This window comes from Falco peregrinus, chromosome 6 (assembly GCF_023634155.1).
Source record: "Falco peregrinus isolate bFalPer1 chromosome 6, bFalPer1.pri, whole genome shotgun sequence".
NCBI lineage: Eukaryota > Metazoa > Chordata > Aves > Falconiformes > Falconidae > Falco > Falco peregrinus.
The window spans coordinates 41,007,622-41,151,800 of record NC_073726.1 but is presented as its reverse complement, the minus strand read 5'-3'; the positions used below and the strand labels follow the sequence as shown (position 1 = coordinate 41,151,800).

The 144,179-nt window shown below is 39.4% G+C and overlaps 2 protein-coding genes and 2 long non-coding RNA genes across 8 annotated transcripts; 3 read left to right on the top strand and 1 right to left on the bottom strand.

The window, feature by feature from the left end:
* Nucleotides 1–58,923: 58,923 nt before the first annotated feature.
* Nucleotides 58,924–95,322, top strand: LOC114013481 (uncharacterized). Of its 3 annotated transcripts, none has more exons than XR_008747937.1 (4): nucleotides 58,924–59,299; nucleotides 59,391–59,521; nucleotides 81,256–81,337; nucleotides 90,676–95,322. It is a non-coding gene; the product is annotated as an uncharacterized LOC114013481 (long non-coding RNA). The 3 variants fall into 3 exon arrangements; XR_003556486.2 differs by lacking the exons at nucleotides 81,256–81,337; nucleotides 90,676–95,322 and adding exons at nucleotides 60,374–60,435; nucleotides 61,843–62,779; XR_008747936.1 differs by lacking the exon at nucleotides 59,391–59,521.
* Nucleotides 95,323–96,500: 1,178 nt separating this feature from the next.
* RPAP3 (RNA polymerase II associated protein 3) lies at nucleotides 96,501–116,033 on the bottom strand. Of its 2 annotated transcripts, XM_055807683.1 has the most exons (17): nucleotides 115,902–116,033; nucleotides 113,542–113,700; nucleotides 112,812–112,952; nucleotides 112,193–112,315; nucleotides 110,190–110,317; nucleotides 109,502–109,623; nucleotides 109,071–109,141; nucleotides 108,002–108,133; nucleotides 106,511–106,638; nucleotides 104,751–104,872; nucleotides 104,246–104,316; nucleotides 103,979–104,095; nucleotides 101,739–101,950; nucleotides 100,348–100,543; nucleotides 99,602–99,699; nucleotides 98,092–98,192; nucleotides 96,501–96,991 (listed from the first exon to the last, which is right to left on the bottom strand). In XM_055807683.1, the coding sequence occupies exons 2-17, from the start codon at nucleotides 113,692–113,694 to the stop codon at nucleotides 96,900–96,902; spliced, it is 2,007 nt and encodes a 668-aa protein (XP_055663658.1). In that variant the 5' UTR covers nucleotides 113,695–113,700; nucleotides 115,902–116,033; the 3' UTR covers nucleotides 96,501–96,899. The 2 variants fall into 2 exon arrangements, 1 of the variants encoding a protein (XP_055663658.1); XR_003556449.2 differs by lacking the exon at nucleotides 115,902–116,033 and having other exon boundaries at nucleotides 98,092–98,220.
* LOC114013464 (uncharacterized) lies at nucleotides 100,550–102,916 on the top strand. Its single transcript, XR_003556450.2, has 2 exons — nucleotides 100,550–101,059; nucleotides 102,282–102,916. It is a non-coding gene; the product is annotated as an uncharacterized LOC114013464 (long non-coding RNA).
* ATP23 (ATP23 metallopeptidase and ATP synthase assembly factor homolog) lies at nucleotides 115,974–123,114 on the top strand. 2 transcript variants are annotated; one of them, XM_055807684.1, is made up of 6 exons: nucleotides 115,974–116,406; nucleotides 117,133–117,178; nucleotides 117,285–117,366; nucleotides 117,656–117,793; nucleotides 121,510–121,593; nucleotides 122,563–123,114. In XM_055807684.1, exons 1-6 carry the CDS (start codon nucleotides 115,974–115,976, stop codon nucleotides 122,764–122,766), a joined length of 987 nt encoding a protein of 328 aa, XP_055663659.1. In that variant the 3' UTR covers nucleotides 122,767–123,114. The 2 variants fall into 2 exon arrangements, with proteins under 2 accessions (XP_055663659.1, XP_055663660.1); XM_055807685.1 differs by having other exon boundaries at nucleotides 116,274–116,406; nucleotides 117,080–117,178.
* Nucleotides 123,115–144,179: the final 21,065 nt, after the last annotated feature.

The window sequence follows — 144,179 nt, the reverse complement described above, 5'->3', positions numbered from 1 at the left end:
CAGTCTGTAGATACGGTTAGCATATCATTTAATTTTAATAATTGTCTCAAGGACAATTTCTGCTTTCATTAGAGTCAAAGTCTAGAATTTAAATAACTGAAGTTACTGCCGCATCAGGCCCCCAGTGCAGATTTTTAAAAATACGTTCTTGTTTTGGCCATTGAACAAAAAGAGTATAAACTATCACCCAACTATTAAATCCCTCATGACTTTCCTGAAAAATCCTCACAGTCAAAATATGTGTCTTAGCTGAGTTAGAGTTGAAAATGCAGCATGACACCAATGCGTACAATGGAGAGAGTTCCAGCTTCTTGTCTTGTCTTTATTTTTAGTTTATGCCACAATGTTTAAAGGAAAATTATTCTAAAAAATATACATTTTTCTCTAAACTGTCTTGGACCTGGGTCTTCACTCAGACTTCTGTGAAGCCTCTCAGCTCTCTTCTTACACCCTTCTTATTTCAGAGAATGTCCTGAACTTTCACACTGATGGTTCTGGCTGACTGGGACCTGCCTCCACTCATCATCAAGGTGGCTCCATAGAAAATCTCCTCCCTCACTGCTGGTTTCTAGGAGCAGAGTCAGCCAAAGTCACCTTCTTTTGTGTTTAGACAAGATGAAGAAAAATTAGGTTGATTGGAACATTTTCAGAGAAATGTATTTTTGATGGAACACTGCTTATCTAAAGCTCTTCATAAGGACACAATAAATTCACTTTTTTTTTTCTTTGAGACTTCTCACAGCAGTGTTCTGTTATCAATTTTTATTTGAAAGCGGGAAAGAAAGAGGCAGAGGCTGGGAGAGAGAAGGAGAATAATACAAAGACTTCACCTTTTAAATCCAGAGATGGATATTTCACAAAAGCGCTGGAAAGTATCCGGGTTTTGTTCTGATGTAGAAACTACCCAGGAAATGAAATGGCATTCTGCCAGGTTCTACCCTGTTGTGAGGAATACAGTTGATTAAGAAAAGAGCCAGACTGCTCTCAGGGCATTTCTTTGGTTACTGTTAATCTCAGAACTGTTTTAATTCAGCTCCTTGCCTTCATGCCCCTGTTTATGCATTTTTCTGCAGGCCTCTCTATGGTGTGCTTTTTCCCTTTAGAGTAAGTGAAAATTGGTCATTTAATGAAGCTCATCAATCTCTACTTTGCTTACTAGATGGAATGCCTAAAGGCTTTGTGCTTGGCCATTACTTGTATTTCCCATTATCCAACTTATCACTCATTACTGGTACAATTTACTCACAACTGGAACATGCTGGCTCTTTATCAGCTATACAAACAGTGAGACCCCACTCACCACTGTGCAAGGTGCCCCATGCTGAGATCACTACCGCTACCACCTGCAGTCCGCAGAGGACTTTTGCTTTTCCATTGCAGGCTAGATTTTACTGTCTATTTCTGATCCTAACAGACTGGGAGCTGAATTTTGATGTTTAACTTCTGTTTCCTTTGCTTTGTACCAGTACATTTTCAGGCCCCAATTTTACATTTTCTCTACTAAAAAAATAAAGCTAGATTTGTATTTACATGGATTAGCAGCCAGGAAAAGATCTGCTTTCACAGATTTACAAATCTCCCTTGCACTATTACTCTGCAGTTTTCTCGGGGTCTTCCCAAATGATCTGCTGTACAGGGAATAGCAGATAATGTGAAAAATGCCCCAGCTTGGTGCTCCATGACAGCTGTAAAACCAAGAACTCCACAGAGCTGTAAAACCATCTCAAAGAGATGAATGAGCTGTGCTGGTGAAAGTTTTTGCCTTCTGCTCAAGAAGGTCAGAAAGGAAAAGTCTAAAAATGGAATGTCTATTTTTCACCTGTCCTGTCTCCTAACATTTTGGGATTACAAAAAAACATTTTAGGTTTTATGTCGTAGGAGGTGATTAAATAAGCACTGATGTAGGTAATTAATAGCAACACTTCACCCTGGTTGCAGAGAGTTGTTGTACTCATTGAACAAATATTGGCATGAAAACCCCCTCAAAGCGTGGTGTGCAACTGGGTTTTATTCATAGTCTGGTTTCCTAAGAAAGTGAGACTAAAATAAAGTCTGTTTGTGTGTCCAGTCATCCATCTGTCTCTCAGTCTTCCCCTAATGGTTTCTGAGCCAGTTAATTAAATGTTTGCAATCTTGTTTGAAAAGAGGATTAGGATTTTGAAGGTCCTTTAAGTTTTAGTTGAAAACCAGTATCTGGGTAATGACTGAGGGGGATGTCCCTGCCTCCCTGAGGGAAAGGCTGGCAAAAATGCTGCCTTTAGGCATGGTGGGCAGTAGCATGTCCCAGACAGCTGCTCCCTGTGGATGAAGTCCTACGTCAACCTCAGCACAGCTGTTTCCAGTAGCTTAAGTGACACGTCTATATGCCAGCAGGGAGCAAACTGAGGTGTTTGTGCTGGGGGAGTATGAGGCAGAAGAAATGCTGATTCAGGTATGGTTCAGTGCCGCTTTCTGGACATCCTAAGTCAGAACATGGGGCTTTTGATCTAAACAGTTGATCTAAAACACTCCCTTATGTTTTCTCTCCCAGAGATTAAGTCTAAATCATGAAATCTAAGCTTCTGCTTTAAGGTTTTCATTTACTATTTCCCTCAAACAGGTACTGCCTCACAAAAGTGTAGTGTGTTATATTTAGAGTGGGGGTTTTAGGTTTGTTGCCTTGAAGACATAGAATTTGCCAGAAATTGGCCTGGTGTCACTAAATAGCTTTCTAAAGTTAATGACTGCATTTAAAATAACTACACTGCTAGTCCTTCAGGTCTGTACAGCGTTTCTATAAAACTGCAATGCTGCCATCATTATGAAACAGTCATCCTCAGGAAATGCAACTGCTGTCTTCACAACAGTGGGATGCCACCTAGCTAAATACTGGCAACATGTTGAGGTTGGTTAACTCCTTAATTGTTGATCAGTTCAGCATGAATGTTATGGAAACACATTTCTTTGATAATTTGTGGTTCCTGAAGTTTCTGTATGGCTTCTCTGGGGTTGTCAAAATATTTATCCTACCATATACACTCAGCATGCATACTTCTGTTACACACTTTCAACAATAAAGGCTGCAGTGCACCCCTCCAAAAAAACCCCCACCCAAACCAAGCAGAAAATATGCTATACAATTAATTTACTTGTAAATTATGTAACCGGAGAAAAATCCCAGATTTCATTTATTGATTGGACTGTCATAGAGTCCTGGGTACTTGTCTTGGAGTTTCAGCAATGCCCTCCTCTCTGCATGATGACCCAGAACTTGATTGCAGTAGACATCCAACAATTTCTTCCAAGTACAATTATAAGGTATGTAACATCTTGTAAAGGAAATTTATTTGGTTTATAAATAGAAAAGGTATCAGAGTTGGATTGTAAATCTTTAGTTTTCAAATTCTCTTGCTCTTATGTGTTGCTCCTATTCTGAACTAGCACTTGCAATGTCATTCAGGTAGTTACTGTAGCAATTTGGGACTAGTGGTATGTAGCAAACTGACATAAAAATGTTAATTCTGTGGCACCATACAGCTTTTCTTTTTTCAGGAGTATTGGAAATTGATCTGAAAAGAGATGATAAAGCATATATTCATCTTTATAACCATACTGAAGAAACCCTCTAGGTATTGCTACCACTCTCACTGGATCCTGTAGCAGAATGCAACTAGGCTTCCCATTAAAAAAAAAAAAAAAAAAAAGCAAACAAACAACAAAAACAACAACAACACACACACCCCCCAGCACTTAGGGATAAAAACATCAGACTTCTCTACAAAACATTTCCTTATAACAAGAAATTTGAAGAAAGTACTAGAGCAGTAACAATAAAAATGATTGATTAAAACATTCATTTAGTGCCCAAGCTATTGAAAAGAAGAAATTATCATATTTTGAATGTATGATTACATTTTAGAAAAGATATAAGTAAAACCGCAACACTGATCCCTCAGTCAGTGCATGAACATGTGCCCATCTTGAATGAAGAATATTGATCAGAGTTGAAGTCAAGCATGGTTAGAGCTTTTAAGAGGTGTACTCTCCCAGTGCATTGCCTGTGCATTCAGCAAGTTTACATATTGTTGTAAATACAGAAAACTAATAGTTACTTGCAAGTACTTATGAAAACCAGACCATTAATCTCAACTACACATCATTATCACAGATGAAATAACTGCTAATTTGTATAGAAATGTATGAAATTAATGAAAAGGTTAGCTTAATCTTTGGAGTACAAAGGCAATCAACACTGACAGTGAGGATGCCTAGCTAGGATGGATGCAACTGTTTGCATAGGTACTGTGTGTGGTGGAGACATGTTCAGGCTGGCTATCTGAAGATCCCTGGCTACATCATGGTCCCTAATTTTTGTGGCATGAGAGCTGGGGGTGCAGTGTCACTGGAGGTAGCTTTGTGTGCTACATTTCCCAATATGATTAACTCGGGCTTTTCTGCTATCCCTAAAGTAGCTAAAATGCTGACAGTCCAAATCTGGTCCCCCAGTTTTGATGGCCTCCAGAGAATGATGCAAAAAGCCAAGAGCACTCAGAGCCCCAGAGCAGAATCCCTACCTGCTTACAATAAACTCTTCAGAGTTTATTGAGAGCTAACTGTGAGCATCAGATTATTACTGAGGCTATCTGACCAGCAACTGCATTTTAGAGTGGTGGTGCTTGAATTCACTGCTCTGTGAGACCACGTCGATGGAGGAGGAAAACAATGGATATTCTGTTGCAAAGGATGAGGGTTTTGCTAATTTAAGCTAATGCTATGCCATTGCCTCCTAAACAGCCCATCATGGGCTGCATTCTCTCAGGAAGGGGCATAATGTTTCAGGAGTGTTTCAAGCACCCTGGACATCCCCAGTGTCAAAGGATACTTCAGGGACAGCTGAGGTCTGCTGAACTTTCCTAGCAAACTGAAGTACCTTCTGGTGGTTCCCAGGGCTGGCAGACAGCTAAGTGACATCTGAAGTCCCTGTCCTGGAGGTGCTGTGCTGATTGCTAGAAGATACGTCATTGTGAGCTCATGTGGAAATCAAGGACACTGAAGTAGGTGTTTGAGAGCGAAGCATTAGTTTTCTTTTATAGCAGGGGACTAGAGTCTAATGAATTTTGTAAAACATGGGGGAGACTGTGGTGACTCACACTAGGAATGTGTATTTGTGCCTAAATTACATAAACACAGTAGGATGTCCATATGGCTGTGTTGAAAGAGCTGTTTAATAACTGAATACACAAATGAGGTGCCCATGATGCCAATCTTTACAGATTATTGTACTGATCTGCTGCCTAATGACTTGGCTGGATCTTTCCTATTGCAGCAAGATCAAAAGGGAAAAGTTACATTCAATCCTTTCTTTCCTATATCTCCAAGATGCAGCCTTAACAATGTTAACATTTTCTTTAGAAACAGCACTATTTTCCAGGGGTTTGCCCTTTCTGCAACACGTTCCCTGGCCAGTGGATGTGCTTCTCATTCATTTCTTACAGTGTCTGAAGCTGGGATCAGAAGGTATTCAGAGGGCTAACTTTGGCAGGGAAATCAATGCTGGGTACCTGTGAAACTTCCAGGTCTTGGGTAAAGGTTGTCTGGTGGACATTGAGCTGGCTCCCTTGAACAATTCTGTTTTCTAGTCTGATTTTTGATGCATGCAAAGCATTACATACTAAATGTTTATCATCCTAATGAACACAAGACTATCGTTAGGACCATTAGACCTGATGCTTGAAGGCATTACCTCCTCACCTTCCTGTCTCATGCACTGCTGAGCATCAGTGTTTACATAGCACTAAGGTATCATATTTATGTTGCACGTGATTAGTAATTTATTCTAATGATCTCTTTGTTCTTTAGAAAGTCTGTTTAAAGTAGACTACCCTTTACTTTTGCCATTAAAAAAAATTATCTTGAACTTGCTGTAAAAGTATCATGAGAATTTCAAGCTCCAAATAGTTCACCTTTCTTTTCAAAATGAGTATTCTTCATCTGAGGAGTCTGCCCACATGCTAATGTTTACAGATGTAGGTGCATATCTGTATGTGTAAAATAGGCATTCTGTACCTTTACTTCAGTGTAAGCCTTTTTTTTTTTTTAAGTAGAAATAGAAGTTAATCTCTGACTTTAATCTTTACTCCCCTACAAAACACTGTTTGTATTGACTGTCCCCACCCAGTCCCCCCATGTCATGTCCATCCCCCCTCCCCGAAGTTGGAATTTCAAAGGGAATTTTTTTTTCATTATGTTGGTAGTTGGAGACTAGGTAGAGAGCTGCTTACAGGGTTAATTTGGTGTTGCCTTTCTGTGGTAAATGAATTTGCAGGATTCAACTACCATAGCACATACCAGTTATTGGGAGATAGTACAGCCCTTTCAGCTTATCAGTGTCACAACCAAGTCTTTTCTGGTGAAAATATGGCTGGGTGGACTTCTGTGCTGAATGGTAGGAGTGGTAGTAAAGCACACTCAGAAGAGACTTAGAAAAGAATGTACTTGTACTTCCTGACTTTCCAGCTACAAAAATGCTTTTAAAAAGGATTTTTTCCAAATTTCACATAGTTTGGACTGCAACAATGTTCACCATATCACTTCCTCAACTTCTCTGAAGTCACTGCAGTAAATGATCATGTGGAAAAGTGTCCTTGAAGGCAATTTAACAGCTGGAAACACAGAGGAAGAGCCAGTCCCTTGTGAGCAATAAACTCTCAGCAAAGAGAATTTAAAGCAATTTGCCAGTTCCTCAGTGCTTCAGCTATGAGCATGTTCTACGGGAGTAATGGGATAGTTATATTTGTATTATATAAATGACACTCATAACACCAGAGAAAACAGCTTCTACAGCTGCAAGGAGCTTTGCTGGTCACTTCATGTTGGTCACTTCATGCTGCCACTCAGCTCTCCCTGTGGGGCACAATGTCTGTCACAGGCTGGGCTTTCTCCTTGGGGACAGGACGGCTGGGCACTACCTCTCCTTATGGAAACCTATCAATTCCTAAATCAGCACCAGATATTTGCCGCATAAGGTGAGGAGTCAGAAATGATGTTACCTGTTAATCTGAGCTCCATTTTACTTTGCTTGAAAAAGCCTGTCAAATTTTGCCAAATAACATTCCCCCTCCAAATTTTTGTAAGAGTGTTTATAACCTCGTCTTTGATCTAGCAGTTCCCAAGTAGCAAAATGGTTGTTGTTGTTGTTGTTTTGGTCTAGAAGAACTTGCACTTTCTTTTAAAGAGATATTTGTATTTTCATAAATAATAGGCTTTTATTTTTAAAGACTGAACATGAAATCAATTCCAGGTAGGTATAAGCCTATGTTTTAATTCTCTATATGCAATTAAAATGTTGAATTTGCCAGTACAACACAGCCCGAGAAGGAGTTCAGCTGCCAAAATAAGGAGCATGGCAGAATTGCAATGTAAGAAGTCTTGCTAGGCTTGGTATTTTTCTGTTGAATGTAAGGAGTCATTGCTAATGTGTCTTGATTTACCCAGCAATTAGTGAAGCCTTTCAGAGTTGCCTTGTCTTGATGGGGAAAGCTCTGTATGCCCCACCCACGCCCTGGTTAATTGCTGTCTCTAACAAAGCTACTCCAAAGGAGTTGCATTGCTGATATGAAGCCTTAGACAGTAGAAATCATTATAGCTATACTCCTCTCCATGGAACAACACCAATTTATATCATTTGAAGATCTGACATATAGTGATACTGGTTTGTGTGTCCTCTGTGGTTCAGAAAGTCTGAATAAAGGAACAGGTCTAAAAGAAAGACTTCATGCTCTGCAGTAGAATTTACAATATTTTCTCAGTTGACTGAGTGTCAAGCAGGACAATGACAAGACCTGTGCCTAATTCAGGGGAGGAACAAAGAGAATGTACCCGAAACCCATTCGCTGAGAGGATTTACTGCCTTACTTGGTTTTCTGATTAAGTGAACTGGCAATGCCAGGTTGTCACCTGATTAAGGTCAACAAGGAAACCATGTGCTGACAGCCAGATTACCTTTTCTACCTAGAACGTGGATGAAGGAGGTCACACTGGCACTTATTCTCTTTTTGAGATGCTTGAGATGCTTGGTTGACAAGCAAGAAATTAGATCCCAATTCAGTCCTAGAAGGGAGGAGAAGTGATGAACGTATAGATCCCACTCAGATCTGAAGCTGGGGGTCCTTGCAGTGTTCTCACAGGAGGCACCTTCTGCCCCTCTGTGCAAATCTTGCTTGGTGTAAACAGGAAGAGGAGTCCTGGGGAGAGTGAGAAAGAGAAGGACTGGGGAGTGAGAGGCTCTACTACTTGCACTGTGGGGTTTTGTGGTTAAAGTTAGATAGCCATTGGGAAAACCAACGAAGCACCAGGGAGGGCAGGAGCCATTCCTGTGTGAGAGAGCCCATTTGCCAAGGTACAAAATTCTGCTTCTGCTGAGACCTGCTCTCTGGTTTTGAGTTACTCTGCATCTCTGTCTGTAGAGCGCTGCAGCTGCAACAACGAGTATTAGAAAGGTATCCCTCTGCCTGATGTGTCACTGGGTGATTAGGACAGGCTCCTGCAAAGTGACTGGGGGTAGTGGAACTTCCCACTTCGTGTCTGGGACCACTAAACATGACCCGTCACCTGCTGTTTCCTTTAAATGATGGTGAGCAGGACTGCTAAGTCCTGTGCTTCAGCATCAGTACTCAGAATACACCGAATGATTTGGGGTTTTCCAGGGACATAACTGTAAGAATCACCTAGTTCTTGAATCACAAAACTTTAAGCAAGAGGTAGGTTTCATCAGCCTAAAGAACGGATTATTTCAATATATGCAAAAGCACACACAGCTTTACAGACAGAAAGCAGTTTTCACTGAAAAATGCAGATACATGTATTGAATCAAGAATCCAAAAGAGCAAAGTAGCAATTTTCTAGTTTGCTTCTCTGAATTTAGAAATCTAGCTGGAGATTAGGCACATAAGAAATATCTTGGATTTTGTAAGGTATCTGAGTTCTTTAAAAAAAAATAAAAATATATGATTTAAAAAGGTTATCTACCCGCTGTGAATCATTTTTGTTACTTAATTCTCAAGCTGCCCACAAGATGAACAAGCAGTTGACAGCTTTCTATTGTCAATAAATAAGCATTGCATATTATTGTTTGATGTAAATGCAAATAGAAAGTAAATTGATTATGGCAAACCCACTAGGTAGAGACAATCTGAGATGGGCTTCTGGCATCAGTAACTGCAGGTTTTAAAATTATGTCCAAACAGGTAACAGCTCAGACAATAATTCACAGTACGGAGTGTACTTTGTATAGAACACTCATTTCTTACTTGCTCCTGAGACCTTAATAGTTAGAACTAGGTAAGAAATGATACTGTCATTCATTGTAAGGTACTTTTGTTAAGGGGCAGGCACGAGAAGGATAGCATTTTAAAATTCTAGGTTAAAAATAGTCAAGGGCATTTTTTAATAACATATCTTTTATGATTATAAGTAGGAACCATAATGAAGTGACAGAAATATCTCGGTTTTGATTAGATAATGATAACAAATTCATATTTAATTTGGCATGTACCTTAGACACCCAAATCCTTTTTCTGGGAACAAAACTTTTTTTATAGTTTTGTACTAATTTTAGGGGTTTAAAGGTGATTAAGTACTTTAAAAATAAACATTCATGGTTACTAAGCAGCAGCTGAGAAAAAATAATTGGTGGTGTAGTTGTGTGCTTTGCTTTGCTGAATCATGTTAGTGTGACATGGATTGAAAGATAAATCGTAGATTTGTTGGAAAGGAACAAATATGAAGGGAAATAATATTTTAGGCACCATACTTTAAAGATATGCCTTATAAAAAAAGAATTCTGCATGCAGAAGATAGTTTAATGAGTGCATATTCTTCTTTAAATCCACAACTTGTTTTGTGGTCATATAGAAAAGATTGTGTTCAAACTTGTCACCATTGTTGAAATTTCAGATTATATTTTAGCATTCTATAAATTCAACAACAAATCTAGTGACATCTTTTGCAAGTTATAAAAAAGGTTCATTGTTAACTAAGCAGAACATGGTACGAGTTTAAAGAAGGAATTGAGCAACTCTTATGTTTTACTAAGATTAGTGATGTTGTGGCTTAAAAACTATGAAGGAAATAAAAGAACCTCCAAAATAATAACTATAAAAATCTTTGTATGTTCCCAGAAACAAGTGAGATGAAGCTATGCCCTGGATTTTAGACAGCCATGCTATCTTCCTTTCATGGTTACTTTAGGGTTTTGGAATTTTTTTCCATGACAGTTAAGCAATGACAATTTAGGATTATATAAAATTAAGACACTTTTGGTATTATCATAAAATAGTATTTTTGGAAACACTCATGAATTCCCTGGCACAGAAAGAGCTGCCCTAATTTCTTATATGATCCTAGAATACAGAAAAAAGTGACCAAAATGGAATAAAGGAACAGCTGCACAGGAAAAGTCCTGCAAAAGGAAAATGTTTGTATCCCCTTAAACATTGGGATATATATTACAACCATATATTAAAAATAAACCATAATTAATATATAAGCAAAAAGAGCTTCTCTTAAAACGTACAGCTAATGAACAAACCAGAATGAAGTAAAATAGTACTGAAAAGAAAAACAATGAAAGACAATTTTCTGCCTTTCCTTTTCCTTTTTCTCCTCCTTCTCTAGTAGATATATAATGTAGATGCTTTATACTTTGTTTTTAATTTCTCAGCTTCCTGGTGCAGCTGAATGGGGAAACAGACCTAGAAAGCTGTATTTCAGCTCTCCATCGAGGGCCGGACAGAGCCCATGTTTGTCATTTAAATATCTACAGTACATGCTGCTGGTGGGAAGAAATTAATCTTTTAGAAAGTATTGTGCAGCTCAACTAGGCACTGGAAGGAGAGGCAAGGACTTCACTGGGAAGAAGTTTATTATTTATATAGCATCGCATGTCCACATGGTCTTATGCACTAAATCAGCAGCACTGGTCAAATATGTGTCTTGCTTCAAAGAGCTGCTGAGGCTGTGTGTGTCTCCAAATAGCCACTGGTTCAGGGAAGAGAAATTTATCACTGCCCAGAGAGGGGCAGGAAAGCTCCTAGTGGGGTGACAGGGAAGCCAGGATGGAGGGCACAGGAGGTGCTGAACACTGAAAAATGCCCAAACACAGCTCCTCCTCCTGCTGCTGCTTTTAAGGGACAGGATTACACATCTCTGATGAACTCTGGGGGAAGCTTGAGAGGGAGAGGGTATCTAACTCGCATCAGATTACCCCCCTGCAACTATTGTTAGTTTGGTATTAATTCACTTCAACAATGACAGCAGCCTGGCTTGAAGGGTGGGTTAAAAATGTTCACCTACAGTGAGGTAAGGGAGCAGCTAAGTACTAAGTAATTCACTCATCATGCTGTGGCCTTCTGAATAGCAAGGATAAGGTCAATGCAGCTGTGCTCCAGGGAGCAGCTGGGGTACCCATATGCTTCCAGCAGATTCCCAGCCTCTGTGAGTGGTGATACCATCTTGATCCTTCATCCTTTGCATAGGTCCTCCACATTTAATAGATGTTGATTAACCACAGGTTCTGCTTCTCACAGTGAATTTGGAGAATACGCCCTCCACCTGCAAATTTTTGCTAGGCCAAATGTCATCGAGTGATGATGGGTGTAAGTAGGTAAATATAACTGGTGGGGATCTAGTGGTAGGTGTCCCCATATTAAGATGAAGTGTGCAGACCCGCATTGCTTAGCTGTATTGTGGTCCATCTGTAGTCATTCAAGCCAATCTTTCAAGGCAGTAATTTAAAATCGTCAATAACCTGAGAAGCCAGGGATATCTGACTGTTAAACCTGACTTGGTGGCTGATTTTCTGCAAGGTACCTGTAAAACCGCTAGACATTCTAGAGGTGTTTAGCTGCCTAAAAGCCTCAAAAGTCTGACTGCATGGTACTGATTTTGCCAAAGTGGTCGCTTTCTTCCACTTCGTATACAGTGACTGAAGTGGGCCACTGTGCAGCAGGATGCTGTATGGGTGTTCCTCAGACCATGGTAAGAGACCAGATGGGCTCCCTAACAGGAACTTATCTTTCATCCATCATTTGAAGTCGTAAGTATAGGTGCATGCATGTGATTTTAGAAGGGCTGATGACCAGCACCTTCACTGGATTCAGGAAGAACTCCAGATGCTTGCACCTTCTGAAACAGGGTCAAGTGTGTCAATCAAGGAAAACCAACCACTCTGAAAACACATTTTTAGAGCTTTTTTATTCTCCATAAATAAACATATCTCCATTATCTCACACATGTGCTGCAGGGATTAGTAATCCACTGCACAGAAATCTCTCTGAAAACCTCCTACAAATCTCAATACAAGTGTTGCAAGCGTTTTTGTGCCATGTTTGCACTGATAGCTCAATTGGCTATAAATACCTGTAATCTGGGATCATTTAGCACAGTGAAGGTAACCCCCTCCATTATTTACCACCCTGAGCACTACTTTGGCCGCTGCGGGCATGCTTGGCAGCTGTGGTGGCTCCTGCACTGCTCATGGGCGTTACACCACTTTCCCCTGTGATGAATGCTGAATCTTTTGTGACACCCACTGTACTCAGTTACAAAGTTATAGTTGTACTTAGTTATAAAGTTACTTCAATTTTCTGCAGTTACTGCTACTGTAACTGCTCTGTTTTCAGGTTTCGTAAAGTAATGTGTTTGGGACTAATTCAAAGACTCTTAAATTACCAATCCCTCTATGAGGCTCAATTTTCATTTCTTTCACTTGACAAAAAAAGCAGAAAGTATGTCATTATTTTCCTTCAAATATACCTTTGAAAAGTCAAGCAGCTTGAGATCTCTGTAGTATTATACCATGGTGTGGGCAAATGAGCAAGCAACTAATTTCTCTCCCAAATAAGGAAACATTTTTGTAACAGTTAGCTTTTACAGACAAAATGTAATTAGAGACTTGCTATCCGTTACATAGTGCAGAAAGCTGTCGTTACTTGAGTGTTTGCAATTCTATAAATTAGTTGCAGAAAACTGCTGGAAAATAAAGAACAGTAAATGTTTTATCTTGCTATGAGTGTTCAAGATGATTACTTTGACTCCATAGCGAGTCCTTAATAATCCAGGATTTTGTTCACAAGTGGAATTAAATGGAGGGCAGAGAGAAGCAGTGCACAGAAGCAAGACCTTGGCCTTGCATCATGTGCTGGTGCTTAGTTTTCCAACATAGTCTGCTATACTCCACATGATTAAGTCCCTGTCAACTCTTTCTGTGGTTCAGTTATTTCTTTCTGTCCAAAACAGCAGTACAGCTATGCTCTGTTACATTACCATGATGCATTTACCACTCTTGGGGTTCAGTGGAATGATTGCCATACCATATATTATGGAAATGAGGCTAAGGACAGAACCAAGATTTGTCAGCAACATGTATTTTAATAATACTTAATTTTAATAATAATTAAAGTATTAACCAGACAATAGGAAAATACCTCTATGTTCAAAGGGAGGTGAAAAAATAAAATAAAATAAAAAATTAAAAAAACCCAACCTCTATGTTCAAAGGGAGGTGAAAGATGTTTGAAGCCCAAGTCGCACCTGTTGCTTAAACCAGAAGGAAGACACACTAATCGGCACTACCGTGGCTCTGAACAAAACACCACTTCCAGATCCTGTTAGATTGCTCTTAGGGAGGGAAGCTATGGCCCAAGTAGAGAGAATGTTTAGCCAGCAACCTGCTCTCTGAGCTCCTATAGGAAGCAGCACCTTGCTTTTGTGCAGGAAAGCAGCACGCTCTGAGTTGCTTCAGGCGCGTTAAATTGCATGCCAGCTTTCATATTTTCCCCCTTCACCAGAGACTGATTAGGTACAAGGCAAGGACTCCTGAATATGTGCCAACAAGGCACGTATACCCTATAAGGGATCTGTTTATTTATTTGAACTTGGTGGGAGGTTTTAGCCATGTACTTGCATTCCAGAAGTAATAAAGCAAGGAAAATAAATCTTTTGCACTTTCAAAGAGTAAAGACACACGCCACATTTTGGATTTTGGAAAGGGAAATACAGAATTTGTACAACCATATTCCCAAGAGAGGATTTGTTACTCAGGGGTCTACTATTACATGTGGAAGTGGTCAGTAGAGTCTGCAGCCTAGAGTTTAGAGAACAAAGTATGAAGGGCAGCAAATCAACATCTGCTCCACGATTAGTTCAGTATTACTAGAAGAGAGCCCTGGTGGTATCTGTCTTCCAACTGCCAAGAGCACATTTACTCTTCTGGGATGGAATTTCCAAGCTGTGCAAATATGCTCATCAAAGGTTGGGGCAAATTTGTTTGCCATCCCCATTAATCTGAAATCAGTTAGATGTGTTTTTGTAAAGTGAAGCTGCTCATTATCATTTCCACTGGTGGTGACTGACAGTGTGTGACAGTTTGTTGTGATTAAGAGATACAATTTGGAGAGAAACCAAGGCTGTAAAACATTTCAAGTCAGTGCTAGAAATGTGAAAAAGCCTTTAAGCGATTGTCAAGGAATAACATTGGAGTCTCAAACTTTCTTTGGGATTTCAGCATCTGGAGGGCATTTCACTGTTTACATTTCCAGGGGAGAATATAAACTTGGGCTCTCTGCTACTGTGCTGAAGATTAATGCTAAATAGTTCAAGACATTTAGCAGCTCTTTACATCTTACATTTTGTAGTAGCACAGGCTGTGTTGCTCATTTGCTTTTGCTTCTTTTTTTAAAAAATCATCCTTGGAAGAAAATTACCAGTATGATCTAATGCTTTGGACTGTAAATGGACACAGTTTCCAAGGCTCCCAGGTTCTGCCAAGTATGCTATAGAAAGGACAGAGAAAATTTTTTGTGTGAACTTCAGAGTGCAGAGCTGTGTCTTGTCTTGACACTGTGTGTCAGATTCATACTGATTTAGAAAATCAAATTATTTGACACTATATTAATATCACATTAAAAATACTGCCTGATACTTGTTTGGGATCAAGCACAGGGATTTTCCTGGTCTTTGTCATAAAATATCTATTATTTAATTGAAAAAAAAAATTAAATATCAATATTTTTATTTTATAATTGCTTTTCTTCATTTACCTGCTTTGTCAGCTAAAAAGCTCAAAAAAAGTCCCTTTCACTGTTTCTTAAAGGTAAAGGACAGTTCAAGTCTTTGATTCTCTTTTCAGAGCTCTTCGTTGCCCTGATGCTCTGCTATCTGACCTTCCATTTCACTGAAATAATGTCAATCTTCTGTGTGTTTGACTTCATGAATTTGTAATCTAGCCCTGAAGACATCGTAACTGCATTATACATCAGAGCCCTCAGTCATTTGGGTTGACATGAGAAGAGGCAAAGCTGGGTACAGTCACAAGACTCAATTTCAAGCAAATCAGAGCTTCTTTTCTAGGTGATGTAATCTTAATTTTCCCCTAATTCCCCTCTGTCTTTCTGGTAAGTTATTTCAGGCCCCTTGAGGGAAGCTTTCAGGCAGTCCTGTCTGCTTGATGTTGGCCGCGTGTCATCATTGCAGTGCGAACGGGCTACTTGGGGCAGCCAGTGCTGGAAAGGAAAACCTGGTTTCATTCACATTGGCATAAAATTATTTTTAAATGTTAGCTAAAGCTGACAAAATTAAGGAAGGGATTCTTCTTGGCACTCAGCTGTTTGCCCTAAACAGGGCCCTGAATAAACTCCTGAGGGTAATAGGCGTGATTGAGTTTAGATCCAAAGCCACTGGTAATCACTCATTCAGGGTAGTGCTAATAATGCTTCTGTCTGTTGAACCAGGATCTGTGAAATGAACTAATAGGCTTGAACCCAGTTCCTTTGGGAGTATTTGCATTCTCTCCCAGTCTCTTTGTTTAGCCTTCAATATTAAAATCTATATGAAACTGAGAAATGGTGCGAAGAAAAGATATGGAAACACTTTAGAAGGGAAAACTTGTATTTTTGAAAGGACATGCTGTTAAGTTTTGGAATAAACTATTTAGGATCCTGCAGCTGAATCATGATCCCCAGAGAGTTTCAAAGATAGCTGATATCTTTAGTCCCCAGTTTATCTCACTTAATTAATCCCACTCCATTTAACCCATATGGGAGCTTAGTCATCATAGGTTCTCTGCAAAGTCAGTGGAGAGGGACGGAGATTTTCTGAAGATTTTCAGCCAACCTGAACAGAACTTTGTAAATTCAGGGGATAAGGCCTTGTTGAAATAGCAGTTTTTAGCTATAATGTGTAATTATTATGCTATTAAAAATAATTCACACTGCAAGTGATCTGAGACAAGAACAAGAGGTCACTTTAGTTTTTGATTAACACATCTGGGTTTATATTTTCAAATCAATCAATGGGTACTCTACTTAAGTATGAATTAAAGACATCATTCGACATTAATTTAAGACCAGATGTTCAGAGGTGTTTAAATGGCTCACTCCTGTTAAAATCAATAAATTCTGAGGTTCTGGACCTTTGTGATTAACAAGTTCTACAAAAACCAGCCTTTATTTGGTGGCCTGCTATGTTATGCTCATATAGGATATTGTATGAATAATAAAAGTCTTAGTCATATCATTTGTATCCTTCCTCTGTAACCATAAATCAAATCTAATCAGCACAAAAATGTTTCTTACCCTTCCAAAACCTATTAGGGAAAGGGTTATTGCTCTACATGATGCCAGCTGGACAGTCAAGTTATCATCACACAGTATATTTCACCTTGAGAAGGCTCTTGTGAAAGCCTCAGCAGATCATTTGGATGCAAGCAAACTATTAAATTCAGTTCCAGTTTGTATGGCATCTCTTTGGTTTTTGGGTTACTTTATTCAGCATCAGCTTAACTTCTTTATTTTTTTGATTAATCTCCCCACTTTTCTGGTTGAAGAGATCACCAACAAACCCTGTGCCTGACAGCTTGACCATCTTAAGAAAGGAGTGACACTGGGAATTTGCCCAGTGTGTAGAGCTTTTCTGTTAAGAAGTTTAATGTGAAAGGAGAAGGATCGGTGTTTATAATTTGCAGACAAACCCACTTGCTGTATATTTCTTTACAATGCAAAACCAGTTCTCATCATGCTTAGTTAAAAGGTATAGAAAAAAAGCAAGAAAACTAATCTTAATGAATTAAACAACTATTCCTTATGTCTTTAGTATACAACATCAGTAACATTCCTCAAGAAGCAAATCACTCTACAGAACCAGTGTTTTACTGGCAAGCGCACAGCTTTATTTTCAAGCTTCATAGCTCTTTTGCTCATACTGTTCCTTTAAGTCACCTTACACATATCTTCATTGCTTTACCTCAAGGCCGCTACAATAAAACTCCCGAGCTACTGTTGGGAGAGATGTAAGGAATAGCAGAAAAAACCTATGATTTTTTTTTTCACTTTACCATTTTACCAGTACCAGAATTTGCCAAAAAATCCTAAGAATGGAGAAGATTCTTTTCGTTTTGTTCAAAAGTTAAAAAGAAGACTTTACATGTACACTTCTAAGCTACAAAATGAGGAGGGGTGGCACAGAGCCAGCAGCATCAGTTCTCTACTTTTCTGTGTATGACTTTCATTCATACTTCTGTTCCTTGTTCTCCACCATAAATCTTCTGCAAAGTTCTTAGACAAAAAGGCATCCTATTAATTCTGGGGTTAAACTTGGAGTCACCCAAATATCTACCAAAAACCCAGTCTCCCTTTCAATCATTTATCCAAATCTAATTTAGTGTTTCCTACATATTCATTATGTTTATTGTGGTCATAGTGGTTGGTTTTTATACCTATTCTCATCACGTATTAACAACTGCCTTTGTTATACCATTTCTATACTCATGCAAATAATGCCTACGTACTGTATTTTCTTTGCACACTCTGCCCCAGCCATGAAAGATGGCTATTCAAGAAATAACTTTATGAGGAAATAATTTTTTTTTGTTTCATTGATTTGTGTGTCTTTCCACAAGATTTATTTCGTATTAGGTTCTGGGCTGCCTATGTGTTATTCAGATTTCTAGACCTATCAGTAAATCTACACTCCGCAGCGACTGCAAGCCTCATTTTGCCTCAGCTGAGTTGTTAACCTACAGTTCTGTCATATGTATTCTGCAGCTTCACCAACTTAATGAAAGGCAGCTTGACTACTTAGTAGGAACTATTGCAAATGTGTCTTGTCCAGAAATCCTCTGACAACAGAAAATGTTTGAGCTGTAATATTAAAATTTAGTAAAGATGAATAATTTAGCTTGCATCTGGTTTGATTGCAAAAGCTGTCCTCACTTTTCAGAAGTCTTCTGTAAAGGAAAGACCTTCATGTTTTATAAAACTGTAACCTAAATATGCTCTTGGAATGTGAAAAAAGTATGTCACACAGATGTGTTCATTTATTTTTTTTGTACACCCTAGCCTTTCTGCAACTGTATTGTAATAAAAAGTGACCTTGTGTAAAAGGAGTGAATGTAACTAGCAATTCAAATCCCCTGTGTGTTATCTAAGTAATGTTAAATGGCCTCAGAATATTTAAGATTCAAACTCAATAATTTTTGTAAAAACTGAAGCAGGATTTCTTTATTCTTTTAGCTTTCATAGAAGGTGGTATTTCAGCAGTTGATGCTATTTGTAGTGATTATTATTTTAAATAAGAGCAGCTAATTTGTCTGTTAAAGTAATCCCTTGTGGAGCGATGACTGCATAAATGAGACTGTACATTGTAGATTTCATCTCTTTTATTTATTTTTTTTACATTTTGATTTAACACCTTCTAAAGATGCATAGAGAACTGGACACACGGTGAGTCCCCAGTGGAGTGGAAAACTGCAACCATTTGGATGTCTTCTGTTTCAAAACAGAAAGAAAAATTATTTTTCAATACTTCTTACCATCAGAATTCTGATACACTTACAAAATCTCAATTTCACAGTTGAAAAGCTGTGCCAACTTTGAGATTATTATCTAATATGAAACATGCTCTTTTTTATTATAATTTCTTCAAGAAAACAGTATTTTTTTCTTCCTGACTCATATTCACAAAAGCTTATTCTGCTCCTGTCTGAATATAATGTTTAAATAATATTCACATGGAATGAAAGTCATGCTCTAAGATGAACAAGATTGAAGGCTCAAATGAGTTAATGTAAAATCAAAACATTTGCAGGGAAGTTGCAATAACTCTTGTACACAGCATGTGATTTATTTATTTTTGCTTTTTTCTGGAGACCTACCACAGAAAATGAAGATTAACAAAGTGCTTGTTTTTTGATAAAAGAAAGTGACTTCTTACAAAACACACTAGTAAGGCTCAGATGAACGTAACCTGCCAGCTTCAGAATAAAACTTGATTCAGCCAATTAAGTATCCTAATTTCATCCCTTAGAGGTGCCTGCAATAGGCCTACACAGAACCACAGACGGAAAAAGACATTTTAGACTAACAGAGACGGGAGACACAGCTACTTGCCTTAGATTGTGTCTCCTTCTGTCTTGTCTCTTTCTGCCTTATCAGGTAAAGTTTTGTTAAGCTGAAATTTGACCAAATTTGTCGAGCTGTAGTTCTATGCTGTCATTGGTTATGTTCATGTTATCCTTGTCGTGAAAAGGTTTAACCCAAGAAAATGGGAAGGGAATCGGGGGGTGTGTGTGTGTAAATTGAGTGATTACAGCAATTGTTCCTTTACAACATATTCTACAAATAGAGGTTTTGTGTTGTAAAAAATTAGATTGCCTCCCATAACAGAAACTCTTAGTGTAAACCTGAAGGTGTCCCCAGCATGCATTTTGTCATTGTGGAGGTTCTATCCTGTATCAAGAAGTTTCCTTTCATTTGTGTCAAGTGCTGAAGTACCCAGGATTTGAAGTACTCTAAGTACTAATAGGTTCCTCAGATATCAGGGGGTTTCCATGTACTCCTTGTCAGGAAATGTATTACAGCAGATCCAGATCTCATACCTACTTGAGGACACACAAGGAAGTGAGTTCAGGTAGACTCTTCTTCTCTTCATTGTCTCACAAATGTAACCCAAAGAGGAAAAAAAGCTTTAAGATGTATCTGAAGAAACACATTCACACACATGCATCAATGTGTGCTTTATTTTTTTTTTTTTTTTTTTTTTACTTAGTCTTAAGGCTCAGTCTTAAGGAAAGAAAAAATGTGAAACACCGACTATGTTAAAGCCTGTGTCTGTCTGAATGAGCCACACCATGCAGCATGGAAGAACAGAGGTGCTGGGGGGACACCTGGGGCTGTACCTCTGGGGATCACCTTGCAGGGTCACAATGCTCCTCCTTCAGGCTGGTCCCACTCTGGCTCCACGTATTGTGCTCCTGTCAACAGCCGGAGCACAGGAGAGGGTGATAACTCCTGGTACATGTACCCCCATCTTGTCCAGGAGTCCCACTCCTGCGCTCTCAGAGCACCCCACACTGAATCCACGCACAGTAAGTGGGGACAAACCGAGGGTCCTGCGCTACAGACACACCCAAAGACTACCACAGCAGTAGACAAGGGTTTACTTATCAAACTAGCAGACAGAAACATTACATGAAAAATGTGATACTTTTGCTATGAACCTTTTTGCATCAAACAGTAGCCACAATATTTCATTTCAAGAGAAATCTGCATTTTCACTCTGGCTATAGAACAGCTTAAGCAGCTTTAACTTGAGTTTACAACCCTGCTTTAAATTGCTCTGTATGCTTGTACTGAGCCCTTAAATACATTGTATTAACTTCCTGACATTTTGGCACTGGGGAGGAGGCTTCCAGTGATTCTGCCTGCTTAACCACAGAGCAAATATTTCCTTTTACAGAGATTAACAGAAAAAACCCCTATCATTTCATGAAGTTGCAGGAGTCCAATTAAATAATTACTTTCAAATTCCAGTGCGTTTCAAGAGTGTTTTTCTCATCCTCTTTTGGCATTAATCATTTCTTTAAAATGTGAAGTATCACAATCTGGCCAATGCTGTCTCTGCTAGGGATGGATAAACAGGAAGGATGATTGGGTTTTTTTGTAAAATGCAGAACCGTTAAAATGTGCTTTATCTTCTGTTTGGTTTGCTGGAATATTTTCTGATGCATGCCAACAAAAGTCTAATCAGATTACAAAAAAAGTCAAGTCCTACTGATTTCTATGGGAAAGTTTCACTTTGGTTTTGAAAACTTAGGAAAGAAAATTTCTCTTCTTGATATAAAGCCTTAAGGAATGCCTCTCTCCCTCCCTTTCTGCCTTTCTCCCTGAACTAGACAGATTTCCTGCAGTCAGTATCTTTTCTTCAAACACCCAGTGCACCATAACTAATAAGGGAAGAAGAATTTTTCTAGAATTCGTTATTTGTAGAGTTCTACTTATAAAGTCTGCAGATATCCTACTAAATTATAGAGTTTTATCCTTTTTCTTATTCACTTTACTAACATTCTGACTTTTAACTACCATATACTTTACAGTAACCACAAGATGCCTGAAAAAAAGATAGTGAAGTCTAAAAAATGTTTAATGATAGCCAGACACAGAGTATTGCATTAAGTAGTTACAGAAAGAATTTCTGAAATTAAAAGTAGCTTCTTTAATTTTACAACAGATTTTATTTTTTCAGCAAAACAGATTTTCCAGTCCTTCATAAACCAATGCTTTTATCAGGACCTGAAAGAAAAATAATTTCTATTGAAGTTTCAATTATGTGATATTTTTAGGATTTTTCCCATTACAAAAATTGTTTTCTGCTGGCTCTAATAATCTGCCTACTATGTATGCTCTACAAAAATTCAGTTGTACTGATGGTTTTTGCTTAAAACAGCCATAAGTCTTTTCTAAGCTATTTCCTAAAAAGCCTTTTTTTTTTTTTTTAATTTCTTATCATATTAATTTAGGAAGATTTTCCTTGGATTGAATTTTTCCTTATTTTAAATATTTTAAAACTTTGAATTATTTCTTATTTCAAATCTTCTTTCTACCTTTAAGAAGCTTGGCACTTTTAGGACACTGTATCGTCTCTTAACCTGTAATGCTTTTCTTTTTTTCCTTTCTACTCATGTACTCATATTTCTTGTTTTATAATCTCTCTTTCAGTCCAAAACACAGCTGCATGAATTTAGCCCTTGGTCAATCTCTGTATATAGGTTAAAATGACAGACAACAAACCTTAACTACCAAAGAATGATACTTCTTGCTTTGGGCAAAATGATATTCTTGTATGTCTTTGGTTATGTTCTATTATTTCAGTGTTCAGTAAGCCCAGCCAAACTAGATGTAAATTACCTAATTTGAGCATGAATAACATGACATTAGTGGTTCCCAATACTTCCTGATTTTTAGAATCTTTTCAGTTCTCAGGCTGAGGCACTGGTGCCTCTGTAATATATTTAGTCTCCTGACAACAGTTTTCCTTTTTCTACATGTCTCCTACTGAACATCCACAGATTTTCCATTGCTCATGGATTACAATTTGAAAATCACTGATTGTGGTGGTGCTAATTTTCACTTCTTAAAATAGCGAGCTCTGGGCTGCACGTAGATGTGGTTTCATTTTTTTCTACAAATGTAACAATGTTGGTGTAGAAAGGGATTTTGATAAATTACAATTGATGAGAGATCTGATAAAGACTTCAATATTCCAAAACTACTCTAAAGAGGGTAAAAACTACTGATCTTCTCCAATATCATTAGGTTGAGAAGTAATGGACTTTAATAAGAGACCTTTTGGTTAGATATTAGGAAAAGCTTTCTAAGAGGAGATTATGAAGCACTGGCAGTAGGTAGGTTCATAGAATCATAGAATGGTTTGGGTTGGAAGGCACTTTAAAGATCACTTAGTTCCAACCCCCTGCCATGGGCAGGGACACCTTCCACTAGACCAGGTTGCTCAAAGCCCTATCCAGCCTGGCCCTGAACACTTCCAGGGATGGGGCATCCACAGCTTCTCTGGACAACCTGTTCCTGAGTCTCGCCTCAACACCCTCATAGTGAATAATTTATTTCTTATATCTAATCTAAATCTACCCTTTTTCATCTTAAAGCCATTCCCCCTTATCCTGTTGCTACATGCCCTTGTAAAAGGTCCGTCTCCAGCTTTCCTGTAGGTTCCTTTTAGGTACTGCAAGGCTGCAGTAAGGTCTCCCCGGAGCCTTCTCTACTGCAGGCTGAACAACCCCAACTCTCTCAGCCTGTCTTCAGAGGAGAGGTGCTCCAGCCCTCTGATCATCTTTGTCGCCCTCCTGTGGACTTGCAAAAAGAACAGAATGCTGTCACAGGAGACCTGGGGAACAATTCAGGCAGATGTCTGTTAGAAATGGTAAGGGTACTGTTGATCCTGTCTTGCGATAAGAATGTACACTTGATGATCTACATCTTTCTTTAGTGATTTCAGTTGTTGCAACTTTCTCTCTAGGTAGGAGACGTGAAGAGCTTTATGATGATAGTGGTTCTTTCCACAAGCAGAAGAGTGCCCTCACTAAGGATCTAAAAAGAGCTCTATTTTTTTCCAAGTGGTATTTATAACTCTGCAACTAGGAGAGCTTGCTGGCATTGGTATATCCTCATAGAGATGTAGTTTATGTATCAGAGAATCATTCAAATGTTGGTTGGAAAAGTACCACTGAATTACAATATGGCATTTTTTACAGCTTAGAGCAATTCTTCTAGTGAAACTGGGTATTACACTGGAGTAATTATGTAAGGTGAAGTAATGTTTTGCTAGTAGACTTCGTGTATGAGATATTTTGCTTGTACGTGTCTTTCTGGAGCTTGGGGTTTGCATTTTTTTAATACCTAACTGATATAGACATGCCAGTAAGACATATAAATACAGGCCCAGTGTGTCACATCAATACAAAATTCTGTGTGTAGAGAAACTCTCCAGCTGGCAAAGACCATGCATAGGCCCTTTAAGGTTACTGGTGTAACTAAAAGGACAATCCAGGCATTATTTCTGAACTTGTCTGAAAAGTCAGATTTGTCAAAGAAGAGCTCTTGTGACACCTGGACAGAGTGCAATTTTAGAAACCCCTGGTCTCATCCCTAAAAGCATCACTACACCCATCCTCATGAGCCCTCCTGAGTGCCTTGACACGTAGAAGCTAATGAGCTTGATGTTGTGCCACCTGCAGCTTTCAACTTCTCCCTGAACCCATCCTACTGTGTTCGCAGGGTGCTGCTTCAAAGCCGTGCCGTGAGAGCTGACTTTATATCCCACCATGTACCCTGTGGACATGCCCTTGGATAATCCATTCACCATTCTTCACAGGAGGTTTCCTAGCCTCAAACCATGAGAGAAATAAATGAAATCACAAAGTTTTATGAATTAATCTTTGCAAAATTTCACACACAGCATACAGTGGCTATTTTCTGCCATGTCCGTAAAGTAAGAACAGTAAACCTAGCAAAATTATGTCAAATTGGTAAGTATAAGGATTTTTTGGTACATTCCATTGTGCTAAACACAAATAAATTGCAAAATTATTTACAAATTCAGTCTTCAGAACTTTACAGCTCAATGTTTTATTTTCTGCTAGCCTGGAAAAGAAAGTTAGTAGAACTATTCACAGTATCAGTATATATGTGTATACATGTAATGTGTATACATATATTTTCATGGGGAATTTTAAATAAATAAATTTGTTCATTTAGGGAGGGAGCATCTGAAGTGTCAGTGCCCAAAAGGCACAGTGATAATGTTTGCACTGCCAAGAATTTGGGTGGTCTAGAAGCAGGTAAAACTAAATGATAAGCAAATGAAAAAACTAATGCAGATTGGAATGAATATCCATAAGCCACTATTTACACTTGATCTTGTGCTGAATGTAACCCATCAGATAAAATGCCTTGAAATCATTATGAAAATCTCTGCTTTACTGACAAAAGCAAAACTTCAATTTCCTAATGTTCCCTTGTAGCAGATACAGATGATCTTTTTTTGTTCTTTCTGAGACATTCTAACATTACTGTTTGCAGCAAGGCTTTGAGATTTTGCAGAAAGGAAAAAAATGAAAAGTCTTTTCTTTGTCCCAGGAAATTCTTAGTGAAGCTATTACTGTTAATTAAATCACTGGCTCCTGTAGAACAGTCTGTACTAGGTACCACTCAAAAGTGTAGCATAGGAGAAGGGTTAGGCCATAGCTTCCCTTCTTATTCCTGCCCCCATTGCACTTACATATTGTGATACAGACTTCAGCTGCATGGGTTTTGTTGGTTTGGTTTGGTGGTGGTTTTTTTGTTTGTTTTTTGTTTTTTGTTTTTTGTTTTTTTTTTCCCCAAGTGACTTGAGCACAAAGTTCACAAAGTGACTTTACAGAGCAAGATGCACACAAGCTGGAGTCAAATTAATGCTGCCCCTACATGTTATATAACTTCAGTTTACCCTAACTTCTGAATGCCTGACTTTTCAATACACACATTTTTTTAATTCTGTTTGCCTGTGGACCTATGTAAATATGAGGATACAACAAAATACGAAAAAAAAATCTTCTGTTATCTATATTAATTTTGCTGAATGACTGTATAAGACACCAGAGATGTTCAGTTTTCATTCTATCTCAAAAACAACAAAAAACCCTGCAGAAGCAGATGTTCTGAAAGGCACCTTGTTAAAATCTGATGCTTTCCTTCTGCTCCCAAGTCTCTGAACTAGCAGCAGTTTATTTTGTATTTGTATACTCTGGAAATTCTTTGACTTTCTCCCAGTTGTGAACAGTTGTCAAGGCTGGTCTCAGGACTGGAGGGACAACTGCACTTTCTAGGTTTCTTTTATCCCTGTTTAAAAAAGTCATTTGCTATTCAAGAGCATTTGATAAAACACACTGACATGGTTGATTATAATGTTACAGTTTAATAGGATCATTTTCAATAATATAACTAAAACCTGTATGATTCATGACATAAATCTGCTGAAAAAGTTTAATCAGTTTAGACTTTCCACTGTTGGCTGATTCAGAGGTCCTGGGCCGCCTGCACAGTTCGCTGTAATGCAGTAGGTTAGAAATCTGTACACACTTGCTGCAGTTGCCAATGGACTTAGACTTAATACTTTTCTCCTAGGTATTTGAGTGCTTGGGTAATCCTTCTTGTGGAATGGGGTTCAGAGGTTTTACTTCAGAAAAGAGATGCACACAGCTTAGAGTTGTAGAGATTCAGAGAACCAGGATGACACCCCAGAGGATGTGAAAGCCCATAAAACAAACTTCTAACTGATGCAAAGGTAAAGATATCTGGAGTGATAACTGGTAAATTCTCCTTCACTGCTTATTCATCCTACAATCTTGCATCTTTCTAAAAGAGCTGGCATAGGCATTTGAAGACATTTTTACACAGGTATTTGTGCAGAATAATGTTGCATACCATTCTCTTATGGCTACTGACTAGATTTATGAGAGGATTTTGGTGTGTAAAGCAAGGTGTAAGTGAGCTGTAGGCACCTAAATCCTAAGCTGGAAACCAAACACACTCCAGCCTACCTTTCAGCTGCGATTCTACGAGGGAAACATCTAGGTGCCTGATGTCCTGAGCATCCCACTTCCCACATGCTGCCCCAGCCTGAATGTCTTGGGGATGCCATTGAAAACACTCGACCTCCAAGAGGGCAACAGATCCTGCCCTATTGAGAGCTGAAATTCTGTGAACATTAGATCCCTTGGAAAGGAATTTATAACAGCAACTGGATGATGGGGGACACCATATGCTCATCACCAGGAAAAGTTGGTGACCTTTGTCTGTTTCCTGGGTATAGGCAGAAATACAGATAGATAGATAGATAGATAGATAGATAGATAGATATTCTCGACTTAAGTACAAAGCCAGGTGTTTCAAGAAATACAGAAGTGGTGCAGAAAACCTTAAGTGCCTGTGCTTGGCTTTCATGCATGAGCAACTAGACATGCTTGTGCTACTGAAGATTCTCAATTCCTTTTCCTCCCTCAAATTCAACTTGAGAATATCTAGATCTGACAGTTTATTTGCAACACATCTTTAAGAACAGATCAGGAACTCAGTCTGCATTCAGCAGCAACAAGTTGGAGATGCTGATGTCTAACCACACGTGTGGGGCTTATATCTGCCTCTTCCATAGTCCTCAGTTGTTTTTTACCATCGTAAATAAAAGGAAAACCTGAGATTTGGGTGTCAGGATTTCCAATCTGGCCTTAACATTCTTGGCCTCATTTCATAAGAGGTTTGGGGGGGGGGTGTGGTGTGTGTGTGCTTCAGCATATGCTTGATCTCATTGGCTTTAATAGGATAAACCACTGACATATTTAATTTACCACCTTGCGAAACTGGGGTTGCAGTCAGGTGTATTTTTATTGATTTCCGCTGGCTTCCTTCTGTCCAGTGATTTTCCTTCACTACCTTCTGCTGAAGCAAATTACGTCAATCCATATAAAGACTGTCACATTTTTGTCTGAAGCCTAATGGAAGAGAAGACAGAAATGCTTGTTTCAAGAGAGTTGGGGTCAGTTCATTTGCCAGCCTTCAGATCTTTGGGAAACAGATTGCTACTGCAGATTCCCTGCAAGAGGATTATTCTTTGGAGGTATTTCTCATCCAGCTGCAAAAACATTCACTTTTGGTTTCTTTAGGTAAGATAGTGCTTATCTGAGCTCAACAAATAACAGTGTAATAAAATAAACCACATAGGGTACGTAAATTCCTTCCTTCCTGGGGAAAGAGGGAGATTGCAGAATATGTGCATGCAAGTCTGAGCACCAGTGAACCATCTAGATCCATCCAGCACTTTCCACTACGTTTGCAGTAGGTTTGCAAAAATCAGGCAGATATAACAAAAAGTTTTAAGGCTGATTTTTCAGAAATTATGAGTGTTTAGAAGTCCAGGTGATGTCAGTGGAAAGTGATTATTTCTCAAATTATTGAAAATCAATCCTGTAATGAACAGATTGTTTCCTGCTAATTTGCCCTATTAACAATGTGTCTGTAAGTTGTTTATTGAATGTGAATGGATTTTTGGGTGTGCTTTCTCATTTATGTCCACCTTGCACTACTGCAAATCCCTTGACTTTCATTGGTTAACTCTTGACTTACATCAATTTGATGAAACAACAAAATTCAATATATGCCTGTTACTTGCACAAGGCCTTCAAAAGTGATGGTTGTCTCTCCTGCTATCTTAGTTGATACGCAAGAGGCAAACAACAACAACAGCAAGGACTATTTTTTGTGGTTTCAGTTATTCCATGAAAATTGTCCTTGTCTCAATTTGTGGGTAACACAATGGAGTTAATTCTCCTCCACCACAAACTTTCCTACAAGTGAAGATGACATGAATACAGTGAGGGACATGGGCACACCCCCACAACAGCTTCTCATGTGTCTGCTCTCTCAGAAATTCACACTTGCTTCCCAAGGAGAAAAAAAATCTAAATATTTTGTGTCAAAGCTGTCAGAACATTTCAACAAAATAAAAGCATTCCATTGTGGTGTTGACACTGGCAACCCTTAAACAGACATACTTTTAAAGTAGCAGAATAAAAAGTTATTTCTAGCTAAGAAGTTGAAGCAGGCTGAAAAAAATTGGGTTTTGTTTTGTTTTTCACAAGGAAGAATATTGACATAATTTCTAGATGTCACCTGATTTTGAATGAGCCACATCTTCTGATAGAGAAAAGTTCTGCATTTCTTTTTCTATCACTCACTCTGAGATTTTTTCTTTTCATTGACAAGCACTAATAGTCTGTTTATGTTTGTAGTATCAAATTGGTCTGAGTGTGATCTTAAAATTGTATTTCACTATACTATCCTTTTTAAGTCTGAAATGAATATTTTTTTATTTAATCTTGATCAGAATTCATGCTATAAGGGGAAAAAAATAGTTTTAAAGAGATCCTGTAAAATCACATACTGGTGTTAAATTGACAAAGAGCAAAGTCCACGGAAGTCATAAATGGATATCGGTTTGACTCTTTAGATACCTTCTGCAATGGCATAGATTAAGTACAGAGTGTACAGAGGAACCTCCCCAGCAGGCAACAAATACATGCACTTTCTACCTAGCTACATTCATCAGTAAAACAATATGGAGTTTCACACTATTTTCTTTTGCTTACTAGTCAAAGTACACCTATACCCTGGAATTCTCATTTGATTTATTTCAAAGAGGCTGACAAAAGTTAACAGTGACATTGCAATTTGAGTACTTATTGCATGGTACCATAAGCACAATGAATTTATGTTGTTGCAAACAAATGGAGAAAAAGTAACATATTGCAAAAGCTCTCAAACACTGAACTATTTGCAACTTAGATTCTTTCAGCCAGAAAGGAAGAAGGAAAAAGGGAAAGTCTGGGGAAGTCAAAAGATCAGACAGTCTTTGAGAATCTCCTGAACAGATGAAGAAAAATAGGCTTACTAGCACCGGGTGCTGAGCCAGGATGAACTTGCTCATAAGTGCCCTCACGCAGCAGTGTACCGGTACTTCCCCTGCTTGACCTTAAAAGGGTTGCTGGGATGTAAAGCATTTCATTATCTTTAAGCTCCAGTTCCTTGCAATGAAATTCAGGGGTGGATGATGTCACAATCATCTGTCACAAAGATTTATATTCTAAATTAGAGTTAGCTACAATATATGTATGATTTAACAGATTGTCTTTACTATATTATAATGTCAATGCTGGACATTCCATGCTTCATTTGCCTCTAGCTGGAAGATTTAAGGGGTAATAATCAGTGGCTCGAGAGGACTATAAATCACCCACTTTTTTAATCTGCTTTTTTTTAAAAAAAAAAAACAAACAAACGAAACAACAGAGGTAAAATGGAGCTTGAAAATGTACTGTGGCTGACCTGGCCTGACTGCATTCCCACTTTAAATAACAAATACTCCTCTCCCCTTACTATGGTCTAATGCAAGTGAAAAATGTAGTTGGACATTATGAATTGAATATATTTCGGTAATCATGGGACCAAAATCTTTCATGGGAGACTTCACTCATTTCTCAGTGTCATTTATAATGAGAATGCATCAATAACTGTTATTGATGGTTATTGAGCAGATACATCAATAACTGAAGTAATCATTAGATTCTGGTAAATATAATTTTGTTTGCAAGATGCTCAGAAACTGTACAAAGTCTGGCACAAAATAGGCTGCTCTACTAAGGAACTTAAAATTATCTCCCACCTCTATGTGACACACAGTTCACATCAGTCTTGGCTTAGCTGGTTTTCATTGCTTCCATCTGAGCCACTATATGAATAACATGTTTCTTAATCAGCAGTTTTCTATCTAAGAAAATGGACCAACTCTTCAGAGGGAGAGAGAGGTGTTACTGAAAATGTTTTATGTTGTGATGTGGTATACAGCGTCTGTAAAGAAGAATGCAGAAGCTGCAGTGTGTCTGTACACCAGAAAAACCTTCACTGAAGAAATTAATTAATTTGAACTCTTTGACAGAAACATTGAAACACAGGCAAAGAAGTTTCTTTTGGAATATAAATGGCAGGCAAAAGTCAGCACTTTGAGGTGTGGAGGGACATGTGAAAGAAATTGGGTATGCCTGGGTTAATTTAAACTTTTTTGTAAGTGATCTGGCAGAGTCAATTACTGCATAAATTGCGTCAACCTTATAGCAGTTGTCATGTCCATGAAACTGTCTGGTGGTACTTACTCAAGTCACTGCTATAAAACACTGGTGAATTTCCAAGATTTCAGGAAGAATGGAGCCAAGAAAGTGTCCCAAAATTTTGGGACACTGACCAGTTATTATAGAATTAACTTTCCTCCAGGGGGAGTTTCCTCCATCATTGTTCATGCTGGAGTTTTTCATACTCACTCTGGAGGCTTCCATCTGTGTGCTGGAGATAGGAAAATATCCAAGACAAACCGCTGGTCTTCTCACACTTGCAGACGAATCTGGACTATGGGAAGGGAATGAAAAAATAAAATCTATTTAACTTGGGGGAAAGTTTTCACAAAGTAGTGATTCTACAGTAGAAAATCATTTGGCAAAGCACTGGGGTATGTATATTATAAACATCCAGAATTCTATTTTCTACAAGAAGGTCATCTCATCCAGAATAGACACATTACATTGCAATGCCCTTCAGATATTCAAATCCTCAATTATCCACATGTTTTCTAGGTCCCCTGTGACATTTAGAAAGACAGGTTGTGCAGTATAACTCCAAAACATGAAAACTCAGGGGAAAAAAAAAAAGAATTTTCTTCAATAGTTAAGGAGGTATAATAGCACATATTTCATAGTGAATTAAATGAAAACATTGGGCTTAGTCTGACCGCAAAATGCTTAGTTGAATCCAGTTAGCCAGTGGAAATAAGCAGCCTTCCTTAAAATTAAAAGTTCCCATTTCTACCAAGGAAAAATATGGCTCTCTGGATGCTTCCTAAACTTTCTCAGTAAAGAACATAGTATATACCCCACCCCCACCTCACACTCCCCCAGTAAATTCAACTCAATTATTATAAGACAATAGCATTTTTTAGGTGCTATTTCACTCTTAAAATAACTACTGTTAAAATCTCTAATCTGCAGCATATAGATAAGGTGCAGTGTAGATTAATAAAAGCCCTCATGAGGCTGTAATAGACTATAACTATCTAGGTGCAGGTGTTCATAAATTAAAATTTTCTCCCAATTAATTCCCATACCTGTGACTAGGATAGGATAATGACATGTGTCATATTAGCTCAGCTGGTCCTTTGCCAAGGCTTGGCAATGATATCTGATCTCTGTATTCATTTCCACAGGGTGAGGTTTCTAATTATAATCTCTAATGATAAGAAAATTGCCATTGACAGTGTTTCCAGAGAAGCGCTTTGATTTTTATACTCATGGAGGTATAATGCCAGTCTACATTTATAAAGAAATAAGACATACAGAAGTCTAAGAAAATATTCTGCTTTCTGCAGTCCTGCCTGTATTACTTGAGCAAAGAGCAACTGCAGCATTCAGATGGCAAATAAATAATCTTTTGGTCTAATGGATGTGTGATAGATAGATCCTACTTCACAACTTAATTAATAGCTAAGAAGCAGAAAAATGTAATTAATTCACTATACTCTCTAGAATGAAAGATTCCTAGTTATTTTTTGTTTAGTCGAAGTATTGAGCTATGCTGCTTCCAGTATTCACTGGTATGTCCATTTGTTTTGGACAGATGAAGTCGGAATAGCAACAGTAACTCTGACTGCCAACATGAAACCTTTAAATAGGGGTATTTACTCAAGTGAAACAAAATTCCAATGGTTTTAGTGGGAATGAGGTGGCGATTCTAGATGGATACCCTAAAATACATGAGGTTTCTTTGTGCAATCCATTGTTTTTCTCTCAAGACCCTGCTTTTCAGTTAAAAAATTCCTTTGAAATAGAGATTACACTGGAATGTGCCAACAGCTGCTCCCTTGAAACTGCAGCTATGGCCTGGAGGCATGGAAAGCCCATGCGATGGTGAGGAGCAGGCACCTGCCTGCCTCGAGATCTGCCAGATGCACCCCTATGAAATCATCCATATTTGGCTTCAAAAAACCCCAACAATACATAGAGCCCCAACCCTGATGTTTTTCTGTGTTCACAAAGGCCTGTCCCTTTTCTCTGTTGTAGCAGGTTCTGTCACTCCATTCAGGATGCACTGGAATGAATCAGCTTCTCCCAAAAAGCCTGAGAGACTCTCCTGGGTGGCAGCTGGAGAGTGATGTTGCAGCTTGGGTTTAGGTGTTTAAAATAAGACTAGGTACATATGAATGTATGGGGTAAAGGAAGTTGGGAATTATGATCCTCTTAAAAGGATTCAGCCTGAATCTTAACAAGGAGGTAGCAGTACCTTGATTTCCAGACTGCCACTTCAGGGGTCCTTTTTCTACCAGTTCTATCAGCTTTCTCTGCCAGATCCTATTCCTCATTCCCCGTATTCCTGTGCTGGAAACTGAAGCAGTGCCCACAATACATATCGGCAGGAGGGAACTGCACTACAATATAGTGTGATCTGGAAGCCGAGTTTGCCTGGATGTTTGTAGCAGGGTGAGAAATTAACACAGTAGTTTTACTTCTCCACAACTGCCTTTAAGCACACTTCTGAGAAGAGAGACCATTAGTTTTAATAGAAAATCAGACAAGTGAACACTGCAAGTCTTGAGTATTATTGGCGTAGAACTCCTCACAGCATCTAACATCCTTATTTTCTGCCCAATGAACAGCACTGAAATTTTATTTCTATAATACACAATACTGACTTCAATTCTTCACTATTTTACCATGTACATCTTCTTTAACATGAATACCAGACACTTAGGAAGGCCAGTGGAAACACACTGCTTACAATTTTAGTCTACAATGAAGTTACTCTACTTTTGCTCAAACTGATTTGTGTAATGGAGCAAAGTTTTAACACATAGGTCATAATTCAAGTCTGGCTAACCAGCTGTTGCTGGTTAGTTAGGAATTAATGGAGACAAGCAAAGAAGCACCTGTCCTTTGCGTAAAACTATTTAATGACTACTTCTACACTGTTGGTGCCTGCTCTGTTGTTTGGGAATGTTTTCAGTCTTTGGGCACATTGGACTGATCAGATACTAAGTATGGCCACAAATTCATCATTAAATCTGTACTGTGTAAACACAATGCAAATATATGTTTTTTTAAAAAGTAGTCTTTTCTGTCTCTAGAAAATAATCCTATCTGCTGGGCATGAAACTATAACTTAAAAACATTCAGAATACTAAGCAAGTGCAAAATATAATGGCTTATTTAGTTAATTTACAGAAACAATTCAAGATTTCAGTTTCAACCTATAAATGTTTATGGCTAGCTGCTAACTTTTGCGATCTCACTGTGTTTGCTTTTGTGTGATGCCAAGTAAACTCTCAACAGTGCCAGACTTGAATTGTCAACCTCTTTAACATAGGAGTTTTTTGTTCCAGATCTTACTCTTACTTTGGCTACACAAACATGTTCATTGACGTGAAGTTTAATCAGAAGGCTTCTTTTCTCAAGGTGGTATTTTTCAGAGGAACGTCATTATAGCAACATTTTAAAATCAGCCAGTAGACATTTAGGAATTAAACCCTCATTGCCCTTAACTGTACTTTTGAAAATAAAAGTGAAGTTCCTGGTTACTTTTAGTGATTTGAGAAGACTTAGCTGTGTTTATGCGTACTATTTATCAACTTTGAAAGACCTGAACAGACTGTTCAATGCACTGGCACTTGCTTTGGTTTAGGTGAGGTGGTTTTCTGAGGCTCCTCTTCCATGTGAATAAAGAAAAATACCTGCAGAGAGTGATTCAGAGCAGCAGCCTAACTGTAAGTGCTCTGATTCATCTGTCGGAGGAGTACATCTCTCTCCTGTGACTCCAGATGCAATTTATCAACCTGCCTCCCCAGTCTAAGTTAGCCTGCATGGATCTTACCTGTTTGTTTTTCTTCTGAGTTCAGTTCTTCTGGCTTCATAAAATGTTTAATACTGATGAGATAATTTCATCACGGCCCCCCACTGTCAGGTTTTTGCTAGCCAAACTGAGTTTTGGTCTTGAGATTTTTGGAGTGCAGTTTTGATAAATAGAGGTTATCACCACTTCAGATTGGAGGTTCTCTGGGGAGGCAAATAAACAATGCTATCTTTTTGGAAATAGCTCTAATGTGCTGTAGCCCTGGTGTGGTGTATTTGGTTTTCTTGTTGTCTGTTTGTAAGCGATGTGTGTGATGTGGCTTGCTGGGATGGTGGGACCCTCTCGGAGGGGAGAAGTTTACTGCTGCCCTTGGGACTTTATCACCAGCTGAGGAGGGAGAAAAATCCCCTCTCAAAGACTGCAGGGAAAAGGTAGAAGAGAAATCATGGGGTAAAGCAGAAGGCTTGCACAGGGCTCCTGGCATGCACAGGGAAGAGTGAGCTGGGTCTAAAGGGAGGAGAATGGAAGCGTGTCAGTGTAATGCAAAAGCTTAGGCAGATCTCACTCAAACAAAACTTTGCCTGCTTTGTGGTTCTAGAACATAGATACATGCAGATCTCACTAGATTATTCAGCAGTGAACCTGAACATGCTGGGCTATTGCAGTTACTGTCCCCACAAAATACGATTCTGGAAAAGCCATGTGAGAAAATTGAAGTCATATTTCTGGTAAATTCAGTTACATGGTGATCTCCTGTTGCAAAAAACCCAGCAGTTACCTCTCAGACATGGGGATGCAAAGGAAAAAGTGAAGATCACTACGTGGAGGTAATGAGACTGTCATACCCAGCTCTACAAGAAACTAAAATATTATGCAGACCTGACAAGAAAAAATACCTCTGTTTTCCAATAAGTTGTAATTTTGAAGGAAGATGATGAAATAGTAGTAGAGAAAGAAGGTAAAAACAACCTTACATATTATCAAAATCAGATTTAGCTCTTCAGATTCCTGAATTAGCATACCCTGCCTGTTTTGTTTTCAGTTCTCTTGTTTCTTGTTCCATGATATGTTATCGTTACCGGTAGCAGGGAAATTAATTGCTCCTGAAGCTTTTACAGCAGAAGTTAGAGACAAGGTATTCAAATTTAATGAAGTTGTCACTCAGGTGCTTCTTCTTCTTTCACTTAAAGATATAAATGAATATTTTCTCTCATCATGGTTATATCTGTGCTTTTTGGTATGCAGTGTTCCTTGAAATACTGAAATGTTTTAAAATAAAATTTTAGTCTAAAATTGTCGGCTTACTAATTGGTATCTTTTAATGTATCTTGTCTAAGGTCTTTATTGTACTCAGTGAACTACTCTGAACTGTTTTGAAGTGTGCACTGCGAAGAAGCAGCTTCATTTAGAAAAAAATGGTGTTAAAATTTTGTGAGAAATGATTGTGGCTTATCTAAAAGTATCTTTCTAATTGCATGTTCTCCAGATAAATGGAAGTTCTAGGAAATTATGGTACAAAGGAAAATAAAGGTCAGAGCAACAAGTGAAACTGTCACATTCCATCGCCTGCAGTACTAAAATATTAACTATGCCTGCCAGGGGTACTTCTTCTGTGTTAATAAATCATTATGTTTGACTCTGCTGAAGTATTGCTGTAAAACAAAACAAGCCATATCCTCAGAGAATGACATCATTCTCTTTGAGATCAGTGTATTATCACTTTCCTTGTTTCCTCTTAAGCATATTTTATACAGGACATTTTGCTATTGTCAGGTATTGGATGGAAATTAATTACTCTGACAGTTCAGTTACAGAAGCCTCTGACACTTTGTTATACTGAATTCAATTTGTTTTCCACCAGATAAGTTCTGTTTTGTGCATTGTTCCTCTAAGCACATGTCCCAAAGATCAAATTTCCACCTAAAATTCCCAGTTTACTAATCTGATTTTTTCCCTTTTGCTGCTAACATAATTGATCTCTTCATTGTTATATCATTTCCTGCCTGAGCTGAAATTGATGATAATTAGATGCAGAAGCTATGGAGAAAAGACCAGCTTTAGAGGAAAGTCAATTGCAAGTGTATGGGTGGATGATATATTTAGTTACATTATTACTATAATACATATCTATTCAAAAGCTCTTTCTATATGCAGAAATAGTTTGAGGAAAGGACATTCTAGAGAAAACCCAGGTACTAGGATTTTGTAGGGGATCTGATAGAAGACAACAAACTGAATAGAGAACAACTTTATTCAGAAACCCTCCATCATTTCACATGTAAGTAGAAATATTTTCGCTTAGCATCCATATCATTTTTTTTTTATATGACCATTAAATTTTTGACTGTTAACCCCAGTTCCATGCAGCTGTTAGGGTTATACCCCTTCCATGTTCTTACAGAGCACTTCTGTCAGCAGATTCACAGAGCTATCAAGTCTTGCATGCTGAGTGTGAGACAGCACAATTTACCCCCTTTCACACTCCCCTGTAGCAGTCCATAGATCCAGCACATTTTCCATGCAGGTCCCCAGACTCTGTCCTTCCTCAGGACCCCTCAGACCAGATGTGTGTGTTCAGCATGTACCTGTCTGCCATACCCTTGTGCCAAGAGCCCCAGACGAGAATGGCTGAACAGGACTGTTCTATAATCAGGACCATGTACTGGTAGAAAGCACTTACCCACCCAGCTGCAGAACTGTTCCCTGCCTCATGCCATGATACACCTGGGTCTCAAGACCATGCCATGATATGGAGTGTGTCATGCCATGTTCAGGCGCCATCCAACAGCCTCACGGCTTCATGTCAAGTGAGTCTCATACATCAGGATCTTATTCAGCTGAGAGGTGTGAATTCATAGTGTTTATCTGCTTGAAACCTGTTTTAGTTACAAGAGCTGACTAGAAAGAGCCAGTGTTAAACTGAGGTTAAGAAGAAAATCAACACTACTTCATATTTCACTTTGTGGAGCTGGGGAAAGAGTTCCTATAGATCATTAACATGTGATGCTGTAAAGAGCTAGAAATAGTTTTAATCGTATTTCTGAAGGACAGATTCATTATAGGACATTCAAAACTATTCCAAAGTAGCTCCAGATTAAGAGCTTGGCTTCTAAGAACAGTAACGACAAACTATCTTTTCTTAGTGCCTTTTCCTAAGTATCTATGCTTAGCTGATATCAGGACAAGGATGTGGGCCTAGATGATTCCTTTGTCTGACACAATATAGCAGTTCTTGTGCACCCAGGTGGCTGATGGAATGGGAATACTTAGTGAAAATTCTCTCTTCTCCACACATACCCTGGCTAAACTTTTAGAAATGGCATTGTGCCCCAAAACTTTCAACCAAACCAACGTTAGACCTAAGGAAGGTGCAACAGAGCACCAGCTGTTTTCATACACACAATAAAACACTTCTTTCCTTCTAGGCTCTTGGAATGGGAATGACTCGAGGAGTTACAGAAGTGTCACATTCTGTCTTTCTGCAGGTAACGTTCCTTTCAGCCAATGGCCTTATATTCTACAGCTCTTTCCCATTATTTTTAATAATAGGTCCTCAAAAGAAGAACAGCTGTTTAATTGCCTCCAGAGTATAGACCAACTATAATGTAAAGGTATACCAAACTATCAAGCAAGACAGAATATTAAGAATGGGATTTCAAAATGGTGAATTTTAGCATCTTCCATTGTTAGTGATAACCAATTCAAAACCCAGAATAAAATTTACCTCCTTGCTGTATAAATCCTTTTCCCCCGCTTTGATAAATAACAGGGTTTCTCTTTTTCTTCATAAAGAAAAATTCTAATATGGATCTAATTTGGAGGCATCTCTTTTGCCTCAATTTATCACCAGTGCCTTCAGCATTGTCAGCACAACAGTGCACGTCAGGGCAGATAAACTTAATTCCTTCTTCTGACTGGCATACAGTGTCCTTAAAATGGAACCAAATATGTCATAAATAAACAGTGGCTATCTTTTTACACTAAAATTTTTACTACAATGTATATGTATACAACTAAGGATGTGTGATTTAGGCTACATCTGAGTATTTTTGTTGTGCTTTTTGAAATGAAAGATATCTGAATATGATATTTTGACATGAAGTACTGTCTTCTTTTCCTCACAGGCAAAGAATATTGTATTAAATTGCTGCAAGATCCTTTTTACAGCAGGACTATCATGTTTCCCTGTAATTTCAGCTTTGATTTTATAATTTACTTTTTTTTTGCATTGACACAGCAGCTTCATTTTGAAAAAGATCCCAAAGCATTCTGAAAACTGTGACACACTGAAATACAAACTAGGCATAAAGACTTCAATTCTCATGTGCAGACACTTTTCTGTGGCTGAGGGGATGGGGGGAATTAGGAATTACTTGTATGGATTTAAAAGACTGTAAAAAGAAAGGTTATGGTGATTTTCGAGAGCTTTCAGTAGCAATTTGGAATCTCACATAATTGTTTTTGGCACTTTACGATGAGGACAGGGTTTTTTTATGTTTTAGGAAGAATCGGAGTGAACAGCCATCAGCAGGCTTTTACCTGAAAAGATAAGCCGAAGCTGCATATTTTCTAGGTAGCTCTCAAACCCTACCTTGAAATTACTCTGTCACCATAGTAACCTCCTAACTGCTAAACATGGTGCATAAGTGTACCACATTACCGGAGCTTCATCTTGGCCCAAAAACTTAGATTCTGTCTCAGCTGTGGATTTTTCTGACTGGGAGGGAATTTGATTGCTCTCTGAAATGAACATATATGTATGTGTTAGTAAATACTAAAAAAAGGGAAAGAAACAATTACACTAAAATGCAAGGTTTTACCTGATGGTTTTGGATTAAACTGTCCAGAAAGGTACTGAGATGGGGGAGGTCTATAACATTCAGGCAATTTTTTTTCAGAACAATTTATAATAGGTATTGTGGAGCCAAAGGTTTTTATGGTGAATTATATGATGTGGTTACCTGCCAAAACTGTGATTTCCTTGCTTGTGCAACAGTTTACACACTACACTGACTGCCAGAAGAAAAAACAAATCCAATTAATTCCATGCTTTATTCCTCAACGAACTCCTGGGGACATTTAGACTACAAGTTTTACAAACCTGGCAGACAAATTTCTGGTGCCAGTTTTCCCCAGGGGCCCAGCAGTTGCTGTTACCTTACTGGATGTGGCCAGACAACACAGCAGCAAAATGCAAGCGTTCTTTATATGGATACATGACCCTGGTCCTGCACACAGGTACACACACACTCATGTATGCACAAATGCACACAAGTCATGCAAGGAGACAACACAACCAAAGCTCCAGCATGTGCACACGTATGCAGCTTCAGGTGGAAATCACAGAGCCATTGGGTGACACAGCCTGGTGTGTACATGCATCCCATCAAGGGAGTGCCTGTATTTCAGGTCAGATGCTGGTGCTTAGTTCATAATGTTCGTGTAGCTGGTTGACATTCAGTGAAGAGATGGGAAAAGGAGGTAGCCAATGCACTCTGAGTTTTTATTTCACATGCCATATAGCTTTGCTTCACATATCTTGCTTCACCATTTCTCTCTGACTGAACTCCAGCAAATAAGCACTCAAAAGTAAAGTGTAAGTGTTTAAAGACTTAGCATCTTTTCTCATTGCCCTTCAATCAATGTAAGGAAACATTTCAACTACACTTCTGAAAGCCTCATCAAGCCTTTGAACAAAATCAAGCCTAGACTTGATGATACTTCTAAATTTAAAATTCAGAAGGCCCTTTGAAATTTTGCTGATCACAAAAGCATAAAAAGGGCACAAAACCTCTTAAAATTTTTATTTACAGTTCATATTTAATTCAGGTTATTAGGAGAAGTTATGGATTAGTATACCCTGCTGTTGTAAAATACATATTTATGAGATTTGGATGAATAATTCACAAAACCAATGTACTGCTTGGCTACTGAAAGGATATTTGCAAGCAGATCATGCTTTTCAGGATTTCTTTATTACTTACAATTACTAAATCAATGTATTTGTGATCAGAATTTTTAATCTGTGGCTTGCCTGTGACTGGTTCTCAGAATATTTCATATTCTAGTTGTTTTGCCTGGTAGCAATAGGTGAGATAAATCATGTGATGCTAATTCCATGCTCTGATTTGACTGATAAATGAACATTTCTAAAGTAACTTGTCATGTGGGAGGACAGAATATTCAGTTTCTATGAATACTTGTGCATATGACTTCAAAATCTGTTTTCCACCAACATTTGTGCCAGCACAATTTGATCATACAAACATTTGAACAAAAGAAATATAAGCTGCTAGCAATCATACCAAAGCAAAATGTGAGCAAATATTTAGAAAAACATTTTTTTTCCGCTATATTGTCTTAGCTTGAAATAATGAGAGAGAAATCAGGGAATTTTTTGGAAACTTATTCTATGTAATGGGACTAGAAGCCAGCTCCTATTCTGCTGTGCCAGAACTATCTGCTCAGTGTTCTTCAAAGAAATAAAATGTCTGCATTTGTATGTGCCTCACTTCAGAAAAATGAATATTTTTTTCTTTATTATACTTAGCATGGGTCCAGAGTATGACTTAGCACATGCATTTCACAAGGAGGAAAAGGGCCATTAATAGCATCCTTTCCAATTAATAATTAAAGTAGGACTGTAAATGATTCTTTCCTCTCACTGCTGAAACTGAAGGAACCAACCTTTAATGGTGATAATTGACAAGCTTAATAACACTGCTTCAATATATCAAAGGATGATATGACATGGGACAGTGAATTGAAGAATTATTTTCTGCATTTGATCAGCGTTGTCGTGCAGGTCCTGCTTTGCCGTTTTTGTGTGACCTTTTCTTTCCCTTGGCTGTGAATTCTAGCGGCTACTTACAAACTCTTGGATGCTCAGATATTCAGCTTTCCAAAGAGTGGGACATCACTTTAAGATGGAGAATTGGTGGCTGGGAGGTGAGACACTCAGCTAGGGCTCAAGTCCTCTGGTTTCTGCCTTAATTTTCTATGCCAGCTTGGGCATATCACTTACAATTTTCTTTACTTCTGTTTCCTACCTGTAAAACAATCATAATCATGCTTCCCTATTTTTGTGAGGACAACCTAATGTTAATGAGGTGGTTAGCTAAGTAATATAGAAGGGAATGAAGAGTGGATCCAGATGACACACACAAATGAAACCTTCTGCACAGATGACATTGTCTGACTCAGAGACAGATGAGTGTTTCATTGTCTGAGTGTCATACCAGCAAGCTCTGAATGTCAAACTGTCAATATTGCACAAAACCAGAATTCTAAACCAGTGGTTTAGAATGCAACGCATTTTTCTAACATCTTAGCAATATTGTTATGAAATCTCCCTTTTTATTAGCTGAAATTCTAATAAAAGTCACTTAAACATTAAGGCTTGTGCTCTAGTTGTGTAACAAAGGCAGATGATACAAAAAGCCATTTATCTCCTTTGTTCTTCTTTGTAACAAATTGCTCTTCTGTTTTTGGGTGGCAAAGACCAATTAGGAGCTTCCAGAAGGAAGAGTGGCATACCTCAGATGACCTAGCCTTGGAGCCCTGCAGAGCCCTCTCTCTCTCTACAGGTGGAAGAACACACTGAAAACATTTGCAAAGGGCAGCAGAGTGTTTGTCCTCCCCAAGGGTCTGCAAATTGCTGTGGCAAGGACAAGAAAGAGACTCCTTTGGACAACCCCTGGGGACAATGTCCTTCTCTGCCATGGTCACCTAGCTAAGAAAATGAAATGGAACATGGATGAGCTGATTCTGTCACGTGAAATAGCATAAACCACTAGGCTATTTGCATGAAAACTGGCTTCAGCTATATACCTGAAAAAAATGTATTTGACAGAATAAGAGCATTTTAAATGTTTTGAAAAAGGACAATGATGGTAAGACCTTCATATTTTATATTGCACCATGAGGGTGGCAATATTATTAACTGATAGCAGGCCACCTTTTTCATTAAAGAGTCATGAAATAGTTTGCTACTGGAAAGTGATATCTCTGAATCAAGTGTGTGCATGTCTTTCCCCTTATGACTTTGATCACTTTACATAAATACATACATATGTGTGTGTATATATATATATATATATATTTAATGTGCATATATGTCTACGTACGTGAAGATGACATGCATATTTGGTGATCAAAATAGAAATGTGGAAGCCTTGATATAGGCTGGGTTTCATCCATTTCCTCTTTGGAAAAGAGACAGTATATATCCTTTGGCATGTCTATGTGCACATATATGTGGAATACATAATCATCTTAGATTCAGTCATATAGGGGTATATGCACATACCCAAGATGTTCACTTCCTAAGTCCTTAGCCTGACTGTACCCATTCACCCATGCCTGTGGGAGAAAGGCTGATGGAATCTGTATGAACTTTTCCCTTGATTGTTTGTCACAATGTCAAAATATTGGCAGCTGTCCTAACGGAGATATAAGTAAATCTGGCAGACCATAGTTTAAAATTAGTTCTCTCTATTGTCCTACTTTTTTTTTTTTTGCAACAGCCCCAGCCACACTGAGCTTGTACTGTATCATGCAACCACCACAGTTTTGCAGGCTGCTGGACATATTCAGTGGTGTGGACAATTAGTGGTCCACTACATTTTTACTTTCATAGAAGTTATTAGGCAAATACTTAGATTTTTGAATAAATTTAAGGATGTTTACTACATTAACACAAAAAACTGCTTTGCCCTCAATGAACTCTGAAATTTTGCTTCTGCATTTAATGATTTACATAAAAAAGAATGAAGGCCATGAAGAAGGATGGCTGTCAGTGCATCAGTGGTACAACAGAACGATTCATGTCAGACCTTTGGAGGGTATTACATCTTTCTTGGACATCTGCACTCCTGGGCTTATATCTGCCATTCTTCTACTTGAAAAAGATACTTCCAAATTGAAATTATTGCTTCTTCCAGTAACTGCAGACCTTGGTGTTTTCAGAGTGTTTGGAACACGAAAAATGCCTGTTTCTTGGTCTGTAAATTCTCTTATAATCTTTAGAGATTAACCCTGCTCAAAAATCATGGCTTAAACTTAAAAAATATTATATTTATAATGAGTGACAAAAAGGAAAGATCACATTGGTTTTCATTTGCTTTAACTCAATTTTATTTCTAGGGGGAAACTTCCTATTTGCAAGAGCTTCAAGCTCATCACTAGATGCATGTGCATACACCCACATCTAGAGATACACACAAGCCTACCTCTTTCCTAGTTTGTGGAGATTTCAGCTAGACAGCAGTAAGGCTGCCTACAGTCTTACACAATTAAGGCCTAAATCTACATAATTAAATTTGATCTTGTAAGTGAATCTTAAACAAAACTGGGGAATTAAGCAAGTCGCTTTCCTAGTGCCTGTGTAACAAGAATTTAGTACTTCCTATCTAATAGTTATGTTTGTAGTCTCAATGCCTCCAAAAGAATTCTTGAGACTGTTTCTGCAGAATTCTGCTTACCAGACACAAGGCCATGTCTCTTTGGCTTCTGTTTGCAATACCTAGGTAACCTCAGAACCGTCCATATTTTTTAGTGGGTTGCAGGCTACTGCACTTCAAAAGCAGATTGGTTTTTCTTTGCTTATATGTGACAGAAAATCTTAGTGGAGAACTTCTACTATTACGTTTCACTTTCAACTTTTAGAGTCAATGAGGTATGCTGAAGCCCTGCAAAGTTGATGAAATAATCTAGGGCAAAATGAAGCAAAGAATTCTCTGCCCCAGGCAGATTTGCAGAGGAAAGCATTACAACCTAATGAAAATAATTTACATAACATTACAATAATGAAAGAATAATAGGAAGAAGCAAAGTGCTTTAATTAATGATATATTTTGGAGTCAGTTGGAAAGTCAGATCACCTGGATCTGTGGCCAGCTTGTTTAAACAAACAACATGAAAACAAGTTAACAAGGAAATGTATAGTTAATAAAATTGGTGGCTTATATTTGCACATACATTATTTCCATGTGCTGTCTAACTGAAGTTTTTTTGCAGAGAAGCTATGTGTTCTCTGCCATTTACTGATTTATTATCCCTTTGTTCAGTGTAAACTTGACTATTATAAGCAGCTATATCAATACATCCTATCTCCAAACAATTTGTGTGCCAGTTTAGTGAGATTCAGAATGTACTTAATTACTTTGGTGTATAGCAACGGCTGTATCTTGTGGTAATATTTAAAGCTATGCAATTTTTTCATTACATTAAGGAACTGGGTGCCAAAAGGTCATTTGTGTTTATGGTGCTTCCTTCCCTTAACACCAGATTTCAGTTGTTACTGATTTGTTCATTATGAATAATAAATCATTACTGTGAGGAGGTAAACAGCCTCATTTTTCTACAATTAGAAAGAAAAAGTGTGTAGGCTGGCTTAATTTTAAGGCAGATGAATTAATAATACAATGATACTTAGATTTTTGTCTTTATGCTTTCCATACCCAGAACTGCATGTCTTTAGTCTGCTCATTTGTACTTCCAAGCATCTCTCATTCCAGTATTTGGCACAAGCTCTTCCCACAACTTTAAAGTCACATTTTGTGTTAGGATTTAAGGTCAAAAAGATTGCAGAATGTCAACAAATAAAAAGATTGCTATATGCCTGTTTGATATGAATGCAGCAAATCCCATAAGGAAAAGTTACCACTTTCTAGCCAGCTAAAAGTTTTAACCTCTGTTTCATTTTATCGGGGTACTAACTAGAAAGTTACATCATACATGATTGATCCAGAAGATCAGTTTTACACAGCAATTCAGATTTTGTAGCTGTATGATAATATGCCAATACAGGCTGAGTTTTCTCACATGTGCACAGAGGTGCCTTGAGATTCTTCCTATCCTAGACCTAGCAGCACTAAAAGATTATAAAATGGTCTTTAGTTTCAAACATTTAAAGGTGGTCTTATTCATGAACATGAATACATAGAATGTCAGGGGTTTTATATTAAAATGCATTTCTACATTTGTGGAAGCATGATACTGCTGAACTGGTCATAATTTATTTCTGTGTGTGGCCTCTGTCCAGGCTTGATTTTGAGTCCAGCAGCACAATAAGCTACATATATGTTTTCCTGGGTTGCTTCCTCCAGCCCCCAACCCCCCCACCCCCCACCCCCCAGTGGGTGGCAGTACAGGGGTTTGTTTCTATTGATTTATTCATTTATTTATTTCCCTCATGACCTATTAAGTATATGCCATTGTGCACAGCCTACTTAGCAGTCAGCCCAACAGCTGATGGATCCTTGGGTTGTTTGGTTAAAGAGAAACCAGGAATGAGGGTTGGTTACAAGCCCGGAAAAAAACACCTGCTTGCCTCACAGTGTGCAGTGCATTCCAGATGCGCGCCCTGGGGTGTGAGCTGCTCCGCGCTGCCGCGGGGCGCGGGGGCTGATGTGGGGCCGCGGGAGCCGGTGCGGTTCGGGCAGCCCGAGCCCCGGCAGTGCCGCGGCGTTTCAGCACCACGGACAGCGCCCCCTCCCCGCCCCGCCGGGCTGCAGCTGGCCAGCGGTCACGGCCGGGACCTTACCCTGAAGAGGTATTTTTCCTCCACTACCAGCTGTTACCATCACTATCGGCTCTAAGTCACGCCTTCGACCAATAAAACACATTTGGAGGACTGAAGAGAAGCTTTTATCTCTCTGACTCTGATCAAAGCTTCACCTTTGTTTTCAAAATTAGAAGGTTGGGAAGCTGGGGTTGGACCTGCTGAGCATGATGTTTGCTTGAAGATTCTATTTGTCAAGGCAAGACCAGGCTTTTAAAGTCTGATGGCACTGACAGTAAGGAGTGTTCCTTCTTGTGAGAGTAGGAAGATATTTGGGCATTGCAATGGGTTATACACTTGTATCTCAAACAGGGATTACATGGAGAAATTTGGCCTTCCAGTGTTTCTCCTGAGTTATTGTCTGTAAACTATGCTGATAGCTCAAAGCAATTAGCCTGTGGTCTCACAGAGTTTCAAAAATGAGATCTGAGCACATCTTACGTAGACTCCAAAGCTACAGGCTACACAGGCTAAGTAGCTGGATTGCTTTTTTTTTTCTTAATCCTCCTATCCCATTAACCCTACCTAGTAACCATAGGTGAGTACCTAACTGGATGAAAGATCATCTGAAGAGGAGAAACATATTTCTTATGTAAGACAGCTCTCCTTTAGTAACTCTAAAATCCAGGTTTCACTTTTGCATCCTCCACTTCCACCCCTACAGGCTCTGATGCTGCCAATAGCCAGCTGTTCCTGGCCACTTCTAACAGGAGAAGGAGAAGGAGGAGGAGGAGGAATGCTTCCAGCAAACTCTTTCCTCTCATGGCAGCAGAATCTTCTCATTGATTTAGCTGCTAAATAATTCAGAAGTAGCAACCATCTGTTTAAGTCAATGTCCTGTTTCATGCCTCCCCAGGGAAAAGGCAGCAGTCCAGGAAGAAATATGAAGTGCAAAACGCCGACTTTCTTACATGAAGACTATGCAACAGTTCAGATATTTTGCTCCTACATTTTCTTTCACTTGAGCTGGATCAGGCTAATTCAGACTTTCACACACCAGAGACCAATTATAAACAGGGGACAATGGCCTTCCCCCGAACCAACTTCAAGGAAAGAGAAGAGCTGTAAAGATCAAAAAGGTTCAGTTCCATAAACATTCTTCAGGGTCTGAAGAAAAAATAAGCAGATGTGGGAAACCGGGTTTCAGGGACTTTCAGGTACCTACTGCATATGTACACATTGGATGCAATAATTTTTCCACATGCCTACTGGTTAGTTACGAATCTGAGTCAAATTTAACTTTGACATCTGATTCACTCTATGACAGAGAACAGCTTTTTAAAGCTAACATGTGATTAATGATCCAAAGTTTCAGCAAATAATAGCAATCTGAGTCCACATAGAAAATTCAGTAACTTTACATTCTTTAAAACTGACAAGTGTGTGAAATAATGATTTAGTTTGTCCTTTAAGGCTGATAATAGACATCTGTAAAATGTGGTACACAAACATAAAAAGTTTCTGTGCCTCTTCAAGTATGTCTATCTGAGTTACTTTCCATTTGGTTTTGGCAGGACCACTGCTGAATTATGTGATGGACTCATGCTAGGACTCTCCTCTTTTTCTGCCACTCCAAATCTGAATAGATACTTCAGGTAATTTTTCCCATTCTTTTGTAGGGAGTTTCTCTGTGTGAAATCAATCTTGAAAGACTGGAGCAGGGCAGAAACTTTGCCAGTGTTCAAATAGATTTTTCAGTAATGAGAAGAGAGAGATAAGGAGAATAACGTGTGAGAAATATAATCAGAATACAAGTAAGAAAAAATTACTACCACTGTGATAGCATCTTATAGTTTAGGCAATACACTGGTTGCTCATTAGACTGAGTGTTTCATCACAGAGTGTTTTGGGGCACACATGGGGAATTGCTGCTCCTTCAAATTTTCCAGGTCTCAGCAATTCCAATACTGCCTTCCAGTCTAGGATTCACCTCACCTAAATTAACATAATAGGTTGGTATCTAACCTTATCTAGCTGATTGCATTCTGTAGTTAATGGGGAGAGACAGACACTTCCAGAAGGCAGCTCATTACAACCTAACCCAGGGCACCAATCAATGTAGAGGGGCTGAGTTTCATTCAGGAGATGCCTGTCTCCCTAAACTGGTAATTGTCCAGAACCTATATAACTGTGTTAACCTAGAACACTCCATTTTAGAAGTATAGCATTATACAGAATATTCCTACTTGTTTCCAGATCCATGATTTGCGTGAAAGTCGACATCAGAACCGTCGAGCCACTAAACTTCAAACTCATCCTTCAGTCTTCCTCATTGCTTAAATCCAGCTTTTCTCAGAGCTTCAGTATTATGGGGTATACATGGTTAAATGAAGAGGTACAAGTAAATTCACGTCAGCACCTACTGCTTTCTTAACTGACGTGGACTGCTCCTCCTGGCATGTGCTAGTGTCCATTCAAGTTTCCAGACTGTTTCTTTTGGGTATTTTCCCTGATAGCAACTCCTCTGAAAGCTGAGGTGTTATGACCTTATCTTTCAACCAGCCTGCTTTGACCTTTGTCCCATGATCCGACAGAGTTCATCTATTTCAAAAAGTCTGCACACTTGTTTTCCACTTTTCTTTCAAGCTCCTTTTTTATTGTCATCTTGATCCAGACTTTTCTGGTTTGTATTTTTTTTAGTTTATATAGACTTGTCGACTTGTCTTTGCAGATAACATTGGTGAAATTGTTTTCTTTTATTTTTTTTTTTTTTTTTTTTTTTAGATCAGACATTCCAGTCCAATATTCCAAAAGGCCTGGCAAAGCTCTGCTGTCAACGATAATGATTTCTTACCTTTTTTTCTCAAATAATATTCAGCCTAGGGCTGAATTACTGCATATTGAGTCCATCAATGATATTGCAATTTCATAAAAGCATTAGAGATAACTGGTTTCCCCAAATCAACCCATTGTATGAGAATGAATAAGAGGTGATCTTATAAATCTGAAAAAAAAAAAATACAAGCATTGGAAAACTGTTAGAAAGTATTGATTTAGTTACACAGAAATTGTGAAATTTTTTAAATGAGAAAAAATATAACAAAATACTGCAAATTCCATATAATTTTTGGTTATGCCCTAAGCAGTTCTCAAAATAACAATGGTACATGTCTTAGCACTTGAAAAATACTAAGTCATTTCATCACAAGATTTAAATACTCCTCTGGCAGATACAGGTAATTACAGTATTTCCTAGTCTGATAGGGAAGACTTTTATTTACCTGGAACGCAGAAGAATCTAAGTAAGCTTTCTGATTATTTAACTCATTGCTAACTGCTTTCCTGTGTATGCCTGAGTGTGTTTACAGATACCTAAAACTCTGTCTGGAAAAGTATCAGAAGTAATTAGCTTTTTAGTGATAGCTTAGGAAAAGATGAGTTAAGGTAAGGATCGATTGTCACAGTACTTCTTACCTAGTTACTATTGCCTAGACAATTAGGTTAATATGGAGTCTCACTAAAAATGAAGTTTATTTTTCATGTGGTTTTCAGACTAATATTATTTTCTTTCAGCCTATAATGGAATAAATGGGGCCTCATGTTTGAAAGAATTATCTGCTTAGACATGCAGTCAAACAGCTTCATCTTGTTTTGAATTGCTAACTATCCCCAAAGAACTACTCATTAATTTTACCTCTATTTTCTATCTGAAGTATACTTTTTCTTCTGTTGTGTGCACCACACAGTCAAAATGCTAAGAAATCATCTTGAAGCAGAGAAATAATCAGATTGACTCCATCTTGTTGCAGATAATTTAACTTGATTTCCTCTGTAGCCATGTATCATTAAGACATTGTTCATGAGAAGCCCTAAAACCGTTTGGATTAGCTTCCCTCTTGTCCTTTTGGGAAGATCTTCTAAGGGCTCTGACAACAGCAACACTCCCCAGACCTGTAGCATCTGCTTAGTACTGTTATTTCTGAATCTGATTTAAAAGTTCACATCACTTTCAGTGGGCTTTTGGACAGGTTTAGGAGATCAGTAGACCTAATTGTACTTTATTATCATGATAGTGACTTAGAATAATGGAATTGTAGAACCACAGAATGGTTTGCCCTTAGAGACCAGCTAGTTCCAACCCCCTAGCCACAGACAGGGACACCTTCCACTAGACCAGGTTGTTTAAAGCCCCATCCAACCTAGTCTTGAGCACTGCCAGGATTAGGCCATCCACAACTTCTCTGGGCAACCTGTTCCAGTGCCTCACCACCCTCGCAGTAAAGGATTTCTTCCTCATATCTAATCTGAATCTACCCTCTTTCAGTTTAAAGCCATTACCGCTTCTCCTATCACTACACTGCCTGGTAAAGGGTCCCTCCCCAGCTTTCCTGTAGGCCCCCTTTGACTACTGGAAGGTTGCTATAATGTCTCCCTGGAGCCTTCTTTTCTATAAACTAAATAATCCCAACTCTCTGAGTCTGTCCTCTTATGGGAGATATTCCAGCCCACTGATCATTTCTGTGGCCGTCCTCTGGAGCCACTCGAGCAGGTGATAATTTCTTGGGAATAACTCTTTCAGTTAAATGAATTCAGTGATTAATGAAAGCCTGATTTTCTATTTGACAGTCACTGGGAAGAGTTCATTTCAGTTCTGCCATTTTTCCATTTTTTTCATTTTAAAATGACTATTTTTCTTGACAATATGAAACCATATAAAAAGGGATTCTTATGTGAACTGCTTATCTTTTGGAAAGTGTGCACTCCAGGAATCATCGACCTAAACCAGCAACTAAGTTAAATTACACAGACAGCTCAGATGAAATATCCTAGTTTTTCTTTTCTAGTGTCCTGTATTAAAAGCCTGTGTTTTTCAGAAAGATGAAAGACACGTTCAATAGCAAAATAGATTTTGGACTACTGAAACCCTTAAATCAGCCAATTATACTAGTATCGTTAGCCTTCTCTTCTGGGAAAAGCCAGAAAACCATTTTGAAAAGCAGGGGTCCCATTGAAAAATAGTGTAATAAATCTGTATCGCAGTACTCTTGGGCACCAGAGTTGCTTGTAAACAAATAGTCATGATTCGTTGCCATTTATTAACACCCAAGACAGAGTTCTGTAGAAGTTAGCAAGGTCTGAGAAAAAAATGCATATGAGCTTATTCCTGTTCAGGAAGTGGTAATATATTAAATCTGTCCTTTAGAATCTACTACTTATCTTTAATATATGCTTACCTTCATTGTTTCCCTATGAAAACTACATCTTTCTCAAATTATATTTTTTGGCTGAGGTTTTTCAAAAGAGGACTATTTTTCTCCTCTGCCTACAAGGCCCTAGTTGCCTTTTGTTGCCTTCTGCAGTCAGAGGTAAATTAAGGAAAGAGAAGTGATTAAGCAATTTCAATATGATTTAAAAGCCATTTAAAAAAAAAAAAACTGATATTTTTGAGTTCTAATTTTCTGCTTCTCTGGCCAATTTTAGCAAAACTTCAGTTATCCTGCTATGTACTCAAAGGGCTAAGCTAAACCAGAGCATATTGACACATGGTAGTCATTTGAAGGCAGAAAAAATTCTTACATTTCACTTACATTGCTTTCAGCAGTAGGATATGAACATCTTCAAGGTTTAAAACTAAGTTCAAGGTTCATCACACCTATCTTTTTTCATCTTAGTTTGGCACCTATCTTGCAATTGTCTAGACTCGTTCTAATGGGCAAGGGCTTACTTATAAAGTTTCATCCCATTTGAGATGAAAGAATGAATAAGTCCCTAGAAGTACATGTGACGGGATTTGAATTTAAGTTACTGAAATCGAACAGGTCGGTTGAACTCTTTTTTTCTTATGTTATATATGTGTAATTCTAATTAATAACAGCAAGAATACAATACATGAACTGCATATATTGCTCATTTGATTTACACAACTATTTTATTAATTCCCTGTAATTTAATACAGCCTGAAAAAATCATTAAAATTATATATGATAGTGTGGTGGGTTGACCTTGGCTGGATGCCAGGTGCCCACCAAGCCACTTTATCACTCCCCTCCTCAGCAGAACAGGGGAGGAAGAAAATAAGGTGGGAAAAAACCACATGGGTCAAGTTAAAGTCAGTTTGATAAAGCAAAAGAAAGACCACACACAGAAGCAAAGGAAACTGAAAGATATCTCCGCTACTTTCTGTCAGCAGGCAGTGTCCAACCATTTCCTGGGAAGTAGGACTTGAGTATACATAGTGGTTGCTTTGGAAGACAAACATCACAATAGTGAGTGACCCCCACCCTCCTCCTCCTTTCTCTTAGCTTTTATTGTTGAGCAGATGGCATATGATATGGAATATCCTTTTGATCACTTTGGCTCAGCTGCCCTGGCTGTGTCCCCTCCCAAGACCTTGCCCACCCCCAGCCTGCTGGTGAGGGGGGATGTTGCAGAGACATCCCTGATGCTGTGTGAGCACTGCTCAGCAGCAGCCAAAGCGCTGGGGTGTTGTCAACACCTTCTAGCCACCAATGCAAGCACAGCGCTGTGGGGGCTGCTGTGGGGAAAATTGACTTGACCTCAGCCAGACCCAATAGAGATAGATATAAAGTATGGAAACTCTAGAAAAGCTCAATCCTATAAAAAGGATGAGTGAGAATTCAAGGAGTTTTTAATCTCAATAGCTTCTCATTATAAAGGGTTGAGTCACTGAAATCGTTCTTGGCAGGAAATGGTCATGAGCATCGTTGCTCACCCTTTTCTTTACCTTTAGAGAGTGTAAAGAGAAATAAAAGCTATGATGGCAGTGGTTCAAAACTGAGTCAAAATTACAGTTAATTCAAAGTTAAGTCAATAAACAAATGTTAAAAGTGGTTCAAGTATAGATCCATATTTTATTGCACTCTACTTATTTTGGAAAATAAGGACATTATTATTGCTCTGCTCTGCCAAAACTTTTAGACTATTGGTTTTGTAGCTTGGTGATGTGACATTTTTTTTTAAATCTCAAACATTTATTTATTTTTTTCATTTATATCTTTATTCTCTATATTTTTTACAAATAATTAAAATTACTTCAGTGGTGGGTTAAACTTGGGTGGCTGCTAGGTGCCTACCAAGCTGCTCTATCATTCCTCCTCCCCAGGAGGATAGGAGGAGAAAGTGGACGAAAAGCCTCATGAGCTGAGACAAGAACAAGGAGGTTGCTCACTAGTTATTGTCACAGGCAAAACAGACTTGACATGGGTAAGGTCATTCAAATCAATTGACAATTAATGACAGAGTAGGATCATAAGGAATAAAAATAAAATTTAAAAAACCTTCCCCTCACCTCCCCTTCTTGCCAGGCTCTAATTCATTCCTTCACTCCCAGCTCTTCTACCTTGTCCTCCCCAAGGGAACACGGGGAAAAGGAATGGGGGTTGTGATCAGTTCATAATATTTTGTCTCTGCTACTCCTTCCTCCTCACATTCTTCCCCTGCTACATCATGGTGTCCCTCCCTTCAGGATACAGTCCTTCAAGAACGGCTCCAAGGTGGGTTCTTCTCATGGGCTGCAGGTCCTCAAGACCTGCTTCAGCATGGGTCCTTTCCACAGGGTACAGTCCTTCAGGAATGGACCGCTCCAGCTTGGCTCCCTCACAGACCACAGTTCCTGCCAGGATCCTGCTCCTGTGTGGGCTCCTCTCTATGGGCTGCAGCTTCCTCCAGGGCTTATCCACCTGCTGCAGTGTAGGATCCTCCATGAGCTGCAGTGTGGGTATCTGCTCCAACCATTGCCCTCCATGGGCTGCAGGGAGGTAACCTGCATCACCACAGTCTTCTCCATGGGCTGCAGGGGGATCTCTGCTCTGGCACTTCAAGCAACTCCTCCCCCTCCTGCTCTGACTTTGGTGTCTGCAGGGCTGTTTCTCTCACATTTTCTCACTCCTTTCTCTCATAGCTCCAACATATCTTTTTTTATCTTTTCTTAAATATGTTGTCACAGAGGTGCCACCAGCATTGTTGATGGGCTCAGCTTTGGCCGGCAGTGGGTCTGTCTTGTAGGTGCCTGGAAGTGGTACTGTCCAACATGGTGGCAGCTAGTCTTTTCTCACAGAAGCCACTTCTGCAGCCTCCCACCACTGCCAACACCTGGACACATACAACCAATATACCTTCTACTGTTATAAGGCTTTTGTGCTGGTTTGCCTGGAAGATAACAGCAACTGAATATCTCTAAGCTGTTAGATGGATCCTGTATTAGAAACCTGGAAAGATGGAATGTAGCAGTTCTCCTGCTGTATGCTGAAGAATATAGGAGAGGATTTGGCATCTGCTTTGAGAAACTAAAAGGTTAACATTGCCTACTGGTTATTTTGAGCGTACAAAATGATTTTGAACAGCTCCAAATGAGTATTGTAAAATGATTTATTGCGTTCTGTCTGCACAAAAAAATATCTCTCTTCTCTGGAGATCATCCCATTCTTTTTGAATGCCAGAAATTCTCACAAATAAACTTTGAAAAGGTGAAAAATTATTCCTTAGCAGGTAATGTTCTGGACGGCCATGCTGTAGTACTGGTAGATATGAGTTGATGCCCACATGTAACTGCTTTACCTTCCCCCAGTGATGGGGACTTGCAGTTCAGTTTTAGAGAGTTCAAAGTAGCTGTCGTCAGATTATTTCTATAGCACATCTAAGCACAAACTTAAACAAAGGAGCCATTTGTGTCAAACTGATCCTAAGATCTTTTACAAGATACATCTGTCTTTTACATTTTTTGGTTTGATTTCCTAAGAGAATACACATTTTAAATGCATGATGGATTATGTCATAGCTAATGAACATCAGTGCTGATCTCACTTAGCATCACCTGTTTTCTTCATCATTTTGGTATTCTTTGTCTGTCTGTAAAGATACCAATTACTTTCTTGTTGTAATCTCTGTTATCTTGGCAACCATGTGAATATTGCAGATTAGTGATTTGAATGTAATGAAAATTTAAGTGCCTTTGGTTTTTTGCTTTCTGTGAGAATGTCTTTAGTCAAAATTATCATCTGACAGCTAAAGAAACATCTTGTCCTCATTTTGTATAGTAAAAAAAGTGTTATGTACCTGGAATGATACCATGATATTTGACAGTGAAAAATTAACAATCAAAAAATAATTAAAAAAACCCAAAACAAACAGCAATTCATATGTGGTGGTGGTGGTGGGTTAGCTTTTTTTTTTTCCCCCTTGGATATGGCTACCTACATCCTTATCATCCCATAAATCCCATAGATTAAACAGCCTCTTACATAATATGAAGTAAATATTTACTGTTTCCTCAAATTTGCAACCTAGTAGTAATTCATTCTAAACAGAAATGACACATTTTGAAGTGTGATGCTCTGTAAACTCATTGAAAGGAAGTGCATTTGGGGTTATTGTGGAATTTTGATTATCTTCCTTCTGCAGTATTCTGCATGATTCCTGTGTTTGCAAATGTTTTCTTTAGTAATAAAATCATCAGAGCTTCTTTTGCACAACTCATTCCTATTAATCCAAGTCTTTTGTTACATCTTAAACTCTCATTGAAATTTACCACTAAATCTAAGTATATAAATTTATCTTTACTCCCACTATTTCTTACTGTGTGAGTTTTGATCTATTATATAGCCTAATCTCCTTCTGGGAAGATTTTGCTAACTGTAGGCATGCTAGAGGTAGAAAGAACCATGAGTCAGTGCAGGACACCTATATACAGAGAATGAGGGTTCACTAAGACAAAGGGCAGCAGAACCTGATCTGTTTTTAACAAGCAAATGCTCTCTCCAGTAGCATCACAATGTGGTTTAAGCATGGCATATGTGTTTAAGATCTTCAAGCAGATATCCAGTTGCAGTGATACTGATATATATACATATATATACACACACACACCCCCCCCATCCAATTATTTGATCTTTTCTTATGCTTTATGTACAGAAAATAAACATATACTTCCTTTTATTTGTACGATTCATAGTAGAATCTAAAATGCTGAAAGGATGCCACTACCACCCTTGACCAAATCCTGTAAGCCCATAAATAGGAGCAATAGTAGTGACAACAACAATGGGCTTGAGACATTCTTAATCATACAGATCTTATAAATATGCTTATTTTGGACTATTATAGTTCAAAATTAACATCACATTTCATGCTAATACATGTGATATATACTGTGGGAGAATGCAGTATCTGTAATTCTTACACAACAGGCTTGGCCTGGTTTTGGCTGAGAAAGAGTTACCTTTCTTCTTAGTACCTGGTGCAGAGCTGTGTTTTGGATTCAGTGTGAGAACAATGTTGATAACACTGATGGTTTTAGTTGTTACTGGGTGATATTTATACTAAGTCAAGGACTTTTCAGTTTCTCAGGCCCTGTCAGCCAGAGGGCTGGGGGGGCACAGGGAAACTGGGAGGGGACACAGCCAGGGCAGCTGACCCGAACTGGCCAAAGGGATATCCCATACCATGGGACAGCATGCTCAGTATATATACTGGGGGGTGGTGGTGGTGGTTGGAGTGGGCTGATCATTGCTCAGGAACTGGCTGGGCATCGGTCAGCAGGTGGTGAGCAGTTGTGTGGTGCATCACTTATTTTCTTTCTTCCATTCCCTTTGGATTTCATTCATCTCCCCCTCCCCCTCCTTTTCATTATAGCTGTTATTGTTGTTATTACTATTGCTCTTTCATTTTTATTTTACCTCAGTTATTACATTGGTTTTATCTCAACTCTTGAGTTTTACTTTCTGATTCTCCTCCCCATCCCTCTGGGTGAGAGGAGAGTGAGCAAACAGCTGCGCGGTGCTTGGTTACCAGCTGGGGTTAAACCATGACAGTGCAATATAAACAAAAGTGATAAAGCGGGGCAGAACTGAATAGTCAGTGAGTATGAAAAAACCTTGGAAATAATAGTATTCCTGATAAGTGAATAAAAAATAATAAAAGGGGAATAAATTACAATCACTTAGGGACCACTTCCCACTTCATCCCAGTCTCTATAGCTATGGAGCTTGTTGTACTCCTTTTTAAAAAAACCCCAAACGTATAAGCTTCCATATTTCCTCCTTTTTGTCAATGTACCTGATTGTGCTTAAGTGGAATTTGCCAGTAAAAACTTCAGCTTTTGAAGTTTTAACATTTTGATTTTCTTTGTTGAAAATGCTGAAATAATTTCTGATTAATTCTTCCAGTAAAATTCCTGAAGAAAGAAAATTCTACTCCCACTGGATCCATAGTAAACTGTATTCAAGGTCAAGAGCTGCATTAGAAGTTTAGGGATATCAGCAGAACACAGAGAAGAGGAAAAAAAAACCCCAAAACTCTTGCAATTTTATTCCTATAAAATGGGGTATAGAAAAGGGAAATCTGTGTTTAAAGGAAAGCTAGGAAAGGCCACATCTTCTGTTGTAGCACTAACATCCTGGGGTAGGATGGGGAGATTACTGAAGAGTAGTTTTATTGGAAAACACAATTGGGTGTCTCACTCAAGGCCCTTTGGGTAGAGCCACAGCTACAACCACAGAATACTGCAAGAAAAGACAGGAGCTAATCAAAGACCATCAATTTAAAAAGCAACTGATTGACCTTAGGAATCTCATAGCTGTCCAGATGACAATATAAGGATGTAGAACTTCATTTTAACAAAATTACTGAAAAATAGAAAAGATTTTCAGAGAATCAATATTAAACCATGCAGAGTAATTTCTAGGAGGTGTTGGGTTGTAAATTATTGCCTTAGATGGGATTCCTTCCCATGTCTACAGTGGACTAGCTCTGTTCAAAGTATGCACCTTCTAATCCATGAATAGTCAGTGGAAAGAAACAGGTATTTCTGGGGCAGGTGCTTACAGTAGATGCATATGTCAGGGAGCAGCAAAAGCAAGGCTGCTTCAGGAAGGAGGATGAGCCAGGAGGAGAGGGTGACCCCAGCACAGGCAGGCAGAGATACCCTGAGAGGCCAGTCCCACCACACCCACGCAGGAGCAGGGTGGTGGTAAGGACACAGTCCATCAACAAACAATTCAGTGATCATCAGATGAGGTGAGGTAACAAGTCAGGTCCAGGTCCACCTAGGAAGTCCAGGCAGCATGCCAGGACAGCCGGAGACAGGGCCAGAGAAAGCAGTGACAGAAGACTATGAAGGTCATTCTCTTACATGAGTCATTATTTACAGCGTGTGACCTGTGGGGCTGACAGGCTTCGGCTGTGCCTAGCTTTGATAGAATTATCCTGGCAAAATTCAGGTACAAGGGAAAGAAATGGGTCTGAGACATTTCCTTAGGCCATAATTAATTGTCAACTATTTTCAAATAAGCATTTGATCCTTGAAATATGCGTATTCCTCATTAGTGGAAGCATAGCTGTCATCTAAATGCACAAGGTATGTTGGGTGAATTTGGCAAAGTGGTCTTGAAATGATAGTCAGTTTAAATACAAGAAGAATTCAGGTGGCATAGACCCTAATAATAAATATCTTTAAAACATTTCTTTTGCCTTGTTAAATAGAAAAAAAGTATTTCATTCTGTTTTTTTCAATAAGCATGCTTGTCCCTACTGTAACCCTAAAGGTAGGAATATGGAAGGAGGACACCCTCAAAAAAAAAGGCATTTGGCAGATCACCGGTTCCTGGACTGGTATGCTCATATCTCCCAGCAGAAGAAAGGCCACTGTAGAGGAATGCAGGCAGTGGGTTGATCAGCATTGATAACATGCAGCTGTGGCCTTGCCTCAGAGGCAGTGGGCTGATTGACATGGATGATGTGCAGCTGTAGCTCGTTCCTGCTAAGTAGTTAAATATCCCTGAGGAGGGTGTGGTGCAGTGCACAGCACAATGTGGACAGTAGATAAAGTTTTGAACCCTTGTGGGGGATTGGTGGCTGTTCTGGGGCAAGGTGTAGGAACTACTTATTGAAGTTCACCTGGTATGGGATGGTAAAAGCCTGTTGCACCTGGCTAGTTTTGATAGTGCTGTGACAAGTTCTCTGTACAAGCTGCAGGGTGCAAGAGAAGGGGTGTCAGTGCAGAAATGGGAAGGAGTGCACTTGGCCAGCTGAGATGTCCCACGCTCTTATCATACCTCAGGGCAGGGAGTAGGAGGGAGAAGGGGTGTCTCTGGGGGGAGCTGTTGTAGTTCTCACAAGGGGGAGCATCACTGAATTCTGAAGAACAATCTTAATAATTTGTTGTCAAACATATCCAGTTGAACTCTGCCAGCTTGAATTTTGTGCTGCTGCTCCAAGGTGAAGTCATCAGCCCTTGCATCTCTGCAGTCAGTCATCCACACAAGGATCACAAGATACTGTTTTCTACCAGCAGGCCAAAATGCATATGGGCAGAGCACAGTCTCAGGTGATAGCACTTTCAGGAAGTGTTGCTTAGTCAGATAATGCCGTAGTACTTGTACCAAAAGGCAATAGCAGTTTCTGCTTCAGAATCCAGAGGGTTGGCATGTGGCTGGATGAAGTATCTGTCCTGGGTATCTAAATACTTACGCTGCAAGTAAGCATTTCAGTATTTTTGTTTTGTTTCCACTCAGTGCATACTCATAATCATTAAAAATACTATAAATAAGTTATTTGTCTTTAAATAGAAATGAATGTTGGAGTGGAGATCTGACATTTAGGAGCTCTGGGAAATACTTCTAGGAGTGTAGCTGGGGGAAAAACACTTTTCTATTCTGTATATTTTTGACAAGTTGTATTTATTTGACCCCTCCAAAAGGTAAGTAAACTAATTTTGACTTTTTTATTACTCAAAATCCTGGGGAAATAGAATTTAATTTCAGTTAGTTATTTCATTTCAAACACTTTGAGAATTAATATTTTTTATATTCAAAAAGTGTTGTCATAATTAACTTTTAACTATGCTCCTACAGTCTTAAAACATGTAATTCTAAATAGAAAGTTCTTAATGGAAATTCTGAACTGTAAGATTGTCAGTTTAGTTTTCACCCATTTCCAAATCTTTGTTAAAAAGAAAAAAAAAATCTTCCCTATGAGAAAACTGTGAATTCCTATTCTGCACATGTAAAATGTTTTGCTACAGTAAATCTCAAACTCCTTATAACAGTAAGTTTTTATTTTAGAATCCTTAAGAACAGCAGCACTTTGTGGAAACTTTAAAAATTAATGTTTCAAATGGTACCAAATGTTCTTTTCTATCCATGTCTTTTTCAGCCAGTGTTAGATAAGCAACATTTGCAATACCTTCTTAACAAGTACACTAATACCCCAGTGGATTCAACCTTTCTGTAAAGCTGGTTCCCTGATGTAGAAAATTCCATTTATTTGTACCATTACAATAGCCAGGAAATGAATGGAATTCAGCTCTTCTGTGTTCATCTTCTAAGCCTATAATACTAACTACCATACTAAATAAAAATAGATGACCTATTTATCATTCCCTAAGATCTCTTTCTGGCAACCAAGTTCTTATATTAACCAATACAGCAGAATGCATTTGTTTCATGTCAGTGCTTTCATAATAGAATTGTTTTGCTGAGCTTGCTGTGCAGCTTCCATACAGGACCTTTGGTTCCTACTGCATTCCTTGTCTGTCTTTATTGCTATCTAGTGGTGAGCTCCAACAACAAGTGTGCTCCTTCCTCCAAAGAAAAAAAGAGCTGTAAGGACTCTGTAAGTTTGCTGTCAAAATAACTTCTCCTCATGCTCCATCTTTATTGTAGATGTACAGGGTGTGAATTCAGTCTTAGCTCTGGATTGCCACTAGAGTCCCAGGGTAGGTCCAAGTGCCTGTTAATGGAGGAGGTCATTCTGATCAGGTCACTCTGATCAGGTCACATACAAATGTGGCAAAGCATGCACAGATTTATCCTGAAGCAGCTATCCTGTCCTGGGGTTTTCCTAAGGCCAGTATACTACATCTTCTGAACTGAAAATCAATTCAAGCAAACAGGTGATAATAGGGACGGAAAATGACTAGAAGACAGTGGTCTGCTCTCATGCCTGCTCTTAATTTTGGGCAGACAAGGTCAATTTGTGAGTGCAGCCTGTGCTTCAAAAACATATCTGAATATAAAGCTCTTCGCGTCCAACATTCTCCCTCTACTGTGACAGGGCCAAAGAAGGGAATTTTGCTCTTCAGACCTTAGATGCAGAGATTGATTGTCGTACTTCATAAAGCACTCCAGGCTTGATTCAGCTGCTTGGAAAATTATCATGAGCTGTTATGATAATTTCAGCAGTTCCACTGAGGGCAGATAGTCCACAAGGACTGTTAAACCGACCTTTCCTATTAGGAAGAGGAAGGTTGGGGAGTCCGCACTGACTGCTGGTTAGTGTTACACTGAGGCTGTATTTGAGAAGGTGGTTACATTTTGAACTGGTTGAAGGTTTTTGAAAGTTAGAATACCTAATCTTAAATTCAATAAACTTCAGTAATCTGGTTACTTGTCATAATAAGTGAATTTAGTGAACATTATATCAGGCCCATTATGCAAACAAAAATACATTTTTTGAAAGTTGAAAAGACATTCATGATTATACCCTACAAAATGAGCTGCTGAGAAGTTGTTACGACAAAAAGTACCCTGCCCTTTTTTACCAGCTACTCTAGCAAGGGCGAAAGGCTGTGGTTAATGATGTGGAAAGTAGTTCTTCGTATCTCAGCATTACTGCCTTGGCTGTCAAAATCACTATTCATTTCTGTGACTTGAAATGGACTCTGTACAGCTGTTTTATGAAAGTGCTTTGAAAGCCAAGCATTGTTGCCATGTGAGTTAATGGAACTCACATAGTAGCTTCAAAGAAGAATTATATAAATTTGAACTACATGAAGCCCTAACTAGAGTGAGCATGATGATTTAGATAATTCCTGATAGTCTCCTATAGAAAATCAGACATTGCATACATTATTGTACAAAAAAATTCATCCAGCTACTTCTATTCTTTAAGCATTTGTCTGCAACAGAGCAGTTTTCCCTTTTAAGCGCTTCTTGCTAAGGCTGACAATTTAGATGTGATCACAATGTACTGATCTTTAATGCTATAATTGTCATATGGTACTTTGTGTTCCTGTAATAGGCCTGCGTGATGCTGGAATTGAATAGTGACAATGGATATCCCATGGAAACTCAGTAACCCACCTATGCTATGCTGGATGCTGCTCCTACCAGAATCAACGGCAGTGTTTCCAATTATATCAATATGAGCAGTATTGTGACTGTCTGTGTGGGAATAAAAGTCAGAGGCAAAGAAGAAAGGATCTGCATGAATCACATACAAATTAGCCTCTTAGTGTCTGATTTTAATAAAAGGTTGTTGAGGAAAAAAAGGGAGGAAAGATAAGACTAGGAATGTCATTTAACCTTGGTTAAACTGTTGTTATCAATATAATTTCATCACATGAACTTCCTTTTGTAAAAAAACAATGGAAACATTAACAATTGTCCTGCCACAGGTCTGCCTTCCCCTCCCTCGGGAGGGTCTGGCTCATGTGAGCTTTACAGTGTGGCTTTGTGAAAAGCCACCTGGTGCATCTATGTTCATTGCTGCTGCTGCGTGAGTTGGACCTGTGACTGACTTCCACCCTGTCGTGACTAATGCCATTGCCTGCCTCCAGCGGTTCCGCCCGCGGTCCTCTTTATTAAATATCTGCCTGGTCTGCCTTGTGGATGGCCTTTCCTCATTAAGATATTTCCTTTTCTTCACTGCTCTCTCCAAACTCTCAGACTCACAAATCCAGGTACTTTCTTGCATAGACGATTATTTCTTGTTTTCACACCTCAGTTCATACTCTTTTACTGCAACGATTTGCAATCTGTTCTTGGCATCTACCTCCCATCTGGGTGGACTGTCATCTTTTATGGACCACATCTCAGGAATACAGAACTGACATGTGGGACAGGACTATCTGCAAACCTCTAGGTTTCCAAGCTTGTGCTAAGATGGTCTCTACAGTCTGTGTCAAATTCATATCTTGTGTTTAGTTCATGCAAAATAAAATTAAAAAGTAAAAATCAAGCCAGTGTTAGGATACAAGCTGCGCTTGTGTTTTTGCAACTTCATTTTCAGAACAGCAAACTTCAGACTAAAGCTTTGTGTCAAATTTTTGAAGCTCCTATTTGTGCAAAATATCACGATGGGAACTTAAAAAATGGGAGATGGCAGATGTGCCTGAATGCAGGAGCTCAAAAAATATAAGATTTTCATGAAGAACAGGACACAATTCAAATGTAATTCTAGCGCATCAAAATGAAAATTATAACACAAGGTCAATAGGCCAAAAGATCAGAAATTCTTGGGCTTTACTTTCATACTTTCCTAGCTGTTTAAGTGTAGCACTTTAGAAGGTTCTAGTGCTATCAGACATGGAGTGTTATTAAAGCACAAAACAACAGCTTAATCTTAACTTTGAAGTGTTTATAAGGTACTGTAGACTTAAGAACATACTAGATATGAAATATAGGATAATATTTTCTAAAAGAGAAAATAATAATGGGTATAATTCTTTTCTTCTGTTTCATAGTAGATCCCTGAAATATGTTATAAATTTTATGTATTGTCTTGTGAGTAATTCAGATATTTGACTATCAAACTGAAAAAAGAAAGAAAAAGAGACATGGGAATTGTAAATGTTGATCTGAACTGTGTGAAGACTCCATTTTAAAATATTAATTTGACTTCAGAGCTTTTTTTTATATTTACTAGGAAACTACAGATTGAAGTAACCTCAGTAGAGTCACTGTTTAACATCATTTTTGCAATACTGTTACATTAAAACAGTTATGTTTCTTTATGAAATCAAATTACAAAAAGCTCTCATCCAAGACACAGAGGTGTATGCTGTTCAAACCAAAGGCATGCACAGCCAAAGGACTTTTTTGCGTATTTATTTGTGGAGTGTTTTGAGTTATTTTAGGAGAAAGTGTCTATTATTGCAGTTACAGAAATTCACATGGGGATTAAATTATTTCTCATATTTTTCCTGAATGCACTGTCATAGCCTTTTCTATTGGAGACAAGCAGAAATGCCAAAAAAGGAGTGTTTGTAGTAATAGGAAAAGTAAAGGGGCAACTGAAGTATGGTGAGTGCTAGTGGACAAAGGGCTGTGTAAATCCTGTAGGTGGTGCTCTGCCTTGTGCATGAGAGGGAGAGAATGGAATATGAAACATAAGGAGGACAGATAGCCAGTGATGGGGAACAATGAATGCAGAAATACAAGTGTGAGGGTTGGGAGCTCAGACATGCGTGGCAGAGGAGCTGTTGAGTGACACTCAACATTTCTGAGAGCACCCACTTATCCTAGGAGGTATCCATGGAGCTGGGAACACAGTACTGTTTGGAGACATGACAGATGGGAGAGCAGAAGTCTTTGGGAACTCTTCATTGAGTTTCCTTCTTCAGGTGGTCAGAATGGACATGGGCAGGGCCAGGATGAGAAGGTGGAGTGACTTGGTTGGGCCTCATACAGGGGAAGAGCTGAAGAGACATGTGCAGTCAAATCTTCAGCAAGAGGATACGGAGGAGTTGGCAGTGTGACAGTGACCTGAAACATTTGGGGTACATGTGTGCCAGGGACTACCTTTTGCCACAGAAGGATCATGAGCCAGGGTACCCATCGTGAGGGGGATGTGCCCATGCCTACCACTCTATGAAGAAAATTCTTGCATGTGCCAGGCATGGCCTGAGGTCCAAGTGGAGGTTGTCTCTGAGCAGTTCTTCACACACCCCACCACTCTCCCCTTCCTAGATGACAAGTTGTCCCATCTTTTGGTGTCTGGCAGGATTTAGGGGTGAGAAAATGGAGTGACTGGAGGACAGACATGTACAGGTGACTGTGGAGCCCAGTTTTGGGGTGGATGGGCTCTAAGTGACACTGACAGTTTGCAGGTCATGCACAAGCAGCTGGATGGCATGCAGGGGGCGTGGGCTGAGGAGAAGATCTGGAGAACTGGGGCTGGGTGGGCAGTGTCTGCTTTCTGGCAGGGCACCCAGGACAGGGGGATGCACAGGAGGCACCTACAGTGATGAAAGAGGTGGGTCCCATGCACTGGTGGGAGGGAGCATACATACTTTTTACCAAAATGGAAGATGAGATAAAGGCATTAAGAAGAAAAGGCTGCCAAAGGTATCAAAATACTAATGAGAGAAAAAAACTAACATTCAGGACAGGTCTAGTGAGGATTCGTCAAGGCCCACAACTCTCATCCTGACCAAGCGCTACAGCTAAGCAGCGCTTGGCTGGTTTTTGTTGTGAGGGAGAACCAGGTGAACCCAGTGGTGTAATCTGAGATCAAACCAGGCAGATGAGCCTTCAGCTCTTTCAGATGAGTTGTCTTTGTTCCAATGTTTTGTCTGAATGTGAAACAACCAAAATTCAAAGCAAGCAGAGTCCCACGAGCCTGCAAGGCTAATCCCGTGCTTTGACAATGCTCAATGCAAATCTCCCTCAGATGATTCACGTGTGTTGCCTGCTCACTTAGTGACATGACATGTTCAGCAGGATCCTCTCTGCTCCAGAATTAAACCCAAACAGTGCAAAGAGCATTCCTCTATCCCCTCCAAGGATCAGAGGAACTGGCTGATGGCTAAATCCCTTTGAAGCAGGAGTTGGATGCAGCTGCACTGCAGGCAGGTGAAGGCAAACTGCAGTGATACAGCAGTTCTGTTAGCTTGTGAAACAAAATGTAGGCCATGTTCTAAAACACCATGGTAAAGTCCAAGCATTCTCCACTATAGGGATTTCAAATTTGAAAACCTCCTCATACTTCACTGCTGTAGCACTGCCAGGTAGATGGCTTCTAGAGAGAGGCTGCATCTGCACCTTTCCTCTCTCCCATGAATATGTCTAGCTGCCAGCACACACTTCCTGAATTAGCTTTCCCTTTCTACTTTTTGATTTTACTGAAAACATAAAATAATATGAAGCATATTCTGTCACTGACAAGTGCTTTACAGCCTTCAACTCTCAAAGGCAAACCTGACATTCATTTCCTATAAAAAACTCTTGCACAGCTCCAAGCAGACTGGGAAACCATGGAATGCTTTCCATGCTTAGTTATTTTTCTTTCAGAGTGCCATAATTTCTGCTGTGATTATTGGTGGAACTGTGGTATTTATGAAGCAGAGATGCTGTAACATGAGGTATGGTGCCTGGTGCTTACTCTTGTGCACTGCCCTGGACCTTTCACGTGGATCAGTTTCCAGAGATGTGTAAAGCTGGATGGCAACTGAGCGCCATGTTTTCTCTGTGGGAACCCATTTATTTTTCACTCCTGTGCACAGCACACGGTAAGCTTACATGCTGAGTAGGTGGGCAGCTGGCATCATAGCCTTGAGTCACTGAGGGAGTTTCTGGGTGCAAGGGGAGGTTCCCAGTGCCTTTAGGTACATGCTGACACTGAGGGCTGTAATTTTGGATTTAGTATCTAAGTTAGGATTGTAATTTTCTTGTTGATATCCAAGTTGGGGTGAATTCTACCTGAATTTAGCCATCTAAAAGTTAGCTGTCTAGTCTAATATTTCTTAAGACTCACTTTTACTAGTCCTAATCCTTCATGCTTGTTACACACTATGTAATGCAGTTTAACTGCTCATCTGTGGAACCCTACCGTGGCAGCTCTGCTACTTCTAAATTATTCTACATTTGTCTGGCTGGTATTTCTCTGTGTCCAGGTCCTGTGAAATGTCTGACTAAAGAATTGACTAAAGATTTTTATTCCATATCGTGCAAAATCTGGAATAAAAATGCTCTGCAGAGAAGGACCAAGCCAACATCAAAAAATATGCTGAAGTGCCTCATGTAGAAACTAGAGAGGGCTCTTCCAATGCTTTGTAAAGAATATGTTGACATCTATTCTTAGCTCCCTGATTTTCTCTATGTGATAGCCCAGAACCCAGGAACCTCAATTCATGCTCTAGATGATGAAAGAGCAGCACTTGTACCCAAAGGTTTTCTGGAATTAATTTAATAGTCTTTGGTTTGCACTTACACTTTTTCAGTAAATTAGCGACATCATGATGAGTGATATAGTGATATAGTGATATTCCAGTTTTGTGGACTCATTTCCTTGATTTACACCTTTATCTTTTAACTCTAAGTTAAAGTTGAAAGAATTCCCCCTGCCCCCTTAATATCTAGGCTGTTTATTCTCTGTAAGGTTTTGCTGGGGGTGTGTGTGTGAATCCTTTCCTCTGAGAACAGCAGTAATGTGAGAGTTTGACAGGGTCTTAATGACCTAAATTGACCAAAGTTGTTCCTTGATGAGGTGGCTCTGCAACTGATTTTATCTTAAGTTTGTAGGAGCTTATTAAACTAATTGAAGACAAGGAAGACAGATCCAAAATGCAGACAGACATGATTGTTCCCAGAGGAGAAGAGTTAATGTGCAAAATGTCTTCAGCCAAGCTGATAATATTCAGAGTTTGGCTTTGATTCAAACTCACCTAGAAATAATTAATTATTTTCAGAAAACCTTTGCTTGAATACTGATGAAGTCACTTTGTAAATAGTGTAATGTTTTTCGTTTAATTTCTTAACAATAGATTAGCATTGTAGAAACTGTACACATAATAACATTTGATTCACAGAACAGTAATTTCCTTTATTGCATATTACTTCCTCATATAAAATGTTTCAGTTGTGTGGGCCACATCAGTCTAACAATATCTCCATTTTCTGAACTTACTGTTTTTTATTTACCGTAATTGATTTCTGCCAAGAACAGACATCAGCTTCAGAAATCCTCAAGTTGTAATTGGTAGACATTGCCTCAAAGTAGTCATTAGCTTAGTAATATTGATGCTTAGTGCTTGAAGACAATGGGAATCTTTCTATTCATGTCAGTAAACTCTTCATTAGACCTTTTTGTCAGTGATGAATACCAGGGATATTAAATCAACATTTTTGCATTAAGTTGCAGCTTTTACCTTTCCACATAACAATGAGCAACTTCTCCTAAAAAATGCTTTTGAGGAAATTACCTTGGCACATTCATTTGCACAAAAAGGAAAACATTTTGGTGATCCCCATCACACACCTTCCAGAGTGTTTCTATTCAACATGTACGCGATACCACATGCAAAGGCAGAGAGGGATTCCTTTGATTTCTGTGCCTGTTAAGATATCCCAGAGTTATTAAAACACTACCTTAATACCCATTTATTTTTCACTCCTGTGCACAGCACACAGTAAGCTTACATGCTGAGTAGGTGGGCAGCTGGCATTTTGAATCCACCCCAAGCAGTCTGTCATAAATGACACAAAGTGCTGTGATTAGACTCTGAGAAAATGTGTATGTCACCCTAAGCACCTGTCTCATTATAAAACAAGCAGTCACTATTTCTCCAGGGTCATTTTCACCCTGCTAGAGATTTCAGCAACATGTGTTTTAATATATTTGCAGGGAAGCCTCTGTAAAAGCTATCACATGAGAGGGTCACAGTGTCAGTTTGGATCAAGAAGACTGGGGCATTGTCTTGAAATATATCAGGAACTGGAGAATGGGGAACCAGTCAGGAGCATAGTACAACTGTGAGGCGGTTTCTCAAATTCTAGGGTCAGGGTGACAACAGAAGTATGTCTGCCTAGGTATCTGCTGCATAGTTAGGGCCAAGCTGCAGCACGAATTTTATAGATAAATACTTATTCTGAGTTACACTCAGAAACAAACCCAGAGCACACATGTAATCTTCCTGCAACACACTTGCTAATAAAACAAGGTATCTTGTTCAGCAGAGGAAGAGCTTCTGAATCCTCTGGGAGCCTGACACACTGAAACAAAACCCATAACCCTCTTGCTCTGTGACCGCCCTCACCATTGGGCTCAGCTGTCTGTCTTCCCGTGTCTCAGGCCTAATTCTGACAGGTCCCCACTGTACGAATTTGTCCCAGACTTCCGAGCAAGTAACAAAGCTCTGAAAAGGGCCATAGGAAAGCCTATAGAGAGAACCATGCAAAATAAAAAGGGTAAAATTATGGATAGAGAGACATGAGATGGTGTTTGTTGGCAGCTGACAGATTCAAAAGGAAAAATACCAATATAGAAAGGAATAAAACCCTAAAGGCAGAAAGGTGGAGTCAGCAGATGATAACTCATCAGCATGGAGGATCCAATCCAGGGGCAGGGGCCAGTTCTTTCCTTCCTGACTGGCACCTTCTGACCAGCAATGCTTCCTCAGGTGTCTTGTGAGGGTGGTAAGCACACTAAAGCTTAGAATTGTAGCACCTGGGAGTGATAGTCAATAATTGCTTTACACTATAAACCTGTGCGTACCTTGCTTGCAGAGCCCCTTTGCACATAGCTCTTTAGCTGGCTCCTTCAGGCTTCTTTGAGCCTGAGCAAAGTCACCCGAGAAAGGGTTGCCGAGGTGTAAAGTGAAACCTCAAGGTAAGTCCATCAAACATTGCTCACTACTAAGAAGGATGTATAGGAAGAGAAGATCAATGGTTTTGGAAGAATAGGTTGCTTCAGTTTTCTGCCATTACTCTTTGCCTCTTTTTACCATGACTCACCCTTTTTCATTGGCTGCCCTTCAAAAATGCTTGGGTCGGACCTTTTTCTCATCTCAGAGGTCTGTAAGGAGGAGTTAAGCTATGACAGTCAGTAACAGCGTAATTTAGATTGGAGAACTAGAACCTCTTGTGACTAGTTCAGGTGTAAAAATATTCCAGGCCACAGCATCAGGTATGACTCTGCTACCGCTTTGACTGGGTCTGTAGAGATTTTAGTCTCCAGCTGCTCATGAAACTAGTCCATACCCAGGAGGAACCTGGCAGTGTGAGCTTGACGGCGATCAAAAACTCTTATATGCTAAGATGTGACAAAGTGGGTATCAGAAGCACAGAGCCACTAAAACAGCAATCTTCCCCTCTCTTTCTCTTCAGGAATACTCTTAGGTATTTGCGCAGCACTAACACAGATGACAAGCCAAAATCTGCAACCAAAATCATGTTATGTTCTAAACATGGAAAATATTGATGGCTCTTAATTATTTTTTTACTACCATTAAGAAAACAAGAGCCATGTCCGGTAAATCTCTTGATGGTAATTTGTATTTTCTTTTCTGTTCCAATTACATAAATTAAAATGCATGACATGCCACAATTGTATTTTTAGAAGGTCTTTTGAACTAAATATTGCTAGCAATGGGAGATTGTTGATTATATTCACAGCTCGGCTAGGTCTTGTTAGATGGAGTTTTTTTGTTATGAGCATGTAGTCATATGTCATTTTGTGAATCTCTGATGTGTCTTGAACATTTAACTGCTAGCTGAAGAGCTTCTGATTTTTCAGACATGTTATTTATAAAGTCCTATGAGGTTGCAAATGATATTCAGTGGCAATTAGAAGAAAGTTCATGTATACAAAAATTATTAGTAATGGAGACAAATTAGACACTGTGAAGAGCTTTAAAATTAAAACCCACCAATATTAGTCTAATCAATATTCTTTATAGAAAAATTAGTTACATACTACAAAAGTCCCAACTGACAATAAGAGATATTTTCCTGGGGCAAATGAGCTGTATGTCAAGAGATAAAATAATTGCATATGAAATATGCCACCAAAACAACATTTTCATCATGGAAGAATAATTCAAGAACAATTTTCACAAAGCTCCCACTAACAGCAGTGGCTCATTATAATCAGTAAGTCAAACATTTACTTAGCATCATTGATGCTGACAATTAGTCTTTTGTCTTTTGCATCTGGTGCTTTTAGCAAGCTTCATTTGATCAAGAAGTTTTCCAGATACTCTTTAAGTTAGTGGTACCCTCTCAGTTTATTTTATAACTTCCATTCATGATCAGAAGATTCTAATTCTTTCCTTTTTGAGAGAAATTAATTATGACTGTATGACTTAAATAACTAATTACATGGATATTTTAAATAAATACATAAATTAAAAAATCAAGTTTTGTTTACACTCACTTAAAACACATGGTACTAGGAATATATACCAGAATGTGATTTTTAATTATTTTTGTCACAGATCAGAGCAAAACTCAATGCAGATTTGCAGGAACAAAACAAGGTATGTCTCGATCAAGAACCAGATGTTGCTTTCCTTCATTAATTTGGAAAATAACATGACTATGGGTGACAGGCTTAAGCTCATTATCAGTATTGTGAAATTTTTTTTTTTTTTTTTTTATCAGTGGCAAAACAGAAGAAAGAAAAGTCCTTTACCATAAAGAGATTTCTTCTCTTTTTCTTATGAAACATCTTTCTTCTCTCTGCCCCCTGGAAAATAATGATCAGGATGAAAATGAATTATCCATGGTGTAATAATTGAAATGTCTTTTATATTTTTTATAGTTGTAGTTAATTAGATTCAACTAAACATGTTTTTTAAAATACAGCATCAAAAATATTGAATATGTTTTGGTTTTTTAAAAAACAAATCAGTTTTTTTCCTACCCTTTAATTAAACTCAACTCAGTTCTATGAAATTTTGATGTAGACTGCATTGGTACATCAAAATTTCATAGAACTGAGTTGTTTGTCCAGTGCATATTGCCAGTTCATATTCTGCAACACTTTTCAGAATAGCTAATTCTCACTGTCATTCTTGCAGCAGCCCTTCAGAACACCATGCAGCAACACTTCTTCAGTAAGTGTGTAGAAACATTTTCTGCATTTACCCAAATTGCTTCCAGCAGACTCCTGACAATAGTTATAGCCTGGACATCTCAAAATGTAACCTTTAGTTTACAGAGATCTTCACACAAATAACCATCTTTTATGATCAATAGTGGTTTCCTTTATAAGAAAGCAATTTGTGTAATTCAAGAAACTCAAGTGAAAATAAGCATCCTTTAAAAGACATACATATTTCCTAAGCCACAAAAGAAATAGCAATTGAAAGTCAATCTCCTTTTTTTTTGGTGCAGTATCATTGATGCAGCTTTTGCTAGCAACTGGAATTATGGACTGAGATAGGATGTAAAAAAAAGAGGAAAACCCCCAAGCTTCTGAATAAGCCAGCCCTCTCCAAATTCTTACAGTTCAAAGGCAGAAATAACTTCTCCAGTTACACACCATCCTTCTTTTATGGAGTGTTTCTTATGCATGCTAGGCAGGACAGGTGATTTGTTTGTCGAAATAAGAATTTTAGTTGAAAGACAAAAGAAAACAAAAAGATCTGACAACCACCCTGGTTACTTGACATTTATCCATCCTGACACCTCGTAAAATTCCCAGTAAGATGTTATGTTCATTTATGGCAGTGGGAGTTAAATAGCCGTGAGAAGAACTTGGGGCCTGTCCTGAAGCTTGGTTCCATAGGACTAAATCTATAAATGTGCTTTAGTGAAATAGCAGCAAGGGGTAGGCATGGATAGACAGCAAACATTGCTCCTGGTATGGGTTTGGAGCAGGCATGGTAACTTATATCCTTCCAAGACAGCACCAAATAGACCTGGCAGCAGCAGCCTGCATGTAGCCCAGCTGTTTGGGAGGGGAAGAGAATGTAGCTGTCAGGCTCTAGTATCCGGCTGCATTGCAGAGAACAGTCTCCAGCCTATATTATTTAGTAACATTGCTGTAACTTTCACCTATGGCATATGCCTGGAGTTTTAAACCCATAGGCTCTGCCCAGCTCCTGTTCAGGCTTCTGAATCCCACTCATCTGATTCTGTGTGCATCCTACTGAATCCCACAACGTAAAACTTCTCCTATACTACACAACCCCTCTCGCATAGCAAAGGGAATTTTGTTTTATTTTTACCTAAAAAGGTACCCAATTCTGAAAGGAAAAATCAAAATCTGTGAAGGAAAAGAAAAAAAAAAACCACCCAACTTTGGAAAAGCTGCACTTGATAACCCTCCCTGGACTTGCAGGAAGGTAGACGGAAGGGCAGATGCTTTCCCTTTTGAGTGCGAGAAGTACCTAATGGGAGCTCTTACAACAGAAGCCAGCTCATATAACAGCTGCTATTTCTAAGGGTCCAGAGAGCAAAAGAGAGAGCTTAATCTTGTCTCTTTTCTAAAAAAAAAAAAAAAAAAAAAGGAAAACAATGTTAGTTTTGTATTGACTTGCAGCTGTCAGCACAAGGGTAACTTTTCATTGCTGGCTAACTTAACCGACTCTTTCGCAATAGCAACGTAGCTATCTAATTTTGGGGTCTGTAAATTTGTATTTAGTATTTCATGGTGTTCTTTTCTCAGGCTTATTTCTTGTGTCAAAGAGGAAATGCCTTATATATCTTGTGTTTATATGTGTGCCATTTCTTAGTCATGTTTAGACTAGACACATATTCATATGTTAAAAATTTAATTTCCCCAACACTGGCATAAACAAATGTAGGAAATGTATTCTGGGTCTTACAATGAGATATTCTTACCATGATGATTGTCTTAAGAAGCTAATAGATGTTACATGAGACAGAAGAGGATGTATAAAAAGACTCATTTTCAGAATTTGAATGTTTAAAAAATAAAATTACCCAGGTATCCACAGGCTTCGTGAATAAAGACAAATAACTTTAAATTAACAGTTTCAGAAAAGGGACCCGATCAATTTAAAGATCTCAGTGAGGTGTAATGAATTTGCTTTCTTCACAGCAAACATAATTTGTAAATTGTGACCTGGCAGATGCTCTTATAAAAGCTAGAGGAAGATTTTAAAATCTCATAGTGACATAATGTGTATATTGCAGTATCTTAAGTTGCATGAAAGCAACAGCACAACATTTACAGTTATTTAGGTAATGACAGCTTATTAGGGGAAAACTGCCATTCTCTTTATCACATCCCCATTTGCTCCAAAAACATTAAGGAGCTTGTTTAATACTGACACAAAACAGTAAAAATAAATCACAACCAAAGAGATGAGCATGTCTCTGTCTGGATGGGGTTGGGATTTTGAAGACACACCTTGCAGAGCTGATACACGTAGTAGGGTGCAAAAATAAGTAACCATAATTTTAGGTAAACCCTCTTCCATTCGATTAATCCATCTACTAAATAATGGCTCTTGATTGCTTTTTTAGCTGAGTTTATGTCATGACCTAGCAGAATAGATGCAATCCAGCCCACATACTGATTTAGCTCACAGTAAGAGCAACCAGCAAGTTGTATAGGTAGGAGTGGAGGGCCGCCTCCTCTGTTGCCATCAAGTCTTGCATGGTGCTAGGTATGTCCTACCAGATGGTAAATAACTAAGGATCTCACTCTAAAAGTGTAAATCTTCTTTTTCCCTTCACACTGTGGGTGGCAATTTGCACACACAGTGGCAGATTAAAATGAATTGGCTGCGTACTGTGCCCGTGTACCCACCCCACGCCCCCCATGGTCATGCCACCCCCTCTGTGGCAACAAGTGAGCTGTGTAACCATGTGTGTAGCTTCTGACTGTCAGCCCATGCAACTAGATCAAATCTTCTGGGGTGTATGGATGTGCCATGCTGTAGGATGAAGAGGTTCAGGAGCTGCTTTGTGTGTGACGAAATGCTTCCACTGCAAGACAACTTAGTCTAGCCTCTAGACAGTCTAGTCTGGCTTCTGGACAGATTTGAGCCTCCCCTGTCATTAACTGAAGACCTTAAAACTAATTTCTCCATCCTTTCATTGCTGATGAATGTTGGCTTCATGCATTTGAACCAAGAGTTTAGTAGTTTGACAGGTCTGATGATCCAACTGGAAGAAGTTTGGTATCGCAGATGAGGCTTTCTGGTCTCATTTCTCACACTTTACAGGAGTGTAATCCAAATATATTTCATGTTGGCACAGCTATACGTTACTTCAGAGCAAACATGTTCCCCCTGAGACCATTAAAAATTCTGAGGTGTGGGGAATAACTAGGAATGGCATTTACTTCTTCAAGAATAGGTTAAAGAAATTGCAAAAAGAGGGATGAAGATAACTTCTACAAAGTCAAAGAAAAGGCTACGGCATCGCTTAGGTGTTTTGGGCCAATGTTGCAGATTCTCCGTCTAGAAAACACCAATATTTTTCAAACCTTGCTGATAGTTTAAGGAATTATGTAAAAAGGTTTCAGTTTTCACAGCACATTATTTCGGAATAATTTCTGTAAGGTTCCCTTCACAATTTAGTTTTGCAAAAAATAATTTTGTCTTGAAAATATTATACAGAGGAGGTGTTTTTCTGATACGTTTTGGGAGTTGTTTATTCTACTGTGCAATGTGAAAATTGCTTATGAAGTGATCTAGATATCGTAACACATCACAGCAGTGCAAACACTTAAAATGGATAAACTACATGTCACTGGTGGAAGGGAAAGATGTAGGAACCAGATTTTGGGACAAAATATGAGCCTCTTCTCTTGCTTTGTGATCTTGTTTATTTATATGCCATTTATTGCTTGATCTGTGTCTGCTGTTCCAAATTGTTATTTTAATTAAGCATAGCTGTTCTGCCAGAAAACAGAGGGTCACAAACATCAGACCTAAAATAACTGAGGATAGCAGGATGTATTTTGAAAATGCTCTCATGAATGATTTTTCTTTAGTGAGATTTTTTTGGTCATTACTATACTGTAACACCATGTGGAGATGTCTTAGTGATAAATTTGCTCTTGTGAAGGAGACAGACAAACGCATTCAGTGTTCGTGTCTGGTCGGGGTGTAGTGGGACATCTGACTGGAGAAACGCTCCAGTCAGGTTGGGAACTATGCAAAAATGAACCTTACCTTTTTTATTATTATTATTATTCAATATCACTGTAACGAAAGGAGTCACCCAGCACATGAAATCTCTAGACTAGTCCATCTTTTCTCTGAGGAAACTCTGTTTCCCTGTCTCACCTGATCACTAAACTATGAACCACCTTGACAAACTGGGAGAGAAAAGGCTCCTAGCCTCTTTTGTTAACTGCATCCCATTTCAAACAGAGTAAATGAAGCTTTATTAATTAAAAGGAAGAGAGAACAGTTAGACAGCAACCACAACATTGGCCTGGGATGGATGAGATATGACTTTCAATCCGTGCCTCCCTAGCCAAAGGAAAGGTGTGAACTTACCTACTCCTTGTTAAGCTGCTTCAGCCATTAAAAGATTGGGTGTTTGCTTTTGGCATGTCTTCTGGGAAAACTGCCATAGGCACCTGGGTCTGAAAGAGGCTCATGGTGATGAACCCAAACCTTCGAATGGAGGAGAAGAATTCAAAAGGGAAAACTCTTCTTGGTCTTTTCTGTGGTTCATTAGGCTCCCTACAAATCCTGTCTGTCCCACCCATCCTTTTCCAGGCACTGCACAACAAACCCTGATTAGAAACAAGCTGCAGGTTTTTCTGATGCTAGCACAGGGCTCAGTAAAGTGCTGTCTTTTTCTGGGTTGGTTCATGGCATCTGTATGTTGTTTAATTGATACAGAATGTGTGTGCCTTCCCAGTACTTCTTTCAAACAGAGAAGCTGCAGGGAAAACTGCCACTTGTTATACTGCTTGTTTTATGAATAGGCAAAGTTAGGGTTACTAGAAATGTGCCTGCAGTGTGCAGTTTTCCTGCCTCACTTAGTTTTCAAAAAGATAAGGAAATTGCCAAGGAGGAAGAGAGCTGTGTGAATACAGCTTTGGCTTTTGCATTGCTCCCAAGGAAGATACAGAAAGAAGCCAAACAAGTCAAGGATGATAATGCATTACTTGTAGCAACTTACACTTCCACTTGTCAAGAGCACTCCAAACCAAGCTCTTGACTGAGCACAGCTGTTCCTTCTTGGACCATCTCCTAAACTCAGGAGCATCTACTCAGTAACACCCCAGGCAGCACCAGCCCAGCTCAACACATCCACATCCACGTGGCCCTGTGCAGTCAGATTTCAGCTGGAAAGCTGTGTCTGTGCCAGCTAGCTATTCTTGCCAGTAAAGTTGATGGTCCAGGATTCAGAGCCAGTGCTACACACTTCTGGTGTTTGCTCAGCCTCTGCTAAAACAGGACTCGCTGTCCTGCCCTGCAACTTAGCATGGGCACCTGCCAGAGGGGGGTGCTGGGAGCTAACCCCACCTGAAGAAGCACAGTGGTGGTTCTTGGTGTGGGAGACAAGCTCAACATGCAGCTCAGATGAAAGGCACACTGTCCCATGATCTCTGTCGGCCTGAGCTTTACACTGATATGCATGCTGTCTGGATAGAGAAAGGCATTTCAAAGATAAGATTCACACTAATCCCGAGGGTTTTAAGGCAATGCAATTGAAGATGCTTTAAACTTTACACCTTCCTTTAATTCTCATCTTACATTCATCTGTTGTTTATGGTTGTACTTAATAATCTTAAAGATCTTTTCCAACCTAAATGATTCTATGTTCCCTGATAATTAAACCAATATGTTAAATATAAAAAGGTTGTGGTGAAACAGATGTACTGGGAGACAATATGGAAATCTGTCAAGGTCATCAGTCTTGCCAAGACAGTTTAAACATTAACCAATGGGCATTTTGGAGAGAAGTAAATTGGAGATACTAAGAGGCTTATTAACCTACCAGAACAAAAGTGAACATCTGGAAGTTAAGCCCAAATCCAGCTAGAATTTAGGTGCTGCCCCTTTCAGTGATGAACTGGAATTCAGAAACCAGAACCAAAGAGGAGGCATTTCTCCTTCTCTTGACATCTCCAGGTCACATCTAGATGGCTTCCTGTGATCTGCTCTGTCTGAATACAATTATTGGTCTCAATACAGGGACCTGAAAGAGAAATCTAGTTTGTTGTATATGGGGTTTCTCATGGGGAGACGGGAAAAAACAGTGGTCCTGAGCCAGACAGTAGCAGCCTCAGTGGCTTCAGGTGTCTGGAGTGTGGTGCAGCCTTGGGCGGAAACAGTGACAAGCCAGCTGTAGTCAGGTGTGATGATAGGTATGGCTGCGTAACGTGCACAACGCAGAGGTACTCAAGCCAACGCTCAGCCTTGCTGAGAAAGTTGGCAGTTGCCTCTGGCTGCCTGCGTCACAGTGCCATACATCGTTGCAAGGGTCAAAGTAGCACTTTTTGGGCTGTGCTGTACTCATTTACCTGGTGATTGGATTCTCTAGAAAAGTCTTCAAATTCCCTCTACACCTAAAAAAAAAAAAACCTGGGTAAAACTAAGTTTGAATTTATATAGTTTATGACATGAAAATAGAGACTGGAAAAACAATTCACGCAGCAACAAGTGAAAGTCCTCTGATTATTTTTCATATTCGGTTGACAGACTTAATTTCACCCACAACTGTGTATGTATTTTTAGAGGTAGGACAAGTAGTGGTGGACAAGGGGTGAAAGAGGCTGGAAACCTTCACTACCAGTGCAGCTCAGAACTGTTCTCTCTTCACAATGTGATACAAGCAATGGATGCACACAGAACATGCATTTTAAGTGGGAGACGGCTGTATTCTTGGCTCAGTAAATTCGTATCTGATTTTCTTTTTAATGCAAACTACAGTGTATGTCTAAGAGATTAATCAAAAAGATGAAGTAGTTTTAGTATCCATTCAGGAAATGCTACATTAATCATTGATTTTCATTTGCATTACAAAAAGAAATTATCTGAGGCTTGACTGCAGGCACTCAGTTAAACCCCATATATTTGTTGCTAGCAGTCTAATAAAAAAACCTGCTGCTTTTGTTTTGCTGCTGTCCCACACTAGTCTATTTCTTCAAGGCAGTAGTGCCTGGCTGATATACTTAACACTTTAAGTCAATATTTTTAGTTCTACTTGGGTTTTGGAATCAAATATTCAGAAAGTTGACCTGGGCAAAATGACTGTTTCAAATGCCTCTATTAAAATATTAATGCAAATTTAAGATTTTGTTACAACTTTAGTCTGCACTTTTGATTCTAATTGGAAAGAGTAAATCTGTCAGAACAATATAACTTTATAACTACAGAATCATCATAAAACAGGAACATTCCATACTTCAATATTGTTTTCCAGTAATTCAGCTTTAAAATAGGAAAGAGAGTTGTTTTCAATAACAACAGCCCAATAAAGAATCTAAATCAGTGTCCTGTTCTTAAGAGTTCGTTAATAGTAGCTTCTCAAATCACCAATGAGTTTTATTTGAAATTAACTTTTCCATTAAGGTTGTCCATCCTGTATTCCACTTGACTGAGGTAAAGTGAAAAAAAGACCAATGTGTCCACAGTAGTTATACTCTGTGAGGTTTTATATAATACTTTCAACAGAACTCGATGCTTAGTTTTAAACAGCTTCTCCTACAACATGTATGAGAGGGAGGGTGCTAGGAGGGATTAAATATGATAGTTACTGCTCCTGCTGCTTTGTTTTGTATTCATAGTAATTGCTGTTGCTATGTATTTATTAGTTCATTTACCTACCCATTTTCCATGACTCTCTCTGGGGAACTGTTTCAAAGCCAGAGGGGTAGGTGTGGAGCAATATCTTCCAGAAACTTGACGTGGTATTTGTAGTTCGTGGCTTAAAGAAACAAACGTTGTGAAATAGGCTGTGAAAATCTCTCCAGTAAAAAGGGAGCAAGAATTTTAACATATCCTCATATATCTGGTAAGGTGAGGATTAACTGACAGTCACCCTCACAGACACCCAAAGCGTTTCCCCATAGCTGTGAGATTTGTGTGGGCAGGACACTATCACTCAAAGGCTGGGAACAGGAGCTATGCTGGAATGTGCAGGGCTGGTATTAAACCCATGAGGTTCAGGCATGGACCCTTCTGCCATCAGGTGTGGAAACAGACACCAGGGCTCTCCATCTACCAGAAACTGCCCCTCTCATGGAAAGTTTTGAGCATTACATTAAGTATGCAGGTTTTCTGTTGCCTACTTTCTCTCTTGAGTTCTATGAATCATAAAATCATAGCAATATATCAGGTTGTAAGGGAGCTCTGAAGGTCTCAAACCCAGCCCAGCTTTTAAGCTAGGTCAGGTTCCTTAAGGCCATGTCTGGTCAGATTTTGAGTATCTTTTAGGGTAGAGCTTTCACAACCTCTCTGGGAAATGGCTTTGGTGTTTAACCACCTTCATTGTGAACATGTTTTTCAATACATGCAGCTGAAGTTTCTCTTGTTACAACTTGTGTCCCTTGCCTCTTACCCTATCAGGGAAGACACCTTCTTTGTGCAGCTATGAGATGAGTATGGCTCTACCTTTCAGGCAGCTGAAGGCAGAAATTAGGTGCTCCTGAAGCCGCCTCTCCTCCAGGCTGAACCAGCCCAGGTCCCTCAGCCTCTCCTCCTCACAGGCCAAGTGCTCCAGCTTCAACCAGCCTGGGAGCCTTCTACTGAACTTGCTCCAGTTTGTTGATGTTTCTTATACTTCACAGCCCACAAACGAACTCTATAGGACAGAAGCAACCCTGTAACTGCTGAATAGAGATGAAGAGTCATTCCCTCAACCTGCTGGCTGCGTTCTTGCTAATACCTTATGAAGCTGACTTTCTTCACCACAAGGGCACACTGCTGACTCAAGGTTCAACTTGTTGTCCATCAGGGGACAGGTCCTTTTCTGAAAAATGCTTTCTAGCCATCCAAGGTAGAGTCTGTACATTGCATAGGTTTATTCCTTTCCAGGGTCTTTACATTTGTCGTTGCTGAACTTCATGAGGTTTCTGCCAGTCCATTCTTCCAGCTTGTTGAGGCATCTCAAATAGCTGCTTTGCCCTTTGGTGTGTCAGCTGCTATCCCCATTTCATGCCATTCGTTGTCTTGTTGATTGTGCCTTCCACCACAGTGTCCAGTTGAAGACAACAGTATTTGCCCCAGTATCAGCTACCGAGGAACACCAATCATTACCAACCACTCAGTAGACTTCAAGTGATTTATCATTACTTTTGAAACCTGAAGGCCCATCCAGTTATTTACCCATCTTGTAGCTTCTCCATCCAGTCTACACCTCCTCAGTTTGGCTACAAGGAATTTTGTATCCTTCCACACAAGGAAGCCTGGCTTCAAGAGGAAGAATGGAAACTGCTTCCTTCCTCCTTTGACTTCTCCTGTTCCTTTCCATTGTTGCTGTAGATGTCTCACTATGGGTGAGTGTTGTAGCCTCCCATGTTTATATAAAAGGTGAGTGGCAACATAGATTTTTGCTATAATTTTTGAATGAAAGAGACTCCAGTTCTGGGTTGTTGCTGTGAATCCAGGGAGATCTACGTATGCCTACTGTAGTAAAGACATCTGCTCACTGTGCTATATTTGAGCTGGCATTGAGGCTCTCCCACTCATTGAACGTGGCTTTGATGCTGAGGCATTTTCTCTCTCTGATAATTTATGTACTCCTACTGTGCCTAAAAACACATTGGGCAATGCATACTTTTGTCCTCAGTACACTGTCAATTTTCTATCAGCCCTCTTCCTTCTCTGTTACCAGAGATAGTTGTAGGAATCTACCCAGGGAATGTGGACTTTGTGCTACAACACGAGTGGAGACCTCAGTGATTTCCCTAAGAAAAACTGTTTTAACAGGCTCTCTGGCAGAGAACCACCGCAACCTGACAGTTTGGGATCTGACCATCCAGACTGGAGATCTTCCTGGAAGCTGCTGTATCTTCCTTTTCCCCTGAATCTGGGTTTTATATCCACAGAAAGAAGTGAGATGGGAGGGAAAGAGTGTGATACACACCCACACCAGAAAGCCAGCATGCACACCAGGATCAGCCACTACAGGTACTGATAATATTGGGCAAGAGGATGTCCTGCAGATAACATCATGTTTTGTTTTCAATCAGCAGCCTCAGTTTTAGCACACGAATTTACACATGACATGTGGCACACACACTGGAGACTGCTGCTGTAGCCATCAATCCAGTATTTACGCAGATATGAGCTAGCTATGAAAGTTGATCTCAGCAGCTGGAGAGAGATCAAGTTTTGTGTCTTTGTATTGTGCCATGTTATTCCACATCTTTTCAAAATACACAATGATCTATGCCCCACAAGTGCTTGAGGTGACTGGTAGTCCTGTCTTCTTACAAATCTTAATTGTAATGCACAGTTTCCCCATGCAGACAGTATTTCTGTGTTGTCTGCTAGATGAGTATTTACCAGTATGTGTCCTGTCTGGGCAGTGAGAGAAGAGAAACTTCTCAAACAATTATTAAAAAGTGTGGAAAGAGGCACACACCAAGCTCTACTTCCTTGAAGATGGCACCACCTAACACTTCACTTGGTTGAGATTCCTGTCTCTGCCTGGGATTTGCAATCACTAGTTGCCTGCAAACGCTCAGTGCCTTTAAAACACCTTTACAGGGGTTCTTTCTCATGCTAAAAAGATGTCAAAGTAGGACATCTTCTGTTTGACATACATAGTAAATATGCCAATAGTCAGGGCAAACATACCTTGGATGGTATAAAGCTGAATTCAGGTTTTCCATCAGCTCAAGTTTCTGCTATACCCCACCAGACTTACAGTAATGTTCAGATGGCAGGAGGAAAAACGTGGCTTCAACAGCATTGTCTATTGAAAGTGCTGCTCTTTGCATGCAAAAATGTAAGAGAAATTCCTTTTACCAAATGGTAAAGAAGAGATTTGGGGCATTTCAATTCCTATTTTAATACAAACCAGGAGTTTTATTGAAAAATATGACCTCTGATTAGGTCATACAAAGTGGAATTTTCAGAGGGATTTAGGACCCACAGTCCCAGGGCAGTCTAGGGCACTGGCTTGTGCTGTAAGGAAAGGAACTTGAACAGGATTTCCCATTTTGAGGCTCATCCAGTGTGATCTTAGGGAGGACATAGGGGCATCAAGTTTTCCCTTGAGGTACGGTTAAACTAAAGGATCAGGTCCTATTGGTAGGGGAGATAAAGGAATATCCCAGACTCGTTTCAGCATCAGGCAAGTCTTGGGCAACTCTGTTCTACCTGGGCTTTGGTGTCTGCGTGTGCTTATTGTGAGGAACTTTAGATGATTGTGAAAATTTAGTGGTGGAAATTCATGCGCTGAAGAAATTTTACCTCATGGGGGGGGGTGGGGTGGGTGGGTGAGAGAAGAATTGGATCTGATACAGCAATGGGGGTCCGAAATCCTCTTTGGGTTGTTAGACCTCCAAAACCCCCTCTCCCCCCATCACTGTTTTATGTGGAGCAGCTAACATGACTGATGACTGTTTATGTTTCCTCTACCACTGAGAATACACATATATCATACCCTTCAAATCACCAACATGCCGCTGCACTCACTGAATATAGATTGCAATCATCTCAATAATTAAACCACAGAATTATTAAACAACTTGAAAGACTCTAGCAGAAATATTGTGATTTTAATGACTTAGGATAAAAAGCCCTTAAACAAGAATGTAAAAAAGCAATAGTTGCGCTCACAAGTGCAAGCTGTACAAGTCAAGAAGGCTGAGAACAATTTGAAAAGGAAAAAGCCAGACTTTGTTTTTATCCTAATTTACTTTCAAAGCCAGGGGTTTTGGACACGCTGAACTGTGCTTAGTCTGATTTATTATTTCTGTTGCTGGTTTTGTTATGTCAGTTTTTCTGTGGTGCTTTTTCCCTCTTTTTATTTTATTTAATAATACTTTTTGTCTATTTTTTTTCTTAGAGGTCATTTAGAAAAAAATTACATTCTACAAGTGTAATCATGAAGCTGGCAGTCAGGTTATTCCTTCCTGTGTGTTTCTTTTCTAAATCAGGTTTAATGCTGGCTTCTGCTGTACAGCCTACCAATCAAACAGAAAGTCATAATGTACTTTGTGGTGTGACCACACACTCTTCCTCATCTTTCTTCTTTACTTTGGCATAAAGACCCTTTTGGTGGAAGCTATTCTATAAAGCTATTTATTGCTTTGCTTTTCTTACATTTATGTTCACAGATAAAAAAGCATTATGAGGAAAATTCAGTGTTGCTCCAACCTTGTTTTGCTTTATGTCGTGAACAAGACTGTCGTGTAAAGGCCGAAGAAGCACCAAAGAATCATGAAAGATTCATGTTTGTCATGTTTTGACAAGGTGGATATGAATGAGGAAAAGTGGTTTTGAAACCACAGAAGGGAAATACGTGTGTTGCATATGTTGTTGGATATTGTCACTGGTAAGGGGAATGTGACATCCAGCTCTGTGCCTGAAAGCAGTGTTTTTCATTCATTCTTTGTATTTAGCAAACTCGCTTTTCCACAGGAACAGTTGCTGTGATTTCAGCAAGTGTAGGTGTACAAAAAGTCAGACACTGGTCTGACAGCCAAAGAGGGGGTCCTGGTGCTCCTTTATACCCTGCCAGCTCTCCCTTTCCCTCCTTGCTGCTGCATGGCACAGCTGATGCTCTCCACGCAGAAGAGCCAGCTCAGCCTGAGAGATGCTGTTTCTGGTGTTTTTTCCAGGCCCTATGGGCAAAGTGGAAGAAATGGAGAAATTTAGGAAAGACATTTTTCAGCCCCATGTAGCTTCATTCTTGCAGCTTTCCCTCAACCTATGCCTATTTTACATAACTTTCATTCTTGCTACATGTCTTATTTAGCCTCTGGGCTAAATGGAGTGCACAGTTTGAGCCAGTTGAAGATTGTTCCTTCATGCAATAAAACTGCATTTGCTTCATTTGCCGTGAATGATAAGCAGGAACTTCTGCAAATCAAACATTCATTCTTTCTCTGTTACACAATGATTCACAACAACAATTTCTTTTGGTAGTATATTAAAAGATTTTAATTTCTCTGAATGGAAGTCCATTTCTATTCTCTTTTTCCCATTACTTGCACTTATGTTAGCACCGCAAAGACAGTTCAGCACAGGGCCTTTCATCAAAAATGCATAAAAAATAAGAAAAGAGTGTGAATTAGATGATTACTTCCCAGTGCCATCTTTTGGCTATTATGTTGCAGAATGTAAAAGCTCTGAAGAGCTACCTCATTTTTTACTTTGCCTGCAAAAGAAGAGATGGAAATACAGACCCATTTCATTTGCTGTTATTGTGAAGGCAGTAAATCACCCCATTTTTCCCATTTTGCCTTTTCCCAGAAGGGACTAATCCTTCCTCTCTATTTACTGCCCTCTTCATTTGAAGGTACCCCCATGTACCTCCAGTTACACTAATCCCACATCTTCCTGCTGAGCTGGCTCTTCCTGCAACATTTTTCTTTCACTCCATCCTCAGACATTCTTCTTTTTTCTGGAATATGGTGCATTTTCAGGCTAGGTCTAGGGATGATGTCATGATTTGGAGTCGGCAGCTTCAGCAGGCTCCTGGAAAGCACTTCTCCTCCTGGCACACTCTCACCTGCCAAGCACACGGCAAGGCACTCACCCCCTCACTGCTGCCATGGCTGAGCACCGATGCTCTTGCTGCTCACAGGCTTTCTTTTAATTGCACAGCATCGGCAACTATCCAAAAGGCTCTTAAGTAGAGCCACTCTCTCCCCATCTGGCCAACATGAGATGTGCTGGGTTTGGCTTCGCTGGAAGCAGTTCTATCCATGTCTTTTGAGGTACTTTCAAAAAGCTCGTGGCTTGTTCTTTAGGAAAGTGTTACAGCTCACAGGCACAGTTAATTAGCACTTATGAATAAAAGAAAAAAAAAGTAGGAAGGAAAATTAGAGTAAGAAGAACAAAAATGAACTGAAAGAAAAACAATGTAGGTCTGTAAAAGCAAAGCACTCTAAAATTCATAAAAATAATATTGATGCTGTAGGTTTTACAGCGATTTTTCATACCCAGTCTGCCTAACATAGAGCAAATACTCTGGTGTATAGTACAGCTGAACCAGCGAACACACAGAGGTATGTCTGTCTGTCAGACAGGTGCCTTTCATGCAAACAGCCGGGAAGCAGGAGAGTACTTCAACAGGGAAACCAGAGTAACTCTGTGTTTGGGTGTGTGATTGATGCTATTATGAAATTTTTAATAACCAGCTGAACAAGGGCCACTAGTCTCACTTTACCTTCCTCTCTGTGGCTGCAACTCATTGTTAGATATTTTTTTTTAACAACTGTATTATGAAAAGCTTAGAGGCATGAACTGTGCTGCAGAAGTGACAGGCTGCCCCCTCGACAGCTAAATACAGGCACCAAAAATCTTCCTGGAAAAAAAGTACAGTCTTTCAAACAATCTACTGACTACAGGACAATACATACTTTGAGTCCTACTGCTAGAAGGTAAGAAATTGGGTGTAGCAGGTAGTTAAAGATTGTACCATGGTATGAAAAATACACAGATGGGCTGAATAAAGGCTAAGTATCACTTTGGGCATAACTGACATTTTGAGCCTCTTGAGTGCTTGACTTTGCAATTCTACTCATACTCTTAAGAAGGACCATTGTTTTCGTGATTGTCTGCTAGCACGATCAATAGGCTCAGTACAGCCAATGTATCCTATTTATCCATCGATCAATACACACACTTTACATTGTCTAAGAGAATGAATCAGTGACCAGAAGAAATCTACATCAGCTATCATGGCATCACAATTCCGGGATAAATCAGGACAGAAAGAGCAAGTTGTGTCAAACTTTGTGTTTCCTGTCAGAGTAGAAAGCTGTGGCTCTTTTCTAACTTTTTTATTTCCTTTGACTCTGATTAGTGCCAGCAAGTCATTTCAGGGAAGAAAAGCTTCCCAGGAGCCAAGGGTTGGCCACTACTGTCTCTTTCTATCTATTTGTTTATGCTGGCTCTCACACCCTCCCTATGTGCCTAACCATCTTGTGCTACTCTTTAATAGCAACAGCGATGTCCCAAGACATATTAGCCTGGAAGATCTATTTACAGTTTGTGCCCTAGCTGTCAGGGGTGATCATTTCCCCCAGTATTGCATTTTATGGCAATTTTGTGCAGTTCCAAAATTTCCTGTCAAAATACACCTTGTTGGTAGGCTGTTGGGTAAGGAGGGGAATCAAGATTCTCATTTTTAGCATTAGGTAGAAGAGAAAAAAAGCAACCATGATCCTGTATGACAAGTCAGATGAACCAGGGCTGGGTGATAGGTAATAAACATCAGGCTGGGACTGAAATAATTGAAGAGCCAAAGGTTTTCTTTGCTGGCAGAAATAATTTGGTGAAGAGAATGGCCCTGTGCTCTCTTTGCCTGCCAGCATTTCTTTGCTCCCAAGCTGAATCAGACTCAAATCTTGTGAAATAAATTAAACAAAACAAATACAGTTCATAGCTTTCCCTGCACAAAATTCACTTCATAAATAGTCTGTGGATATTCTTGAATCATTATGCCAGCTCTATAATTAGGAAGGGAAAAGGATATCTCATGCAAATTTCATGCAAATTTCATCAAATACAATCTTCAATGAGTAGCACTTTTAGCTGTAACATGAGCCCAAAAGTTGCTCTGAGGTTTTTCCCCCCTAATTCTCATTTTAACTCTAGCTCCTGTGAGAATCTCCAGCCCCACTGAGGGGTTCAGCACGTCTCCCTCTGTCCTGACTCTCCCACAGACCTAAAGCTGCCTTCCCCATCAGGAGATAACATTTTTACCTTCTGCCAATGAAGAAAAACTCATCTTTATGCTCAGGCAACAGTCTTCCTAATTATGTCTGAAAGCCTCAGATGCTCCACCTCCTGTGTAATGGGAGATCCAGCTCCACCATCATGCTGCAATTTCACACGCTGACAATTTGTTCTTAGGCAGCAGTGACAGCACACAAGTGAGAGATACGGGTATGGTGACATGACAGAAGATTCACATCAGCTTGATGCCCCTGCTGCCCCAGCCCTCACTATTTAAACCTTGTGTTTTATCTTTCCGAGTGCCAGCAGCTATGGACCTAGGTGAGAAACTTAACCTGGAGAAAGACTTAAACGTGGGCTTGCAGATAAACAGACACTTGAGGTCTGTAAAAGTAATATAATTTTGTAGGTTTTTAAAACCAAGCCCAGTGTCAAAACTGACATGCTCAAGAAAAAGAGGCGTGTAGGGTGATGAAAAAAGAGGCATCGGGAAGAGGGTGAACGGAGGCGTTCCCCATCTGGCATGCAAGTGGACACATGTGCACAGCCTGGGAAACAATCCAGAGGGACAAGCACTCCACAGGGTCACAAGGCTGCAGCACTGCTGCAGGACTGGAGAGCTGCTGTGACCGCCCACGTGGGTGGGTGCCAGCTCTGCAGGTGAGATGGGCAGTGGGGAAGAAGAAAGGAAATGCCCTCTGCGCAAAGCAGCAGCTTGGTGGTGCAGAGCATTGCCATGGGACAGGTGGTGGGCTGGGTGCAAGCTCATGGCTCACAATCAGAGGAGAGGCCAGTGAGGACTGGTAGGTGGGACGTCATGGAGCAGCTCTGAAAAGATCTCAGGAGACTGGCAAGCCTTTAAGGATGGCATCTGGCAAGCACAGGTAGAAACCACCTTGATGTTCTGGAAGACAGGTGGCTGGCTGTAACAGGAGCTGGCTTGGTTACACAGGAGACTCATAGCAGAGCTCCCGCACAGAAAGGCAGAACGCAGGATGGGGAAGAAGGGATAGGCTAAAAAAGAAAAGAGCAATTATGGGAGAGTATTTATTGGAAATATTCTCTTTTCTCCAGGGAAGAGAGTATTTATAAGAATCTAGGGGAAAAAAGCACACAAAGAAGTTACACAGCAGTCTATCTTCAGGCAGAATTATCTCTCTAAATGTCTCAAGTCGCAGATGACATATGGAAGCTCCGCTAATAATTTTTGGCCTGAGACACTGGGCTGGGAAACCCAGAATGCTTTCAATAATACAAAAACCCCCCAAACTATCGACACTTGTAAATTAGTTCTTTGAGAAAGGTTTTATAGTTAGCAGGGTGACACAGCCGATTTCTGTTGAGAGACCTTCTGTGATCGTGTCTTTTCAATTTTCCACATGACTTTCAAACTAATCAAACCTGCTCTGGTCCTTGAACCTAACAAGTTAAAGGACCAAAAGCTTAGACAGAAGGATAAAATAGCACAGCCATGTCTTACCAATAAAGTTGGAAACAAAGAAGTTTTCTGAATCTTGAACTTAGGGGATGACAACTAATTTCCAGGAAGGAACTTGCCTGAGGCATGGGGCTGTGGACAGAAGTGGGGCAAATATCAACACAGGGCAATTCATTATAATAATGGAAGATAACGATGGAGGGGCTTGGTCTTGTCACTCACTTCATCACCTGATTTCCCTCCTTTACCCAAGCACTGACTAGTCCAAGCGTCCCTGCGGTCTGTAACAACGCTGGACCTAGCACCGCTTCCATAGGCTGTACAATGCCGCTGTTTTTTCCTGAGATTCAGAGGCATATGGGCATTTAATTGTCACTTGTGTCTTTGGCAGCCTCCCAACAGGCACTCATCAGTTTGGAAATAGCCATCTTGTTAAGAATTGAAATTTGTCAGTGTGGAGTACTGCACCTGGGGGAATCCTGTACACAGGGAGGTCAAATACATTGAGGCGCTTGAAAATACTGCTTTGGTCTATTGTTCCAATTTAATTTGACCCATTCAAAATGTCAGTCTTTCTCTGACAAATGCATGGGCTATATTCAGCCAGGAACCAGCAATGACAGAGCACAGGCAGGCTGAAGGATGGCAAGTACCAGCCTAGAGGGAATCAGCAAGGGAAGAAGAGAACAAAGATTAGAACAAGCTCTGTTCTATGCATCAAGCAACTGGGAATGATAAACAAACTTCCTTTATCGAGCTCTAAGGTTTGAGAGTCTTAAGATGAAGAGCCCTACGTTGTTACCCCAGGTCGCCAAACAGGAACAAACAAGACCCCCAGTCAGCCTTTGAACACAGCAGCTGATCCCTATAATGTTATTTTACATTGGCATTACAGTAGTTGGAGAAAGAAACGTTACAAAATGACTTGAGAATGGAGCTCTGGTGGTGTGGTAACAGCACCTTCCTGTTCCTACCAGCACAAGCCGGGTAGGAATACAGCTGAAGACTCTCCGTTTTGGGTGTTTTTTGTTTTTTTTTTTTTTTTTTTTTTTTTTTATATGCAGCACATGGGTATCCTGATCAAGCCACATTTCTTCATTGTTTCTGAACCAGCAGAGCTGTTCTGACAAAATCTGATAATTGGAACACTGACCACAGGAATCCGTCCTTAGTACAGCTGGCTTCACATAAACCAGGTGCAAAAGCATGAAAGGACAAAGACAAGGACAAAATGTAATTCTCAGAAAATTAGCTGAAGTTACTAAAAGAGACCTAGAGCTAAAAAAAAAAAATAAAATACCCCCCTCCCAGTCTCAGTTTCAATATTCAGTGTTTTCAACATTTTAATTCAGTAAAATCTAAACATTAATGAGTAATTTTAACATGAGAATTGGAGAAGCTAGGATCTGAACAAACCCCACTGGCCCTTTTTGAGCCCTAGGTCTGTTTTAGTAACTTCAGCTAGCTTTCCCAGATATGTGATGTGTCAGCTGATGCCTCTGCCCCCACCATAGCTCAAGGAGATATACCACCCCTCACCGCTGGGCAGCCCAGTCCTTCCCGCTCCCCTTCAGGGAAAATCATCGAGTTAGTTCAGACCACCCACAGAAATGGTTTTACCCCAGAAAGGGAAGTCTCCCTCCAGCCTCTCGAGTCCCACATCTCTTAACAGTGGGGAGGCTATGCTACCCATTGGCCGTCTAGATCGCAAAGCCCTAGGAGAAGGACTTACTCCAAGCAGCCCCAGGAACTACCAGGCCTCTGTATTTCAAACTGCACAACATAGTTACAGTTTGAGCAAAGCAGGCAAAACAAGCTGCAAAGCATTTGTTTTATCAAGATATCATCCTTGAAATTTCAGGCAGAAATGAAGTAGAGGCTGCTCCTCAGCTTCTCAAAAAGGCTCCAGCCACACATGAGCCCACTTGCTGTGGTCTGAACATATTTTCAGCCAGCATCAAGTCACTCGCAGCAGTATTTCAAGTACAGCTAGAGATGGGATGCAGGACAAGGGCTCTCTCAAGGTCAGAAGATCAAACCAAAGCTTGCCAGTTGCAAACGAGTGCAAGGACTGAATCTACTTCACTCTCTTGCTTTAATTTTGAAGTCTAGGGATGATACAAATTTAAACAAATGTGACATTGTTCTTAAGCTCAATTAATGCTTGTAGATTTTTGGGTGAGAGACTTACCAATTGATGAGAGAAGCTTATCCACAGAAGACTGGAACAGAAAGCAGAAGAAAATCTCAGAGATCTGACATATTCTTAAGTATTTATTTCAGGTTCTTCCTTTGTTACAGATTGTACGGAAAATATTCCCTAAAATGTTTTACCCATCTGTTGAAAACACACACGCATTTTCTCTTAAATATTGCATTTAGTAAGGTGTAACCCTGTATATGCTGGCTAATTTTCATAACCACCAGAACCCAATCACAAAATGCAAAGAAATCTTAACACCAAGGACAGAACTGGAGTGCTCAAGGTGCATGTGCTACACAGTGTTACACACAGGCATCAGCACACAGCAGTAGCTCATTACTTATCTCAGCCATCTGAACTTCAGGCTATTTTAGAAAAAGTTGGCAGTCTTTCCACTTCCCAACGAAGACTCTGGAGTACACTTCTCTGAAGTCAGCAAAGTATTCCTGATTTTTCCAAAAGTGATACCAGTTCATTATAAAACAAGCTCAAGCACCATTTGTCAAACCGAGTAGTCAGTCTGGTATAGCCAGAAAGGCACCAGATTATGACTTAAGGCAGATACTATTGTCCCATCGCAACCACAACCAGGCAAATCAACCATTTCATTCTTCTCTGCTTTCTGGTGATATTTGTATAGACTGCTCATTCTTCAGGGAGGAAGCTGCCTCTGAGTATATGCTCTTGCAACCTGAAGTACAAGCAGTCATTCCTGTAATACGTATAAAAGCAAAATATCTGGGTTTTTTTTGTTGTTGTTGTTTGCTTTTTGTTTATTTAGGGTTTTTTGTGCATTTCCTCACTTACACTGATCTGCTGCTTAGCTCATTGTGGAAGACCTGCCCAAGTATGTAGCCACAAAACAGGACTTTATACAGAACATTAATCTGCCCTATCTCATCAGGCATCAGGACAAGGAAGACTTCCATATACTCAATTGTTCGTTAACATAATCAGTATTTGTACTTAATGGTATGTTTCTTGGTTTAAAACCCAGGCAGACTTATTTGGTATGAAGAAACAAGTAATCAAATTTATCTTTTACCCTACCACCTTAAACCTTATTGATTTAACAACTGTGGGAAGACAGACTGGATGGTCTGAAGTTTGAAGATGAAGTCTGGAAAGCAAACACTACCTTCTGCTAGTATTAAGAAAGCAAAAGATTCCAGTGTATCCAACCACAACTGAACTCACCGATCACTTGAACAGGAAGCAAGGAGAACAAAAGAAGAAAAAAAAAAAGAGAAAAAAAAAAGGAATTACCTTGGTTTCTACACTGTACTTGCTTCAGTTTATAAAGACAGACATTAGAGTGGAATATTCCTACAAAATGGAGCCTGAAGAAGCAGAACTGTTGGAAGGAACTTCTAGAAACAAAGCCCTGAGCAGAAATTTTTAGAAAACTGAAAGAAGCCTTCAGATGACACCTTTAGAGGCTGAGCTGCTTGCAACTAATGACAGGAGAGGGTAGGCAATGGAGAACATAAAGTTTTGAACCTGATGGAAAACAGAAAGGGCACAGTGAAAAGGAAGACTGAATTCAGAGAGAGGGGGAATCGGCACATGGTGACAGATGTAATGAGAAAGATCTGATACAAATGGTTCATGTGAAATAGTACAAAGAAAAAGGAACAGACATGCATAAAACCCACACAACTTCACAGCTGCAATCAGGCTGAACTGCATACTTAGAGAGTTGCGACAACAGTGAAAAACACAATTTCACCTTTTATTCCAAAAGCTGTATTTTCCCTAGGCCTAATGGGCAAAGCAGATAAGCTCAGATTAATCACTAATGCAATTCCAGGTCATCTGGCAGACTTGCACCTGCCAATATCACAAGACGACTAGATTCAAACTTAGGATGTGTTCCTGAGACATCAGGGTAGTAGTTTCCTGCTCTCTCAAGGATAATAGGTAACAAAGGATTTTGCAGGGTAATTTTGTCTTCTGAATAACACAACCCTTAGAAATAAACCTTAAGGAAGTTACTACAGTGTCATGCAAAGGCAGCCATGATACAACACAGTTAGTATATATATGTATCTATTATACAACTGGTTCTGTAAGATCTGAGAAAGACAAATATAGTAATTGACAGCTGCTACAAACGAAAAGCTACAAGGTGAATCTTACTTGGGGAGAAGTGAGAATCAACAAATGTGCAGCCCTACTCTTTTATCAAGGCCCTTCTTGCTACCCCTAGGAAGTCACTAATTCACTGAAAAAAATAAAAATAAAAATTTGCTTACAGTTGCCATCATATGGGACATCAGTAAAAAAGAGAAAAGATGTATATTAAATGTCCGAAATCTTAAGTTTCTAATACTGACAGCAGAGCAATCTCGAGCTGCCTAGACATGACAGCACCTAAATGCAACTCTGAAAGCTTCAGGCACTTAGTAGTCTGCTCTCTGCTACTGCTGCTGTTCTAACACTGCTCAGTGAGGCTTCATGGGGGGAAAATCTGAGGGTGGAAAAAGGTACAGGAGACCTGGCAGTTCCCAAATAAATGTCATGACAACAGGTTCAAATTATGCCAATGGAAAGAAAGGATCGCAAGTGTAAAAAGCAACCAACCTGACCAACAAAGAGCTCTTCAATGATATCAGAAGAAAAAAGCATGTAAGTAAAGCAGGACAGATTATTTAAGAATTATTAAGTAGGAGCAACAAGAGAACACAGGGACTATATCAGAACCAAAAGATGAAAAAAAAGTTGCAGTTGACAATATGAGATTGCTCTGTAAGTACACCTGCATCAGAAGAAAAAAACCCAACAAACCAACAACCAGGAAGCATTAGTTACACAAGATGGAAAATAAACAACTGACAGCTAATGACATTAGAAATGAACTTGTCAATGGCTGTTCTCACTTCAGTATTCCCTAGTGATGGCAACTCTAAGCAACTGTATTCACACTGACAAAGAAAGATCTCTGCCTAGTAAAAGGAAAGAATGGGTTAGAATGTGTCCTGAATTTCAGTGTTCATGGGTTCTCTGGGCCCCAAAGGCTTCTCCATATACGTAAAAATTGATATGTAAATTTTTTACCACACAAAAATACGGTAAAAAAGTACCCTCAACCCCAGTAGTAATAGTAGTTGTATTTGAGAACTGGCAAGTTGAAATGCTTATTTGTAAACAGAAAGACAAGGAAGAAGAGAAGCAGCAAAACCTTCTTGACCAGAGTCAAGACCGTTAATTTCTAATTCTAAAAAATATTTTGGAACAAGATCTCAAACTATACTCTTTTAACGCTTTCCACAGTAACTGACAGGTCAGACAAGAACAAATTATGTTAAAATCCTTTCTTCCACATTAGTGTAATGAAAAAGCAGTAAATGAAGGATCTTTATCTTGACATCTATCACAAGATAGTCTCATAAGGAAGACTAATACAGTTCAGATGAAACTATTACTTTATGAATGCAGAGCTAGAGTTATCAGAAAAGAAAAAAAAAATAAAATCAGTTGACTGTCAAAACAGAAAGCTGCAAGGATGTTCTGCAGATGTCCTAGGATCATTTCCAATTACATCCTAATAACCTAGATGAAAATCAATAGACAATATAGAGTTTAAGTGTCTCCCAGATCTACTAGAGGACAACAGGCAAAGGAAAAAATTATCTTGACAAGTTAAAAAAAGTTGTCTAGAAAAATCTTTAATACTAATAACAAAAGGAATCATTCAAAACTCAAGTCTGAATCAGTCACTGCAGCAAACAAGACCTCAGATTTCTGACACCTTGAATGCCGTAACATAGCAAAGGAATATAAAGTATTCCTGTTTAATTGCCTCACTATTTACCTTAGGTTTTTTCCTGACACAATAGGGATATAACCATTGAAATGGTGTAAAAAAAAAATAAATAATCTCTTTCTCTCCCCAAAAAGAATTCTTGACTTACTTCAGATCTACAAATCTTTTATGAAACTTCAATTTAGAGATTTGGCAACCGTTAGAAGGGAAGAACACTGCCATCTCCTGGAGCAAGCGAAACTAGCAGACCCCTGAATGCCTCTGTTCTGCTCTCCATCTTGCATCGCTTTCTATGCACTGAAAAGTAACCTCAGTCACCATCAGATGTTGTGTTTGGAAATACAAACAAAAGGCTACGGTAGCCTACCACTTGGCAAGATAAATCTTGGCGGCTTAGGTTTAGTAGCAACGTGAACCAGGTCTACCCACCCACCCCAACCAATTCTACATGCATGAACAAGTTTCCTTTCAATCAGCCCTCCTTAGCACCTACAAATCCTGAACAGAAATCTCCATAAATGCAGGACTGTGACCAGAAACCAAATACAGGAGCTTATTTTCGTTAAAAGCACAGCAGAGTGGATGAAGTGGAGTTGTAGGTGACTCCTGGCCTACTGCTTTCAAATCTTTCTGCTATCAGCTTGCTTTTACTGTCAAGGACCCATGTTACAGCCACCTCTTTTCATCCAACAACCTTCAAGGGGCATCTTCTGAGAATGTACCAAATGCTCTATTATTATAACCTAGTCAGGTACACACCTCTGTGCTACGCTAAACAACTGGTAACAGTCCGTAAGAAGGTACACTGTATCTGCAAAAACTCTATCTATAAAATTACTTCAGTAATGCCCCCCCCCCCCCCCCCCATTTCTACCAGTTACAGCAATATCCCTGTATCCCTGACAGGTCGTCCGAAGTGCTTTACAACAAGGGGAAGAAATAGGCAGTTACCAAGAAACTCTGGACACAACTAGTAATAACAGTTCACATTGCAGGTAAGCTGCAGGCAGTGTTATTATAAAGGCTCTTCTATTTCCCCAGTAACACTGGGTATTCTCCCAGTGCTCAGTTCCAGGGCTAACCGGAAGCTACCTTGGGGATCTAGTGCTCTCCATTCATGTCAGTTGCTACCCAGCTTAAGGACACAGCTCCGTTACATTTTTGTGTAGGCCATCACACAGCTGCAACCGTTTTAAAATTACTTGTCTAACACCAGCTACGTAGAAGATAACATATCTTCTATTAACCCATCCCAGAAGTTTTAAGGAATTTTGAATGCTACAGCTGTCTAATCATCCCCCTGAAATAGAGCACAACTACTAAACCAAAAGCATTAACGTCAGAAGGCTTCCATAGTCAGAGAAGCTTCAGTAAAGCACAGGGACTGGAGCAGGATGAAAGCAAACTGACAGAACATCAGCATCAGTAGGCCGAAAGCCAGCAGTCGAGTGTAGCGACACAGGCAAATTTTTAGACATCACTACTTAACTACTACAGTTAAATCTCACAGTATAGTTGACAAGTGCTGTTATTTCCTTCTTCTGGTCATGTGAACAATATAAGTAGTTTATTATGCCTAACATTATTTCTTATCTCATCTAGGAACTTCAGGTGAATTCATGCCTTTGTCTTCTTCATAGTGGAAAGTTATTCCTCTTAGCTTCCTGAGGGTTCTTAAGGGCTTTACTTGTTCAAGTACAACTGACCCAAAAGATAATATTTCATCAGATTATTTAGAAGTACTCTTGACAGAAGTCAAAAAGTGTTTTCCCCTATACTTTTAGTTGAATTCTACAGTATTTGTCTTCCTTCTATTCTGTAAGTACAGTTGAGGTTCACGGGAATTATCCGGCTGTCAATGCTAAAACTCAGCTTTTGAGTAAAATCAAGGAAAAGACTTCTGGAATTTTTTGGCCATCATACCTCAAGTTTACTTTGCACGTTTTATGTTCTGATGTGTGCATCCTTAGAGAAAAACTGTTTAGGCATATATATATTAATAAAAAATCCTTAAAAATTTAGTATCTTTAATTCAACATTTAGTTTATTTTCTAAAATAAAAAACCATGCACATTTGTAATATACATCATTTCATTCTTACCGAAGACATGTTTATAAATTTTTTTTTCTTTTTAATAAGTATCTCCATCTGCAGTCCAAATCCTGAATGCCAATCTGCCCAACTGTTTTTTAGGCAAACAGATTCTGCTGAAGACAATGTAGATCTGTATTGTTTCAGGTGCTGGAAAGCAAGTGTACCTGAAGAACCTGAATTGTCTCTTCAGGCACTTGCCATTTGACCAAACCAAGTTTAAGAGTTTCATTCTTATACAAAAGCAACAAAATTCCAGTCTTTACGGGCTTCTTCAGCTGACTTCCACATGAAAGAAGTATGGCAACAGTAATTTACATGTCAGTCATCTCCCTAAGAGAAAATGCCGTATTTCTTCTCCAATTCTTCAACAGAAGTACCTTTCAATCCCATGTGGTTCACGTGACTGAACAATGCCTGTGTAACTGTTAAAGAAAAACCCAACATCAACTGTTAATTTTTGTGGTTCATGCTCTTAAGGTAAATTAGTCCAGTTCTTTCCTCAGTCAGAGTACAGGTTGGATTATACAGCTGAAATAGGAGTAAATTTTTAAAACTATGGAAAAGATCAAAAAACAGTAGCAAAGGGAAGCTCTTACTTTGTTTTGAAGCCCATGAGCCACCTAACAACATTTACTTAAACAGGTATATAATCCTGACAACATAAACAGTTTTGTTTACTATTTTGACACTATGCCATTAAATACAGAACACAAAAGTTAATGCCAGATGGCAGATAAAGCTTTCATCAAGTTAAAGGCATGATTGCATTTCTTGAGAGGAATTAGCTTGCACTTCAGCAAGTCAAACAAGTCATTTTATTTTAAGGGGATTCAGATATCAAAATTTTGGAAGTATAATGTTTATCAGTGAAACTCAGCTGTAAATAGTAAATTTGATATTACTTGGTCCCAGAGAAATGTTTTGCTTTTAAGTGCCTCACTGTTACACTGTCTGGTGTGCTAAATAAAGAAAATGTTTGAGACAAACCCCACTTTTAAAAGCCATGAATTCAAACCAATATTAGTTTGAATATTAGGTTGATATAAGTGATGCTGCAAGAACAGGAAAGATGACCAGGCCGAGAGGTTTAGAAACATCTGCATTCTTTTTGTGAACAGTAAGGTCAGGATTGCCTAGTAATAAATTATGGAAACTGTGTAACTTGGATACTTTGCTTTTCAGATACAAGATTTCATACAACTTCATAAAATTGTAACACTAGCAGCTCCAAACTGAAATGCTAGCGAAGCTTATTTCGTCAGACTAAAATGCAGCACTACTGATAAAACCCACAAGGATTCAGGTGTAGTTTAAGTCTTAACAATTAATAATAAATCAAAACATAAGAAAAATTACATGAAATTCATATTAACTTCTAAAACAATCAAAAAGCTAGACAACTAACAGATCTTAACTGATTATTACCTGGAATAAACAACAACAGCACTAAATTTTACGTACTTCTTGCTAGATTCTACAGCATCACAAATGAAGCTTAAAAAGACACTACAAAATTACTTACTTTGTTTCTCTGAGCCTGACATAAACATCACTGCCATATCAAATCTTTTTAATTCAGATAGCCTCTGGAGGATTTCAAGGATGAGCGATGGCTCTTCTTTCCTGAGGATTATTAGAAATATAAAAATAACTACTGTTGATTAGAAAGATTCAGTAGCTCCAAGCAATATTAAAGACTTCAGGAGAAAGAAATTAAAGAACCAATGGAATTCTCATATTCCCTGCCTTTCTCATTTTTTCTGTTCATTCTTCCACCCATGAAGCAAAGTCATCATCCAGAAGTCTTTGTACAAGTATCATTCTGATACAGAGCAAGAGTGAAGAAATATAAAAACCTAGACTGATGCAAACTGACTGCTGTTCACATACAGAGTAGCAATTATATGATCTAATGCTTACACCTTGCTGTAACATCATTGTTTCTATACATATTTGGGTGTGTGAAGGGAAGTAGCACCTATGGTCATAGGAAGCTCAAAGAGCACCTCATTATAGTTACCATTGTTTTTATCCAGAAAATTTCTAATTGTATTCATTTTACATTCCTGTTCAACAGTAAACAGCCACTGTCTTTGTTACAATACTTACAACAAATAGTTATTTTTCCTTCCCAACTTGTCCTGTCTCCCTCCAGAAGAAATGTCTTTTACCTTACTGCAAATAATTTCAACTTCCTAGCCTTTGCATGTAATACCACCAAATGTAGGACTGTATCTCTTAAGATGTCATGATTCATCCACATGATGGATATTTTCTTTTAAAGAAACTGAAGGAAGGGCAAACATTGATTTACTCTTGCTTTTCTCCATAAAACACCACCCTAAAAACATTCTGAGCGTGTGCTCTCAGAGTAATTCAGAGAAGCAATACACTGTCTCTGACAGGCAAAATGAACTTTAAGACTCAACTGGTAGCATGCATAGAGATTTCAAAAGTAATTGTCAGGTCCTGTCTTATCAGAACTTCTAGCTCCAATACACATTTACCACAGGCTAATGTAAAATGCTAGCAGGTAATAAAAAAAAAAAAGAAAAAAAAATCGGAATGCATCACAGTAAGCATCGCACAAATATCAAACCCTCTGTATTTCTCAGCCTTAGAAAGTTAATATAGAAAGCTAATAATGTACAATTATACGTGATGACATACAGAGTAATACAAAAAAAATTTCATGCAGTCTAATATTCAGTTTCTGATGTTATTTAGTAGAACTGAATTCAACAACATACAGTAAAGGCCATTTATTTCTTTACCTGTTTCCTATATCTTACTCTTCAAGATATGTTTAATTTTTAAGAAGCAACAATTGAATCATTCCAATTGTTGCATCATGCTCATGTAATGCCGCATGCTGGAAATAGTTTTGTAAGCCCAAGGATGGGGCTAGGGAGGGGAAAAGAAACAAAAACAAAAAACAAACCAAAAGCTACAACCAAAACCAACCAACCAAATAAAAAACCCCAACCAAAAAAACAGAACAGCATGTAAAACAAAGGTGGAGTTAAACTTACTCAATGTAGAAATCATGTAGAATTTTCAGTATCTGGTTAAACAAGTCTGGATCTAAGGATTTCTGGAACAGTTTTGGATAAAGCGAAGGCTCTATTTGCTTTGGAAAAATTAAAAAAAGTGTTATTTTTAGGCAAAAAAATACAGTTGAGTCACAAGAATTAGAAATAAGTTATTAGAATGTCTTTGATAATGTTGACATAACATGAAAGCAAAAAAAATCAAATCACTTGCACTATTTCACATTGAACAAATCTAGCTGTCACCATCATCACAAAAAAACCCCAACTTCTTTTAAAAGGATTCTAAGAATTTTTATTGTGAAATATGTATAAGCAGAAGTACATATTAAGTAGATTGATGCATTTCAAGCACTTCCTCAGTTTAGAGAGATAAGAGAGTTGCTATGTCTAATTACCCTAGAAGCATTCATTTGAAAATTAGAATTTAACATGGTTACTACTGCATTTAAGCCTTTACATAATCTTTTTCAGACATAGTCCCTGATTTTGCAGAAACTGATTATGCAGAGTGTACTCAAAGCAAAGTCAGTCAGGCACAAGAGGAGAAATACTCAGATGTGGATCAAACTACTTAGTATTAAGTGAAGGCACTTCAGAAAAGTAACTATTGTACACTGTTAAGACACTCTACACATAGCCACCCTTTCCACCTAAGTTTCCATTATTTCTTCAATGCCAGTTGAAGAAACTGTCCAAGCACTGTCAACCAATACTACGTTTCTTACCTTCAGGTACAAATACATATTTTCTGGGCAGTCTTTCAGCTTCCTGAAGTCAGACTCTAGCTGGAAGGAATTTGCAGGAATGGCAGGGACTGTAGAAGCAGAACTAAATGATCTTTTGATTTCTTTTTCTCTCTGTTTGTTCACAGGGAAAGATGGATGCAACATTGATGAAATCCCTTTCACACTAGCAGAAAGCCTGCAGAGAGATTTTGAAACACATAATCAAGACAACATTCAAGGAAATCCTACACTGAGACCTATGTGGAGACCTTTCAATTCATTAAAAGCTAAACTACTACCAAATTATTTTTAAAATAATGTATTTTACTTTAAGCAGGTATCTAAAAAAAAATCCCTTCAAATTATGGAAGCTTTACACTTGATTCACTTTTTCCTAAAGAAACCCTAACCAAACATCTGCAAACACAAATATACTCAGCCTTTCTCTACTTTGTTTCTAGAAATAGTTGCATTTTATGTTACAGATATCTACGATACATAGCTGAAAAAAAAAAGACTTTTTCTGCAATTTCATGACGTACAACAATAACCATGTCAAATTAACAAACTTTGTAACAGTGATTACAGTGGGGCTATTTTTTGTCCTGTAACTGGTCAGTTAAGTCCATTTACTTTCCAGAAGTTATAAAAAGGCTAAGAAATACATTTATTTTTTCAACACATCATAGTAAATTCATCTGAGCTGGAAAAGGTAGGTGTGGGAAGGTGTTTCTTAGAAATTCTTCTATCAGAATTCCATAAAAAGTATTTACTATTAACAGATTGAGATTATGCTAATGCAGCAGACAATAAGCAGAGTTCCAACGCCTAGCAGAAATAAAAGTTAGGATAGTGGTTTCTATACTTCAGCCTAGCTTCAGCCAGCCACACTTGAGTTTCCCTTGCTAACACAACAGAGTTTGGGAACTTTGAGCAAACCCAAAGTTATCAGCTGTCTGCTCAGCAGAGGAGACTGGGGACCCTCTCATCTGCTCCTTTTCTCTCGCAGAACTGGTGTGCAAAGAATGTTTGAGCTCTGCTCAAAATTTACTTTAAAACATTACAAATAAAAATCACAGCTAGGGAAGACGAGAGCACGAGCAAAAGGGTATGGCATGCAGGAAAATACTATTAATTTCTTTATATTTCAAATGTAAAGAAAGATACTAATTTTCCACCTGAAACTAAACAGATCTTATTTGTCTCAACCACTGCATGATCAAAAATGCAGATGTGTAAGAACTGGTGGGGTTTCTTTTTCAGTATTTTCTTTTTAATTCAAATTCTCCAAAATATGTTTGATACCTCATCATACGCACTAACCTGAAAATGAAGATTACATTTCAACTACATTTACCTTTTAAAGGGAGGATCAGAATTTTTATACTTACTGTAATGGTGATGTATCACTGATTTCTTCTATTTTCAAGTGCTTAGCTTTTGGAATGTCCGTTGTAGTCAACTGATCATCCCGATCTAGATTCTCTGTTGTTTCAACACTCACTGAATTCCTCCAGTTATTGACTAAAGTAGTAGTGCTGGGCAAATCACTATCAGGTGTGTCATCATCAATTTCTTCAATGGCTATTCTTTGCAAAGGCTTCTAAACGGAACACATTCATCATGTCATGTGTGTCCCTCAACATCAGTGTATATACAGGCCCCAGATAAGCAGCTGTGTTTAATTTAAAATAATCTCATTATAACCAGTTTCATCTTTAATGGTGCACATGGAAGATACTTCCATGTGAGATAAATGGCAAAAAAGGAAACTTCATGACATTGTACAGGATGCCTTATATCTGTTACCATGTGATCATGTTATTGCCTTATCCTTGTAAACACTGAATCCTTACACTAAAGATTCTCAGAATCTGCATCCTATTTCCCCTGTAATAATAATAAAAAAATATTATTTTTTCCTTCCTACTAAGGTTGAATGGGCAAGGACTACCATATGACCCAGTCAAGCTTTGTAATTTAGCTGAACAAGTGAGTATCCAGCAACATAGGCCTTGACTGCCAACTTAAACTTTTGAGATAATAAACATCTGTAACTCAGCCCTGTTGGTTGACCAAGTTGCATACAATATAAGGTAATTCATTCCACCCTAGATTATATGCTAACAAAAATGTTTCAGGTTGTTTAATTTTGCATGACCACTGTTATTTTTGGCCATCACCTAGTATCACTTTCCCAGGTCTTACAAGAGAGCACCATATAGTGGGGGCAGAGGAAGAAAAAAAAACAATCACCTTTTGCTTTGGAATTTTGTTTCCTGAACAAGGACATAGTGTATACTGCTCTAGAAATACAGATTCAAAACATACTCAAAAATTCAGACTTTTAGAAATGGCAGATTTCTCTGTCCAACTCTAACACAATGCCATCATCTTTACAGCAGTTTGCAAACTGCTTTAAGCCATGCCAAAAAAAACCCTGTCTTGGTGTATTGACAGACAATACACTCTTGCTTAGACAATATACCATCTCATCATTGGACCAAGACTGGGAGGATGCCTGGTGGACATGCAAAAAAAAAGTTCTTTCTGCAATCCTTGGGCAGCACTAGAGAAGCACAGCTGCTTCATCTATACTTGTCCTACCTCAACAGAATAACAAGAAAAAAAAATAATCAACCTAGTATCTCCACTTAATTTAGCAGCCAAACTGTAAACTTAATATATTAATTATCTCCAGTATTTCAGCTACTTCACAACAAATTCATTTAGTTTTCTAGAAATATTGTATCTGGTTATAGAGAGTGCATAATACTTCCCTCCCTTAAAAGTATGAAAATAATCACACATTTTCTATTAATACTATCCATCTGAATTCTGTATTTAATGGTAGTAAACAAACATTTTGAAATCAAAAGCAAAACACTACAGTACTCCACACAACGCATGAGCATGCCTTGTATTTATACAACTCACTGCTGAATGTATAAAGATTAAATGTAGTAAAAGGGGTTGCCTAATACATAAAGAAAGCTGGTATTATTCTCTGTATTATCCTATTTTGTCATATGTAAATTCATAAATCTGACCATAACGACTGACAATTCACAGTCCAAATATGTTCCTTCTTGAAAGCCAATATCCAGCTTTCTACAGTTTATGTGGATTAAAATGCTGGTTCAAATCTCTTGCAGTAACCCTAGGTGACACCAGCATATGACATGGGTAGGCAACGTGTCCTGTTATCACTGCAGCTATAAAAACTGCAAACAGCAGATGTAAAGAAGGTTTCTCAAGTCTGCAATTAAACACAGAGACTCAGCTGCCTCCCCTTTACTCTCAACTGCAATATTAGCCATGGATCCAGGACAGGGTTGTGAGGTTGCCTTTGCGTTTTTCACATTTTTGTGAAAACATTTTACACCATATTTCCCAAAGTGTGGTACTGCAGGTTGAATGCTTACACCATAGCTATTGTTACACACTTGTGGAAATGCTGAAGTTATGTTCTTGCAGAATATCAAAACAGTATATCTGTAAATTTTGGGCTTTCCACGGGCAAGATGTACCCACCAGGAGTTAGCCTACATAAATAAGCTGTAAGTGTTTTTTAACTTTAAGCTCTATTTCTCCCATCATTATAGAAAGCAACTCACAAAAAATAACTTACTGTTGATTTCAGGTGTAATGGATTATCAATCAGTTTCACTATATTTTTTATTTCTGTTTCTTTTATCAATACTGCAGGATATTCTTGATTACTCCACTGTTCTTTCTCAGCTAATTCCTGAAAAAAAAAGTAAGTTTTCCAAAAGTTCAAAAGTTTGATGAATAATTACAAGAGATGTTAAAAATTACAGAATAAAGAATGAAAATATTCTATTACTATAGGCTTAGAAAAAAACAAACACACAACAAAAACCACAAGTATACATACATTCCTTATTTTAGTGAGTTCATTCATTGCTTGTTTATTTCCAGGTTCCAACTTCAGAACATCTTCAAAATCTGAGGAAGAAACAGCATGCAACAACTGTATTTCAATTTACAATTTCAAGTTACAAAGTACTCCTTGCAAATTTTTAAGCCTTCTATTTTTCCCTTCATAGTCACAATATCATTAAAGGTAGGCAAGTCATCCTAATGCTTACATCATGACCTAGTTTTTAAACACATTTTTCGAAGTATTTCTTACTACTTATCATAAGCAACAATAGCTGTAACTTTGCGCAAAACTGTCCCCTGCGATTCACTGATTGCATGGATACCAGCACAAAATGTTTTATACATATTCAATGACACACAATAAAACTCCATCATCCTTAACTTTTGCACTTCTAACCTCAATTAGTCAGCAATTGATTGAAATGCTATTATAAAAGAAATCAGGATGTCCTTACACTCATCTCTTACTTATCATTTAGACTAATTCAAAGTCATACCTTGCATAGCTTCTTTTAGCTTTCCAAGAGCAACTCTGGCAGCTCCTCTTCTAGCAAAGGCTTTAGAATAAGAGGCATCTAAAAGCAGAGCTTTTGTACAGTCATCTTCTGCCTCTTCATATCTCAGCAAAAGAACAGTACAAAATTAATAATCATTTTCAAGAGGCAGTTTCAACTGAAAAGACAGATCTATCCAAAACAATTAAAATATGAAATCAGATCTTAATTACCTATATACATATAAATACACACCACTGAGCTAAAATGTAAAATAAAAGTAAACATATAAAATATGATTTCTCAGCACCTTGAAATTTCAGCCAAATCTTTTGGTATCTCATGACACACTGCTGATTTTCTTTTTATCATCACAGAGAAACTCACTTCCTCTGTGAAAATAAATGCTTAAAGCTTGTCAGAGCAGAGTCCACTTTAAACATTAAATAGCCTTGAAATGAAAGTCAGCATCAAAGCTTCTTACTTTTGAAAACCAGAAATACCATTACACACACACACTCAAGAAAGGATAAGCAAGCATATATGAGAATAAATTTCTCTGTATCTGAATTCTTAACTATTTCAAAACCAGAAGTACATCCTTGCATTAAAGCCATAAGCTTCGTTGTAAGATCAAATTTCCTCATCACAGTTATACTAGGTCATAATTCCACTATGTGTACATTAAAGTATTTCCATTCGTTTCTCTTTTATCTATGATTAAATTTATGGAAACAGTATTTTTTCTCTTTGCAGTTCTCATCAGTTCTAGAGGTTTATAAGAATACAATGAGCTTCTGTTGCATTTTCTGTTTGGTCATCTTTGACATGTAAAGACCCGTGATACACAGTTTTATCATACAGAATCAATTTTCTTGCTTGGTCATTCAAAGTATCACTTTCTCTGATTCTCCGAGAACATTATTTGCATTACAATGTCCTCTATGGCTTTAGTACTAAATTACAGATGTTCTGTCAGAAATACTAGCTGTGCAATCTATTTTATAATCTCAAATTATGAAATCAATGTATTGTTTCTACAGATACCTAAACATGTCATGTTAGAACAAATGACCAACACAACGGTCAGCTCTCTGCTTCTCATGCTACCAGTCCAAAAGTTTTAAACTACCACACCAACAGGAAGTCAAAAAATTCAGACTTCAAAAGTGGTTAAATGGAATTTCTCTCATTTGCTAGAAAGCATGCATCTCCTACTGTTACTGATCATTTGAATAAAGTTTAATTAAAAATTAACTAACTACACATACATGTCTCCATTAGTGGAGTTAAAGAAAAATATTGTAGAAGATTATGATTTCCAGAAAAAGCTCCTATCCATTCCCTTTGAAGTCCGAATTCATAATCCACTTCTTTTTGCAGTGCAACATTTAGTAGCTGACTGGGTTTTATAGTAAAGAAAAAAAAAAAAAAAGACATAAAGCTTTGGGCTGGTCCTTTGAGAAAGGTGAGTATCTAGAATTTTACTCACATGAAAGAATGAAATTCAAACTTTAGAAACTAATTTCATACTGATGCTATTTTATTCTCTCTGAACTTCCTTCCTATGAAACGCATTAAAAGATCACACATATCAAGTTGTTCTCTCTCCCTTACTGTTTTCACTATGATTTATTCTATACTGAATTCTAAAAAGAATTAGGAGTGACATTAACTAAACTTGAGTGAAAATCTACTAGATCATTCTTTTGTCTCGTTCACCATGAAGAAAGAAACAGTATAGCACATGCAATCGTACTTACTTTTCAATCTTGAGATAGGCCATGGCCCTGTTAGCTGGCAGTAGGGCATTGGTGCCATCTGCTGCTATACCGCGGGTGTAACACTCGATTGCAGCCTCATACTTTCCTTCTTTGAAATACCCATTACCCTTTAATATTTAGATTAGAAAAAAAACAAAAACCTACGTTCAGAAAGATCTATAGCAATGAACTTTTCTCCTTTTCAGTAGACAGGGTCACAATATCAAGAAGATGGATCACAAAGAACACCCACATCAGGGCAGATATTTATGGCGTATTTATTTTTATCTAAGCTTGGGAGGTAAACCACAAAAAGTATCTTAATTTCTTCCAGTACTTTGAGGATATAAAAAATCCTGCTACATGCATAGTTTAAGTGCAAACTTTTAAGTCTATAACTTGTGATTTATCTTTACATTCAAAGTGCAGGATAAGCCACCCTGTACCTCCTGAATTTAAATACAAGCTGAACCAAGCTGAACCTTTATAATTCCCTTTTCAGAATGACTTTTTGCACTACAGAAATCCATCTTTATCCTGCTACATCCATGCAATTGTTATCCTCAAATATGACTGGGGCCTAAATGTTGCACTATTTTCTAATTAATGCTCCATAAAAAAAAAATTACATTACTTTTTTTGTTTGTTTCCAAGAGACTAAAATTGTCTTTTGCTTCTCAGTACTAATATAAAGCCATGTATTATCTTCTCCACTACTACTCTGCTTACTACCAAAAAAGCAAATATCACAGCTCATACTTGCCTGGATCCATGTTTTCAGGATCAGGCCCCCTTGTTAGTCAACTCTGCTACCAAGAAAGTACTGCGCTGGGCTGCTTTTCTGTGGCCTCTTCAAGCTTTTGTTCCCTTTACCTACTTCATGCATGCTTTCATTCTTCTCCTACTAACTACCTCTTACAACTACTAGTATAGGAAACCTGAACATTGATAAAAATATCAGAGGTTACTAGCTAGGTAAGAAAATCATGTTTTAGTTGCTGATGTTATTTTGTAACAGCAACAACTGGGAGAGAGATAAATCAAACGGCCAACCGAGTCAAGACAATGTATCCAGAAATATATTTTTGTTGTCATGGTTGCCTGCACTCCATGAAGTCTATTTTTTCACTATGTAATCAGAGGTTTGCAAACACAAAACAGAGTCCACAACTCTACTTGTACAAGCAGGAGTCAAGATGCATCTAATACTGGAGAAACGGGATCTTTGTAAAAATACAGTTCAACTTCTACTTATCTTACAAGATGTTTGAAATTTATCATATACAATTTGGGCTAAAAGCCCAAACAGAACTCACTGTCCCTCTCTCTGTAGAGCCCAAAACGGGAAACAGTTAAGGTTATATCACAAACATTGTATTTAAGAACTTCAGGGAAGTATCAGGTTTAATTTACACATTTGTACAGCTAATAGCACAACACAATGTTTCTCTTTGCTAGCTCTCTCCTGTTCCACCAGAGCTTGTGACTTACCAAATCTTTTTCTGTAACAGCCTTCTGCTTGAGCTGCTGATCTTCAATGCGTTTCTTCTCTTCTTCTGTTAATTCTGGTCTGACCACATCTTCAAACTCTTTCTGTTCTGAACTTTCTTTTGATGACAAAGCCTGCAAAGATGCAATTTTTTTTTCCTCAGGAATTAATTCCCCCACTTACACATTTTCAGAACATTATGATATATTCTGAACTTTTAAAATGCTTGGCAGACTTTTGCATCTTAACGGAAGTGTCTGTGTTTAAGTTGAATACAAACTGAAGAGATCATTCTAAACTGTTCTTGAAAATGTATTTCTATGAGGGTCTGCAAGTACTTGGTGAATAAAAAGTACATCATTTCTGAAGCACAACGTAAAATGACCCACAGAACCTGTCTATATATATTCCAGTTCACAAATCACTTATCTCTTCAATTACTGGAGACTTTGGTTTTCATTCTGAAAATCAATTTTTCAAGCACTTTCAAAACTACAATTGAAAACGTATAAGCATATTCACACAGTAATGACAAGTGGGTTTATATTTGCTAAGCTTATCATAATCAACATTCTCTCCCTGTCATGAAAGGGATCACACTTGCAGCAGAGTATTACATTCTGCTAGGCTTAAACCCACTTTCTGGTCTGGCAAACCACAACAAGCAGTGGGACTCCTGGAACTACAAGCAAGCTAGCAGTTCAGCTTTACGGCCAAGAGCACACACAGGTTCTCTCTTACATAGTGCTACCTTGTACCAAAATACTAACCATGACTTGAAAAAAACATCAACACAGGAGGCAGAAAATACATCTGAACGAACATTCAAACAAAACCCCAAGCCACTCTATGCTAGTGCACACATTCAGTCTTAGTCTACCAATCCACTATTACACTGATGTTTGCACACATGAATTGAGAAGAAACTTGATTACAGATTTTGCCCTTAGTGAACTTGAAATGCCCGAAAAAGCATGAGATTTTATTGAATTCAGTTCTTGTTATAAGTTGATACAGATAGAAACTGAACAGGGTGCATTAATTTACATTAGGGCCTATTACTCTTATTACCTGATCAATTTTCTTCAGTTCATTTTTTGCTTCGAAGTTGTTTGCATCCAGTTCTAAAACTTTTTCATAATCTATCAGAAGATCAGAAAACAATGTTTCAGGTAGGAACTACAGGCTAGTAAACAGAGTATAAAGAGCATTCTTTTGAGATAACCCTTTTTTGTAGTTATCTAAGAAGCCTCAGATATTGCAAGGAACACAGTATTCTAAGACATTCAAAGCTGAATTATCCTACAAGTACTAATACCTACAGCAATCATTTGGACTTGCTGCATGAATTTTACCTTGCCAGAATATGCAATGTGGTATTTAGTTTCTTTGTTTACAGGAAACTAAAATTCAGTTCTTACACAAAATAAACAAGTCACACAAGATTTATTCAAGCAGACAGTTTGTATGTATTTCAAAGAAAGAATTTTAAGACCACCCACCTTCTTTTGCACCTTGAAAATTTTTCAAAGCAAAGCGAGCAGCCCCTCTTCTGGCATAAGCTTTTGTGTAATTTTTGTCTAAAGCAAGTGCTAAATTGCAGTCAGATTCCGCAACAGAAAACCTGTCAAATATAGGAATGAGTTTGGACACATCTAGGTAACAAAACCCAAAGCTTCAGCTATTTAGCTTACTCTGAAGCTGTACAGGTTCTCTCTAAAGTGGAAATCTTACATGTTTCAGCAGGGGCACAGAACAAGCATTTAAACGTCTCTCAAATTTTTAATACATCAAAACAGGAAAGGAAAACAGAGGTCAACAATCTCTACTGCAACAGAAAGAATAACCAGCTCCCCTGTACCCTTGCCTCCCCCAAAACAAATCAAAGCCTTAGAAGTAGAGCTCACTGAACCTTCTCTTTTTTCTTGTTTTGAAGTCTTACACTGGCAGAGAAGATGGTGAACTTCTAGTGTGAAAGCAGAGTATAAAAAGATGAGCAAGACTACCAGATTCCTTATCCTGGCAATTCCTATTATACTTCGAAACTGCAGTGGGCTGCAACAGCCGTCTTACGTAAACTGTATCGCAAAATGATAAATACTATAATCAAGACTGAAAATCAGACAAAAAAAATCTGAAGATAGCATTTCAAATAAGAAAATACTATGGATTTAACAATGTAAGTCTTACTTCTTCATTCTACAGAAAGCCGATGCTCTGTTTGTGGGCAATACTGGATTGTATGGATCAGAATGCATCCCTCTAGTGTAGCATTTTATAGCTTCATCAAAGTTCCCTTGTTTAAAATAGTTATTACCCTATGAACAGAAAAAGTCTTTTTAGCAAATTACTGTACATTTGCATTGCTAATTTTTGGTGAAAGAATTCAAAGCTTATATTCCAGAATGCTCAAACATTTTTGCTTAACATTTCTCACAAAGTACTGCTTTACTGTGAAAAGTTTCTTTTGACTACAATATTCTAAGCATCCTATATTAAATATTTCTCATTATTTATGCAATAACATGGTTTTATTATTTAGTGATTTTCAACATCTGTAAAGTAATTTCCAGGAACCTGTAACAAGCACATACATAGCTGGTTAAATTGGCATAGAAAATTACTGACGTCTTTTTGAGTTTAGTTTTAACTAGATTTGTCACCTTTGCTTTCCAAGGTGACTATTCTCATTTCTGCCTCCTTTGGGACACAACTTTTATCTCATGTGCCCTCAACTGCTTCACTGTAGCCAATACAATAATGGTCAAAGACATCTCAATTTCTCAGTGTAGACTGCAGCTTACACATCAAAGAATTTCCACAGCAGCAGGGAAACAACACAGATGTCACCTATGCAGACAATATTAAAAAAAGCCTGAAGAAAAGCATGAACTGATACATAGTGCCTGCAAACAAGTTTCTCAGAAGCACAGAAGTTGTATGCAACTTAACCTATCTATCTCATATGGCATTGAAGCATGATATAGGTCTTGCTGTATTCTACTCTGAAAATAAGGTAAAACTGGTATGAACTTGCCATTACCAAGGCAAGGAAGACACAAGCTCACCCCTCATTCCTAGATGTACTGGCCTCACAAGGGGACTAATCTTAAATTCCTGGGGATTTAGCTTGCGGCATTCAGACCCTTTGTTCAGGTAAACACCAGTTTGATCCATATGGTAATTCTATACAGCAATCCAACCTCTCAAAGCAAGCCTGACAGGCTTTGCTGCAATTGGTGATGAGAAGAAACAGAAATGCAGTGAGAATCTTCTATTTCGGAATATCAAGGAAAACAGACATAAATTCCAAATGGGCAATTCTTCTACCAGAGGTGTCATCTCAGTGGACAATCTTTTAAAAGAAACTTAAGTGCCAGGTCCTGCCCTTCAGTCACAACAACCCTACACAACGCTACAGGCTTGGGGCAGAGTGGCTGGAAAGCTGCCTGGCCGCAAAGGACTTGGAGATGCTGGTTGACAACTAGCTGAATATGAGCCAGCAGTGTGCCCAGGTGGCCCAGAAAGCCAATAGCATCCTGGACTGTACCCAAAACAGTGTGGCCAGCAGGACAATAAGTGGTTGTCCCCCCGTACTCCACACTGATGAAGCTGCACCTCAAATACTGGGTTCAGTTTTGGGCCCCTTACCTCAAGAGGGACACAGAGGTGCTGGAGCGTGTCCAGAGATGGGCAATGAGGCTGCTAAAGGGTCTGAAGCACAAGTCTGATGAGGAGTGGCCAAGGGAACTGGGGTTGTTTAGTCTGGAGAAAAGGAGACTTGGGGGGGGGGGGGGGGGGGGGGGGGGGGGGCATTATTGCTCTCTACAACTACCTGCACGGAGGTTGTAGCAAGGTGACAGTAGGTCTCTCCTCCCAAGTAACAAGCAACAGGACAAGAGGAAATGGCCTCAAGTTGGACCCGGGGAGGATTAGGTTGGATATTAGGAAACATTTCTTCACTGAAAGGGTGTTTAAGCATTGGAAACAGCTGCCCAGGGAGGTGGTGGAATCGCCACCCCTGGAGGTGTTTTTTAAACATACAGAAGCAGTGCTCAGTGACATGGTTTAGTGATGGACTTGGCAGTCCTAGGTTAATGGCTGGACTTGATCTCAAACTTCTTTTCCAACCTAAATGATTCTATGACTTAAATTGCTACTTGGCAAATAACAAACATTTATAATACTATAACCTTTTCCTTCTCTGCAAGAGCCTTTTCTGCATCTATACGAATTCCATCTTCTTCAGAGTCCGATTCTGGAGATACAGAATCATGAGTACTATCTTCTTTATCAAGTTCTTCAAGTATTTTATCCTGAAATCACACAAAATAAACTATTACCTTCATTATAATTTATCAATGTAAAATACTACAAGTAAGACTTCAGGAGAATTAGTAGTGTGGTTTTAAAAATCTCTAAGCTTAAGTCTTCTTTACTAAGGAGTACTCCACACTTCAAAAGTGAGAAATCTATCCTCTCATACTGCCAGCTGTGTTTAGTCTTATATTCTGTAATAATTATGACCTTTTAATAGACCTATTCTCAAGAAAAAAAATGGTTTAAAGTCAAATCAATCTGCTGGATGAGAGCACAGTCAATAGAAAACTCAAGTATTTCTAAATATTCCAATTTTTAAATGTGTAACTACCTGTAAATGTTTTGGGGAGAAAGCTGCTTTCTGTGTTTATACAGCACCCAGCACAGTAAGATACTGATTCGTGGACCGAACTCTCAGCATCATAACAAAATCTTACTTAAAAGAATCAACCGGGGACAAGACTCAGTTAACAAGCAAACATTCTGACTCACCACATCAAGTTTTCCCCATGCTTCATAATCATATGACTTGATCTTATTTTTCTTGTTTTCCTCAGTGGTTATCTTTGAAGGAACTTTAGTTTTGCTTTTCTTCTTCTTCTTAAAAGCCTTGTTTCGAATTGGTGGCAAATTCTAAATTGAGATAAGCAATTTATTATAAAACAGATGTGTGAAAGTCACTTGTATTGAAGAATTTCTAGTACCTGTATCTAGGTATAGTATCTACCTACTGGCTAATTCTGGAAATCCATCCAGCAAGCTGCTCTCAGGAGCTCTACAAAACCACTAAGGACAGCAAGTGTAAATCTTTCAGTACTTAATAGGAAATATTACATGTATGATACAAAGCTAAGTTTTAGAAGGCAACTCTCTGCAGAGTATCACTGAAGAATAACATCAATACAGTAAAAGTCAGCAGTAAATAAGTAATACTGATGCTACAAATAGAAGTAGTCTCCCTGATCTACCTGGAAGTGACTGAAAATTTACTGGCTTCATTGCCTCCAGAGGCTACTGCCCCACAGCTCTGTTGGTGAAAGTCTACAGAGGAATCTTTGGGCTACTTCAGATGAAGAACAAGTCAGTTGGGTTAGCTCACACCTATTCAGGTATTTTAAATCAACATGTGTAATTTTGCTGAAGCAAAAAGTAATTACAAACATTAACACATTATGAATAGCTGAGTTAATACTGACACTGGACTTATGATTTTTTTTTTTACCTCTTCTGGGACACCACTCTGTTTCCTTAGTTCAGAATCCACTTCTTTAATATCTTTTTCCCAGCTCTCCAATTCTCTCATAAAATCTTGCAGCTCTTCAGCATTTTGCTTCATTTGCAGCTGTAGCTCTAGTGCTTTACTTGGTGCACTCATTGTACTCTGCGAAATTACAAGGAAAAAACTTTCTAAAGAAAACTTGGAAGTATGTATCAAAGGAAAATAGCTACTTCAAAATAACTAAGTCTGACTTACAATGCAAGACAGGCTTCCCAACAGCATAGTAGGAACGTTAAATACTAATAGACTAAGAAGAAACAATTGTAAAACATCTTTGAAAAAATTAAGGGAAGTTACTCAGATAAAACGAAGTATAACATAACAAACAACTATTCATGCTTTCCTCACCAAGTGTAAGGTAAAACACCCAACAAGTCAATGAAAATCCTGAAAGTGGTAAGAAGGTGGTCTTAGTTTAAAGCAATTTCTGCAGTGTTTCCCAGATGAAAGAATGTAAAACACTTTAACATGTTAAGTTTTAACTAAAAAAACCCCAACAACTAATTAAGATATACCTGCTGCCTTGTATCTGAACAGAAACAAGGTGTATGAAGAACCAACCCCAAACAGCACTTTTGACTTCTACAAGTAAGGACGCTCAAATATGCATGTGTTTTTAGCACAGAAATAAGTAAACACATGAGGCATTTTATTATGAAGTCTAGTGAATTAAAAGTCAAAAATATTCTTTGAATGTGCTCTTTGTACACATCATTACCCCTCCAAGTACCTGAAACACTGTTTGATAATTATTAATACTTAATAGTCTTCATCAATTTTGTTGTCTTATTTTTAGCGTCTTAAATGAAAGACGTATTATCATGTAAGTATCAAGTCACAAGTAAAAAGTAACTTTAAAAGAATTCTTGGTTACAATTCAAACACAAACCTGCACATTTGTACAGCCCATAGTATAAAATGCCGAAAGGATAAAGCAAACAATCTGAAAATAATCGTTATTAAGTAAATCATAATGAACTAAATACAAACATAGACAAAGTAAGCTACAAATGGTAACTATAACCTCTTGACTGAATGCTTCAGCATCAGTTACAATCCTCACATTAAGGACAAAGAAGCTTTCTGTAGAGATATATTTTTAGGGGAGAAGAAAAAAAAGATTAGATTTTTAAATTTATTTATTATTAACATCTGGTAAGATAATAATCTAACAGCACAAAAATATAAAAAAATTATGGGCCAAACAAAGCTAATGGTTTCTGCAATACAATGTGCTGTAATGATGGACAAGAATCTCATGAAAGATGGAAAAATACACTGCACAATTACTAGTGAATTAACACTACCAAAGCAGAAATGTTATTCCATGCTCAGGACTAAGCCACCGAGCAGATGTCCTGCTGCAGCAGTTGTGCTTCTCCCTACTTTATACATAGGTGGTTACACACTTACACCCTAGCACCATGTTTTTCCTAAAATCTTCTGAATGTCACATTGAAACAAAGTGGAAAAAAACCCTTAGATGAAGTTAAAAAATGCATATTTTTCATCATATTTCCAATGTAGGTGTTTACTGTATTTTTTTCCACCTACAACTGATGACCTATACTGAACTGTCCCTGCAATATTCAGCCAGTTAATTCCATGAAACCTGGGCACGGCCACACCACATATTCCATACAGCCTAGTACACTCTGGCCAACTGCAGCTAGAACAAGATACTTTAAAAGACGCAATAATATACACTGTGATCCGTTAACTTTTCTTTTTGCTATCACTGACTAAAATAATATTCTTATACATCTAACAATAGGTTTAGCAGTTTCTTTTCTCGTGTTCTAGAGCGTCTTGCACAAGTGTTTAATGTAAACTTGCTCCATCACCCCACTAGCTTAACGCTGTTTGCTCACACAGCTTAGCAACGACGGCTTTAACCCACGCGTTGCCAGCAGACGCATTTACTGTACAGCTCTTACGCCCTTTAAGGCAATTTTATTGAGACCCCCAGCACTAGGGCCTTCCTTTACCTTACCCAGCACCTCAGGGCTGCCTTGTTCCAGCGACTCCACCGGGCAGCAGCCGCCCCGCCCCAGAGGCCTGGCCGGCATCCAGCGGAGCAGGCCGGCACCCAGCGGCACCGCAGGCCCACCCAGCAGCGGGCGCCGAGGCCACGCCGCAGGAGGCCCGGCCTCCCGCCGAGGAGGCCCCCAAAGCAACGCTCGCTCCACACCACCCCGGAGTTACAAACGAAGCTCCGGCTCCTTCAGGGTGGGTTCCCCCGAGCCTCCCCATCCCGCACGGCCAGGCCGGACACGATAAGCCCGGTCCCGCCGCAACCTCACCTGCACCAGGTCGTGCCTCTTTCTACCGCCGCCGCCGGACGCCCTCCCCGCGCGGCCGAGCCTCCTCCCAGAATGCAGCGCGGCCCCCCGGCGGGACGGGCCCCGCGCCCCGCCGCCCCCCCGGCGGCAGGGGGAGGCAGAGCCGGAGCAAACAGCGCATGCGCCCGCGGCCCGACACGCTTCCTCTCGCGGCCCGCGCCCCTCCGCGCTGCCTGGCCACGCCCTCCCGGTCACGTGGCGCGGAGCGGCCCCCGTGATTGGTGCCGCCGGGGACGGTGGCCGGCGGGTGCGGCGGGCGGCGGGACCAGGCCATGGAGCAGGGGGGGGGCCGCCTCGCCGCCGGCGGAGGAGAAGGTGGGGAGACAGGAGGGGGAGGAGGAGGAGGACGACTTCGGCTACCGGCTTTTTCCAGACCGGAACAAGAAGCCGCAGAGCTTCCTGGTCCGCAGCCTCTTCACCTTCCACAACAGGTGCCAGCTGATGCTGAGGATGACCCTGGAGACGAGTAAGCGCTTCCCCAGGGGGCCCGGGCCGGGCCTGGGTTTGGCGCAGTGGCAGGCGCACCGGGTGGAACCGGGGACGCCCTTCTCTGCAGATACCGCCCGCCGTGGCTTGCGCGGTGGCCTTGGGCCGCAGGGTCTCGGGGCGGGGACTGCTCGCTCCCCGCTGCCGCTGGCCCGGCCCGGCCCCTCCCCGGCCTGCGGCGGCCGGACGGGGCCTGAGCGGTTCGTGGGGCGGCGCTGCTGCTCGATGAACGCGCTGATTTTGGTGATAATAAAGAAAATACAACTGCAGAAGTGGCTATGTTGGGTTTTTTTTTCCTCTCAGAAAGCCTTTCTCTACTTCTTTCTCGTGAAAACTTGAAAGGATTGGTTGATTTGTTCATTTGTACCCTTTTCACTACGTAATATTGACCATGAATGTTATTGAAAACAATGGTCACTAATAGGCCAATCTGCTTATGTGTATTACTAACAGACATTGTAACATGATTCCTGAATAGTTTTGTATCTATCGTGATTCTATATCACTTTACGTAGTGATAGAGCTCTAACAGCTGCCAGTTGCATTTCATTAGGGTTAAATACTGCAGAGTCTGAATTTAAATACTGCAGAGTATGAATTTGCATGTGTAGTGTTTTGGGCTTTTTTATACTATCTTTGTACTTTGATTATAGATGATTTTCAGAACTTTTGTCTGGAGAAATTGATTGCAGCAATGTTTTTCTAGATCCATATGCGCAACTTCTTCTTGAGGCTATGAAGCAATCTGGTTGGTATGTAAACTAATTAATCTTGTTCTGTGTAGTAACATCACTATTACATGAAGTTACTGGTCTTTTTCAAAGGTTTCCCTATAACTTTCTTTGTTTGGCCTTTCAGCACTGTCTTCAATGACCGGCACTTTTCTTGTGAAAACTGTGATGGCTGTGTCAGTGGAGGTTTTGATTCTGCCACATCTCAGGTAGGTGCTGGACATTGTCCTCTTTAAAAAGACTACACACTTCTTTTAGTGTTGTGTTACTAGGTTTAAATCTACTAATGCTGATATTAGAGCTAGTCACGAAAGCAAGATAAATGAAAGATGTTCCATGGTATCTGAGCTAGTACACTGCGAAATGATGAGGCTGTTACTGTTGAAAAACACTGATCTAAAGAATCTAATTGTTGTGGGTGGTGTGCGCTGGATCTCTGAGAAGTAAGGGAAATGCTGAAACTTGCTGAAAAGACTATCTACATCTTCTCTTCCACAGATTGTTCTGTGTCAGAACAACATTCGCCACCAATCCCATATGAATCGGGTGGTTACACATGAATTGATTCATGCTTTTGATCACTGCCGTGCACATGTTGACTGGTTTAGAAATGTCAAACACTTAGCATGTTCAGAGGTAAGAGAAAATGCTTCTACTGTCATTATATTAATTACTGCTGGTTATTAGGGATTCGTGTTTAAATAGGTAGGCTGTTACACAGATTTAATTTGGTTTGATCCTGTTAATACCTTTTGTGCTTTCTGTCAGGTCAACCTAAATAATATAATTCAGAAAACAAATATGTAGTTTTCACAGATACTAATAAGTCAGTGAAAGTAGAATGTGATGACTGTGAGTGTAACTGTTACAGGAAGTGGTTATTAACAAATGAGAGTAGTTAGAGATGAAAGTATGTTCACACATTAATCAAATGTTTATAGGGTTCTTTTTCTCCCCTGCAAATCTTGGTACGTTGAGTAGTTTTTACAACACTGTGGTAACTTGATTTTTGTTTAGATTTTTTTGGTTAACAACAAACTTATAATTTCCTATAACACAGGGGTCCTCAAACTACGGCCTGCAGGCCGGATACGGCCCCCCAGGGTGCTCAATCCGGCCCCCGGTATTTACAGAACCCCCCCTGCCGGGGTTGGGGGGGAAAACCAAGCAGCTGCAGATGATTTCCTGCCACTTAATCCACGTGCCAGCCCCCTGTTTACAAAGTTTGAGGACCCCTGCTATAACACATATTTTTCAATTAGGTGTGGTGTTGCCAATAGTACACTTTAGTTATGACTCCATGTCCATCTTGAAGGACGTAGGAATTTGCTGCTTGAAAGGCCTTAAAAATTCATGCGTTAGGAGGTAAAATTAAACTGAGCACGGACCATTAAGGATTCCTCTTGTGTACATGAGTCAGGTGTATTCACATGCTTTTAGTTGATTTCTGATGTAATTGGTATCACTTGACCACAGAAAGACTTAGCCTTATGATGAATATTATGAAGTGACATTCTTGTGACTCTGTGAATGGGGTGGCTTTTAGAAATATGTAAGAATATTATAGTGGCTTTATTTTGGGGTTTCTTTTTGCTTTTAGGTTTTGTTTGTTTGCTTGTTTTTAATGAGAATGTATTTGATTCCAGACTTAAGATGTGCACAGGTTTCACCTATAACCAGTATGTGAGAGAACCAAAATGATTATTTTGGTACAGAAAAAATAAGATTTCAAAAAAATTAATTTTAATTCATTAATTGAATTCATATTTGCTGTGGAAGAGAGTTGCAGTCACATATTACCTTTATCTTTTTATAGATAAAACTTAGTGAAGTAACCTTATGCAGTATCATTAAAGCCATTCTGTATAACTGTGGAGGGTTAACCTTGGCTGGCTGCCAGGCACCTATCAAATCATTCTCTGACTCCCACACCTCAGTAGGATGGGAGAAAAAAAAAAAAAGACTAAAAAGCTCATGGATCAAGATAAGCATGTGGAGGTCACTCACCAGTTACCGTCACGAGCAAAATATACTCAACTTGGGGAAGATTAATTTAATTTATTGCCAATTAACGACAGAGTGCAATAGTGAGACATAAAACTAAAAATACCTTTCTCCCCACCTCCCTTTCTTCCCAGGCTCAACTTTGCTCTTTCATTCCTGACTGTTGTTTATTCCTCTCCTTCCCTTTCAAGCAGCACAGGGGGGTTGGGAATGGGGGCTGCAATCAGTTCATAACACTTTGCCTCTACTGCTCCTTCCTACTCACACTGTTTCCCTGCCCCAGTGTGAGGTCCCTCCCATGGGATACAGGCCTTCATGAACTGCTCCAATGTGGATCTTTCCCATGGGCTGCTGTTTTTCAAGACCTGCTCCAGCCTGTGTTGTTTCACAGCGTACAATCTTCCAGGAATGGACTGCTCTACTGTCACTCCCCCACAGGCCACAGTTCTGCCATAAAACCCTCCATGGGCTGCAGCTTCTTTCAGGGCATGGCCATCTGCTCTGCCATGGGCCTTCCCCAAACTGCAATGTGAATATCTGCTCTGCTGTCTGCTTCTCAGGCTGGAAGGGGACAATCTGTGTCACTGTGGTCATTCCCACAGGTGGCAGGAGAATCTTTACTCTGGTGCCTGGAGCACCTCCTCCCATCCTTCTTCACTGATCTTGGTATCTGGGGCTGTTTATCTAATTTTTTTCTCACTCCTGTTTCTCACAGCTGCCTTGTAGTGTTCTTTATCCTTTCTTAAATATATCATCACAGAGGTATCTCAGGCACTGCTGATGGACTCAGCTTTGATCAGTGGTGAGTCAGCTCTAGAGCCAGCTGAAACTGGCTCTGTCCAACATGGGGGCAGCCCTTTTTCTTGTTGCACAGAAACCATCCCAGCAGTTCTGCCCCAACATCTTGCCATGTAAACCCAATAAAATAATGCTGAATTATTAACTATCTTTTTTTTTTTTTTTCCCCCTCTAAGTGTGTAAACTTCAAACATAAAATTAGGGAAGATGTACAAATCTAGATTGTGCATGTTCTTGCTCTTCTTGAGATTATATGTTTGGTTCAGGTCTTTCGATACTTATTTTAATATATGATATTTACAGTCTTTATTGTCAGCTTCTTAATGCTTACAGTTCATACTTTCCATGCATTTATTTTCACTCTGGTGCTTAATTATGGGAAGTCTAGTTTTAGTTCTGTTTCCTAACTGATGGGGTAGAGTGTGGAACAGCTGGCAGACAAAAGAAATTATAGCGCACAGGGCAAGACAGCTAACAAGATAAAACATCCAAACTGTATTGGGTTTGGCTGAACCACAGAGCAGCCCCCACAGCGCTGTGCTTGCATTGGTGGCTAGAAGGTGTTGACAACACCCCAGCGCTTTGGCTGCTGCTGAGCAGCGCTCACACAGCATCAGGGATGTCTCTGCAACATCCCCCCTCACCAGCAGGCTGGGGGTGGGCAAGGTCTTGGGAGGGGACACAGCCAGGGCAGCTGAGTCAAAGTGACCAGTGGCATGTTCCATACCATGTGATGTCTGCTCAGATAGAAAAGGTAAAAGAAAGAATGAGGAAAGGGGCAGGGGGGCATTAGTTATTTATGACACTTGTCTTCTGGAGCAGCCACTGGACGTACTGAAGCCCTGCTTCCTGGGAAGTGGCTGAACATCGCCTGCTGATGGGAAGTAGAGAATAACATCTTCTGTTTTCCTTGACTTCTGTGTGCGTGACTTTTGCTATTGCTTCATTTTATCTTTTGGCCTTTATCTTGACCCACAAGTTTTTTCTCCATCTTATTTTCTCCCCAAACTTGTTCTGCTGAGGAAGGGAGTGGTAGAATGGCTTGGTGGGCACCTGGCATCCACCTACCACACATACTCATTTAAATGTGGCTTTTCCTAAAGCAGGTGGGTTACTGCTCTTATGGATGTTGCATGTAGTCTTTGAAAGGTATTTGCCTTTCTTTCTGGCTCTTCTAACACCTTCTGATACAGGTTGGGGAGAATATGACTTTCCATGTTCTTTCAGCAGTTCATATACATGTGTATATATATATATATATATAAATAAAAACATACTTAGGATCTCTTCTGATCATTCATTTAAGCTTTGGGAATACGTAAGATGGTCCCTGGAGAAACTTAGAGGTTCTATAGTGATACTTCGCAGTTCATTGAGGCTGAAAGGGTGGATATAAACAGTAATAGGTACTTAATAAGTAGAAGTGGCCCTGGGAATATTCTGTACCAGCAGTCACCATAAAGATATTGAAGAAAGTAATTTGTTAAAGTTTTTTTGACTTTGTATTTCTGTGTATTTCTCTGATCATGTGGCACTTTTTTCCTCAATAGATTCGAGCTGCTAATCTCAGTGGAGACTGCACACTGATGAATGAAATAGCCAGGTTTAAATTTGGTTTAAAAGGACACCATCAGGTAAAGACTGTAGATGTTAAAGTCTAGTGATTTGTTATGAGCCATCTTTACCTACTTGATCTCTGTCTTTTACACTTTCATAGCTGAAAGCATCAGAGAAAGAAGTAGATGACATGGACTTGCTGCTTTCTCTTAGTTAACCTTAATAACCTTCAACAGTGCATGATAATTTTTTTTTCACCTTGTTATTTTTGTTGGAGTGAGATTCCTGAGTACTTACTCAAATCATAGACCATTACCACTGACAAGGGATAGTTAATAACAAAGCAAAAAAAAGGTTTGGCAGGGGATGTAGTGGGAATACCTTAGCCACTTTAAATGGGTAAAACTCTAAAAAGTCTTTGAAAACTGGAGGAAGGAGATTGGCAGAGGTGCTAAATAACCATGTGTGTTAAGTCTTACAGGAATTAATTTTTTTTTAATAGTAACAAAGACTACAGGTTGAGTTCCAAGGAGTTGCTCATGTTAGAGTGGCAGTTAGCTTGTAGCTTGGGTTGTTTACATTTTTAAATATCTTTTAGTAGACAAACTCTGTAAGCAAAAGTTGCCATAGAGGTATCAAAATGATGGCCAGTAAAGGAGTCATTCCTGTATGTTTTACAGCATATTTCAGTTGGAAAAATACTAACTGGTATTTATGTCTATTTCTTTCTGACGTATTTTCTTGTGTCTGCATCAATTTGTACAAATACTTGATGCCTAAAAAAATGCCAAACTATATTTTAATTCCTTTCTATGGAATGTCTTTTACTTATCTGATGGTTTATTTGCACATGGAAAACTAGAACACATAGTCAACACGTGATGGAATAAAAATGTACTTTAATGCTTATTACATTGCAATGTTTGACTCTTCTGTGATACAAAAAATTATTGCATGTGTAGTAGGAGTTAATACTTGGCAAAACCTGGAAAAAAGTTATTTATACTAATAATGACAGATTTTCCTTTATCTAATTCCCACTTTAGACTTGTGTGCGAGACAGAGCAATTCGTTCCATTCTGGCTGTTAGAAAAGTTAGCAAAGAAACAGCAGAAAAAGCTGTGGATGAAGTTTTTGATGCCTGCTTCAATGATCTGGAACCTTTTGGAAGAATCCCGCACAGTAAAACAGATGCAAAACGTGCTTATAGAGACTTTCAGAACAGAGATCGCTATAATGCTAATTTGTGAAGGAAAAAAACCATGGAAAATGATATTAATATCTGATTGTTCTGTAACATCTGGAGTTACAGTCTATGCTCACAGTGCTGGTGGAAAGGGCAGTTCTATCAAATGTGTCAGTTAATTTTGTAAGCTTTTTCCAGGACCCAACTTCCACGGAAGTAAACAAAGTAAATGAACAAGACTAAAAACTGTCTTTCCTCATCTGTTATTCCAGCAAGATAAGTTAGTAGACCAAGTGACTTGTCAAATAAGGATCTGCACATTTCAATGCACATTTAATTCTGCTCAGCCTGACTAGGACTTGGTTTCTGAAAGTTTTGTTGTTGCTGAATAAATCTTTTCATAAAATCTTTACATTTCCACCATCTTTGATTTATGAAGTCATAAACTTCATGATCTTCATCACTCCATTTCAAAAGATGGGCAATGAAACTACAGCTCTAGCTTTAATAACATTTTAAAATTACATTTTTTTGTTAAATGCTAAACCCACAATTCAATAGACTGCTGCATTTGTTTATGAGCACCACCTGAAATTTTTGGAATTCCAGCTCATCTAATGTTAACTTCACAGGTAGATAAAACCCTTTGTCTTTTTAGGAATTTGGCCAACAGTACTGCTTACCAGATCAAAACTACAAACTGGATAAGCATTGGTGAAAGTCTTCTCACCAGATTGAGCTTTGCTCAATATGTGGGTGTAGTTTTTGGTCTTCTTGCTATGCTTGTTAGGTGGGTAAGTCCATCTGAGGAAAGCAAGAAGCTCCTAGCTTCATCCTGAGAGAAGCTATCTCATTCCTCCATTATTTCCAAATGTAAAGTATTATATTCATTGTCATGGGTGCAAGAGAACCACATTTTCTTCTCTCTCTTGAAATTGAAGGTGCAAGTCATCTACTGGTGGGGTTCACTGATGTAATGGAGACGTGAGTCCCCAGTCAAAGGTTTGTGGGCATAGCTGCTGTTACAGTTACTGGATTCAGACTTGAGTGGGAAATTTGGGTTCAGAGAAGATGAACCAGTGGCCGGGTTGTTACTGTTTCATATGTGCAAGACATTTTAGACAGGCTTTCAATTTCATAGGATGTCAAGTCTGAGTAGTGGTAGTGGTGTCAGTTTCACTGTGTAAAGTTCTTCATAACTGCAGAAGCATACAATTGCTGAGGTTGAAAGGGACTTCTGGAGACACTGCTGTTTCAACCACGCTGCACAGAGCAGGGTCAACTAAAGCATGTCGCTGAGGAGCGTGTCTAGTTGGGTTTTGAATATCTCTAAGGCCAGAGACTCTACAGTCTCTCAGGGTAACCTGTTCCAGCATTGGATCACCCTTGCAGGTTGGTTGGTTTGGGTTTTTTTTCTCCTTACATGTAAATAGAGTTTCCTGTATTTCACTTTTTGTGCCGATTTCCTCGTCTTTTCCTTTGGCACCACTAAAAAGACTGAGTCAGTCTTCTCTGCTTCCACCCTTGCTCCAGCAGGTATTTATGCACATTGGTAAGATCTCGCTGACCTTTTTCTCCAAGCTGAAGGATCCCAGCTCTGGGTCCCATTTTGTAGGTCAGATGTTCTGATCCGTTTATCATCATGGCAATTTGCTGAGCTACTCTACCATGTCCATGTCTCTGTTGTACTGGGAAGCCCAGAACTGGACCCAGCACTTCAGGTATCTCACCAGTGCTGAGCAGAGTGGAAAATCACCTCCCTCAACCAGCTGGCAATGCACCCTTCCTAGTGCAGCTCAGCAGGCTATTGGCCTTGTTTACTGCAAAGCTGTGTTGCTTGCATACAAACTGGTGTTCACCAGCTAGCTGATCATATTGTGTCTTGGTGCCTGTGGTTATTCTTCCCCAGGTGCAGCAGTTGGCATATCCCTTTGAACTTGATGAGGTTCCTCTCTGCCATGTCAAGTTCTTTCTAATTAGTAGCACAAACCTCTGGTCTATCAGCCACCCCACTCAGTGTTGTATTGTCCATAAACTTGCAGAAGTTGCACTACTCCTATCTTCCAGGTTGTAAATGAAGAGGTTAAACAGCATTGGCTCTCATAGCAATACCTGGGGCATGTCACTAATGTCTGGCCTTATTGTGACTAAGCCCCAGACATGTTTAAAGAATTTAATATGAACTTGGGAACATCTCAGCCAGATGGTTTGCATACATGTACTTTTTAGAAGTTTGAAAATCTCCATGTGAATTGTTCTGCTCGCTTACCTTAAGTGTCAGAAAACCATTCTAGGCATGTTTAATTTATTGCTGCAGGTGTATCAATAGGCCAAGTGCCTGGAACTTGGATCCTAAGCAAAAGAATCTGCCAATCAAGTTTTGTTCACATTGAACAAAAGACACTCTGCTCTGCTACTTGTTGAGTTAAACCTACCTGGAAAGAGCAATAGAATGCTGCCTGCTACCTGGATCGTCTTAGACAGCATGTAAGGTCACCATGCAAGTTTGCAGTTAAAACCTGGAGCTCAGGCTTAATGACTTAGAAGAATAGCTGTGTTCATACAGGTATTTTATTCTTTATTGTAAAATGCAAAAGCAGTCCTTGGAGACCTGAACACCCAGATCCTGCAGCCCAGGTTATTATGCAGGCACTCCCCAAAGAATATTCCCATCACAGGACCACAGTTTTGTGGTTCGGCTCTTGCTTTCCTTGGTGCTGTGCAATTTGCTTTCTTCAGTTCTCTTTGTCAACGAGGTTTGGAAAGAAAGTGAGAAAAACTGGATGAGAGTGGAAGTGATGACTCCATAAATATATTGGGAAAGGGAATTTAAGTCATGGTACAAGGTTGAACAGTTATGAAATGGTCATGGTTAATTTAAATAGGAAATTAGAAGTTGGTATATAAACAGCTGAAGAGTAAATAAACAAACAAGGAATAGGCTTTCTTTATACTGGGGATGAAAAGTTTACGAAAAAGTTTCATCCCAAAATGAGAAAAGTTAAGTCCTTTAGGATTCCAAAAAGGGTCAACTGAAACTAGGTTGTTGTGTGATCACTTTATTTGCATTTTATTTCAGTGTAGTAATCTTGTATTTCAGGATTTCTTCTGGGCATTGGCAAAGTCTGTAAAGGAAAGGGCTATTCTGCCTCTTTTATGCTGTCTACCCCCAAAGATGTCTAACTCCGGATTTTAGTTCTCACTTGTCTTCCCTGCAGCACTGGGGGGTGGTGGGGTGGTGGGGTGGTGGCATAGTGATCAGCTGAGTAAGGCTGAGTTAGGACAAGCTGATGAAATTGAGATCTTTAAACCCTTATAGTACCACCTTGGTGTGTTTTACTCACATGTTCAAGGTTAAACTAATCACCAAATTTGGGATCAGAAATGAAATTTTCCTTGCTTAATTTGGTAGGGATGACTGGCATTTCTGTTGAGCAGCTGGATGCTATTTCATGCTGTTCAGGTGCTAGTGGACAGCTTTACATTTGCAGCCTCTGAACGAAGAGTCCTGTGTGCCAAGTCCAGTGCTGAGCTGAGCTGCGATGACAGTGGCAAGGCTGGGTGTCTGGTCCTCAGAAATGAGATCTGAAGCAGATGATTATGCCTGTGTAGTATGAGCTACCCTGCACACTGGGGTGTTAGCAGGGAGTTAGGCTTCCTGAGCCTATAGTGACCACTGGGACAGAGTGGCCAGTGAGAAAGGCAGACCTGGAAGGAGCAGCCATCTGAATCACCTGAGAATTTAATGTTGAGTGACAGTCTTTCTTGTTGCAAGGATGAAACTCATTGGAGGGACCTCAAAGGCTTTCTCTTTCCCGACTGTGGTATATCCCAGCTGGGATGTTGGCCTTTTGACTGTAGGCCTGACATTTGTCAGCAATGGGAAAGCTTTTGTCACTTGAGTCCTTTACGCTATGAATTGCTGAGCATGTTCTGGTTGTCTCTGGTGGTGAAGGACTGGGTATAATGATCAGTGTTGCCTTCTCCTGTTCTGTGTCCCTATATATTTTCTGGCAATGGGACTGTCATTGTATGAAGCTACAGGCAATACGTAAACTACAAGATCTGGCTGCAGTGGGGCAGCAGACTCCTTGGTGAGATTTGAGCAGGAGTGAGGCACTGAGTTGTTCAGGTAAGGGAAGGTCAGGACATGCACGGATTTCAAGTGTCTGACGGATGCTCAGGCTGGAAGGCAAAGATCCTCCTGAGCACCTCCAGAATTAAGCAGCCTCTGAAGGGGCTCTTGTTTGACTGCACCTTTGGGCTTCTGCAATCCACCTATTTGTTTCACGTGCCTAGAACCTTTTGGATCTGACAGTCATTCTGTAATTTCCTCCTGAGAAGAATTCAGTCACGTAATTAGTCTCCAACCCAATGGGCCTGTTCCTAAAGTGCCACTCAAGAACATGCTGCATGAAGCAAGTGGTAGGAAAGACAGCTGCTTCTCCTGTCCCCTGTGCAGAGCCAGCAGCAGTGTGTCACCATTTCCTGAACAGCAGCAAACGCTTTAAAGAGATTCAAACATAAGCACTGTCCTCACAAAAGGCAAAGCAATGTATCCAAGCAGTGCCTGAAAGATCTGATCAAGCCTGATTTGTCCGAGTTGTTCTGCTCATGTTGGATTATGGGTGGGCTGCATTTTCATACCCACAAGTACCATTGCTTCTGGGGCCAAGAATTAATGCAGATTCCCCAGAAAGTCATCCTAGTTGTCTTGGAGGAAGTAACATCTTGGCCAAGATTGCCCAAACCTGTGCTTTCAACAGTTTTGCAGAATTTCAAATGGAGATTTAGTAATCTTATTTTCTTGGGGTAATTCCATGAATGACCAACATAATTGCATGGCTGAATATCCAAACAGAAAAAAGATGGATATAATACCCTACATACCTATGGAGAAAATTACACATCACGGAATTCTAAGCTTCCCTTCTTTGATGTAATCTAGATAGACCTTCTGGGTTTTCTAAAATCCTTGAGGATCAGAGATGCCTTGGAACAGCATAATCTTGTGTGTTAATATTCCCTTAACCTTTGCTGTTTTTCAAATCCCTGTTTTAGTCAGTATGATGTATGATGCTGAATTTTTTTATGACACTTCTCACATATATTCTGGCAGATATTTCTATCCCTTCATTATACCTTATTAACCAAAGTTCTACTTTAACGAATGTGTGTGTGTGTGTGGTTTGCATTTAAATTGCTTTTTGACCAACACGTTGTTTGAATATATATAGTTGTCTGCTGAGAAAGCTTTGTCAAATCTCTGTAGAAATGGAAAATGCAGCCATAAAGACTAGAATATACAAGCATAAAAGTGACTTCTTTTTTTTGTTTAGCATTTTGATAGGTGAACACCATCAAGATAGGTGAACAACATCAAGGAAAAAAAAGTATTCCAGAGACGTGGGTAATAAAAAGTGCATTGACCTATATGAAGATATAGTTTAAAAATAATTAAAAAAATAATTAAACAACACCAAAAACTAAAACTACAAAATGTGATGTGATGGTTGGAGGCCATCTCGGGCATAGGAGTCACGAAATAGTAGAGTTTTGGATTCTTGGACAAGTAAGGAGGGGTTCAGCAGAACGGCCACCTTGTACTTCTGGAGGGCAGACTTTGTCCTGTTCAGGAGACTGGTTGACAGAGTCCCTTGGGAGGCAGTCCTGAAGGGCAAAGGAGTCCAGGAAGGCTGGACATTCTTCAGGAAGGAAATCTTAAAGGTGCAGGAACAGGTTTTCCCCATGTGCCAAAAGGTGAGCCGGTGGGGAAGAAGACCAGCCTGGCGGAACAGAGAGCTTCGTCTGGAACTCAGGGAAAACCAAGGAATTTATGACCTTTGGAAGAAGGGGCAGGCCATTCAGGAGAACTACAAGGATGTCATGAGGTTATGCAGGGGGAAAATTAGAAGCACCAAAGCTCAGCTAGAACCTAATATGGCTACTGCTGTAAAAGACAATAAAAAATGTTTCTATAAATACATGAGTAACAAAAGGAGGACTAAGGAGAATCTCCATCCTTTTTTTGGATGCAGGGGGAAACATAGTGACAAAAAGTATGAGGAAAAGGATGAGGTACTTAATGCTTTTGCCTGAGTGAGATCAGTTGTTCTGTGGGTGACCAGGCCACTCAGCTGGAAGATGGGGACCGGGACCAGAATGAAGCCCCCATAGTCCAAAGATAAATGGTCATCAACCTGCCACCATCACTTAGACACACACAGGTCTATGGGGCTAGATGGGACCCACACCAGGGTACTGAGGGAGCTGGCAGAAGTGCTTACCATTGGTCCCAGTTGACAAGAGGTTAGCAAATGTGACACCTGTCTACAAGAAGGGCTAGAAAGAGGATCCGGAAAGGTCTGACCTCAGTGCCAGGGAAGGTTATGGAGGAGATCATCTTGAGTGCCATCATGCAATATTGTGCAAAAATCACTTGGAGGGGGGAATTGGAGAAAACTGGGACCTAACAGAAGTGGCATTGTAACAGCCTTTTTAGGGTAAAATACAGTTTCCACTTTCAGGACAGTTGGCATGCACGGACTATACTCCGCCATGGTTCCCTAGGCAGCACAACCTGCTGTTCTAGCAGAGCACTGGAGGGTGGAGCAGCGTGGAGACCCTGTGTCCAGGCTCTGCTGTACTTCCTGCAGGACTGGGAACTTGATGGTACCATACAGCTGGCAAGCTGCATAGCAGCCATCAAATGAGAGATAGATGTCCAATGCTGAGCCAACAACCATGGTGGAATTATAATCTCATTATAATAGTACACACACCTCCATCCCAAAGCTACCCACCTCCAAGGTATGCGCTTTACATTTATCAACTATGTCTTTAAATGAAAAGCAAGAGAATTTTACACCAGTCTAATGAAAGAATGTATGACTAGAGTCACTCAAGAGAAGTTTAAAAAGTGAAGGAATGAGGGGTGAAGCTGGGGAAGACACTATCATAACTTCCGGGATCAGCTGATGGGCTGAACCTGTCCTCTCCCTCTAGGGACTTGTATTGGGTAAGAACTTTGTCTTACGCATGCTTATGCTTATCACGCTAGCTGATATTAGTGATTAGTTTTGGTTGCATATAATTTGGTAGTATATAATTTCAAGCTTGTTTTTGCAGACAGTCCCTTTCACCAGCAGTCATGAATCCTAACTTGTCACAATTTTGTAATAAGAGTGTTAGTCCATGAACTGTTAGTGTGAGCCCTTTGCGGGCGCTAGCAGTTGCCTGCAGCAGGTAACACATTTAAACAAAGTGGGGAGACCCTCTGAGGGGTCCCCTAATGCTGTTGGCGTGTTTCCCTGAACAAGGCAGTCAAATCATCCTCTGATCCAGTGGGACTTTTCAGTGAAGGGTCCCTGTAGTGGGACACTGGCAGGCTGGTTGGGCACAAGGCTCTCGGCTTTGCTGGGGTGCTGATAGATCAAAAATCCAGGGTTAGGAAAATATTTCCCCCTTGCCTCCAGCTCCTTCCACGTGACAGACATGTACAGGACAACCGGGTGACCAGGCCCAGTCAGCATGGGTTTGTGAAAGGCAGGTCCTGCTTGACTAACCTGATCTTCTGTGACAAGGTGACCCGCTTAGTGGATGAGGCTGTGCATGCTGTCTGCCTAGACTTTAGTAAAGCCTTTGACACCATTTCCCACAGCATTCTCCTGGAGAAACTGGCTGCTCATGGCTGGGACAGGTGCACTGTTTGTTGGGTAAAAATCTGGCTGGCTGGTTTAGCCCAAAGAGTGGTAGTGAATGGGGTTACATCCAGCTGGCAACCAGTCATAAGTGGTGTCCCCAGGGCTCAGTACTGGGGCCAGTTCTGTTTAATATTTCTATCAGTGATCTGGAAGAGGGGATTACGTGTGCCCTTACTAAGTTTGCAGACAACACCAAGCTGGGTGGTGGTGGTGGGGTTGCTGTGACCCAGGTGCAGGACCTGGCACTTCTCCTTGTTGAACTTCATACAGTTGGCTTTGGCCCATCGATCCAGCCTGTCCAGATTCCTCTGCAGAGCCTTCCTGCCTGAGGGTGGTGAGGCTGTACCTCGAATCCTGTGTTCAGTTTCGGGCCCCTCACTACAAGAGGGACGTTGAGGTGCTGGAATGTGTCCAGAGACAGGCAACAAAGCTGGTAAAGGATCTGGAGCACAAGTCTTATGAGGAACAGCTGTGGGAACTGGGGGTGTTTAGTCTGGAGAAAAGGGGACTCAGGGGGACCTTATTACTCTCTATAACTACCTGCAAGGAGGTTGTAGCAAGCTGGGGGTTGGGTCTCTCCTCCCAAGTAACAAGCGATAGAACAGGAGGAAATGGCCTCAAGTTGTGCCAGGGAGGTTTAGACCGGATATTAGGAAAAATTTCTTTCCCAAAAGGGTGGTCAAGCATTGGCACAGGCTGCCCAGGGAAGCGGTGGAGTCACCGTCCCTGGAGGTATTTAAAAGACATGTAGATGTGGGCTTAGGGACATGGTTTAGTGGTGGACTTGGCAGTTCTACATTAACGGTTGGACTTGATGATCTCAAAGGTCATTTCCAATCTAAATGATTCTACGATTCTATTAAATAAAATCATGCAACCAGGAAATGTCAGCTTAAGCAGCAGATACATTTCAGTTTCACCAAGTCAAATTGTAATGGCAGAATGGCACTACAAGTCACCAAAAAGCAATCGGAAGAGTCGAATGGGCTTCTTGTCATTCCCTGAGGAAAGGAGGGACAATAATTACATGAAACTTTGCACACACTGTTTATCAATCCAATCAATCATTTCATTGCTTTAGGTGAAATTTTAATCTGCATCATGTTTTCTCATCAAAACAGAGGTTAAAAAAAATGAGTAAAAGCTAACTGCAAATATGAAAAATATGGGAACTGATTAAGCAGCAGAGGGAGCTGAAGGACTGTGGAACAGCGTGCTGCTTGGAAAGCCAGCTGCAGACCGTGCACAGCTGTTGCTCTATGTGCACTTCAGTTTGGTTTAAATCTCTGTTTTAATCAAATTTGCATAACTCCAATGTTAAAATAGGGTAAAAATTAATCATATTTCAATTGCATTATTCTGATTCTGCATAATATTTGCTTCCTTTAGAAGACCACCCCAAAACATTTATGGAAATGTTTTTGACATCTGTGCTGTTTCGGAGTGTGACTGTGGTTGCAGCAACAGTTAGGTAAATGCTGGGGTGCATGTGGCAGACCAAAACATCCAGCTGTAAAGCCCCATCATCAGTAATCAGAATCATACAGATTGTATTAGCTCAATTCCTTATTCCTTGTGCCTGAATTTCCAATACTTTATCATTTTATCTCTTATACCTGAAAGATATTGAAGCTTCGATGAAACCAAATAGAAAGAAAAAAAGAGCATCATTGTCCAAACAATATATCCAAGAGCTATAATTTTACAAAGAAGAGTAATTTAATATAGAGTCTTTAGGGATTTTCTTTTTTCCTAGAGAAGAAGCACTAGCCATGACATACCTTACTGAACAGTTTCTTGGCTGAAGTGTTTTTAAATTTTGTAGTACCTAGCTCTCAGTTGCCTGGATGCATGCCAATACCACAGGAGCCTTCATGTGTTGATTGTCGTTTTACAAAACAGTTTTAGAGAACAGTAGCAATTATAAGTGCAAACAACAAAAATCATCAGTAATCAGAAAAATCCAACTCTGATATAATGAAAAGTTCAGAAGTTTTCAGGGCATGTGCAGGGAGTCTTACCTTTTGCTAGAACTGAAGAGTTCAGCACCAAGAGGTTATTATCCATCAGAATTCCACCCAAATTCACTAACAAGCATTCATCCTCTAGTTTGCCTGTAAGCCTGATCAAAAAGAAAACTAGGAAATAAAGATTGACATCATCTTTTTATTCAATAGGGGTTTTTGTTGTAGCCTTTTAACGGGATATGAGAAATTCATTCAGAGCTTGGGAGGAGTGAAACTATTGTTCTCAGTTTCCTTGAAAAGACGATGGAAAGAAGAAAAAGGAGAAGGGCATGCACAAATGACTCTATGTGCTGGTGGGTAAGTGTCATGGTTTAACCAAATATATGAAAAGGGAACATAGTTTCAGCTCTTGCTCTATTGAGCACTAAGCAAAAAGTATTGAAGTGCTCTCTGGATTTACACCTATGCTCCCCACTCGCAGGCATCAGCTGGGGAAAAGGCTGTAACCAAGGCAGGGCTGGGTGACAGCTGGGCAGAGCGGTGGCTGCAGAGGGAGCAGAAAGCCTTTGGTACCCAGTAACTTTGATTATTTCCTCTCCCTCCTTCTCAGTGCAAAGTGGAGCAGCTTCAGGGACACCTTTCCCTCTCCCCAAAATGCTTCACAGCTGAATGGTTTTCCTTCATCTCCATTTTTGTCCTGCTGTTTTCTCCTTGTTTGAAGGAGTTTCTTCTCAATGAACACATTACACTGTCCCTCTCTTCTCAACTTCCTCCCGTGTGTGTGCAAGTAAAGGATGCCCTTTCTTCTTTTTCTTTCATTACTCCTTACCTCCTTCTCCTCCCACTGTGCATCTCAAACACGCACAAGGGAAAAGGGAAATGAAATTATAAGTGGGGAACTGATCTGCTATATTACATGTATGAGAATGAGGGGTATTTCATGCCAGTGTCCTCTTTCAGTTTCCACCTCCTAATCCTATAGCAGTGGATTTTACTCTGATCGCTTCAGTCTGGTCTGGTGGGAGCAAACTGGGGATTCCCAGCAAAAGACTGTGAATGAGAAGGTGAATCCCCTTCCCCACAGTGCTATTTTTACAGAGCTTCTTTCTCACCTCTGGTCATATGCTTATGTGTATGCGTCCCGACTGCGTATCGCCCACTCCTCGCATGCCCCAGCTCCTGCAGCTGTCCTCCTCTATTCCCCAGCTGCCCTCGTGCTCCTTGCACCCATGTTAAACTGTTGTTGGTGCTAGCTGAAGGTCCACCAGGCTTTAGTCTCTTGATTTGATGCTTTAATGGAATTCATTCAGGAAACCATCTGGGCATATGTTTCTTTACACATGGAACCATGGCAGGGAATGGGGATTATCAGTCAGACCTCATGCCGATACTGACCTGAACTTATGGCAGGGCTGAATATTCATTCATGGGAACTGAGAAGCGTTCCTGGGTATCACAGAATATATATTACCCTCAGGGTTCATGCCTGCTGCTTTAGATCTGGTACGAGGAGTAGGGGACTAATTACCCATAGGACTGGGAATACAAGAAAAGAAGGTCACAGGTACACATTTCCAGCTTCATGCATTTTTTTCAGAAATGCTGTGTAAAAGCAGACTTAAAAGGCCAGCTCTAATATAACAGTCCTCTCCTCCTGCTCTTTGGATGCCTCCAATAGAGTGAATTTGACTGCCAGCCACTAACTGAAGAGGACTGGCTATTATTTCAACTCTTTCTGGCTCTCATACACTTACCCCATGCAAAAAAAGATAACAAGAGTGTCCCCTGCCTTCTCTTCAGAGTACCAGTAGTCTAATAGGACATTCCCCAAGCGGTGAGAATCTGGGTTCAAACCCCCTCAGACTTTTACTTAGGAAGGAAAAAACGCTCGCTACTTTAGACATATGGGCTCAAGAAGCTTTCCTGGGTTCAGTCAATAAGTCCAGGGTAGCTGATTGCTTGACGTGGTTAGGTTTTTACAAATCATACTGTTCACAGTCCTTTTTGATTGCCTGTCTCATGTTGAAAATGGGCTTTTCTGAAGACGTTTTCTAGAAATGCACTAACCTCTCCCAGAGAGGCTGGGCATGTAATTTGTACATTGCATAGATCACTGTGAAGTAAGGCATCTACTGCATGTGCAGTGCTACAGTCTTAAAGAATGTGTGTTTACCTGAAAAAAAAAAAAAAAAAAAGTCAACACTTCCTTTAACATTTCTTTTAGATTTGACTTTAAGAAGTATTATGAGCTTAGGTTTCTTTTGTCTTGTCGTGCTGTAGATACTTTTTGGGACACACAACTACCACCTTTCGTGACTTGTTTAATATAAGCAACTTAACTCCAATCCAAATGCTGACATAAAAGACAGCAGCTGTGGTCCCAGAGGTTGGCTATCTGAGGACAGGTGGTCTCAAGTTGCCCAAGGATGACTGAGGCATTTGTGAATGAACTTTAGGAAAACACTAGGATAATAGATTTTGCTATTCAAAATCACCCTTCGATGTGACAGCCCTCCTTCTTGCTTCTTCCAAGACTCTTGGATGTGCTCGTTATCTCCTGGCATCTCATCATACCATTCCCTGCTCTTTCCATCCTCGTGGACCTTCAGAAGCTATTAGTCCTCAGGCACATTTGCCTCCATCCGAGAAACTCAAACTAGTGCATATGGTAGACCTCCCTCTTGCACAGTCTTTGCTGCAGCACAGCACTGGAGATGTTTATAGAAATAGGTTTTTTTAGAGATCTAGGTTTATGTCTAAATTTCTTCTGAAATATTTTAGTCCCCGTCCCACCCTATTTTTTTTTTAAACAGAATCCTTGTTCTCTTCAACTCTAGCCTTATAAAGCAAATTCTCAAGGAATGGGTGAGAGAATGGATTTTGAGGGGAATTATCTATTTCTGTTTGTTTAAACTGTGCCAGTGAAAAATACCAGCCCCTCTCACTGCTTCTGTTTCTCTCCTTCAGGAATCCTGCTTTCAAGATGTGAATGTCAGGCTCTCAGGGACACAGGCTCTTTTATACAGCTCTGGAAGTTCTGATCAGTAAAGCACTTAAGCACTTACTTACATTTAATCATGTCATTTTTAGAGACTTACCATTTGTTGTCTTGTGAACCACAGTACTCAGCACCTTGAAGAACTGTGCTTTAAGTGCATAAAGTGCACTTGAACTTACTCAATGAGTTATTGGATGTATGGTCCTCTCAATACACAAAAGGAAGGTCGTTAAATTGATGTGACACACTTCCCGAGTAGTATGTTAACTTCCCTGGTCTCTTTGCATTTCCATTTGAAGGGTTATTGTCTGCCTGCTGAGACTTTTCCTGCTTTATACTAGTCATATCTTGTCCTAAAGTGAACTAGACTTTACTGTGTGTTGTTAAAAATCTTTCACAACCGAGGCTGCTGAAATTCAGTGGTGAATGGTAAGATTCACATATGTAATTTGTCATTTTTTTTAAAACATTTGGGCATCCTTTGTCCTGAAAAACACTCTAAAAATCTAAGATCATTATGACTGTGACTTGTCTCCTTGGAGAGAGAAAAAATTTAGCTGCTCTAACAAATCTTAGCAGCATCCTCATCCCAATAAAGCCTTAGGGTTTGTTCATTGAAGTCACAAATTTCTAAGCAGAAGTGGAAATAATAGGATACTGATAGCAAATTGTTTTTTTCCACATCATGACTATAAGCAAACTACCTAAGCCAATTTATCCAATCCAATTTCAGTATAAAAGTTTACACCTAAGTTTGTTGGAAGGAATGATGCAGACATCATGCAGAGTAAGAGTGGCTATTGTTCCTTAATGCTGTTCTTTGTTTAGTACTTAGATCCCATATCTTAAAGTATCTTAAAATAGGAGACATTTCACACAGATTCAGTTACAAAGAAGGCAGATAAATAAACTTTAGATTGTAAAACCTACATCAAAGAGGGGGGAAATCACTAGCAGGACAAGAGCCATGCTAATAGTAAGGCAATGTATTTGTAGAAATTCTTTTGTCTTCTAAGCAAGTTTTTTCTTCTAATATATTCATACACCTTCTTCTATTCTCCCTTTTATTTTTTTTCATAAAATTAATATTTATAATGCTGTATCTGTGGGGATATAACTTTATGAAACAAGAGATTTTAAGTGAGGCAAGTTGTGGAATATTAGGTCAGCTACTGAAAGAACTGAGGTAACAAAATGTGCTTTAGGTGACCAGACACACAGGTTCAGGCACTGAAACATGCACATGAAACACATGGAGAAAATATCGATGAGCATCCCAGAAAACAAAGTTTGTTTGAACAAAACATTTCTTGAAGAATTTCAAAGAGAATATATTTTTCTTAAAAACTACTGTTTGCCAAAGTACATTTTTTATCATTTGTAAGGGTAGAACACTTTTTACTTACATCCAGGTAGTGGTGGGAGACTACTGACTAGTCTCTGGTCTTGCAGTGAAATACTCACAGTAAGACCCTGCTTATTACTGTGGATGAAAGATATGGTGGAATTTCAGGAGCTGCTTACCACATTTGTTGTCAGTCTTGTCCTCTCCCTGTTATTTCACATTCCTTCCATAAAGGGAGGAATGGTTAACACAGATTTGACTTTTCATCTGAATATTTTCCTATTTGTAGCTGTTTTGTGAGATTAAGGTAAATAGATTAGCTGCGGATTTGGCCTAGAATGTAATATGTGTAACTGTCAGAAATCCCTTTTGAAAAGCATATTACATATTTGTTATGTTGTAGAGTTTATAACACAGATTAACTTTGCCTGAAAATGTGTTTTCCTTCTTTTTAAGGCAATTACATATTTGAAATGCATAATTTTTCCTTTTTCATTATTAATCCTGCAGTTGGATGGTTAGAAACTCAGCGCTGTTACATTTCTCCTGATTCCCACACATTAGTAAAGTCAAAGCATTTAGCATGATGAAACCCAAATTGAGAACCAAAAAACTTCATGTACTAATGAAAAATATACCTTATGTTTCTATAGTTCCTAAAATCAAAATTATACAGCAGTGATGTATCTAATTGAATGTCACAGTATCAGTAATTGTGCTGTCTATGAAAGAAATTTGTTCCAAAGTCAAAGTGTCACCTTGCTGTCAAATAATCCCATAGATTACCATAAACAGAGCTAGCGAAATTGTACTGTGACTGAAAAGATATGTGATGTGAATCCTAGTCATTACCAAAGACATGACTTCCATTGTAATTATCTGCCTATCACAATAGCTTCCTCTGCCAGATCTTGCTTACCTGCTGCCACACAAACTCATTAACATTTTTGTCGATGCAGTACCATTTGTACAGTTAACCTTTGTGCAAAGTGGGGTCATTTCTTCATTATGATGGATTCTGTAATACCACAACAAGTTGCATTGAGGATTAATATTTCTCTTCTCTTCATTTATGGTTAAATTAGAAATTAGTCTAACACCTGTGTTCCATTATACTGAGTTGCCTTGTCATCTGTGAAAAATGCAATTTGGTTTACAGGTAGCTTCCATGTTCTCCAAAAAGGGATTACTGCTGTTGCTCAAAGCTACTTTTAAAGACAGATAAATCCTTGCACATTTCAGCTGTTTTTTGATGGAAAATAAAAATATTTTCCAAAGGCAATTAAAGAATTATGGTTTTCACTTTCAGATATCAAACTATAGAAACTGCAAAAGTCTTGCTATATCTAGACTTCATAACAAAAATGTTACAATCACTTTCCTAGATGGTGCTAGGCTAAAGACTGATTTTATATCAATATTTTAAATTCATAATAGCAATCTAAGTTTTTACTTCATTTTGATGGTCTGCAAGTGTAGCCTCTTGTTGCATTTGTTGGACCATTGTAAACTATGAATAGTTTCTGCAATACTTATAGAACACTTTCCATAAGTACTTATTTGATCCTTGTAAATTTAGATTAGAATTATTACTACTTGACAGCTTTAAGATTGAAAGCAAATACATTTTTAAAGTTCACTGGTGCTTAGAAATATAAAGAGAGGGTTAGTTCTAGCCAGAGGAAATCTATTATGTTTCAGGTCTTGGGTGGATCTGTAAAGCTTGTTGCAGTATAGTTTAGATGATAAATCTGACATTTCATCTAGTCATTTCATTTTGATTATTAGGCACCTGGTGTTTGAATTAACCCTATACTTCTCACAGTAATGTTGTTTGTGAAGCTGAAAGTGAACATCTGCTAATTCTGCATTTATGAGTTCTGTGCCTTGCATGCAGCAGACATTGAGCTGCTTTCTTGCTGATCATGTCTCTTCCTCTCCTGAGAGCTCAGGCTCTGCCACCTCTTGTTCTTCCCACCATCCCATTCCTAAAACGTGTTTAATCCCTTCTCCCTTTTTCTGTCATATTTATGCCCCACATCAGTTCCTTTTTAATTCTTTTCTAAGGTTGCCTGGAGTATCTGTCTTCACTTTACTGTGCAAATTTCTAGTCCCAGCTGATGCCGCAGCAGGGAGGCAAGGTCTCTCACAGACTGTGTATTGGAGATAGAAAAGGACTCTGGGTAGCAATGGGGTGTATTAGGTCAGGATGCATTTTGCACACTGATCAGAAGAGCTCTGTTAAAATCCAGACCATGAACGTTTGCCAGGGGACAATTCAGCAGGTCAATTTGATACAATGCAGAGCGATCTTAAGCAACTGCAATGACACAAAATGAAAATAAGCTCTGGTGGGTTTTCATGAGATATGGTTATGGTTACAAAATGTACACTTAACTCTGTGACCTTGAGACCTGCAGTAGGGTATTGACATTGCTACTATCTGGCCGCAGGCTTTGAACTGAGTTTGCAAGGCCCAGGACAGAGGTGTGTCAGGCCTGCCCTGTCTGAACTGTTTTTGTTTTACCTGGGTTAGCTTTAACAGCAATTTTCCTAATGGCTGTGATTGTCACTAATCTGCTCTACCTTCACAATATCACAGAATGGTTGGGGTTGGAAGGGACCTTTGGAGATCACCTAGTCCAACCCCCCTGCTCCTAGAGCAGGTTCACCCAGAGCAGGTTGTACAGGGTCACATCCACGTGGGTTTTGAATATCTGCAGAGAAGGAGACTCCACGATCTCTCCAGGCAGCCTGTTTCAGTGCTCTGTCACACTCGAAGTAAAAAAGTTTTTACTTTACATATTCAGATGGAACTTCCTGTGTTTCCATTTGAGCCTGTTGCTCCTTGTCCTGTTGCTGGGCATCACTGAAAAAAGCCTGGTCCCATCCTCTTGACACCTGCCTTTATGCTATTTGTATGCATTATCTCTCTTAAACGTGGGAGCCCAGAACTGGACACAGCACTCCAGATGCGGCCTCACCAGGGTGGAACAGAGAGGGAGGATCACCTCCCCCAACCTGCTGGCCATGCTTCCCCTAATGCACCCCAGGATCCCATTGGCCTTCTTGGCCAACAGGGCACACTGCTGGCTCGTGGGCAATTTGCTGCCCACCAGAAGTCCCAGGTCCTTCTCTGCAGAGCTGCCTCCCAGCAGGTCAGCCCCCAGCCTGTGCTGGTGCCTGGGGCTGTTCCTCCCCAGGTGAAGAATATTACAGTTGCCTTTATTGAACTTCATAAGGTTCTTCTCTGCCCAACCCTCCAGCCTGCCCAGGTCTCGCTGAATGGCAGCGCAGCCTTTGGGTGTATCAGCCACTGCTCCCAGTTTTGCAACATTAGCAAACTTGCTGAGGGTACACTCTGTCCCTTCATCCAGGTCATTGACGAATTAGTTGAACAAGACTGGACTTTTTCCTCTTTATCTTTGTAGAGCATGATCATAGTTTTATTGAGATAACAATAGCAAGCAGCTGTTCTATGTAGAATGAGGTATTTATGACTGCCATAATGATGTAGTATTCAGAAATACCAGCCTGGTAGAACACCAGTGGCATTGAGAAGTGAGAACACAGGATGTGCCACAGAAGAGGGCAGGCATGGGATGTTAAGTGATGGGCACAGGCTGGCACTGGAGACCCCTGGCCTATAAACAACTCACCAGTGGTCAGCTAAAGAAGGGAAGGACTGGAGCTGGACAAAACTGCTTTTAGGGATAACAAAGAGAAAAAATAAATAGTATCTAATATAGGTAAAAGGGACTGTGTATAGTAAATTTGGCTGTAACATGGAGCTTCAGATCAGTGGAGAAAGAACAAAGCATGAAAATGTCGTAATAAATGATAAAAATGTCCCCAGGTATATCATAGTGTGAGGGAGAAGACACCACCACTGTGAACATCATATTCATCCTGGTGAAGGACTCCAGATACTGACATTTATCATAACATCCACTTCTGCCACCAGGCTGAAACCACTGATCTCAGGACCTGCAGGAGTGACAGAGTGTGTATACCACTAGGAAAAGGAGTAAAAACTTTGTGTATAGTATTAGTAGTGTTAGTATTGTTGTTGTTGTTGTTGTTATTATTATTATTATATTACTATTATTATTATTATTTATTACAGATAATTTTCCCAACAGAAAAAAAGTCTTTCTGTTTCTGCAATAATTAGATCTAAATCCAATAGTATTTCTTGGATTATACTGTTACAGTTTTGAGTAAATTTTTGGCTTGACATATAAGTTATGTTTTCCCTTTGCTTGTAGACAAAATTTTCAGCATTGCAACACTAATTGCTGGAAACGGAAAAAGATCATAGGCAGAATTCAAAGAGATTTTGTCCCCTTATTCCTATAGCTTGCTAAACTTTCAGAAGCCCTTCTACAGACCAGCTCAAAGTAGAGGGACAGAGATCTTTTTCGAGGGTTGGTCCATTTTCTGGGGCACACTACACTTTCATTAACATGTACTGTATTAATCAGCCATAACCTCACTGGGGCCATACATCCTCATTCAAAACCATACTCATTTGAGCACCTGAAGCTCAAGGAAATCATCTGGATTTAGGTGCATGCTTTCTTAGAATGAGGCTTATTGTCTTATGCAGGTTATTCATACTCCTAGGAAAACAGTATTTTGCCTTTTGTGTAATAGGGTGAATGTCTTGAGTGTGTGGTCACTCTCAGCCAGAAAATTACTACAGACCAACACAACTACTAGTCATTTTTCAATACTGGCTTTAGGATGCCTTTGAAACACTCTATAATGGATGCATTAACTCTGGTATTTTGGAATAAATGAGGCAGAAACCAAAGGAGGAGTATTTTATGTGCTATGTTTATATGAAAACAAGAAATGTATCCTAATTCCTGTGTAATAAGGCTCCCAATAGGGAAAGCTTTCAAGATTTTCCTAGGCATTTGCACCTAGGGTGGGAAGTAGACATTCAGTGTCTGGAAAATTCAGCCTTCTTAGGAATACAGTAGTAACTTTTCACAGTGAAATCAAACAAAAAAGACTCACAATTACAGGTGAAAAGAAATCTTAATTGCTTCTGATTAAGGGAAAAAAAAAGTAAAGTAGATTAATCAAGAAAAAGATATAAAAACATTTTATTGCACAGACAGTTTGGAATACTTTGTAATTATGGGTGCAAGGGTTAAACCAGACGGCATACATTTTAAATAAGCACTACAGCAATGTGTCAAATATGTCCATATTTGCATATACTTTGTTTTAAAATCATGCCAGCACTGCCTCATATATTCAGAGCCTGGCAAGTGGAAGTCAAAGAGGTCACCTGTACAGCTGGTGCAGGTACTGCAATTCCCATCAGGCAGGTTTAGAAACTGAAGAAATGTGCTGAACACAACACTCCATCTGTTTGTAACCTATTGAGACAAACATGCAATTTGCATGCTTTAAAAAACAGATACTATGTCTTTTAGTATATTACCATATTTTGTGTGTTCTTTAATTCTTTTCAGTATGTGTAATTTATTTGGACAACATGTATATTTTCACATAAATACCTAGGTCATGTATACTATTGTGTTATGGAGCTTGCCATCCCAGTTCTGCTTCTGATAAAGAAAATAGGAATCATCATAATGATCTTAATGATTAACCTAACAAAGCAAATGCTGAGAAATATTTTATGGCCATACTGTGCCAGGTGGTTGTTTGTTACTAAGAGTGAACAGTTAATAAAATGATAAAATCAATCTGAAATGGTGAAACGATAAGCATGGAAAGCATAAGACAAATACTTGTGAGAGCCATAATAGGCCAGATTCTTCTCTTAGACAGCCACGAAGAGCTTTAGCTAGATGTCATGTAGTAATTTTGCCACAGAGCAGAACTGATGGCAATGTTTATCCTACCTACTTCAACTTCTAACTACTTTTTTACTCTATAGTGAGAACCACAGCAGCTTCAGACCATGACTGAATACAAGATTTCGTATTGCACAATAATTACTGTGCGGTGTCTTCATAGTGTGTCCTGTCTGCAACTTTACAATGATCCTATCCAGGTTACCTCAGGAGCAGATGAGGGAATACGCACCTGCTAATGTTACTGCTTTTGGCATTAGCTGATTGCTTTCATGTCTCACCTCCTGCTCTCCTACCAGCTTTAGCCATTTTCTCTGGGATTTCTGGGTGCCCAGCAGCCCACTTGAAACAGCAGCAAGACAAATGACAGATGCCTATGTTCAGGTCATCTATATTTTGCATGCTCAGTTAGTGCAATCAACTGCCCTTGGGTACACACTTGCGTTGTGAACATGTTGACCACTGTCTAGGTGTTGTATGGCCTGTCTGCTCACACTTCATGGATCTGCTAAAACTGTCCTTAAGTAGACTTGTTAGGCATGTGCTGATTAGCTGCACAGAGCACCCACGCAGCTCTCAGGGTGTCCCAGCATATCCATACTTTTAACTTGTGTAACAAATCAGAGAGGAAGTGGATGAATTCATGCCGTAATGATATGGTGAGCCTTAGTCCCCTTTTCTGCTTCAGTCTTTTCCTTGGCTGGTGTGTTGAATAGGGGATACTGTGGGCAACATCAGATTATATTGCAATACACTTGGAGGTATCACAGTGAAGGCCTGAGGGTGTTGTAGTGGTGCTGATGGTAGAAGATGAAGAAGCTGAGAGTATTGTGATGAAGGGAGAAGAGAGCAAAAGGTTCATGGAAAACGTGACGAGATTTAGATCTGTTGTGCATTGTAAAGGGCATGATAAATTCTTTGTAAGCCAGGCTTCAGCCACTGTGTGCTTTATGTTAGTTATATTCTTGCTTTACAGACCTTTCAGCTTCACTGTTTATGCATATGATGTCTTAATTAAATGAATGTTGTTTTAGCATCATGTGGATATACAAAGTGGCTAGGACTCCATCAAGTCCTTGTAGTAGTATCTTCTAATCATGCTTTGTTCATTTACTAACTGGATGAGCACGTTTCTTGTCACCAATGAGTTAAATACTCCCACCAATTTATCTTTCTTCATGGAATCAAGAAAGTTATAAAAGAAATACTCCTAAGGCCAAACACTTGCAATTTGTATTTGTTCATGCATATTAAATCTCTTCTTTTAAGAGTATCTTTTTAAGACTATCATCTGAAAGATTTCCCAGGAACTTACTACTGAGATAAAAAGCATAAATGAAGAAGATTTTTAATAATGCAATATTACCTGCAGAGTACAGAGGTTCAAGACATATTAAGTTGGAGTATGAATAATTTAGGTATGAACCATGTTACTTGATCCCAAAATTCTTAGCTCAACACACATAACAGCACAGCTTGTGTTGTGTTTGGCCTGTACGTAGCCTATTCTGACACAAAATTTACATCTGTTTTTGTACCCTTAATAAAAGTGGATTGTTACCTTATTGAATTTATTAGGTAAATTAGGAAGTATTTCTGAGATCTTCCTTACCTTAGAGTGCCTCTC

Coding starts and splice junctions, on each gene's coding strand:
- RPAP3 (XM_055807683.1), bottom strand. CDS start 113,694: ATGAGTGCACCAAGTAAAGCACTAGAGCTACAGCTGCAAATGAAGCAA. Junction 112,953..113,541: donor AGAGTGGTGTCCCAGAAGAG/GTAAAAAAAAAA, acceptor ATCTCAATTTAG/AATTTGCCACCAATTCGAAA. Junction 106,639..108,001: donor CTGTTACAGAAAAAGATTTG/GTAAGTCACAAG, acceptor TAAATATTAAAG/GGTAATGGGTATTTCAAAGA.
- ATP23 (XM_055807684.1), top strand. CDS start 115,974: ATGCAGCGCGGCCCCCCGGCGGGACGGGCCCCGCGCCCCGCCGCCCCC. Junction 117,179..117,284: donor GCTATGAAGCAATCTGGTTG/GTATGTAAACTA, acceptor TTGGCCTTTCAG/CACTGTCTTCAATGACCGGC. Junction 117,367..117,655: donor TTGATTCTGCCACATCTCAG/GTAGGTGCTGGA, acceptor TCTCTTCCACAG/ATTGTTCTGTGTCAGAACAA.